The following is a 144,179-nucleotide window of genomic DNA, read 5'->3' as shown; positions in this document are numbered from 1 at the left end:
CTCCCACTATGTTAATACTGTGCACCCTGCAAGTATCTAAAACAGAATCCACTTTGGTTGATTCATATATATATATATACAGTTAAACTATCAATTGCTGCAATATGAAGCATATAACATATATATTGCTTGGATATAGAATAGTAAACACACGGGGAAATTATTAATCCATTTTCTAAATTAGGTATTTGCTGGAACAATTAATAGAGATGGAAGTGGAGAATATACTCAATCCAGAGATATACCGAGATCCCAAATGTGGGTTCATCCTGGATACAAAAACGTTAAATATTTTGTTCCAGAAGGGGATGAAATTGTCTCGTAAGTAATATTTAATATCCAAATTATTTTCTATTTAATATTTCCTATCCCGTAAGTGTAATACATCAAATATATAATTACCCAAATATGCATAAGATCTGCACGTGTGCGCTTTAATTACCCTTATAGAGCTTAGAAGTTACTGAATTTACGTCAAATGCTAGAATATTTAAAATGGTATTCTGAACAACTATAATTTAAAACTGTTTCTAAAAGACGTATTTTCTAACACCCACAAAATATTGTTTAACAGCATTTAAAGTTTCCCTGTGACAATTATTTGTCTTTTGACAAAAGGTAGAAATAGTTAAAGATTTCCAGATTACTGTATGACTTCTCCACGACCACCGAATATTACTAAAACTTGTCTACTGAGGTTAAAGCAAGTTCGTTTAGTTTCTCCTTGTGAACTACAGTAGACATTTAATCAATACAAATTAAATATTGAAATCGAAAGAAGCAGACGAATAATATATGAATGAGATCAGATATGGAACCTATTCTTCGGATATTCAATTAATATCAAAAAGTTATCGATACCTCTTTCAAGTATTACTACATATAAATAAAATTTGAAAATGGAAATTCTGCCAGTTTTTACTACTCCGGATTTTGTAGGACAATAAGAAATGAGTTGAAACATCGCCTGCAACGTATTTCTATTAAAATTTAAGTCTTATTATATCTTGCCGCTTGTTCTATTTGGTAATCAACATGTAAACAGGAAGTGATCCCTTTCCCTTACACAAGCAAAATGACTTAGAACATTGGGCAAATTCACCAAGTACTTAAACTCAATGAAACCCTGAAGTCAAAATTATTCGTCGGGTGCTGAATTTATATCTGAAGTCTATTTCTCGCTATCCCTTATAGTTTTTACAGTTTGAAAGTAGGATCCAATGTCGTTTTGGAAAAACCGGTTACTGAAATCTTTTTCAATGGAAAGAAAATTGGCATAACTCTAAAACGAAATGTCATATTAAAATCCGGTTATTGCTAATATGGATTATGCATACATAGAGTTCATTATTGTAGTCATGGATTGCAAGAATTGACAGCGCAAAGTTAGCTACAAAGGAAAATGGGATTTTTTAATTATCTAAAACAGAAAATGCAGTGAGAACCCCTCTATTGTACACAATAAATTTGTTTATGATACAACGATGTCCAATATCTGAATTAAATTAGGAGAAACCATAGGTCTGCGAAACAGAACTACAGGTAGGATTGGAAACGTGACAACAGGAAACATTGGTGGGCTATGACGAAGGATCGAATCTATGTTATAGATCACTCGTCCGAAACGTTTCGTGACAGAGCTCAGCAAAATTTGATGGCAATACACAATAACTGAAAATAAAATTCTCAGTCTGGTCTTCTCAATGAAAATACTTACGAACATGATGTAGCTTCCAAAAGGAGTAAATGTAGGGTGTTCTTGTCTCTAGTTTCATAGACGTTGTTGAAAATATTCTTTCCTTTCGCCTCTCATACCACTCTCTCAGGTTCAGTTGTAATATCAACTCAATTCATATGACCTATTTCTTGTCTCAATCAGGTCCTAAGATCGACGAACAACAGTTCCATTCTATAACAGTTAACACATTTTGTTTGAAACAAAACAAAAGCATGGACTGCCAGGAAACGGTCAGCATGAGTAATGATAATCGTAAGTAACGATACAGCGAATGCAGTCAATCCCTCTCTACTATAGCAGTGTAGTTTGTACGGGCACTTACCATCTATCACTTGCTTGTAAAGTGTTTCGTTTTATTAAATTGGAAAGGCTCAATAAAAGTGTTGACTGCATAGTGTAGTGCCGATATTTCGTTTCTTGTATGTGATAGTAAATCGTTTACCGCTCTAATGGAGTTCTACATGGTAGTTACAAGCATCCGCATATGGTAGTTACCTATAACATGGCTAATACAAACAATTATATCGTGAAAGATTTCCTAAAATCATAAATTCGAATCATCACACGTTTGCGTAGACACGAAATTTACGACACAACTTCACGACCAAAGGAGAAGATCAATTACCAGGATTCCAGCCTTCAAAGAAGTAGTACTTGATCATGTGAAGGAACATAAATTCGTCAAGAACGAGGACCATAGCACCTGAAATGAGTGTGTCAAAATACCACATAAACAGCAGTTGCATCTTTACCACATACAAAGAGTACAAAATCTGACTTAAACTGACTGTGTCTCTTCAGTCGCATTTTATGAATGACAAGTCCAGCGCTGTTTTGCCGATCCTCAGTGTCATTCCTCAATAATGTTCACCGATGAAACTTCTTTTATTAGATACAGTGTGGACCGAAGAAAACCCTTACGCTACATTAGAGTCATCATCAGAAAATGGACATAAACACGTGGGCATATATTGATGGCAACCACTTCATAAGGCACTAATTTATACGTCCTCCTCTTGCTTCACCCGTATAAATAGTGTTTCTGTAGCGTAGGCTGTCAGTTTCATTAGCGAATATACCACTTGAAATTCGTAAGTGTATGCGTTTTAAACACGACGGGACATCAACCCACGTTCCTGCAGTTTCTTTTGCTGTCTCAGTCAAACATTCTCAAAGGGTATTTTGTATCTGACATGGTCGTTCACCGGGTAGCAACCCTGATTTCTTTTCGCGGTGTTATCTGAAAAGACTTGTCTATGAAAGTCTTGTCGAAAGCAAAGGCGAAGTTCTAGTTGCCAGTAACATGATCAAAACGACCAATAATATTTGAGCATCTGTGATAAAGATTCTTACGACACCGTTATTATTGTTATGACGCCAGAGAATATTATTTTGAACATTTACTGTGAAGCTGTAAGTACATTACCTACCCTTTTACTATACTACCTATTTTACGTTGTAGCGTTTATTCGTTTTTGTCTTACAGTACGTGTAGCTACGTTATGTGTGGTCTTATGAAGGTATTTTCCTTGATTAGTTTACCATATTCACAAGATTACGCAGCTATCTTACTAACATGTAGAATACACCACTTCGCAGATGCGTTAGCAAAAGGAAACAACTACTGTCCTAAAGTAGGGTTAAATATAAGACACTGATAAAAATTTTAGCTGCTAATGAGCACTAGAAATATGGGATAACGAAATAGAAACATGAATGTGGGAAAGCCATGCAGAATATAATATAATAGTTGCAAGAGCGATTTTTTCCGAATTGGATGAAGGAACAACAGTTATAGCTGCAACTATGTAAATCAAATTAGGAGAGATGTTTTTATGGCATTCCTGATCATGACCGCCACCTTGAAATTAGCCATATTCGATCGACGTCAACTTTTTCAAATGGAAACAGGGCCATATGAGGTATCGAACAATAATGATTTATCCACGCAATCGCATACACTAATTAGTTTGTTCACATCTAGAACGGTTTACATCTTACAGTTCTTTGAATGTTGAAAAATTTGTTGTTTGTAGCAGATAACAGATAACTATAGTGACAATGAAAATAGCTTCAGAGATAACATTCTTACAGGACAAAGTTAAGGCAATGCGAGAAATGAAAGTCCTCAGCAGTCATAAAATGGTCAAAATATAATTTTGTAGACCACCATGAGCACCTATTGAAAAATGAAGGGTCACAAATATCACAAAAATTAATACCGGGAATATTGAAAGCGTAACCTCGTAACCTCGAACCATTCTATCGGATCATCAATATATCCTGATTTAGAAAATGCATATTTAATCATTCCTATGAAGCGAGGAGACTGAAATTGATTGTACACAAGGGAATGCAGAGTGTCAATAGTATCTCTGCCATGCAGTTTTGAATGGAAATATTCGTCCTTTATTGCATAGTCACATATGGTACGACAATATGTTTTGTATTGTCTAAACAAATACATCCAAAGGTTGAATTATGGCGATAGTACCTTTTGGAATTTGTCGCACTTCCATTGATTTCCCATGTAGAGCTGTTGTACGTCACACCTCTTCATTACTAAATGATGCCCAGCTATCGATCATAAGTAAATTCCTGCATTCGGCCAATAGCAAATCACATACTACTCTCGCATTTCATGTAATCCCATTTTACCACATGTTGATGCTGTCATATGTATATCGCCAAGTTTCTGGAATAGCCTATTAATTCCAGTCTGTAATGTTACAGGCATTATTCCGTTCTTTTCCTTTAGAACAATAAACAGTTTACCAAATAACTCTCGCTTTAAATTAATTAAAGGCATCATTGTGTAGGAATGTGCATTTGCATGTATTGCAAGGGCCTCAGTTTTCCTTTTGCATTTTATATTCAAAGTTCTCGGGCTGTGCATTTCAAATTGAAAGCCAGTTTCGTTAGCATTACAGACATATTTAAACTCAAAATTAGTCAACGTCAGTTTGATGCTGTGAACGTAGTCTTTAACAGTTTGCATTAGGTGTGGCTGGCGCTCATGATAAAGTATTGTTTCAAATGTTGTCACTTTCCGTAGCCCGATATTATAATGTCGTTTGAAGTTCAGTAGCCAGGCCTCCGAGTCACTGAACTGTTCATACCCATTATCACAACGTGGCATGCCATTCGCTGAAGATCACTGTCTGATATCGTTTGCCAAAGTACTTCACGTGCGTGTATAAACTGTACGTACAATGTCTCCCGTAACAGGGAATTTTTGTCTTCGCGTGATAGTCCTTTACTTCTTTCCTAACAACACAATCGTAGGTCCACTTGCTAATGCGAAATCCGTTACATATTTCTTTTTACCGTGGTTTGAATGTTGTGTCATGTATTTAATAATTTGTTTCGCATTCTGAACCGAGAGAAAGGCGCCTTTCTTGCGTTTTATTGGTGATGGAAGTGATGCGTCTGACGTACTCTCCTGGACACTTGCTGTTCTGTCGGCATCTTCAGAATCTGTTGTGTGATTACCCCCTTCCGCTCTCACACTAGCTTCTTGATTGTGTATCTCATCATGTCCTTTCCCTAGAACATCAGAGTGTATTCAATTTCAAATTCCAGATCTTCATCCGCTAGGAATCCAATTATATCATCTGCGTTTGCTCTTTCCTGTTCTGATATATTTGTTGCTTTGTGCTTGAACCGTAATATCTGCAATTGCTACAAGAGGAACATGGCAATGTTTGCCTTATTTAATGCCATTGCGTGTCGTTTCTCGTCTATTTTTGTTGCCTGCACACATTCTCCCTAACACACACTTACGCATCTCACAGAATAATAAACACAGTACAATAAACGAAATAACTATTTCTAAAACAATTCCGAGTTCACGGATAGAACTGACAGTGTGAATAAATATTTCCTGCACTTGTTTCCTTACAAAGGAGCTTGTCGCTGTAGAATAGTACACGATGCACGTAACCTCATACGTTATACCGTAGCTGCGTATGAGGTTATACCGTACGTTATACCGTACCAGGAATGCCGTTGGCAGCCAATATTTCTATTCTGTTCATCGTACTGCTCCTACTGCTTGTAGTTTCAGTTTGAATGTACAAACACACATACGAACTGGCGAGGTCAGAACCATTTTATGAATACTGAGGACTTGCATTTCTTGCCTTGCCGTAATTTTGTTCTGTAAGAATGCTGTCTCTGGAGCTATGTTCATTTGTCACTGTTATGTGTTATCTGCAATAAACAACGAATGTTTCAACATTCAAAGAACTGTAAGATGTAAACCGTTCTAGATATGGACAAACTAACTAGTGAATGAGATTGGGTGGAACAAATCATTATTGTTTGATATCTCACATGGCCCTCTTTCAATTTGAAAAAGTTGACGTCGAACCAATATGGCTAATTTCAAGATAGCGGTCATGACCAGGAATGAAATAAAAACATCCCTCCTAACTCGATTTACATAGTTTCAGTCATAACTATTGTTCCTCCATGTATTTCGAAAAACAATCGGTCTTGCAACTATCAACATATATGGCTTTACCGCATTCATGTTTCAATTTCGTTTTCCCATATTTCTAGTGCTCATTAGCAGCTACAATGTTTGTCAGTGTCTTATATTTAACCCTTCATTAGGACACTAGTTGTTTCCTTTTGATAACGTAACGGTGAAGTGGTGAGGTATACTTATAAGTTGATTTGTTTCCTTTTCCTTCTCATGTACGTCTTCGTGTACGAAACCAGCACTTATCGTTTATGTTACTTTGTGAGATGCATGTATTGACATCTTAATTTATCTGTTACTGCTCTCTTAACTCTTCATATCCTAATTTTTTTTTTACTGTCACATGAGTAAGTAGTAGATTCTAACTTCATATTGCTTTCCTTATAATTGCCAACCATGAATATCAACGTTTCCCATGGTCAGAGTTTCTATCCAATCTGTATCAACTGCTTTCGTAGACACCTCAGATATTGGAAAAATATACAGGGTGTTACAAAAATTTGTCAAAATATTTAGGGAACAGATTCCTCATAATAAAATAAGATAAAAGTCCACTGGTATATTGTCGAATTCCACATCGTGTAAGAGTTACAGTGTTGCCAACTTGGAATCAAAATTCGAATCGTAACTATTGTAAGGGGAACAGAAAGATGTGCACATATTTCCAAAGGAGAATCGTAACATCAAAGGAAGACAAAAGGTCCTCTTGCACGGCACCCCCGTCACTCATACATTACACGGAGTTCTACAGCATGAAACAAGACTTTTGGTTTTCTTTTTATGTTACGAATCACCTTTCGAAGTATATGCACACCTTTATGTTCCCTTGCAATTGTCAAGATTCGATTTTCGATTCCAAGTTGATAACCCTGTCACTCTTACACGACGCGGAATTCGACAATATGGAACAGCACTTTTTTCTTAGTTTGATGAGTGGAATCTGTAACAAAATATTGTAACACATTCTTGTATATACTGTATATATAAAACATACCATAAAACATACCCACAAAACATACATTTTCATATTAGGTGTATTGTGCTGCCACATACTGCCAGGTACTCATTATCAGTTCCCTCAGTAGTCATTAGACATCGTGAGAAAGCAGAATGGGGCGCTCCGCGGAACTCACGGACTTCGAACATGGTCAGGTGATTGGGTGTCACTTGTGTCAGAAGTCTGTACGCGAGATTTCCACACTCCTAAACATCCCTTGGTCCACTGTGTCTGATGTGATAGTGAAGTGGAAACGTGAACAAACACGTACAGCACAAAAACGTACAAGCCGACCTCGTCTGTTGACTGACAGAGACCACCGACATTTGAAGAGGGTCTTAAAGTGTCATAGGCAGACTTTTATCCAGACCAGAACACAGGAATTCCAAACTGCATCAGGATCCACTTCAAGTACTATGACAGTTAGGCGTGAGGTGAAAAAACTTGGATTTCATGGTTCAGCCGCTGCTCATAAGCCAAACTTCACGCGGGTAAATGCCAAACTACGCCTCACTTGGTGTAAGGAGCGTAAACATTGGACGATTGAACAGTGAAAAAACGTTGTGTGGAGTGACGACTCACATTACACAATGTGGCGATCCGATGGCAGGATGTGGGTATGGCGAAAGCCGGGTGAACGTCATCTGCCAGCATGTGTAGTGCCAACAACAAAATTCGGAGATGGTTTTGTTATGGTGTGGTTGTGTTTCTGTTGGAGGGAACTGGCACTCCTTGTTGTTTTGTGTGGCACTCTCACAATGTCACAATGTAGGCCTACATTGATGTTTTAATCACCTTCTTGCTTCCCACTGTTGAAGAGCAATTCGGGGATGGCGATTGCATCTATCAACACGATCGAGGACCTGTTCATATTACACGGCCTGTGACGGAGTGGTTACACGACCATAACATCCCTGTAATGGACCGGCCTGCACAGAGTCCTGACTTGATTCCTATAAAACAGCTTTGAGATGTTTTGGAAAGCCGACTTCATACCAGGCCTCACCGACCTACATCAATACCTCTCCTCAGTTCACCATTCCGTGAAGAATGGGCAGCCATTCCCCAAGAAAGCTTCCAAGACCTGAGTGAAAGTATGCCTGCGAGAGTGGAAGCTGTCATCAAGGCTAAGGGTGGGCCAACACCATATTGAATTCCAGCAGTACCAACGGAGGGCGCCACGAACTTATGAGTCATTTTCATCCAGGTGCGGATACTTTTGATTTCATAGTGTATATAACGAGAGAGAGAGAGAGAGACCCGGGAGAATATTTCGTGCAAAGAGCGCCGTAATTTAGATTTTTTCCTGGGGGGCAAGCATTAATTTTCGTGCTTGGGCCCCCTATAGAAAATTGTTTTTTTTTCTAAATCTTGGGTCCCCTTTCCATCTTTCTCTTACTCTTTATGGTCCCCCGGAAACTGTGGGCCTTCCCGCACGGAAAGATCTGCGGGGCCGTTAGTTACGCCCCTGAGCCTGTTCCTACACGACAAATTAATTAAGGGGACAATATTGACAAGTATAAAATCCATACGAATAAATATTCTTTCTAGGGCCCGTAATAGTACACTTTTTTTTTTACTGAAATTGGCCCACGACTCATTTTTGTTTTCTTAATCTTTTATGTAATGTAGTGAACATATTTGATGCTTCATTTTTAATTTTCAATTTCTTATCGCATACGGTGTAAGAAAATTTTGTCTTAAAACGGGCCCCCTCGAACGGTTGGGAGCTTCCCTGGACGGACAATTACCTCTCCTGTCCCCCACATGTTACGGCCCTGCGTACAAATCAAAGTTTCCTGTCGATCTTCTTTCTTCAAGTACACGGATAATTTTACTTTCCTTTGGGGCTACCTCTGAGCCGCTCCTGCTTCCAAACAATTTACTACAATAACGAAATTTTAGATAAGACTAACGCATATTGTCTTAGACTTTAACTTAATCCAACGCATTCTATCTACGAAAAGCAACACTTCTGGGTAATTGTTTCTAATATTATTATTTTTCTGTCAACATTTATCACCGCTTTGAGTTTGTCCCTAGTTGATGAAACACAAGTAAATTCCCCAGTCACAATGTAGTAGTTGTAAATTCCTATCACTCTTTGTTTATAATATAGAAATCAAGTGGGAAATAGAAACCATTATCATGGTTTCTTATGCATACCGAAGAACTAACTCCTACTATCTATTAACGCTTTTGCACTTTGAATATCAGTGTTGGAAGGTGATGTCATATATTTCTAACACTTTTGATCTGAGTAAAGGAATAAATACCAAGTTGGTGCTTATTCGTGGAATGATGAGTAATTGAAACATGTTCTTAAAATACTTCAAAACTTAAATGCAGTGCAGGAGATGGGAGCTATTCCTAATTCAAGTTATGTCTTACTTTCTATTATCGTGTTTGCTTTGTGTTATCAAGAACCGATAGAAGATCTCCGAGCGCATAATTCTTATATAACTTTTGCACTTTGAATATCAGTGTTGGAAGGTGATGTCATATATTTCTAACACTTTTGATCTGAGTAAAGGAATAAATACCAAGTTGGTGCTTATTCGTGGAATGATGAGTAATTGAAACATGTTCTTAAAATACTTCAAAACTTAAATGCAGTGCAGGAGATGGGAGCTATTCCTAATTCAAGTTATGTCTTACTTTCTATTATCGTGTTTGCTTTGTGTTATCAAGAACCATAGAAGATCTCCGAGCGCATAATTCTTATAGACGTAAACAACAGTGAAATTTTATCTTTACTTTCCATTGTCAGTTTCTGGCATTACTTGCTACAACCTTGTGAATAAAATAGTAGGGTTTTATACATTAGAAATGTAGTGAAAGAACATTTTGTCTTACTTGCTTAACATAAGTGCAGACCCCAATTGTGAGAACTGGAAGAGACAAATTGCTTTGTGAGACATTAAAAATTAAAAAAATTCATATATAACTAATTTCTTCTCCTTTAATTAAAATTATGTCAATCTTATTATTTCCATTGACACGTATTATCAGATGTGTGTTATTTTGTATATGAATAGTACAAGGGAGAAACGACCATAGTCACAAAACTGACAAAATAGCGAAACTCATCTCACGAATAAAGCATATTCAATAGTTTGCTCGCTTGCTAACAGCACACATAAAAACCGAGCATAATCCTCTGTAGAATTAGTTAAATATATTGTATATAAGGAGAAGACAATCATAGACCATAGTTTCAACGAAAGGGCGATCAAAGTGTGGACAGGATGCATGGCATTGGTATGTGTGTGACGTTGAATCAAATAATCACAGGTAACTACTATATCTGCATTATTCTTAGATACTGTTAGGTCAGGGTTTTTGAAAACAACTGTTCAATTACTGGTCACAATACTTTCTTGTTTACAGCATTGGGTTCATATAGCAACCCTACTACATTTCCCGTGCATTGTCATACGTTCTTTTCGTCATAGTTTATGCATACATGTTTTGTGATAACGTAATAATACAGGGATGCAAATAACCACTCACCCGAGGCGCGTGGTATGTATGAGGCACGTCATTCTGAAATAAATGTAGGCCTATTACGGTGTTTCGGAAGATACAAAAGAAAGTTGAACATAGAAGTTTTCTCTTTTAGAAAACATTGTGTACAAATAGTTATTGTCGAGTTAGCAAGAATACCCTTTCTCCAACACGCTATAATTACAAATACTTTATCATATTAACTGACTTGGAAACAGAATAGACAACTGTACCCAAAAGTTTACAAGAAATAATTTATTTTTTATACCTTGAATCACTAAACAAGAGATTGTGAAACCGAGAACTATTTATCATTTTAACTAAACTATTAGAGTGTACGCAAATAGAGTGTACTACTCCAGAGTGTACTACTCCAGAGTGTATGTGAATAGAGATTAGCTTACTAACACATTAGTATCTGCAAATAGATAATAATTTCATTGGAAATAATCTGAAAAGAAATTTTAAAAATTGTATTGGAATGATAACAAAATGAATAGTAATAAGCATTTTTGCTTAAGTTTCACTCTCTTCTTTGAAATATATTTTTATAAATAACAATCAACTTACTTTCATGTACCCCAATTGAAAGTCTACCGAATTTTCCATTCAATGATTTGGCAATACTAAAAGTGATTCCGCCCTTCGACTTGAATGACTATGTAAAACCTTTGACTCTTGCTTCAACATGTGGATTCAAAATGCCAGGTAAGAATCTACTTTATGTAGTTGTTTGGTACCCAGTAGCGTATGTTAGATATATGAGCTGCTTGTGTTTATTATAGAAATATTGTTCAGTACATTTGACATTTATTAAAATATCACAATAAACAATTTTAATTTATTTAATGACAGTTTTCACATTTGTTTACAACTTACATAAGAATACACTTTTGTTAAATACGGTGTGCAATAGCTCTTTAGGCAGTATGAGCTCCTAAAACATCGCAAAGGACAATTCACATTTAAATTCAATGTGCTAAGGTTTCGTTCTTTTACGAAGGGCCCAGTTTCAAGTAAAGGAATTGGTATTCTTGAACTCGTAATCAGTATAAAACTCATTTTTCTATGGCAGTATTACTTTTCCAACGTATTCAATAAAACAATAATGTTACGTATTTGTATAGTACTTGAAGAATAAAAGTAAGCTTACTATGATTAATCATGATTAATAACAAATTGATGGACCATTCTTATAATCTTCTTCAATATTATGTAAAATAGTCATGCTTTATATGTATGGTACCTGCGCTGCAATGATTTTGATAATGAAATTACTATTTTATTTTTATACCTGTCACATCAAAAGAGTTGCATATCAAATTGTAGATTCTCCATAATTACATAGTATATTACTAAGTTCTTTAAGCGATAGTATGTCAAAATATAACCCCAGCTTTTTCAGGCTAACTAAATAGATCATACGTGGAAAACATATTTGCTTAAAAGATAGATATTGACAAATTAGTAAAATTCAAGAAGAGCTTTTTTAAAACATCAAAATCTGTGTTGAAGAGAACACAACTACAGCCATATCTTTTTGAGAAGAGTGCTTCAGACAGCAAGTGTTTTTAACTGAAACTTAGACCAAACTCCAAGGAGGAATGATAAATAAGAATTGTTCACAATAATTATTATAGTAGCTCAGGTCTAGTGCCCTTTAGTGAAAGCTCTAAGAGCCGTGCGACGCGATCGTATGTCGCGAAACAGTTCTTTATATTTCCAATGATAACGTGGCTGTGAGTTATTCAGTACAATAGGAACTAAATATTCTGGGTATGATCTTTTTTTAGGCCTATATCCCTCGCTTCTCCTTCGATTTGTCTCAGGAAAATCGAGCCTAGCCAGCTATAGACTTCCGGTTACGACGACGGATAAACATTTTGAAATGTAAATATGGTAGAGTTATCATTGATGTCAACATAAGTCATCAAGGTTCTCTAATGTACCGGAATGTAAATTAAGTATGCTTACTAACGTGTTGTCACTTGTTCGCAAAATAAATTCATCCCATCATGTTTCCTTAAAAAGTAGTATTTGCTGAAGGGGTCTTGGCTTGAAGGCCATTGATCATCTGCTTATGGAAGAAGGTTCTGCCTTGTGATATCAACAAATTGGAAAATAGTCAACACTCACTCATTTCGTTAATTAAACGTGCTTTTTGTTACCGATCAAAACTCGTATGTGTATAGTAAATTTCTATATTGTTTGTATGTATTAATTGTAACTGGAAAGACAGATGCAATTAGTTTTGCTTTTGCCGATTTCTTTACACTCTGGTGTGTATTATCTGGTGCAAGGTATGTCATTTTGGCTCAGCAGAGGTAAGCAGGTGGAAAAGATGGTAACTCTGGGGATTATGAGAAAAATTATTATTTACATTTTTGTTTATGGAACTAATGTCAGTGTTGTGAATTATCTTCCATGTTTTATTTATCAATTACATTCTAAAAACTGCACGTTATTGCAAAATAGGGTAAACAGGGAACAGAACAATTTAAGAAACTATCAGCGTTTGAAATACTCCTATCAAAGAACAAACAGTATAGCGTCACCAACAATATTAAAGGACAAAATTTCTAAATTAGAATTCTTCTTTACACGTCTTTCCTTGATTTCAGCTCACTCTGCCTTTTACCTACTACGTGCCTCATTGTCCATGCCAAGGCTGCTATATTTTCTTCGCTGCGCTGCTTCTTGTCGGAATGCTGATCTACTGGAATGCTATGACAACACCCTGAAAACCGGTCTAGAATCTATCCTGAATTGTTCACTCAACAATAACTCTTGGTTCCAGGCGACCCTTCCTGTTAACCAAGGAGGTCTCGGCATTCGTCGCGCCATGGATCTGGCTATTTCATCCTTTCTGTCTTCATTCTATGGCGCTAAGCCATTGATCGAGACCATTCTCCAACAAGATCTTAGCCTAGTATCGGATTCGGATGTCAACGATAGCATTGCTAAGTGGTCATCTATAGTGGGATCAGATCCCCCTGACCTTGATAAGAGAGGACTACAATCCTCTTGGGACGATCCTCTTATAAATCATCCTTTTTCAGGTCTACTTCAGTCATCCGATAACCCAGAAGATAAGGCCAGACTTCTAGCTACATCATCTCCAGAAGCAGGAGCTTGGCTCCATGCTATCCCGTCACCTTCTTTAGGATTACATCTTCCCAATGACAGTTTTCGAATTGCCAGTGCACTGCGTTTAGGAGCAGATGTTTGCGAGCAACACAGATGTCCTGCCTGTAGAAGTGTGGTAGACAAGAAGGGCCTTCATGGACTCTCCTGTGCCAATAGTGCTGGCAGAAATTCACGCTACTCCAGCGTCAACGACATTATCATGAGGGCACTAATTTCAGCAGGCGTTCCTTCTATATGTGAACCGTTGGGATGCAGTCGTGCAGACGGCAAGAGGCCAGATGATATGACTCTAATACCGTGGAAGAAAAGAAAAGCACTTCTATGGGATTTTACTTGTTCCGACACCTTCGCCCCTTCAAATCTGCATTCTTCTTCAGTACAAGCTGGCAACGTGGCTGCTCGCCGGGAAACAGAAAAGCGCAGAAAGTATAGCAATTTACTCGAGAAATATCATTTTGTCGCTATAGCTGTCGAATAGAGTGGTTCATGGGGTCCCGAAGACCTTAACTTTATAAAAGAAGTTGGTCACTGTATTTATTTATCGTCAGGAGACGCTAGAGCAACCTCTTTTCTACTGCAACGCATCAGTATGACAGTACAAAGAGGGAACGTTGCATCAGTTTTGGGAACGCTACCCTCTGGTAAGGAACTGGAGGAGATCTTTTGTCTGTAATCTCGGCGAAGGTTTGAGGATACTGTTGCGAGGCTTATCACAATAACGTGTATTAGCGAATAATTACATTTTGATATTCTGTAAAATGTAAATTGTGCACTGTTCAAGGAACGTAATCTTTTGTAGTTTTGCCAGCGGACTTAATGCAAAGTGGGTTTTGTGCGTAAAATTGTTCATGTCTGGTTCCTTATTTTTTGCTGTTTAGCTTACTGTTTTGCTGTTTTTCTATCGCTGTTAAAATTTGCATGTGTTACTACTAAAAGACGCACAGAGGAATATTCACTGAAATATATAAATTAATGTTTTAAATGATACAGAGAATTAAATATATTTTTACGCTATAAAAAAATATTACATTTTTATCAATAAAAATATATTTTTATAAGTGTAAACAAAACCAGTACAGTGGACTCTAGTTCGGAATCTTATTTTAATAGCTGATTTATTTTCCTAATGAAATAGTATTTCAACAGGAGAGTGGTAAGTATCAAAGTACTAACCAATGTGTACATGAATATTGTCTACAGGTGGTCTGTGATCAGTGATCATAGAGCTGATGGAAAGAAGTAAACTGAGTCGTTCTGAAAGATGTATTTAGTTGGTTTTAAGTAACTCTATTTCAAATACTTGGTTGAAAAAGTACTACTGTTGTAGCCTATGAATCAGTAGTTCAAATCCCACAGGGCCAGAAACATGAGCTTGTTGGCCTATGTAGATCTATATTCGGCCATGTTGTTTTCAATCTTAATATTTTGGTCAAGATTTGTATAGGGTAATTGTTTGTTGTTTTAATCAGTCTCATGCATTTTTATGTCTACCACCCTTACTTTCCTATGAAATCTCCCATTCACCAATACACGCGTTATTCTTTCAGACGTTCTCAGAACATGACTATCACAATCAACAAGGGTGATTTTGTACTTATGTATATTCTCTCACACCACATAATTCTCTCTTTCTCAAGTATGCTCCTCTCAGAGTACTAACCATATACTTCTAAATGTAAAATTATAAAAGGTAACAATTCCATCAGTAGGATAGGATAAAAATTACGTAGCGCGATAATGATATAGCGCTTGTAGACACCTCCCATACAAGATTACTGACTGCCACAAGCTCAAAGCTTTCCATAATTAGTTCTTCGTATCAACGTAATATATATAAAGGAAAGTTACAGCAAAATCAGAAAAGAAACTAACATTCGAGAATTGTATTAATATGCAATTTTATATTATCAAATAACGATTCATTATTATGTAATTGTATTGTTGACTTGTATAACATATTTGTAGAAAATGCCAAATTTCTATTCAGCCCTAGTACACGAAAGTATACTTGGTGGTATTATATGTGTATTTTGGAAACTTCTTTCGTTTTACTGTAGTATCATAAGAGGCATGAGTTTGAAATTTTATTGGTCATGAGTCCAGAAAGAATAGCAAATAAAGTACAAGTAGACATATTTAACTGCAGTGGTAGTTTTAAATTAATAATAATTATTTAGATATATTGACTTACATTTTGATTGAACAGCAATGTATGTATCATTCCTTAAAACGAGAACTTCTGAGATAATGTGAAATATTTTGTTATTGTACAGATTATCCAAATACGAAAAGTTAATTATGGGATCGTAAGCCATTTCTATTTATATACGATTTCTTAAATCAACACATTAGAAGTAAATTATTCGTCGTTGTTTCAATTATTAGCATAACCATTAGGAGTGTGTGTATAACTGTTAAAGCTAGAGATCTTCTAACGACCTGTACACGCTAATTGGGCATGTTGCGACCCTTCAGCCTATTTGGTAGACGGTTTCACTAAAACTTTGCACCCGGCCCATACTTCCAAATTCTTGCAAGATTTGACTTACTATACCGCTTAGGTGCACTTAGTAAATCATCGCGGTTCGTTCACTAGCCTTTAATCGCAATTGCGAGATAACCTCTATTATCAAAGGGAGTGGGATACGCCCTCTGCTATGCAAGACCAAAGTACTGAATGTCTACAGTTAACCCACTGGTACAAACCGGCGAGTCAGAATTTGCAGGCACGGTGCCAGAGTGTTAAGGCAAGCTGACCTCCCGCCCATGCAGGCTTTTACGCATATTTTTGGGATGAGCTTCCTCAGACTACCAAATCCAACGCTATTACAACAGTTCGGCAGAGTCCAACCCAATCTGGAAACTTCAGGGATGGACGAGGGAATTTGTTCAATCACGTCCCTCCTTATCTCTATACATCCAATAGCTACCACCTTCCCGTGTGGAGACACACATCGAGACACTCACGTATCTTGTCCTGGATCCAATGGTAGGTGTTAAATCACCATTTAAGTTTGATGCCAGCCCTTATCCCAAAGAGTTAATCCCTTCTACTGGTGTTTGTTCGCGTCTGCTCGTGGCAGAAACACAGTTGTCTGCTCGTGTTGTCTTCTGGCCAGAAGTTAAATCATGTGGGACACATCGATCCTATTTGTAGTGCCTTCCAAGTTGATGGAGGTGCTGTCAAATTTTTTCTCCACTCACACTAAATTGTAGTCCCAGTTCCATACTTGTCTGGCCACTGTTCGCCTCAATTGCTGTCTGAAGATCTTCATTTTATACACGTTTTGGTTTTCTGGCACGTGGTGCGTCTTCGAGTGTTTCGTTACCGTCCCTAAACTTGTTAAACCACCGCTGCACTTTCCGCGTAGTAACGACACCCTCACCAAGGCCCTAGCATATCATCCGCATTGCGGTAGCAGTGTTTGACCCTAGTTTGAACTCGTGCATCACACACTCCCTTACGACGCTCTGTGGAGGTCCCATGTTTCATCTGTCCTTTCACAAGTTCCCGGTGTAACTGAACTGCCACAACCAGGTAGTATGTTGGATATACACACACCCACAACTGACCTTTGCCTTATCTCTATTAGAATTCAACTCACGGTGTGAGGGCCAACTGAACACAGACCTCCACAAAAAGCAACAGTACTTTCTTGGTTACCTTCATAATAAATTTTAGCATCTAAATAATTAATGCTGTTTAATGTCATTTTGGTAGAGACATAGATTACTATTAGTTCGATCCTAATAGTTGGAATGGATATTTTACTACATCAAATTATGTTGGAAACAACACTGCCTCTATTTTCTTGAAAACAATGGATGAGAATTTATTCTCGTTCTTATCAATTTGTTCAGCTCAACAATATCTGTCTATTGGTACATCTTGCTTTTAATCATTTTTCTTTCGCCGAACGTTAATAATGCTACAAAATATTCTCTTTCTTCTATTTGAAATTATATAATTCCATTAATGCTATTTCACAGTACTGTTATGTGTAATCAATAAGATCTTTGCATTTTCATAAATTCAAATGTTTAAAGGATTTTATTAACATTGTTTTTTTTTAAATTCATTTATTACAGATACTTGTGAAATTAGCGGTCTAGGCACCTCAAATATTGAAGTCCATGCTAAAACTCTGAAGAGAGCAAATATTAAGTTTCAAGGTCAAAAGATTTATTTGGCTAACAACACGGATGTTTCAGATAAAGTACTTGTTGTTCAACCTACTACCACAATGACATCTATTTGTCGTGTAAGAATAACATTGTTTGTATTATAGTACATGACACACTTTAGTCAATAGTAAACATAAGATTGTAGTATGTATGATTTTTCCAACAACAGGAAAAGCAATTTTCACCCTCACATTTATATTCGTGTGTATGTGTGTGTGTGTGTGTGTGTGTGTGTGTGTGTGTGTGTGTGTGTGTGTTCCGCCTTATCAAAGAAGTACATAAATTTAGATACCATACATAAATTTCAAGTTGAGGTCACACAATATTCTTAAACTATGAAATATATTATGTTGTTTCATAGAGGTGCAATTTGTTATGAACTATTTCAAGCGCAGCGCACGCGTATAATATCGTTTTCCGGTGCGAAATGGAAATTGTATTGCTTCTGGCAAAATATTTATTGCCTAATACAGTAGATGTGAATAAGATAGTGGCATCTTTGCACTAGGCAGAAGAAACGTATGAGACCAAATGATTATAGAACTCTATAGTAAACATTTTTTGTCATATTTTGGTAGTAGTTAAGAAGAGAAAAATAAATATTTACATGTGGAAACGACCAGGAGATTAAAAACGCTAATATGTCGATTATATTGTCGTCAAGCTACATTTCAAGAATAGTGTACAGTGTGCAGGAAGTTAAGACACCAACAAAAGAAGACATTGATTCGGATGATAATCACCTAGTGGAGAAGATGAAACCCTAGTTAAATTCAATCAAAAACATTGAAGAAGAAATCGAAAATGAAACTTAGAACAACTACAAAGTATGGAGAGTAATGTGAGAGAAGAGATAGAAAAAACATGTGTGAAACAAACAGACGATAGAATAGACAACATGTAAGAAAACTGGGAAGAAGATAAGCAAATTCATTAGATATACTCAATAATTACATTGGAAATGTGAAAAGCGCACCGACAAAACTATGCAAGATGCTTAAGAAGTTACAATGGAAATGGTAAAATTTAAACACCACAACAAAGGATACAGAAGGCTGAATAATGAATTAAGAAGAAGACTTGACATATTTAGAGTCAATATAAGCAATTATGAAGAAATAATTTATCTTGAACGCTTTGGTATATATGATCTGATGTATCAAAAAGTATAGGAACTGGTTGGAATAAGTAACAAAATTACACTCGCAACAAATTCAACAAATCACGTAAAAACTTACAATTTAAGAATTCTCAAGATGTTCTTGGAATACTTAATGGATATATATGACTAGAAAAATCTAACAAGAGATACCGTAATCAAACCAGAAAAAGGAGAATATGAAGAAGTCAAAGGATCTAGTGTACCGAAAAGTTAAGTAAGTCAAGCCATACAGGACATATAAAGGAAGGCCACACGAGATGACGAAATACCATCGGAGTTGGTCAATGGATGAATGGAAATACTTACTTAACTTATTAGTAAGTTTTGCTTGAATTGGAGAATGGCCAAACGATTTTCAAGATGTTACAATGGTTGCGTTGCCAAGAAAAAGCAGCCAAAGAAGTGCAGTGATCACAGAATTGTTATCCTTATTTCTGGCATTAGGAAAAGCACCAATAGAAATATATCAGAAAAAGTACTCGATGTAAAGGAAGGCATGTATTTGTGCTTCATTAACTGACAAAAACTCTCTACTGGGCAAGTATACCAAACTTCAGGAAATTCTTAAAGAACTCTGGATCAACTGGAGGGACCATCGAGTCATTCGCAGCCTGTACACAGGACAAATAATGAAGTAGCGTTCATGTGTAACAGGGAGATACCAACAGTGTGGAGATTGGGGGATGAGTCAGAAAGAAATGTAGTATGCCACTAAAATTATTCAACATTTATAGTGCATTCTTAATAAGGGAAGCATTAAATGACGTTAAACTTTTTAAAAAGTTGAAAGTAAAAAATCAAAACGGTGAGGTATGCGAACAATACAGCCTATATAGGTAGAGCCAAAGGAGAATTATTGGGATAGAGAGTATTATTGGAGTACAATTGAAGTCCATATTGTACAGAGTAGTTTGATACTCAAACAATATGGACAAGAAAGCAACATCATAAAGTAAAAGGAGTGAGAATTAGAGATGCAAGGGCTCGGAAAAAAACCGGCTTTTTTGGCAAAAACTCGGTTTTTTCTGCTTTGCTTTTTTGCTTGGGAAATTTTGGGCTTTTTTCAAAATTCTGCTTTAAATCGATAAAGCAGACTTTGTTTCGCTTCTCTATAACACAGAAAGTCATTTAATTAGTGGTTGATGCCGATAATAATATAAAACCTCGAAAGTAAACCATGAATTTCGAAAAGATATTTTAAACAATTTTACTTCAACATTTTTTACATTATGAATTCCAAAGGATTAACCAATGTATATAATAAACACATTTTAACCTCCTATATACAAAAGTAAGCAGAGTTGGCAAGAACCATGGTTGTTTCTGAAAATGCCAAAAACCCGTTTTGGGGGGGCAGTTTAAACCAGGCTCTTTTGGGGTTTAAACCAGGTTTTTTGATTTAGATATTTTGCTTTATGTATTTGTATTACATATTCACAGAAATAAATTGTTTCGCCTTGGTGTTATTATTCAGCAACGGGGTTATGCTGGAAGAGGTCCCATAAGCTTAAAGAAGTCCGGTCAGTAAATTTCTTAAATTGAGAAACTCCCGCCCTAGCCATCGGGAAAATCCCGTCATTCTTTTAAATGTAAAACAATAACGGGAAAATCCTGTAAAATTTAATTTGCATGTAAAATTTAAAGGTCAACGTATTATAATCAGTACGCTAAAACTGAGTGACACACAATCATAGTCAACGTCTTGCGAATAAAATCAGAAAAATAAACACACTGCTGAACAAGACTGCACTTATGAGGATCTTGGATAGAAGATCGAAACGTCACGTGTAAATGTGTTTTTATATTAAATAAGTGCAGTCTTCTTCAGCAGTGTGTTTATTTTTCTAAAACTGAGGTATTAAATTACAAATTTAGTATGTAGGTATCATTGAAAGTCCAATCCAAGCTAATGTTGGAAGCTAAGTAGGCAATCGATAAATTTTACCAATTTTAATCAATATATTTAAGCAACCTTCGCTTCTTTATAAAACAACAGGCATGCAGAAATATATAATTTGGTTTCGTTTTGTATGTTTAGGCTTAACATCCTTACGTAATACCGAGGTTATCAAGGAGAAGACTTTCGCTTAAAGTGACATCCGAAAGAGTACTTAGTTTACACATGAAAGAAGGGTTGTGGTTCGACCGAGAATTGAACATGGGACACCTTGATTAAAAGGTGAAAAGGAAATAAGACTAATGCAGATGGTTTGACATGTGAAACGTCACTATGAAGTTCACACGATTCGCATTTTTGTTCTTTTAATTTTTTTAGTTTAAACCAGTTATTTTTTAAAAAAAACAGCTGGTGTAAACGAGCCAACCCTAAGAGTAAAAACTTCTTTCAAAAAATACACAAATAACTAGCAAAATTGTATGTAGTATTTTCACTTCAAAATATTCCATACCCTCTTTTTGAAACAAAATAAAAGTAAAATAAAACATAAGAGAAATGCTTAGATTTGTATGATACAATTAAAGGCTGCACATGGTTCTGTATATTCTTGAAATTCCAGACTCAAGTTTTTTATAACCAGCATCAAGGGCGCCCATCAGGGGGGTTAAGGGGGCGCTTGCCCCCCCCCCCCTAGAGGAAAATGTACTTCAGAATATTGAAAATCCAATAGGATTTTTACATTAGTTACAGCAAAATTTGAAACTATTTTTGAAACGTCGCTTATACTTCCCCTCCTTGGAAACCACAACATGGGCGCCCTTGACCACCATCACGGTTTACCCAGTCCTCAAGTTTTCTGAATTTTTAACAAGAGGGATTCAACATATCATTACGGAACAAAAAAAAAAGTACGGAATATATTTAAGTTAAGCTAAATACAACTGCACAACAAACGTGACTGAGTGGTTGGCTTTTGCGCTTCTATCGGGAAATCCGGGATTCAACCCAGCATTCGACCATTCTGACAAAGCCTTCCTTCATTCCATCTGAGAATGTAGAAATAGTGCGTGTACTGGCCGACTAGGAATGTAGGAGTTGGCCGACTTCCTTTCTTATTGTTTTTAAATCGTTATTATTACTAATTACCAGGAGTGACGGTTTTGCGAAGGTTTAGAGGATCGGTCTTTCGGACTGAAGCCTGTTCTCCAAAGTTGTGGAATGTCTAAAACGAACGAAATATCTATTAGTTATGCCTTTACTCATAAACTTTAAGCTCCCGTCAAATAAAAATTACGAATATTTAGAAAAACTAAACATTAGTAGTAAGAAAACCCCTCCCAAAACACTTTTTTAAATTCGCCACTGATTCTCAGTATAAAATGATCTTCAAGGTTGTATCCGGAAGATTATTGCTAAACATATAAACGAAACGAAATATAAGTTATGCCTGTACTCATAAACTTCAAGCACCTCCCAAATAATATTAGGACTTTTTAGAAAACGAAACAATCAGAGAAACCCCTCCCAAAGTACTTTTCTAAATCCGCTATTGATTATTTGTATAAATTGGTATTCAAGGTTGTATCTGGAAAATTATTGCTAAATCATTGCACAACTACAGTATAACAGAAATGTGGAAATACGGTTTGACGGACATATTGAAAAACGTATGCTTTGACGGATATATAGAAAAACGTAAGTTTAACTTTCGTGCTAGAAGCTGGAGTACTAAGCTCTTAGAAATGAAACACGGATGACAAACTAAAATGATCTAGAGAAGGAAAAAAATGTCGATAACTCAAAAGTTAAAATAAAGTTAAATAACCTGTAAAATTGCCTTCAAATACTACATTCTTCATGTTAGCTTTAATTCGTAAAATATGTGCTCCATCCATCTTGATGGTGAATTACAGAGCTAAATATGGAATTCAGGTCGTGGAAATCTTATCTAACTATAGAATATACTATAAGAAAGCTATTTGGATAAAAAAAATCATGAAAATGAAAAAAGCCAAAATTTCCAAAATTCTCTGTTTTTTTTCAAAAAAGCCGGCTTTTTATGTGAAAAAAACCATCGATTCAAAAAAGCCGGCTTTTTTGCATCTCTAGTGAGAATATCGCAAGGGAACACGTCCTTAAGGATCAGGATGAAACTAAAGGACCTCATACTGTTGATATTTGAATTATCTGGTAAGTAATTTGACGAAATATGCTTAATGCTCCAGGAAAAGCTGGTCAAGAATAGCCAAAGAAAAAGAGTCATTTCAAATAGAATATTACTCATTACTGACAGGTTTATAATTGGACTAAACAAAAAGCTGGTCTAGTGCTGTATAGTGAGCACAAGGTTGCATTGTTCAGAAACTTAAATATTACAATAGTAGGAGAAGAAACACTTAGATTCAAAATGTGGCATAGGAGGAAGATAGAAAAAAAAATGGGCCAAATGAATAACAAAGGGAACTGTTTTAAAACGAGTAACAGAGGAAATGGAACTTTGGAAAAAAAGTATCCCCACGGGGAAACGAACTCGTGACCATTCCCATCCATTAAGAGAGCGTTAACGACTACGGTATGCTAGGCTACGAGAAAGCGAAGAATAAGTACACAACATGATCTGAAGAATATAAGTACACAAAACATGAAGTACACAACATGATATGATCTGAAGAATATAAGAAAATATTGAAAGTTAAAGAAGGTAGCACAATATTGAGAATAAAGGACCATTTCCAGATCAGAACTAAAGGGAGGGTAACTCCTATTAGTTCCAGAACCTTCCTACTGTCAAAATATCTATTAATAATATATTTCGAATGTTCGTAGCAGTCATTCTCATTCTCGTATTTCTCTCGTTGGAGCAGTACAAACATAAATTTTCCTTATAGTCATGGAATATACAACGTAAACTAACCAAAATCTTTACATTTTTCTGACATTGAAATTGAATAAGATTTCTAATGTGACATAGTAATATTAATAGATTTTTAATGAGTTACTCTTAAGTGACGCAATCTTTTTGTATAAACAGAAAAACTTATGAAAGTATTGTATACAACAGAATGAAAAAATACTTCTAATATATATCTAAGTAACGATTTTAAATAATAAGATCATAATAAAGTAATGGTTATAGTACATGATAAAACCTTAAGTCCACTTTGATTTAGATATCACTGTGTGACAGTTCTAATGCAGCACATAGCCTTGAATATTCTTGATACTGGGACTCCCATTTGGCCTAGTGGCTAGCACGCAGGCATTTCGTGTGTGTAGTTCCGTTTTCGATTCCCGGTGGGGTACAGTTGAACGAAAAAAGTGGTTCGGAGTCCACTATAATCAGTAGGTCCACGTGTCCCTTACCGCATAAGTATTATCGTAGGAAGTTAAACTCAAACAAAAGATTCGTGATTCTAGTATAATTGTAAGACTCATGCAAAACACAAATGTGGTGCCTATTTGATTACACTTTTCATAGTGTTTTAATTATGAGCATTTTAACACAGTAATACGAAATGTACGATATACAGCTCACAACAATTTTATTATCATAAAAGTAATCAACTTAACTAAATTTCAGTATTCTAAAGTCACACGAGTTAGTCTTAAATTTCATTCCTAAATTTATTTCATGAATTTGTCGTGGAGGGAGTATTATTCACTTGTTATGGAACAGGAAATGACTACACTTGTCTACATGCTGCACAGCTAGTTCATTATTTTACAAAACGAAAACTTCAAAAATGGATTTGAGGTCATGTTTTGAGTTTCATTAGTCTTTCTGGAATTAGTAATGTGAGAAAATGACAACCCACATTAGTAATGGAAGTTTTCACCTACACTGGTAGATAAATAATCTGAATTCAAATGGTATACTGGGAGATTAATTCGCTTATATAATACACATGTCTTCATATTACATTGAATGTTAATATATTTGAGAAAGTATTCTTTACTTCATAAATTCCAATCTGGATTCTTGTTTAGAAAATGTATCTAAAACCGAGCATAAACCACAAATATATTTTAGAAGTATTAATAAATAAAAAACATTGTATTAATCTTAAAAGTTTTTTCAATAAAACATCTTGTTATACTCATTTTTGTATGAATTGCAGGGTGACTCTGGTGGGCCAGTTGCATGCAAATATAATGGAGTGAACTATTTAGCGGGAGTTATTTCTGCAACTCATGATGTAAACTGCACGAGAGTAGGTGCTTCTGGAATATACGAAACATTTGTTCGAGTTTCAGGTTATGAAGATTGGATAAATAGCATTATTACTGATATGCCGGAAGTATATTAACAGGATGAGTTTCTTTCAAAGAACACTACTAGTTGTATTCAATACAAGTTCAGTACATAACGAATAAATCTAATAGACATTAAAGCCTTTGTTTTGACTTTACACATTAAATAACTTTAGAAATTTTATACCAACTTCCGTTTGCGCAGTTATAAAACCATAACTTATATATTTTGTTTCTATCATATTTGGAGAGAACAATTCATTAATGGTTTACTATATTCACTACAAGTGCATTACCCTGTCTTAGTTAAACAACCTACCTGGATTCTACACTCCTTATTGTACTGCCAGGTTGAATTGTAGAAAATTCTGAATTGAACTTAGGAAGTCAGTCCTAAATAAAATCGAAAGCTTCCACACTCAGCGATTATTATTATCGAACCACTGCCCAACATTTATCATTCGTGGTCAAGACTTTTTTCATTTAGTGGCCATCAGAGGAAGCGGGGTGCCATGCATGACTAATATGGGAGGTATGTACTAGAAATCTCTCTTAGTATGATATAGTTTTTACATAAGGGCAATAAATACATTCGCTATTAAAACAGGGAAATAAATTCGTATCGTGAGAGAAAAATCCTAAATATTATATTTTAATTAAACAAAATCAATTCGAAATTTTTCGAAAGCTTTATATTCAAACCACAGAAAAATATAGTGTCATACCGTCTTATTATTTGAGAGTGTTTATTCTTTCTTTAAGGAAATTTATCTCTATTTGATGGTATTATGTATAATTCACTTTAATCAGATTAAATATGAGTACCTTTAGAATTTCATTTTCGTTGACATTGTGTATGCTGTCGTGTAGGCTAACTCCTTCCAATTTTTGTTCCTTTTCTTGAATCAGCGCTACACGTTCATAATATTTCCATTGTTTCTTTTTTAGAGCAGTGATTCGCCGCAAATGTATGATAAGGAGAAGTAGATTAGTAGCACTATATTTGCTAGTGCTATTGTACAACAGATAATTATGTAGATGACAGATAGTCTTAGATTTAATTGCATTAATGTAGTTGCGACAAGTAATTAGTGTCAGTTGATGAATTGGTCAAACGTTTGAATAGAGTAGATAGAAATGAAACTATGTTAAACGAACTATTATCGTAAACCAGAAAGAAGTGAATACTTATGTACAAAACTCTTTTTTCTGTAAGAATTGCATTGTTGTTTTACATTGCTATTTTACTAATAGTTCTTAGATATCTGGTCAGACACTACTGTTGCTTAATATTGAGGGAAATTCTTATTCATTTCCGTAAACGCAATATGACTTACTACATTATATTTCTTTTTGCTTAACTTACCACTTACTTATTAGCCTGCTGTACAAACGACGAATTTCTTTTATATTAATCAAATATAGATATTTTCTAAAAGGGTTGAGGAGAATTAGCTCGTTTTATCCAAGGGAGCTTTTCTAACTATAATTCTCAAACTGATATTGAGAAAGTGTATGAAAATATTTAGAGCCTTATGTTAGCTTTTTGAGGATCCATAAAAGAAAAGAAATGGTAGAACAATGTTTACGGTAACGATAAGAATAGTTATACGGAAAATACGCAAGTATAGAGCCATTTTGTTCGAGAAAACTAATATCAAGATAATTCAGGAAGTAACACGAATGCAGTTCAAAATAGTTCTGATTCGCACATAGCGATAATACGTAGTAGGGATTGCAAATTATCTAATTATGTAAGATTTTATCAAGCGCCTAAACAGAATTTACACAGTTAGACAGCATTTTATCAAAAGTTAAAGTTCAGTCTGAAATATAAATTAAAAGTTAAAACATACTTCTGCCTTATACATGTTTTTTTTTGTTCTTTTAAAGTTAAAAAACGTTAAAAATTTGGAGAAATAAATGGCTCAAACCAAACGCAAATTTATTGTTGCAACACACTACTTTCATTTTCAATATGTTCTTGCCTAATAGGAGGATATTAATTTTAATTGTAAATCCAAACCCTCACACCATGCTTTAAAGAAAAATGGCGTTATTAGTGGAACCGCTAATTGGAAAAAGGGAATAAGTACATTTTTTACGATTTTAAACTGAGATAGCAGATGTGTTCCTTTAAGATAGTTACATCGTTGAGTAGAAAATAGAAATATTTGGGTAACTCTATATGACCAATATAGAAGGTGAAATCTCTCGCTGATTAGAAAAAGGGAATAACTTATTTCCTTCTTCCAGTCACTGCATTACACCATCACAACTGTGAGACTGTGTGTAAGTAGACAGCGGCTAGAAATCTCTTCTGCCATTACGATACTTCACTTTTTCTGTTAGGTTTGTTCAGTGGAATGCAGTCAACAGCATTTGTGGCGTGAGCTTATACCAACAGTATCACGCGGCTTGTGCCTAGGCTTAGTCCTTATTCACGAGACTTGTGTGTGTAGGACTGTGGTGATAATGTGTGGATTGTGTGTGGTAAGGTCGAGTGATGATGAACTTGGCCCATGCCCATCTAAAAGAAGGAAAGGGGTGAGAAATATAGCGAACTATGTAAAAGAAATAAGAAAAACAGCAAGGATGAATGCCACGAATATGTAAATAGTAAAGGTAAGATTATTCCTGCTAAGACAAGTGGTTCATATTGTAGGTGTCACAAGAAATGTTGCAGCACGTTTTACCAAGAAGAGAAGGACAATATCCTAATTTCTTTATATGCAAATAAAACACAAAATGAACAAGACACGTTTCTTATGGGGAATATCAAGCGGTTTGATGTACAAAGGACAAAAGCAAATGCAAATAGTAAAAAGGAAAAAACCATGATTCATTCAAGTATTTTGTAATGAAAGGAACGGACCGAGTGAACGTCCACCGTAAAGCGTTTCTTAGCTTGTATGCTGTCAGTAACAAAGCTATTTTTCGTCTCAGAACTTTGCTTGCCAACAACGAACCTCCGAAAGACAAGCGTGGTTAACCCAACAATATATGTAATTTCCTGCCACCGGACGCAATAGCACATATCAATGAACATATTCAAAAGTACCCAACGAAAGTAGCTTGTTTCACGGGTAAATCTGTAACGTACCTACATAGCACCTTAACAGTAAAGAAGATGCATGAAATGTTTCTGGAGAAGTACCCTCAATGGAAAGATATCGCGAAATATGAATATTATCTTAGACATTACAACACCAACTATGGCTTCATATTTGGCAGGCCGCAAGTGGACGTATGTTCAACTTGTGAAGCGTTGAGTACTAAAGTCAAATCACCTTTTTTGAATGGCATGTCAAAACGATGTGCTGTGGCAGAGCTCATTGTTCACAAACGAAGGGCCAGTAAATTCTACACAAAGTTGAACGAAATCAAAGAACTCAGAAAAAAACGCAAATATTGCCAGTTTAGCATTTGATTACATGCAAAATCTACCTTTACCTTTTATCTCCGTACAAGAAATGTTTTATTTGCGAAAACTATGGCATTACGTTTTTGGTATTCACAATCTTTCTACAAACCAATCTGTCTTCTACACTTATCATGAGGGCCTAGGTTGCAAAGGACCTGATGAATTGTGCAGGTTCATTGCACATTATATAGAAAACTTTTTGCCCCAATCAGTGACAGACTTACATGTTTTCAGTTATGCATGTGACGGTCAAAACCGCAATAATACGATGACAAGTATGGTTTCCAGCCTGACCTTGTCAAACCGTTTCACTACTGTACAGCAATATTTTCCTGTCAGAGGTCACAGTTTTTTTACCATGTGACCGAAGTTTCGCTTTAATCAAACGACAACTCAAACGACACGATCGCATTTATTTACCAACACATACAACCACATGATTTCAAATGCAAGAAAAACTGATACTCCATTTCACGTTTACGAGGTTGTCAATGAAGAAATCTTAGATTTTAAACATTGGTGACAACCGTTTTACAAGAAAACTTCAGATAGCATTGTGGACAGAACAGTGAAATTAAAAATAAGTAAATACAGACACTTTCTTTACAAAGCAGAATCTACAGGTTATGTGCAAGGTCATGAGTTCATCAATGGACTAAGAACTGATATTTTTCGATGACTGAAAAGTAATATCACAAACGTTCCACTCCATACAACGAAGGGATATAATGGGCAAGATCCAATCAATCAGAAGATAAAACGATGTTTCACAAATCATCAAATACATACGTGACCCATATAAACAGTTTTATAGAATGATTTGTTCATGGAAGATCACTGACCAAGAAACTGTAGAAGACGAAGATGCAGACGACTAAGACCCTTTGTAAAACCATTTTACTATGACAGTGTATTTTGCTAGGTATTTTGTTCAGTTGACTATTGTATTACTTTTGTTATTGAAGAAATAACATATACTATACAGAAAAACGAACGGTGACAATAAGTGTTCGAAACCTAACACATGTGATAGTTCGGATACATATAACGAGTGACGTATTTAAGGGGTCTTCCGGGTTTAACCCCCCGAAATCTTATTTACTCTTTTAAAGCGAATGAAATATCTTGCAGAATTTTCACATTTCCAGGAATAAAGCTAGCAAAGCCACCCGAAGAAAAACCGTAAATACGCCACTGCATTTAACCAAGATTAACATACAGCACTGCACTCAACATGTATATTTTTATAGCTTTCTATCATCAACTGCACATTACATACCATACACACAATTACAATTGTTCAACTCTAATTGATTGGAAAAGGGAATATGTTTTGCAATTTTAATTTTTTAACCAATTACAGTGCTGCAATACAAGATTCATCTTCTTGTCTTAGTGTTTGTTGGTCGTTTTGCTACAACTTATCAATTATACACTTTTTTAAACAAATACAAACAACACCTCCGGATGTTTTGTGTGTGTGTGTGTCTTTGAAAACTTAAGTCTGATGCACTTATTCAATTTTTCCAATCAATGATTCAGTTATGCATCACCTTGTAAACTTATGTATGAAATGTTTGATTAAGGAAAAGAAGGAGAAGGCGATGTGGCATTAAATATGGAAGGTGAGGCAAGTCATACAGAAATGGAAGAGCATAGGAAGCGTATAGAATATGATCAGACCCGACATAATACTTCTAGGTTTAAAGTAAATCCGGCTTAGTCCCAGTCTGAAAAGGATATAATTTTGAACTTTTTCCAACTCTAATGATATTTTTATTGAGGTAGTACTTATACTGATATTACTAAATTTATTAAGTGTAATATTCCCACTGACGGTACTATCACCAGTTTCCAAAGCCTTTTAAATAGAAACAGGAAAGACAGCGTGAGGTTTTGCACTTATTAAATGAACTTCGTATGAAAAAGAACGTTGTCTCTCACAAGTTTGATATGTTTGTCTATGTGTTAGTTCTCTTGGCTTCAACCAAATCGCCTAGAACTCCCTTACATGGTGAAAAAAGAAAGAAAATCGCTCAGTGTTCGTTCCACGAGGAAGACTCATAGATATATATTGAGCCATGATTCTGGTCCCAATGTTACGACTGAAATTCTGGATTTTTCCATGCTGACCATATACAAGCTATAGTTAGTTAAGCGGGTCTCCAGTTGTGTTCCTGCTCGCTTTAGGTGTAGCTCTGTCGGCCACCCTTAATGTAAGTTGGATGTGCTGTTCTAAGTTGATCCGTGCCGTTGCCCGGTATGCGCTCCCCTGGATGGGATGAACATCAAAAATAAAGCTATTAATCAGAAATCAAGTAACTACTCCCAAATGTAAAACGAACTCAGTGTTCATGAGAGTGAATTTCTCTTTCGTTGACAGTATTGTAATGAGTGAAATACTGCCCGTTTTATGGTGCATATTGTTTTTCGTATACCAGAATACTAGGGTACGCCTTTATGTCTTAAGTTACTGTGCGTCATTTTTATCTCTCACGATTGAAATTTTGGTGTAGTTATTGTGCAGCTGTGATCGATTTAATGTGAGCTAGTTGGATCACCATTCGTGAAACCTCTTATGGACCCCTGCATCCAGTTAGAACTCGACACCAGGACAAGAACGGCCTGAACGAATTGACCAGTCAAAGATTATCGTGAGTATGATAATACGTTCACGATTGCCAGCAAGTCACCGAAATCCATCGTTCATGAACGGCCGTAAATGTTGAAAGTAGAGATTTGTTTATTTGTATGTTCGGTGTTTTTTCATATGCATTATAATTCATATGCTATACATTTCAAACCAAGTTTCATTATTTACTCATGAGATTAGTTTTAATTAGTTGTTTGGTCTAGTTAATTTGTACACACACTCTTGTCCGCCGCCTCCCAGCTCCGGTTGCGATAGGATATAGTATTCGATGACTCTTGTTTCGTCGCGGCGCAGCTGGGAAAACAAGAGAGAAATAAAAGGCGAATTACATAGAGAGAGACAGAAAAGAAAAGTGAATATCGTATTTATGTTTACAGAAAATTACCATGGTACCAGAACCACGACAAATAATACAATGGTCCCAACCAACTTGGCTATACCGAGACAGGACAGAATGCAATTTTAGGTTAATTGCTTTTAAATTGCTATTTAAGCAGCCATACACATAACGCGTTCGGACTTGAATTTGAATAGCGTAGTGTTGACAGTCAAGTTCCGCCAGTTGATCTGCTGAATAGTGCGGACGCATTTAGTTAAAAGTAAATAAAAATAGTATAGATAATCAAAGTAGATTCGTTTGGTCAGATTTATGGTACATAGATTTCTGGTCAGCTAAGTCACATATTCTCAAAAAGAGAAGCATGGTTCGTGAAAATTTTTCCTGTTGATTTTATATGCGTACGTGTGATCGAGTAGTGGTCAGCTGATTGAGCACATACAAACACACACGTACAATTCAACACGAATGGTATGCACCTTTATATACATTCATGAATATGAGAAAATATTTTGCGCATGGTGTTAGATCATATATTATTTGTGTTACTAGTTACAGTTGTGGTATTTTAAACTGAAGTATCTGGTAGAATGAGATTTTAACTTCGAGAAAAGATAGAAACGAGTCGTCGTCAACAGCTGAAATATTATCTTTCTTAGTGTTTTATTTTTTAAATGGTTATTTATCACTTGTGTATTGGATTTGAATACTTACAGTGTGAGTTTTTAGTTAATTGTTCATAATTCGTATCAATACGGAGAGTAGTGTTACATTAGAACAATTTCAAACATTGTTAAACGACCAGCGAGCACCGATTCAACAAAAATTAGAAAATAATGATTAGAAAATGGAAATGACTATTGAACGTTTAGAACAATTATTAGCTGAGTCAGATGTTTATAGTTTATATTAGCATGGAGCCCGTTACATTTAGTCAGATAAAATATTTGTTCGTTCAATAGTCCACTAAATCCAAACAGGAATTAGACACGACTCATGAACGTTTGATACAAGAAGTGTAAATAAACAGTGTATGTTTGAAAGACATAATAGCCAAGTCACCAGGTGAGTTACAGTAGTCTGAAGTAAAATTAATCACTAAGTGTAGGAAAGATCGAATTGAATTGAATGCTAAAGTAGATAGTTTACGTAATACCATCAAAGTAGCTAATAACACCTTGACCGAAGTGGGTTTTGAACTAGTTAATGCGGCTAACGATGTCGATTTAGGGACAACGGAGTTAAAAAATAACGTAGCTAGCATCATTGAGTCACGTGAATGCATGCGAACGGCACAGATTGAGTCTAGGAAAGTCGTTGAAATACAACACCACGAAATTGATGCTATTACAGAGGAAGTGCAAGGCAAAAGAAAAATCATAAGCAATCTGGAATTCGCGCAGGCCCACATTGTGAAAGATGCGTGCAAAATAAGTCAGAAAGTCGATTGTAATCAGGAAAAGGAAATACGTAGTGTAGAAATAACGGAACATGAAGGATCGTTACGTGTACCTGTAGACAATTATGTTCCTGGTGTAGTTGTTTTGCCGGCGAAGGATGCCGATGCTTCACACATGATAAACGGTAGCGTCGAGATTGCGCATACGCATCCTCTTGAAGAAGCCAGGGAAGGCTTGAGAGTTGAACTGTTGTTTTTGTGTGATAATGAAGCCCCAATATTGTTGTTTAGTGTCGCAGGCAAATGGCTTTGCGCGACTTGAGAAATTCACATGCGTATCAGATACCCTATACGTCCAAAGTAAAGTACATTTTTGTACTGCAAGTCCATTCCGACTTTATCAGCTTTGAGTATAGCAGAAAGAGACGACTTCGAGTCTATAGTTTAGAGTGCAAGCCCGCGAAGCGCATTGTGTTTTATGTAGTAAATGTTTCGGACGTAACTAAATGGTCAAAAATGTTAATTGTAACCGAGAAAAAGAATAACACTTCCAAAAAAGAGCATGCGGCCGGAAGTCACTTGCCGCTAATGAATCAGTCGAAATGTAGTAGCGAGATCAAGAAGGCGAGGCTAGTTCAAATTAACCAGTTGGGCTTTGGCAACGCGGCAGCTCGCGTGAATTCGGTTTCTAGGCGTGTAATTAACGAAATTAAAATGTGCAGACGTGAGTGTAGTATCTTTACATTGGCTTTAACTTATAGTCAGTCTAAGTTGTCGAAACATGTGAATTTTAAGGCTAGTACTCCACTATTGCGAAATTGTAAAATGCGAAAACCCAAGTGCATGATTACCTGGAAAATAAAACAGCTGATTGCTCGTAGTAGTAATACCATTCGTCGAAATCCACTCAAAATGTACTTACTACGTATACGATCATGTATCAAATGTGTACTATAAAGTAGGATAAGAGTAAAAGAAAAGTGCTCCCGAACATGTAATTTTAGACGAATCAATTGTAGTGTTGAGCTATTTAGACACAAACCGAAATCAGGGCATGGGCAAGTTTACGCAAAGCCTTATAGGCGGAAAAATTGTACATCGACTTCGAAGAGTACTAAGAAGTGTAAGCAAAAACGCGTACAAATAGCTTGCAGTAAATTACATGGTAAATATAGTTATAGCAAACCCAAACATGAAAAGAAACCCGCAAGATGCACTGTGATGCACCATAAAACCAACCGTCATAAACGAAACTGTGTGATTGCGTGGAAATTTATTAAATACGCTGCACAAAGAAGAAAAGTCCAGCGAATCAGAGAAAATAATTGTAAAAGTACACGTAAACATGCTAACTTGCAGACCTACAAGTGTAACCGGCATTGGTGGAAAATTGAAAAGTTTAGCGAAACAAGTTAGAACTTCGCCCCAGCTAGGATTAAATCCCGGAAGAGACGAGAAACCAAAAATACCGAATTTGACCTCCTTAAGCATTTAGTGAGAATGAGAAACGGATATTATTCATTTATTCACTTATTCCCCTCGAATTCCAAAGGTTGGGAATTTGTTTTCAGCCATGAATCAGATACCCACTATCCTCAACACCCTAGCCCAAGAGACCATCGACGTTCATTTATAATCAGGTACGTTTATTTAAATGTCATGTTTTATGATTTCTTATACAGTATTTTGGAAATGTTGGATTGGATTTGGAAAAAGGAGAAAGGAAAGGGTTGAATATTTTAAACAGATAATTGATTTAAAAGGCGAATTTGGACTTTGAAATTTTAATATTGCACCACCATTTTTGAAAAGTTTAGCAATCCCGTTTTGGATACGGAATTTCTATTTCGAATTCTTGTTAGGATGTTTGTTCTTCCTATGATTTGTTTATGTTCAGGTGTTTCCAGCTCTGTGGCCAGACTTCTCAATAGTTTTATTATTTAATCTTGTTTCTAGTTTCATTCATTTTCCTTCATATTTATACGAATATTTAGCTGTCCCCATACAATTACATATTTAAAGAACTATTAGGCAATTAGAGATATTCACGAACCTATTTAGAGAAACACTAGTAACTATTACGATTGATTATGAAACTTAAATCTTAAGTAGTTGAAGTGTTCATGAAAGTGAATTTCTCTTTCGTTGACAGTATTGTAATTAGTGAAATACTGCCCGTTTTATGGTGCATATTGTTTTTCGTATACCAGAATACTAGGCTACGCCTTTATGTCTTAAGTTACTGTGCGTCATTTTTATCTCTCACGATTGAAATTCTGGGGTAGTTATTGTATAGCTGTAAGCGCATTAATGTGAACTAGTTGAATCGCCATTTGTGAATTCTATTGCGAACCACTGTATCAATTGGAACTAGACACCAGGACAAGAACGGCCCTGAATGAGTTGACCAGTCGGAGATTATCGCGAGTGTGGTAATACATTCCGAATTGCTACTAAGCAACATAACTCTATCGTTCATAAACGGCTGTAAATGTTAAAAGTATGGATTTATTTGTATGTTCGGTGTTATTTCATATGTATTATGATTCATATTGAATGTCATTACATATGCAATACATTTCAAACGAAGTTTTATCATTTGCTCATGAGATTATATTTAATTCGTTGTTAGCGTCTAGTTAAGTTGTACATATATATATATATATATATATATATATATATATATATATATATATATATATATATATATATATATATATATACAGACGGTAGGTTTCTAAACTTACAAGAAATTAAAATTATCAATAGTTTATCCTAAATAGTTAATATATCCTACTTGGTTTAACTAAAAAACAAAAAGAGACAAGTTAACATTAAATGGAATTATCAAAATTACCTTAGGGACTAACAGGTGATGGTCTCAATTAATGATATTCATTATAGCAGCATGGGAGATTGGTGAACGCCTGTGGGTTCCAGTTCATTAAACCTTACCTCGATATCCAAGCTTGAATTTGTCGAAATTCAAATTGTCATTTTATTCTTTATACTGTAATGTAAACTGTGTTTTTCTCTTTTAAAAAATTTTGAGTATCTTTTTTATATTTTTGTTCTCGCAACATAAATATTTTACGCTTTGAGACAGAATATCTTATGAACTTGTTATTTAATCATTCTCTGACTAGGGAAGTACATGAAGTGGTACGCGGGGATTTGCATGTGTTATATATCATTCAAAAGGTCAAACCGAGATATTTCACATGTGAAATATCTCCCTTGAATGGGGCCTGTAGGGGTCGTGGCGACCAATTGAAGATCAGAACAAAAAATGCCAGGAAACACGAGAAAACGTGGACAAAATAAGAAGCTATGATGGAAATGTTTTGAGACGTGGTATACATAGGCTTAAGAGGTAGCTGAATACGAATCTGACATCAAATATTTGCAAATCAAAATGGTGGATGCAACATGGTAGACACAAATTACAAAAAAAAAAACAAGCTATGGATCTGATATTGGGTATATAGAGACACTCGACGTTTCTATGCATTAATCTTATACCAAAATGTTAAATTCAAAATGGCGGATCCAATATAGCGGACAAAATGCGAAACACTGCAGGAACTGAAAGCAGGTAGGTAGAAGTTTACGTGGTCACGTTGCATGAATTAAATGTTAAAAGTGCAAAGTGCAATATGGCGCATCCAATATAGTGGACGAAAGGTGCAAAAGTACATAATGAACGTGTGTATATCGAGACGAGCCTGTTCTCCGTCTTTTTCTCATCTCGATTTGGAAAAGCAATTAGAGACGAGACCGAAACAAGATCGAAACTATCTCGGTGTCAGTGCCACCCCTACTACGGAGAGTGAACATTTGTCCTAAATATTGCTAACAAGTTTACACGACATTGTGAAACCGAAAATACAGTTATGGAAGCATAACGATGTTTTAAACATGCATTTTTTACTGTCATTGTTCGGGACTTCAGATTGTATCTGCAAATAATAGCAACATATTCTACAGACGCCATTCAAGCGAGATGTTACAGATATAAAGTTTAGTCGATGCAGCTTTTCAGCAACATGTAACACATGCCGATCCCCGTGTATCCGTTCGGGGGCAAGGTAGAAAGTTGGTAGTAAAATAATTATTGTGTATAATTGCAATCCGTTCGTATCATAAACCTTTTATGTGCGCTACAAAACTTGTAGTGCATTCTGTGCCTCAATTTCGGCATGATTGTATAGTAAAACACGTTCCCTGTTAATCGTAAAACACCACCTGCCTCTACTTGCCTCCTTATGTACTATAGGTATTTTTCTACTATATGTGTAAAAATAGCATATGTCCGTTATGTACTTTTTTTTTGCATTTTTCGTCCGCTACATTTTATCAGTCATATTGTATTTTGTCATATTGAATTCGTATTCAGCGACCACGAAAAGATCTACCTACCTGCTTTCAGATCCATGTCAGTGTTTTGTATTTCGTCCGCCATTTTGAATTTTACACTTTTGGTATCCGATTCTTACACAGCGACGTCGAATACCTCTATTTACCTAATTTCAGGTCCATAGCATGTTTCTTTGTAATTTGTGTCCCCCATGTTGGATCCGCCATTTTGATTTGTAAATATTTGATGTCTGATTCGTATTCAGCTACCTTTCAAACCTATATGTATAACGTTTCAAAACAATTCCATCATAGCTTCTTATTTTGTCCACGTTTTCTCGTGTTTCAGAGCATTCCTTGTTCTGATCTTCAAATGACCCCCTACAGGCCCCAGTCAAGCGAGATATTTCACATTGAGATATGCTCGGTGTGACCTTTCCGACGATATATAACACATGCAGATCCCTGCGTACCACTTCATCTACTTCCCTAGTGAGTACAACGTCGGTAATATGTCATATTAAATATATATTTAAAGTTGCTGACTCTTCGTTGTTGCTTTGTTTTAGTTGATAACATTATCATCGAAGTTCTGTAGCTCGCAATACAAAGTACAGTATTTCCACTTGTTTTCTCTTTCATTTTAAGCTTCCGAAGTATGCTATCCGTACGTGTAGGAAATAATATTGAACGGCTATGTTCGTTAATCAACTCATCTGGACGTCTCTTTATCTGTTGAAAGTATTCAGAGCAAAAATATTAAGGGATTTCAAGAAGAGAAGAGAAGAATGTGGGATGGATTTTTTCCTGCTATTTAATTTCGATATGATAAATCTAGGTCGGATTGTACGCAGGTCGGATAATTGAGAACCGGATACTCGTAAGTCTACTATATATCCTTGTTTAACGTTTATGAACGTACAGCATAGGTCACAGAAAGGGGAAAGTGTTTTTTCCTGCCAGTTCAGCGTCTCAAAGGAATCACCTGCAACATTCTACTAAACTTATATGTGGTTGAAATATACTAAAATTGTCGATTTCAATGCTGGCTTCCACACAGCAAAAGCAGTAAATGATGTCGAGAAGCAGTTTCTTGTAATCAATTTAGCGTCTCAAGAATAAGTTTCATCTTTGTTTAACATATATCAAACCCGATGTGGCAGAAATCTAGAACTTCCGGTTTGAAGCTTCATTGCTATAGAACAGAAACAGTAATAGATAGCGGCAAACGTTTTTCGTAATCGGATCAGCAGGTAAAGGAAAATATCATCATTACCTCCAACTCTTTACTTAAAATGAAATTGGTAGGAATTTAGAAGTACACCCGCTTTCAATACACATTTCCATGCAGTGAAAACGATAAGAAATATTGAGGAGCTAAGTTTTGCACTCAATTTGCATCCCAGAAATTACTGTCGAAACTTCCATAAATCCTCTATTCAAATTTGATGTAGTAGATATCAACCGTTTCGGTTTCAACGTTGATGGTCATAGAACAAATGTGGTAACACGTAGCGACAAGTAGATTTCGGTAATCGATTTATTTTAAGAGAATCATACTATTATCTGCAACATTTTAAACCCCGGAAATGATGAAATTTATACGACGTCCGGTTTCAATACTTATTTCTATACAGGAAAAACGATATGTGATATCAAAATACGATATCTCATACAGTTGTCTCAATTTTTATCTACGTATTGAAACTGACATTGGTGAAAATCTAAGTATATTCAATTAGAACACTGATTGCATAATAAATGGAACGGAAATAGTAACAAGTAGATTTTCGTATAGATTTAATACCGAAAAATGTTTGTTCCCTTATTTTATTTTATTTATTTTTTTTATTTATTTATTATTTTTTTTGTAACTGAAAACATACAGGTATATCAATTACTACTTCCGATTTTAACGTTAATCCTCATGGAGTAAATACACTAACATAGAATAAGTCATTAAGTTGTTATATGAGTTCATCATGCAAGGAACAAAATTTATCTTCAATCTTATTCCTCTTTTCTAAGCAGTAGTTGTAGATGTGGAACTTTAAGTTTGAGTATTGAATTCGTATAGTTTTGGAGTCCATCCTAATTTCACATCGTAAAAACAAACTCATTATTTGCTGTAGTTCTTTTTTCTGTCTTCTTGCCTGTCTAAGCTAAGCTAATGTATGGTAATTGTCATATTATTGTTTAATTTGGTGTGATCCCTTTCTCGATTTATTGTTTGATTACGGGTGAGTTGTAATCTATGACTTAAACTAGGAGGAATACATATGTGCACCAAAGATGCTATTTCAATGTAGAATAGTAGTAGTAGTAGTAGTATTTCTGTCCCCCTCTATTTGGTACCTGATCGTTTGTTTTGTATTGTTTCTAAATCAATTATACTGCAAATTTTATCTAGAAAAGAAAAGATGCTTTGCGAGTATGTCCAACTGTACGTTTACGAATAAGTCTTACCAGTATTCTTCATCATCTATTATATATATTCAAGTACTACTTGCAGTATTGTATTCTAACAAGGAACATCACCTAAGTGTCCGCCTGCGGTTTCAACGATTTTTATTTTCTGATAGAGGACATGTATGCATTATTTGTGATGATAGAAATTTTGTCATGGCGCGTGTTTCCTATTTTCTTAATATAGCTTTTAAGAGTTGTTATATGGTTATTAGAGATTACTGCAGAAGTCCCTTGCTACACTTTGTAAACGGAGTGTCAATAACAGAACAACCATGTAGATACATATAAGGCCAAAGGGGAAGTCCTAGTTTAGGTATGACCTTGATGAAAGCCATCTTGAAATCCGCCATTTTGAATTAAGGTCAAGTTTTTTAATGAGAATAGGGTAACATGATACATAATTTCGATCCAGAATTTAATCGCAAAGACAGTGGTAAAGTTAGTTTTAAGATACGCTCATTTGGGGGAAAGTTACAGGCATATTAATTGTTTACACTTACTATGTACTTAAGTTTCTTACCTCCGCTTCTAACCCGTGTACTAATGGTAATAAGTGGATAAAGCATCGGTAATACATATTATGCCTAGAGAAAAGTGGTACGGTAAGAGTAGTGTTGACGGCAGCCATCTTGAAATCCGCTATTTTGAATTAAGGTAAAGTTTTGCCAAATGAAAACCATAGCATGTGACACCTCATTTTCATACCAAATTGTCCCAAAAAACCAATGGTATGCTTACTTTTGTTCTATAGTTAACCAGTGTGAATTTATGACAGCTTCTAATGTGCACCAAACGTTCATTATTCAGTCTTTCAAATGGGCAACACTCCTAATTATCACCGCATGTTTTAAGATTCCAACTGCCACTTTACAATTGTTACGATGGCTCGTGTTTTCTAAATTTAATACATTTTTTAAGAGTTGTGATTTACCAGTTCATGAATAGTGTTGGGATAAGCATCCAGCAATCTATCAGAATTTTGAACACTTGCAATGTAATTATTTATTTCTTATACCTGCCCTTCTATAGCTCGTTTACTGACATGAATCATCGCACAACGAAACAACTCCAACTTTGCATTCAGGTAATACCAAAGACATACTTTGTGTTGGATAGTAGATGAGACGAGAAACCAAATGGAAGTTCAGTTCAAAAAGGAAAACGAAATATGATTTTTGTGTAAATCAATGGTCTTCTGTTTTTTCATATTTATTTTTTATTGTTTATTTATTTATTTTCTATATCAATTTTTAGTTAGACAACAATGTCGTTCGCTTTCTAGCTATTGTTGTGCAAGTTTCATATTTGTAAGATTTATAATCAGTTTTGATCGGAAACTCTATTAAGTTACATGGGGCCGCGGTGGCTCAGTGGTAGAGCGTTCACCTCTGGTGCTTGGAGTCCCGGATTCGATCCCAGCCCCCGCCAAGTGAACTTTGTGGTGGACAAACACCGTGTGCGTGGGTTTTCTCGGGGTTCTCCCGTTTCCTCCCACTTTCTTCATTCCACCATTTCATTCATTACTCATTATCACCGTCTCCTTTAGCCTAACCGGCATAACCGTGGGACGTAAAACTCAAACATTTCATTTCTATTAAGTTACACATCTTTATAAACAAGTTACCAATTTTCAGGTTTTTCAATGGTACAAACAACGAGTTGGGAACAGTCATATGCCTCTTTGATATTTTCTATCATTGCTGCTGTTCCTTTAAAATTTATTTTTTATTATTTTGTTGTTTGTCGTTTGTGCAACATGCAGGCTATATTGAATGATAATTTTGTGTTCATATAAAAATAATTCATTATAATTCTATTTGTATTTCTTTATGTCACATAGGTACATAGCCTTCTCATGTATTCAGATTTGAAATAAATAATTACATTGCAAGTCTTCAAAATACAGAAAGATTGCTAGATGCTTATCCCAACACTATTCATGAACTGATAAATCGCGACTGTTAAAAATGTAATAAGTTTATAAAACATGGGATATGGTAACAATTGCATAGTGCCAGTTGGGATCTTAAAACATGCGGTGAAAGGAGTGTTGCCAATTTGAAAGGTCGAATAATGGACGTTTGGTGCACATTAAAAACAGTCCTAAATTCATACTGGTTAACTATAAAACAAAAATAAGCATGTCATTGGCTTTTCGGGAAAATTTACTATTAAAATCAAGTGTCACGTCCTATGGTTTTCATTTAGCAAAACTTCACATTAATTCAAAATGACGGATTTCAATATGGCTGCCGTCAAAGTCACACCTACCATACTACTTCCCCCTAGGTCTTATATGTATCTACATGGTTTATTCTTTCATTAACACTCCGTTTACAAAGGGTAGTAAGGAACTTCTGCAGTAATCTCTAACAACAATATCACAACTCTTAAAAACTATTAAAAAATAAAAAACAAGCACCATGAAAAAAATTTCTGTCACCACAAATTATGTATACATGACCTCTCTCAGAAAAAAATAATTGAAATCGGAGCCGGACAATTGGGTGATGTCTCTTCTATGCTGAAAGTATGAGAGTATGCTCGAAGTAAGATGATAGTCAGTCTTACATGGAACTCTAAGGGCAATCTTATAATATACTTTCTACCAAACGCCTATTGTGACTTGAGCATATCATTATAAAATATTAAACTGTTTCAGTAGAAAGAAAATGTGAGATAGCCGTGTCTCAAATCGTTCTGATGCATCAAGGCAACAGCAAAGCATAGGCGTTGCAGCCAACTACAAAGAAATAATATGTTGTCTGATCAAATTTAATAAGATATCGTGAAGCTTTCTTTCTGCTCCCTACCTTAATAATAATAATAATAATAATAATAATAATAATAATAATAATAATAATAATAATAATAATAATAATAATAATAACAATAATAATAATAATAATAATAATAATAATAATAATAATAATAATAATAATAATAATAATAATAATAATAATAATAATACGTTCCAATACTGGTGAAGCAGCTATTTTTGATGGAGATTTCCTAAACACCGTAATTTTGGATTGTTTTTCGTGGTTAAGAAAATCTTATCCAAAATGTGACCTACAGTAGAGAAGAATTACGGTGGGAATATGGAAGAGATTTCACGCCTAGGCGACTTTTCTTATTTTCGGTTAGGTTAGGTCGGTATCAATCCTCTTCGTGTAATGCTTATAATGAACAAAGTAAAATCTGCACGAAAATAATAGTAGGAAAATTAGAAAATAATTAAATTACCCAGTAGGATTCGAATCAGATTCAAAAGTGGAACCACGGTGGCTCAGTGGTTGGACTTCGTTACAGGCAGTTGAACGGACCAGAAGTGTGGAAATACAGCTCCGACTACTTGTGTTACAAAGTTTGTTTAAGAAAGTGTATTTGCCTTTCTTACATTTAGTGTGTGTGCTCCAGTTCAGTGATTTTGTTCGATAAGTACTGTGATCAAGTTCAAAACAAGCAACACAGGAACATAGGAAAAACTCAATCAAATTTGTCTTTAATAAAACCATACACAGTAAACGACCTTCGCGAGCCTATTTATATTCCTGGTTATGTACACATTTTGAGAATAAATTCCAGGAAAATCAAGCCTTACAATTACATAATGCGGACTATAGCATGTACTTTCAATTCAAACCTAGTACATTACATAAACAATTTCTTGAACAACCACCGGACAAACCGTCTTTTACCCATTTCGATTATTCCACCAGTGACGTTTATATTATGGATTCTCAAGTACATGCAACCCGTGTGAAGATCATGGATCTCCATTTCCATTATCCAGATGAGAAACTTTCCCAAGTGTTCAATAATTATGGTGACCTACTCTAAATTGATCATGATGTCTGAAATACAATCCTTCCTACGCGTATCTATAATGGCAACCGAGTGTTTTCCATGACCTTGAGAAAACATATTCCTACGAGACTAATTCTTGATAATGTAAAATGTAGTGTGTCTTACGGAAGTCAACTTCAAACTTGTCATTTTTGTGGATCCTTTCAACATCTCATCTCTGTTTGTCCGAACACAGAGATCGAACCAAGAGTGATTACGGATCTTCGGAAAGTGTCCACTTGCCCTGAAATAAATTCGGGGCCTGAACGAAAGTCCATTTCCCTAGATACCAGTGTAGCTGAGACGCAGGATTCCGCCCCAGAATCTCCCGCTCTCACTGCCACAGAATTTCCACCGCTAATACTGAAATCCCAAACTATGGGTAGTGTACTAAAACCCCCAACCCTACTTACGCAAATTAACGACGAAAAGAAAAAGAATGTAGTGGACAAACACCACGTGCGTAGATTTTCTCGGGGTTCTCCCATTTTCTCCTACTTTCTCCATTCCACCATTCCATTCGTTTGTCATAATCACCGTCTCCTTTAGCCTAACCAGCATGAACGTGGGACGTAAAACTGAAAGATTTCACTTTCAAAGAAATAGAATGTGCAAAATACCACCAACGACGATCACACGACCTTCGTGATAAAAGTCTATCCCCTACCTGTACAGTGATTCCAGAATAGACAACCGTGGTGCTAACACATAAGCATGATGTTAAAAATGATCTATCGTCTTGCTCCAACTGCCTTCCACATTTTAGTGAAGCTAGTACTGTCTCACATAGTGTTTCTCCAATATTATCTATGAAACAAGTTAAAAAACTAAAAATAGAAGAACGTGAGTATCAAGGTGACCTTCAGGATGTTGACTATGAGAATATGGTGTATGCAAGTTGTCTAGATAAGCGCTTTACACAGCAAGACGGTATCTAAGGTGTTTGTGATTATAACAGGCTTCTGTTACTTGGCGTACTTTGGCAAAGCAGTGTTGTATTATTATTATTATTATTATTATTATTATTATTATTATTATTATTATTATTATTATTATTATTATTATTATTACTATTATTATTATTATTGGTGTTAGTGTTATGTTTTACATTGTCAGATGCATGCATTCCCGAGCAATATTTTTTCACTTGCTCACACCCATGCACAGGTAAGTTGCAATTGGGTTCTGTTTACTGTTAATCACCTGCGGTTACAGCGGTTGAACGTTTTGGTGCTATGTCTATATAAGAGTCACTGACATATGAAGGGTCTATACAAGGACGTTCTGAAACATGTTTTTGTTTGTGTATTATGCGTTTATAAGATGATAGCCAGTGTTAATGTACGTTCATATATGACCTTGAACGTAAATTCTATTAGTAGCACGACCAATAAACAGAGTTAGGGCAGTTCTTACTCGAGCAAGATTGCGACTATTGCTTTCAAGCACTGACCTTCAGTGAATTAGTGAATGAATGAATTAGTGACACTATAGACATCGCAGTGGCTTTATTGTTGAGTGCCTCACCTCTGGCTTAACAATACCGCATATGTCCGCTTTCCACGTGTGAGTGCTTCGCCCATTTTACAATTAACGCTCGCATGGCCCACAGTGCCTTTTGACAAAACGCAGGAACATTGCACCCCAAAATTACTATATACTGTGTAACTTACGCCGACTCTTCAATGTCATACCCCTATGCCAGCAACGAACACCAGATCGTAATTGGACGATTATTTGGTAGACAATTCACGCACCCTACTTCATTTGGTGAGCCACGGACATTTGGTATGGAATAGTGAGTACTCTAGTAGTTACCAACGTACGACTTGCTAAAATAGGCCGGAGTACATCCGAGCTTTGTGACTTGTGTTCGCACATAGATACCCTCGAGCATCGCTATACTTCTTGTGTTGACACTCAGCATGTGCGGCAGAGACTATGTGGCTTTCACGGACTAATTTGCAGCTGTCCAGCGTTCGCCTTTACATCTACTATTCTGTTCTTCCCTGACTTTCAGTGGTATCCTCCTATGAAACAACAGGCAGGCAGTAGTGTGGTTAATTGGTAACATAATTCTTTTTATAGACCAATACAGACATTATTGTGATCCTCGCCTGTGTGTAGAATATCTCAACAGGGTCAGAAAAAAGCTTTCACTCAATGTCAAGCACAACAAATCTTCGCTCGTTTTTGCCGGTAATTTTTCATACTTGAAAATTTTCTTTGCACTTGCATTGTACACTCCGCATCTAAAAAATTGTCACAGCTAAGGCGTGCAGTAAGGCCACCCAATATACACCTTCTTATTCCATAATAGCGTCAGGTAAAGAGACCCCTCTCCTCTCCCATACTAAAATTAGCTAAAAACATGAGGGCAATTTTAATTTCAAACTACACATGTATTAGTTTCGATAAAATGAAATAACAAAAGCGAGACAAAACAAAATTCATAAGTTGAAGTAGGGAGAAACTGAAACACACATAATGAAAAATTGAAACGAATGGATATCTGTTACACGGAGATTCTGAAATGAGGCAGAGAGAGAAAGAGAGAGAGAGATAGAAAGGAAGAGAGTAGAAGAAAAAGGAAAGCGAGAACAGATAAAATGTGGAATTCAAACGTAGTTAGAAAAGAACCTAACATTATGAAGTTCCGTTTCCAGAAATCCAACAGTGAGAGAGAAATAACGTTTGTTTTTATATATTTTTCAGAACTATTTGAATATATAGAGGAAGCTTTAAACATACATTATGTCACTTTCATAATGGGTAGCTTACTCACTTTCAAGTAGAACTGTAGATCTCATAGAGACATCTAGAATAATGTGAAAAGTTTAATACACATGCTTTGTTTCTTCGTGGTTCGATTGCAAATTCGGTAGTATTCATTGGACGTACTGATCCAAAATACATTCTAATATACCCAGTAGATAATTTTGGTCATATCCTCCATTTCAAACTACTAATGCAAACTGAACAAAAAAACAAAAACAAAAAGAAAGTAATCAAGAGAAAATTGAAGAGTTCTATTTTATTGCTAAATTTCTATCAGAAATACCCTATATTAAAAGTCCAGACTGTATCGTAATGAAAAGTTACAAATGTTTGAAAGGAAATGTTTGTGTTCCTCATAAATGTAGCATGTTTCAAATTACAACATCAACAAAACACATTGAATTATAGGATAAAAATAAATTTTGTGTCGATCTAATATAAATAAAATTGTGTTTTCAAATAACCAAAGAGGTTGCCATTTTCTAGTCTTTTCAGAAGATTTATCTGTTCCGAACATCCAGCATTCATTTCATCTCATTCGGATATAACGTAATTTGCACAGATAGAATGAACACGCTAAGAGCTCAAACGGATCATTGTCTCAGTCGGATGATGTTGGTTAAGTTATAGACCATCATAGGGTAGAGGATTCAAATCCGTAATGACTCGGTAAATCGACTGAGGCTCGGTAACACGGAGGACTTTACTTATTCCTTTGCGTTAAACAGTATTTCTGTCAGAGATGACCAGGACTGGAGATGTTATCCCCGGAGCACGTAAAATACGACGCCGAAGTTCCCAGTTAATTAGATTCTCCAGACCAGGTATATCGGGCTTTTGCTGTTTTAACTTTGGAATATGAAGTGGGTGTGTGTGAGAGAGGGGGAGAAGTGAGAAATGCAAAGACAGGATAGGGAAACTTCAGAAAAGAGAGACAGGGGGACGAATATAAATATGAAACATACTTATCATTGCAGTGTATGATGTATAATGCACACACAGTTTACTCTAAGAATCGTCAGTGATTCCTTGTAAGTTCTCCATCAGAAGATGAATCTCTGTTTGCAGTCATTATTTTATGCAAAAAAAGATACTACCTGATTGGGATTCGAATCAATTATTTCCATTTGGAAATCCAGCCAAACTTTCTTCAACAAATGGTGTAGTGTTTCTCTCAGAGAACGATAACACGAAAAGTTTATAATGTAGATCAATGATGTCTTTGGATTGTCCTGGCAATTCACTTTCCCTTTCCCAACTAACATTAGTAAATTGTTTCTATCATGATAGAAGTGTTTGCTTCCACGTTCTTACGTATTGCTTGTCCAGTATGATAAGGCGACTCTTCACAATCACTTTGTTAGAAAATTAACTTTTGCGTGAACAAGATTTGACCCTATGTTAGAAAGTTGTATTATTCACAGGGTCAATACGTTACCCCTATACTATTATGCCACGAGAAATTAGAAGCCAAGTACTACTGACTTTAGCGCTGATCTTTGGAACGTACCGGCTTCTTCCTATAACGTAATTTGCACCTAAGTGCACAACGAAATTCATTTATCCGAAGGCCTAGAGTGAAATTTAGTGCCCGTTAATAAAAAAACATACAATCGAGGAAAAAATAGAGAAATTAAACATATTTGCAGTAATTTGGCCTTGCAAGTTCAAAAGTACGCAAATAATAATAATAATAATAATAATAATAATAATAATTATTATTATTATTATTATTATTATTATTATTATTATTATTATTATTATTATTATTATTATTATTATAATCTATATTATAAAATTGAAAGTAACTATGTTTTTTGGCACCTAATCTTTTGAAAAACAAGAACGATCTCGATCAAATTTTCAACACTGATATGGTTCGGGTCCGGGAAGCTTTTTTATTATTTCATTTTCGGTACAACTTAGGGGGAGGAGGCGGGGAGGAAGGTTGATATCTAAAAATGAATAAAACGTAATAACTCTTGAACCACCGGACCGACCTCTATTAAAATTTCAATGTAAATAAGGTGCGGATCTGGGACGACTTTTATCATTTCACTTTGACAGTGCAACGTAGGCGTCGGAGGGAGGGAGATATCTTTTAAAAAATGAAAATGAATGTAACTATCTTTGTGACTCCATCACTCTTGAACCACCAGACCGATCTCTATTAAATGTTCAACATGCATGAGGTTCGGGCCTAAGATGGTATTTATCTATTTATTTTTACAATATAACTTAGGGTTGAGGGACCGAGGAGTTAAAAAGAATAAATAAAATTTGATAAGTCGTAAAACAAAGGATCAATCACGATCAATTTTTTTAAAAAATTGAGGTTCGGACCTGAAATGATTTTTATCATTTCACTTTCACGGAAGAACTTGGAGAGGGGAATGGGAGAGGGAGGTATATATAAATAAATAAAACGTAATGACTTTTGAACCACCAAACCAATCTCGATCAAATTTTCAACCTAGATAAAGTTCGAACCTGAGATGGTTTGTCATATCACTTTGACGGTGTAACTTAAGAGATGGGGAGGGGAAGCGACATATAAAAAAGAACGAAAAATGACCGGTATTAGTGGGGAATCTATAATTTTTGAAGTCGTTGAGATTAACAGTAACACGTCTGAAGTTACTTAATTCCAAATTTAGCACATCAACTCGGAAGAGGGAGAGACATATAAAAATGATCTAAATTACCAATATCAGTGTCGAATTCATAGTTTTCTGGTTCGCTAAGATAAACAATGATATTGCAGATGCCATGCCCCACAACAGAAGGTGCTGAGGGAATGTATAAAACTCATCGGAAATGACCGATATCAAAGAGCGCTTTAGTAATACTAAGCAGTGACTGAATAACGGAACATATTACTATTTTTTCTCAATTTAACCCAACGAAGCGGGTAATTGATGCTAATAATAAGAATAATAATAAGAAGAAGAAGAATAGACAACTATACTGTGAATGTGCACATATATTATTATTATTATGATTATGATTATTATTACTATAATTATTATTTGAGTACTATTGACCTTGCACGGCAAAATTACTGCAAAATATGTATTATTTCTTCATTTTCCTCGATTGTATGTTTTTACTTTATTAGTAGGCACTAATTTATCTCTAGGTCTTCGAATAAGTGAATTTCGTTGTTTACTTTTTTTCGCATAAAATAATGACTGCAAACAGAGATTCATCTTCTGATGGAGAAGTTACAAGGCATCACTGACGATTCTTAGGGTAAATAGTGTATGCATTATACATCATACACTGCAATGATAAGTATGTTTCATATTTATATTCATTCCCCCCTCTCTCTATTTCTTGACGTTTCCCTATCCTGTCTTTGCATCTTTCACTTCTCACCCTCTCTCACACACACGCACTTCACGTTCCAAAGTTAAAAGTTAGCAAAAGCACGATATCTCTGGTCTGGAGAATCTAATTAACTGGGAACTTCGGCATCATGTTTTTCGTGCTCCAGGGATAACATCTGCAGTCCTGGTCATCTCTGACAGAAATATTGTTTAACGCAAAGGAATAAGTAAAATCTCTTTTTTATACTCTCGGTTAGAGAATTTCAGTCGAATTAGCGGGTCATTACGGATTTGAATCCTCTACCCTATGATGGTCTATAACTTAACCAACATCATCCGACTGAGACAATGATCCGATTGAGCTCTTAGTGTGTTCATTCTATCTGTGCAAATTACGTTATATCCGAATGAGATGAAATCAATGCTGGATGTTCGGAACAGATACATCTTCGGAAAAGACTAGAAAATGGTAACCTCTGGTTATTTGAAAACAAAATTTTATTTATACTAGTTCGACACCAAATTTATTTCCATCCTATAATTCAATGTGATTTATTCAAGTTGAAATTTGAAACATGCTACATCTATGAGTAACATAAAATTTTCCTTTCAAACATTTCTAGCTTTTCATTACGATACAGTCTGGACTTTTAATATAGGGTATTTCTGATAGAAATTTAGCAATAAAATAGAACTCTTCAATTTTCTCTTGATTACTCTCTCTTTCTTTTCGTTTTTTTTTTTTTTTTTTTTTTTTTTTTTTGTTTGTTCAGTTTGCATTAGTAGTTGAAATGGAGGATATGACCAAAATTATCTACTGGGTATATTAGAATGTATTTTGGATCAATACGTCCAATGAACACTACCGAATTTGCAATCGAACCACGAGGAAACAAAGCATGTGTGTTAAACATTTGACATTATCCTAGACGTCTCTATGAGATCTAAAGTTCTACTTGAAACTCAGTATGCTATCCATTATGAAAGTGACATAATGTATGTTTAAAGCTTCCTCTATATATTCAAATAGTTCTGAAAAATATATAAAAACAAACGTTATTTCTATCTCACTGTTGGATTTCTGGAAACGGAACTTTATAATGTTAGGTTCTTTTCTAACTACGTTTGAATTCCACATTTTATTCATTCTCCCTTTCCTTTTTCTTCTACTCTCCTCTTCTCTCTCTCTCTCTCTCTCTCTCTCTCTCTCTCTGCCTCATTTCTGATTCTCCGTGTAATAGACATCCATTCGTTTCAATTTTTCATTATGTGTGTTTTAGCATCTTAATTTTATTTCAGTCTATCGAAACTAATTCATGTGTAGTTTGAAATTAGAATTGCGCTCATGTTGTTAGCTAATTTTAGTATGGGAGAGAAGAAAGGAAAGGAGAGAGGGGGTATCTTTACCTGACATGATTATGGGATAAGAAGTGGTATATTTGGTGGCCTATCTGCATGGCGTTAACTCTTGCAATTTTTGGATGCGGAGTGTACCATTCTGTTTCTTTGTTAATTGTCATTGTTCGGTGACAAAACCATGTCTACCAAGTATCTGTGAACTATGCTAAATAACTTTGTCATGTAATTTGTTTTCTGGAAAGTAAATAAAAAAAGTGGCTAAAAAAGTAGTACAGCGTTCAGCTCTGGTGCATGGGGTCCCTGGTTTGATCCCAGATCGCGCCATGTAAACTTTGTGGTCGACAATCACCGTGTGGGTCGGTTTTCTCTGGGTTCTAACATTTCCTCACACTTTCTTCATTCTATCATTTCATTCATTTCTCATCATCGTCTCCTTTAGCTTACCCGGCATAAACTCGTGGGACGTAAAATTCAATAACTCATTGCTTTTATTTTAATATTCAAAAGTTATACTATCACGAAATGGAACGAAAAGGACAGCCCATATTTATGAAAGATGCATACTATGGTTCTGCCTAATTTTAAAATTTGAAATTGTAAAAATTTAATTGAACATTTCTATTCTGATTCCAGACAGAAGATAAATGTGCTGCTGAATTGTGTGACAATAGCTTTTCCGTAGCGTGGAATATCTTTGCAACCTCTGCAATAATATACGATCAGAAATATCAGCTCAAGTTGCGGATCTCTTGGAACGAGAGAGTAATTCTATAAAAGGATTGGTCTGCCCACTCAATCGAGTTGAAATCCAGTCCGAGTTGAGCACGTGTGGTATGTAATGATAGATGTTTTACTACACTTCTAAATGCATCAAGAATCGTCTAGAATTTGGGAACAGCGCAGTTGCAAGAATGGAACTCCATAATACAAGAACACAATACCAAATTTGTGACCAGCGCTGACGCGCGTGGCAGAACATCCGTCGTTATCTCACTCTTTTGAGAAAGATTTTATTCTTTCTCTTAATGTCAACGGAAGTATTTCATGAGATACAGTGTTTCAGTGTAAGTTATTATCTCTTATAAAAGATACAGTTTTTGTTTTACTAATCTTGTGTTTCTTTCTGTTGTTTCTTGTATTATACTGTAGCATACTTTCTAGGCGTATGTATGGTACAAGTTTCACCAATCTAAGTCACTTAGGAGGAGCTTAACATTGCTACTTTATAATTAAGTTTTGCAACCAGTGTATATATCGTAAATTTAGAATATCGATTCATCCTAATTGCTGGCGTCGCTTCCTTAAGAACAATAACAAGTACTATGTGCAATTTCACTAAAACTGCGTGTGACATCGTTAGGATATATTTGCCACCGTTCGAAGGAAACAAACGACAATACAAACAATCAGCTATATAACAGTATATTATTTTACAAATAAAATGTTTCTTTTATATATATTTCATTTACATATACGTATTATTTCACATATACAAATAGAACTACTGATTAAATAGAACGAAAATTTGACAATGAACGACATGCTATCTAACACCATACCAAGCTTTTCTGGATATTCCCAGAAACTCTGGAAGAAAATTCAACCAGATGTATTTCTTTTTGCCCAACTTGTAGGGATCCCTCAATTAGTAATCGGTTGGTACCTCTTGTTAATTTTATTGCTAAACAAAAAAATCAGTTTAATAGTTAACAATAAATAGGCCTATATCTCGTTAACCATATTACCTACTGTAGTCTTGCAAGTATTGCAATATAAAGCGTGATAATGGTACGTTTCACTATTAGTCCCCATGTGAGGCCAGATCTTTCGAGATACTGTGACAATGTCCTTTTTATATAAAATTTGATTAGACTCGTAGTTTCGCACAAAATTCGAACATTTTGCATGGGGTCGATATCAGGGTTTCTGAATCTATGACACGCACACCACTGGAGGCATATGAGCAGATCTTAGTGTCATGTACGACCTTTGGTGTTGCTGATAATTAAGACATTGTGGAGTTGCGCCGTAGAAAAATTAAGATACACTAGTCTATAGTATTTGGCTTATGTTCATGTCGAAGACAGCCGAAACTAGCAATTCTCAAATTAATTTGGGAATGAGCAAAATTATATAAAAAAAGAAAAATTTCAAGTACACCTTTACTACCAGTATGCACATGCCTCTTGTCAAAAACAGAATCGAACGTGAGTCCTCACGCGCGGAACATTCTACCACTTATAGAACGTTCTTTCTTTAATATTACTTTTTTCTTGTTTTTCTGTGTTATATATACAGAGGACGAGCACCTGAAGATGGCATATTAAAGAGGAACCACAGAGGAAGGAGGCATCAGTAGACCACTGATCGCCAACCTACTACAGCTCTGAATGTTGCACTGGACTAAGGGGCTCTACCTATCCTAACATCCCTGGAGGCTGCTTTGAAGCGAATGGGATTTTTCAAGATAAACCATATCTCGCGAGGCTGCCATGAGCCGAGAAGTTTTCCTAGGCTCATAACCTGAAGTTGCTACAAATCAGCCCGATGCCTGCCATGAGCGAATGGGTTACCGTACGAAACGTTACTTCCTTCACCCTTGGTCATGAGAAAGATTCTGATATATTAACTTTGTAAATCACAAAGACTATTTGCATTTTTATAAATCGGTATAAATCGGTGAAGGGCTAGAGGCCTGGTCTATTATTGACTCTACCTACACACAATATTACGTGGTGGGGGAGCGGAAGTGTATATATCCGCTACGGTAACTTCCTGTCCGATGCCAATACATACGTCTAATTTGTTTCAAACTACGGATGTTTGCTTATGTTATGTTGTTAACCCTCTGTATGTTTGTTAAGTTAAAGTTAAGAAAGTATATTTGTTAAGAAGTTTTATTTAAAATACTGAATAGAGAATTTAAAGTTATAGTATTAGCAGTTCTTTGATTAATTTTCAGCATTTACTTCTAAATAGGGAGTACATTTGTGAAGTTTATATTCAACGACTTTACAGTAGGTACGGAAAGGAATCAAGTTCTATAAAATGTGGATGTGTACTTCCTTGTGCTTATGTTTCTACTGTTTCATGTTTTTAGCAAATATCACGCATATATTGAACTATGCCGAATGTTTGTTGCTAGTAACGGGAAAAATAGGTTTTGAGTAGGAAATATTTAATGTTTGTTTGTTTGTTCTCCATGCCCCATTCCTATACTCTAGACGCATATTCAAATCTAAAAGAGATAATAAAAGCACATCTTCACAATACTGTTATGGTCAGGATTGCATTTCAAAGTGTCTTTTTTCTTTGCGAATTTTATCTCCTTTCACCTTTAGGATATGCATCTTGATTGATCAATTCAAGTCACAACTACTTTTAAAACGCGTCTATTTGTATGCGAAGATGATTATACAAACTATATTCAACGTTTGTACGTTTTTCCTAGATTCAGTAATAAGCGTTTAATGTCATGTTGAATATCTCTTTACGAGATATAGCTTCTTTTCAAATGAAGTGATATCATACTTTTCCTGCTAGAGATCATAAATTTTGATTTGTTTGTCATTTAAATGGCTTTATGGTATGCGGCTGAACAACTCTGAACAACTTTACGTTTATAGTACATGATATGTGTTTTGTATCATTAATCTCACAGACGATGATACGTTAATTAGTTCATGATATCTTAATGACTAAATTTGATCATGAGCGTGATTAGGAAAATATTATGAAAATTTTCAGTTTCTTCTGCCAAAATGACTAGCGAGCTAATAGTACTCTTTCACGTTGCGTTCTGGTGTGTCGTAAGTACCGGTAAACTAGTACTAATTTTGTTGGCTTGCTGTTCATTTGTATGTAACATACCTGTATACATACATCAGTGTAGGTATGTGATTGTGAATTCTCCTGATTACTTTCTATTCTTTTCTAGCAGCGAAACCTCATCGTGGCGAAAAATTCAAGCTGAGAGGGTGGAATTATTTATTAAGCATTTCTCGTTTTTTTTTTCTTTTGCATGTTACTTCCCTATCATCTTAGTTACAAATATCGCTGTTTTACTGGCTTGTCGTAGTTAGAAATTTGTAAAGCCATACAGGTGGTGAACATGTTCCTTCTGATCACTAACTCATGCACTCTTTTCAAATTGTTTGTGTGCCAGTCTAGGATTTAGTTTTTCAAGTTGCGACCAAACATAACATGGATAAAGAAAAAGTATTAAATGTTAAAAATCCATCATTTTTATATAGTTATGTGTTTTGTATTAGTTAGGGATGACTTTGAATTAATTTGGATTTCTAATTCCTTTTCGTTTTCTCCCTTTCTTTTCTGGGGACATGTATTCTTGTACGCAGGAACGGTGATTTGATGCGCCATCTTTTTCTTGACCACGTCAACCATACTGATTCTACGATAAGAGTGTGCCTACGGGTTTGCTAGCAGAATAGCGTTTATCTCCTTTGCGAGAGACTGTGTAGTGTTGCAGCAAGTACATGCACTCTTTGAATGTATTATATACTAGCTGAAATATTCGTTCTTTGCATGGGAGCTCTATTTGGAAGTCAACGTCTCTGGGAATATCACCATTCATCTCAGCGACCGCAAAAACTATCGATTTGACATTAATATCAGTCATTTTGGATCATTTTTACATGACTCGCCCCCCTTCCCCTTGAGACCTCCCTGGAACGAAGTTTGAAAAAAATCCTTCGTCTTGATCTGGGGCCTAGACCAAGGTACCCGTGAAAAACTTTTGTAACTTTCGGTCCACTTGTCTGGTGCCCAGGTCGGTCACGGCTAACGCCCCCCCTTCTGGTTCGAATTTTTAGAAAAACGCTTCGTCTTGATCTGAGGCCTGGACCAAGGCACCTGTGACCAGAATTTGGTAAATCTCTGTCCACTCGTCTGGTTCCCAGCAGAGTTGGAGTGGATCAGTGGGTCGGTGGGTTAGCGAGTCAAGTTTATTGAACGGATCAGTGGGTCGTGGGTCAACAGCATGTGATCCACTGCGACCCACAATCCAGCGTGACCCACTGGGACCCACCGACTTATTCTGATCTACCGACCCATTCTCCTCACTGCATCGTAGACAGCATCTTCTGAACACTGGTGAATTCGCCTACGTTTTACTTTCAAGGAATCCATTTCCCTCCTTTTTTTCATTTGTGTCTGTTTACTTACCTTACAATGGATGTATGCGAACCGAGACAGCTAGATATTTATAAAAATTGTTACCCTGACTAATCGTAGATTGCTAATCATCGTGGTGATAGTCACTTGGTGCGGAAGTACCTTGTACCTACATTTAATATATATAGCAAGCAGAGACCGGGTAAGGTTGTGCCGAGTTATACCCCAAAAATACCAGAAAAAGAGAGAAAATGAAAAATGTATGTAGGTAAGCTGATACCTATGGGAGCGGGACGTGTGACTAAGAACACGGCAGTAGTGTCACACAAACAGTGTTGCCATCGTAATACGAAATTATAGTTTTTTTTCTGATAGAACGTATACTGTTTTACGGCAATAAAATAATTGTCAAAAAACGTAAATGAAAATAAGCAAAAGGTAGATTATCATTGTTCCCAAATAAGGAAATATGGGGCTCTAAAATTGAAGAATTATGGGGTCCGTACAGAAAAATAATGTGCAAGAGAAGAAGACTGCTTGAGAACTAAATATACAGTAGAGAGTAAACTACAGCATGCACAGCATCCAGTGACTATCAGGCTTGATACAAGATTCACCCAAAAAGGGCACATCATAGAGTTACAATAGAAAGAAGAATTCCTTAAGACATTATGCGGAAGTGTGAACAACAAGTCTTCCTGTAGCGCAGCAACTCCAATGGCGTTTGTGTGGATTCGATGTATCGAACCGTTCCCGAGAGTTTTTAAACGAATTGCCTTAGGATTGCAACACTGTTTAAAATCCTTCTGTCTTCCAAACCACAGAAACGAAAGCGTAGCGGCTAAAAAAAGTACAGAAAAGCTGTGGCACGGAAGGTTACAAATCTGTAATAAGAAAGTACGTCAGAATCGATTAGCAAATATTAATGAACTGTGATAGGTGTCAGTCGAGAGTATACGAAACGTATAGTTAGTATGTGAGATAACGATGAAGATAAAACACACTGCATTCAAGGTACCAGTAGGTCTAATATACAGGTGCAAAATATTTTCATATAATATGCCAATACATACAACAGAAAAGCCACATCTAGTATCGCAAAATACGTAAATTTCTCGCCGTAGGCGCACACTCGACATGACATCAAGCTTTTAGTCACTGGATGCTCTGCATGCTTTGGTTTACTAACTGCTGTACATATGGTCCTTCTGCAGTCTTGTTGTTGTTATACATTTGTTCGTTTCATTGTGCGGTTCCCACACTTTCTTAACTTCAGAGCCTCATATCTCCCATATTTTTCAACACCGATAACCCACTTTTTCCTTATTTTCTTTCACGTTTTATGTCAATTTTTTTAATGCCACAAAAGATGTACGTTTTATTTGAAAAGCTATAAGTTTGTGTTGGGATGACAATACTGCTCACATAACATTACTCCCGTGTACTTCGTCGCGTATCCCCACCAGTAGGTGTCAGGTTACCTGCATACATTTTTCATTTTCTGCGTTTTCCAACGTTTTGGGGGTAAAACTCGCACACCCATATCCGGTCATTGCTTGGTATATGTATTATACGTGGCGCGTAAACAAGGCATTTTCGCAGCGAGTGAATATCACCACGATGATTAGCGATCCACGATTAGTCATGGTATTAATTTTCATAAATATCTAGTTGTTACGTTTCGCATTCGTCCCTTGTGAGATGAGTATATTTAAATGAAAAAAGAACTTCAGGTACTTTTGAATATTGATATTTATTATTGTAATAATAGCAATAGGACATATACTACTATTTCGCATTCGAGACACACAGCCTGCGAGTTTTTAGAGGAGTTTACTAGTGAAAAAAATACATTTTTGAATCGCAGTAATATATAAATTAGTATATAAAAATTGAATGTAACTATGTGCGCCTGATCATCACGGCCAAATTGCAAAGTCAAATGAAATGACTTTAGGTATATAGTTAGGCCTTAATCCAAATTGCGATATCGCTTTCATTATAATGCATATGATATGGGGGTAGTGGGGACCCGAATCTTTGCGAAAAGAAATTGAGTATCTCGCAAGCCGTTAAACTTACGGAGCTGAAGTTCAGTAAATTAACTCTTCGTTGAAAATAAACAGAACGTACCCTAGCATTTTGAAAAAATTCTCTTTTATGGGCTGGGAGCACTTTCTATATCTGGAAAATTGGTAGTGTGTTGGTTTGTAAAAATAATCGAATACGGTCGATATTAGTTGAGAAACAAATTCAGAAACAAAAGGTGACTGAGAAAGTTCTGTTGCTTTTTCATGCAACGCCTTGGAACATCCATATGTCACCTAATGCAAATCTGGAAGATCAAAAGTAGTCCCTTTCAGCATCGACGACCTTCTGCAAACGTTCTGGAAAACCATAGATTCCATCGCGATAGAACTTGGTGGGGCGGGAAGCATAGAAAGTGTCAAGTTCATTTTGCACCTCTACTAGAGATTTGAACTGATGTCCTCTAAGGTGATTGTCCAAGGAATTGAACAGGTGATAATCGGACAGTACAATGTCCATGGAGTACGGCAAATGCAATAGTTTTCCATCACAGGCGTAAAATGGTGGCTTGGCTCATCAGATCCATATGGGGCTTACCGTTGTCCTGTAATAGGAGGACCCCTTTCCGATTCAAAGCGCTTGCTCCAGAGTTTTGAGTTTTTCTTAAACACAGCTCAACTGCTGACAGTACACATTTGCATTGATGCTCTGATCAGCTGGTAGCAGTTCTCGCTGTACGAAGCCGCGACCAGTCAACGAAACACACAGGAGGACCCAGTACATTTTTTAAGAAATTGTTACCGGGTATCCAGGCACTTCACACACATAGCAAAATTCAAACGTACAGGGGTGTTTTAAACTATGTTTTTGTATAATTTACACTTTTGAAAATAATGACATACACTTTGGCATACTTCAGCTGACCGTTTCATTTCTGATTCAACACATCATCATCAATACAGGAGTGGACATTTTCTTTTTCTTTTTTTTTTTTTTTTTTTTACATTTTGACTCAGATTCACCTTCAGGCTGGTACTTAAAGATAAACCCGTACTGTGCTATCAAAATTGGATATTTTCCTTCATTTATTTATTTATTTATTTTAATATCCATATCTTTAAGTTGCACATAGACTGCCAAGAGGAAATAAACGAGATTGGTACAGATGGAGAGGATACAAAACGCACAGTACAAGACACAAACTACTCGAGAAGGAAATAACAATACATATATTTGACTTAACATTTCCCTAAGGAAATCATTATATGTGTATACATAATACTAAATATTACTACATTATTTTTAAGAAACAATGTAATCAAAAATATATTTTTATGGTTCAAACCAATGGTTTAAATCATAGCATGTAAGTCTATTTATTAGTGATTCCACTTGTGTTATAATGTTTGCACTTTGAATCTCAATCTGCTTCACATTGTTTAATAGTATTTTTTTCACACTTCAAATTTTAGCCTGTTTCACACTATTTGGTTTCTTACCTGTACTAAAGCATTTTAGTCTACTGGTTAATGGTTACAATCTTGCTATTATTTTCACACTTCAAAGCTGAACCTGTTTTACACTGTTTGGTTTCTGACGTGCATTCAAGCGTTATCACAGTTGTTATTAGTTACACTTCTATTATTTTCACACTACATCTGAATTTGTTCTGCATTTTTTGGTTTCTTACATGTTTAGAATGAAATTGAGTAAGTTTGTCATCTACTTACCATAGGTTTTACGGAGCCGTTAATATCGTTAGCAGTATTAACACCTGTATTACTGTCACGGCAATTGATACATGGTCTACTATCACTGAATAAATGACACTGATGATAACATATCGCAACAGAAGCCTACGTGATATAAATATGTTGATTTTCAATATCAGAGATTATTCAACTCGGAAAAACTGCTTCACAAACGCCCTCCCATTATAGATACCACTATCAGGCCTGCTCTTTCGTCTATCCTTTTGCTTCAAGACCTCCGCTACAACCGATCTTTGGTCATAGTTTGCAGTACACGTTTCATTTAGCGATATCGGAAGTCGATCATTAGTTGCGTTTTCACTCATCGACAAACGATGAATATTTCGAAGCTTGTTATAGTGTGAAACAGCTTGTTCAAATGACATGCTGTGAGGCGATATTGCAAACCATACATTTGACCATACATTTGACCATCGCACAATTTGAAGCAAAAGTCTGTACTTATTATTTTCCAAATATTGTTTTTATTAATGGACAAGCAGTATTTATCATTGACTGTGCTGAAGATACGAACAAAGTAATCTGAATAGAGCTGAGAGTGCTGTCGTCATTTATGTTCAGTCGAACACCAAGGAAGTTTAAGTAAGACTGCATCATTTCTCTCGAACAGCTTCAACGAGTCATATTTATATCATGAGTTTTACCACACTGTTGCCTGTGTTCGTCGCCATTCACGTTGTTTCTAACTATGCAGTCCTCCTTTCAATCGAAAAAGGGTTTCTCCAACATTAAATTCAATTTCCTTAATGTTGCATCCTATGCTGTAAGAACATCAGGCAGTAGAAAATCAGACCATTGAAGAATTTTCTGCATCTGCTGAAAGGTATTGGTGATGTCATACATGAGAACTGTTAGCTTCATGGATGGAATTTTCGGCCCACTCGCCTAACATTCCTTTGGTAGTAGTTCAATCCTTGTTCTACCTTTCCCTGACAGTTGCGTCCCAAACCATCTTGCACCCAGGTAAGTTGTGGAGTCTGCATCAACCAATGTACGCAAGTATTCAGTTAATCGTACCTCGAAGTAGCGAGGAGAAATATGAAAATTACGCATTGTTTTGTGCAAAACATTGCACCATATCCTCCATTGTAAGATTTGATCTATGGTAAACACACCAAACAGTAAGGATGTCGTGCCCCACGTAATCTCTTACGAGTTGTCTTAATCCTCCGTCCTTTCCTGTGTTCGCATGTGCACCATCTGTTAGCCCTAGGAGATTCTCCTTATGCAACTGGAATTCCTCAATAGTCTATGTTACATAGTACAACAAACCTTGTGCACTGCACTCACCAAGCTCGACAACAGATAAAAATAAATTTTTAACAGAAAGATCTGCCTGAGACGTATCTTGCAGAAACAAATTTATTGTCTCTCTGCTTGCGGCCATAGCTGCCATCCACTGGTAGGCTAAGGAATAGGAAATTGCACTCTTAAGTTTTTCATACAGCTTTTCTTTTTTCAACTTCACAATTATTGCCAGCTTCTCTTGATAAACCTTTGCTTTCTTTAGTATTCTGGCCCAATGATGTTCTTGAGAAAATGTTACCCAGGATTCTTGCAGCTTCTTCTCTACAGCAGCAGCTTTCTGAACACTCGAGTCTAAATAATTAATGATCCTCTCCAACTTTAACTCGTTTTCAGCCTGAATTTTTGCCATCGAGAGTACTAAGCTAAAGATAAGTAAATTTCCATTGATTAAAAATTAAATATCAAAATAGCAAGTTGTTTTCTTATTTTTTCCTCAGAGATCATTCAAAAGGTATAACGGTAAGCCAAACGTCATTTGTACCGTTACATGTGAGAGTTCTGCTTCAACTTTCTACCTCTTTAGTCTGTCTATTAACTTACTCTCTATTAGAGTAGAATGAAAGTGCTAGCATCTCGAGGTATACAAATGAGACGCGAAACGAAGTAAAGAGGAATATCTAAATTTTCAGGGATGAATCTTTCCAATTTTATACCCATTCATAAAATACAAGCTAACAAAACAAAGTATATTGAAGCAACTTTAAATTTACAGTAATTCAAGTATTTCTTGTTCAAGTACTTTTCCAGTAATTTAAAAATTTATGAAGTACGCTGGGTATCCAAACTGCTGGGAATAGGTATCCAAGTGCTGGGCCTGGGTATCCGTTTAGATAAAAAAAGGTAGCTTTAAAATTATCCTGGGAGGACATTCTTCTCATGCAGTGCTGGTTTCTGCTGCTTTGGAACCGGTTCATTGGATGCTAACAAATGACGACTGCGTTGTGGAGCTTCGTACATGACCTACTTCTCATCGTGTGTCAATACCCTGTACGGAAATGACTCCTTCCTCAGACGGGACAGCAAAGAAACACACGTGTCGCGTTGCCTTCTGGCCCGGAGTCAAAGTATATGGGATCCATCGACCCAACTTGTAGTGCTTCCTAAGTTGATGGAGGTGTTGCCGAATGTTTTTTTTTATTCATGCTGAATTTTAGTCCCACTTCTTCAAATGTCACTGTTCGCCTCAATTGTTGAGTAAAATCTTCATTTTGTACACGTGTTAGTCTTCCGGCACGTGGTGCGTCTTCGAGTGTTTCATCACCGTCCTTAAACTTGTTAAAGCACCGCTGCACTGTACACGTAGTCCCGACACCCTCACACAACGCCTGGCACATCTTCCGCCCCGGCCCAGCGGCGTCTGATCTCAGTTTGAACTCGTACAGCCCGCCCTTATGACGCTCTGTGAAGGTAACATGTTCACTCTGTCCTTACAGAGGCTCACGGTGTAACTGAACTGCCACAACCAGGTAGAATATTTGACACACCCGCACCAACAACTGACCTTCACATTATCTCCACTCGCATTCAGCTCAAGATGTGAGGGCCAATGGAACACAGACTTCCACAAAAAGCGAAAGAAATTTCTTGGTTATCTTTATTTTAATTGAGAAACAAAAACCACAGTACTTCGCTTCACATATCCATTGTTTCTACTATAATAATTGCTGAAGCTTATGTTTATTTTATGGAGCGCTTACAGCACACGGCAATCAACCCATAAAGTTGTGAGAAAAGTACACATAAAATATGTACTGTAAGCTTAATTACACTGAAATTTTAAGTTTGGATTATACGCATAATTATATGGAAAATGTTACAATTTCTTTCCTTTACATTGTTCTACTTACGTTGATTTTGGACTTTCAAATTTCATCCTGTTTTTTACTGAAAAGTATTGATAATTCAACAAAGAAATAATTATTCCAAGATAATTTAATTGAAATTTATCGTAATTTGACCCATCACAAACACTTTATCATTTTATATCGTAAAGCCAGATCCACCATTATTTTAACAAAGCGGTGCTTGAGCGATTGACCGTAGAAATTTGAATTTTAATTATAATGATAATTTCACAGTCTTGTCTTATTACAAGTGTAAACTCTTTAGTCAGAGGTGAGGACGGCGTGGATCATGCAACAAACTTGATGACGATGGGTTTTTATGTGTTGGAATGGGTCATAGTATGTCAGAGTGGTTCATGATGTTAGGTGGGTCGGAGAGGTCATGGTGGGCGGTATATCAGTGGGTCGTGGGTCACGATGGATGGTGGTTCAGTGGGTCGCATCTCTGGTTCCCAGGTCGCAGAAAGACAGGCAGACACACAGACAAGCGGACAGAGATACAACCTCTTTATTATATTTATATTAGATTAGATAAGATGTAATAAAACTCTATGAGTAAGTTAGTTATGACAAAAACAATGGTTATGACTACGGTAATGGACAAAAACAATTAAATATTAAATCTAAATTGAATACTATTTTTTCATAACGTGAACTGTAATTAAACTCAAACTCGAGAAAATAACATTTAACTTTTCTTTAATACTGAGTACTCTTCATATCACCATTTAATATACTGTGTACTTCTAGTCACGTGTTAGGACTAAGAATGACTCTCCTCAACAGGATATTTGTAAGAGGCTAAATCATGACAAAGACCAAATTGGATAATATTTTTATTCTGTCTCTTTTTATTTGTAATAAGAACTGTGGACTGGCGGATATCATTCACAAGTCTATAATAATAATTATATATAGAGTTAACCTAACAAGGTATATTCGCGAAGTGTCCCCTCGGGATTCGTGTAAAATTGATCGAAATGCAAACTTCTCCGCGGCTTAATGTGTATTGTACTAATTTAAGCGGCCCATATGGGTAATTTGCATATTTATGGCCTTGCATATATCCGGAATTCAAACGTATACTACTATGAGGCTCGGACACATAATTGCTTTTAGGGTCTTTATATCTAACTGCACATGAATGCGGTCATATGCTAAAGAATTTGGATCAAGTACTGCTTCTCTGACACCTATTGCCCATCCCGGCCGCCGTCTTGGATCCGTCATATTGGATTCAACTTTCAGTTTTTTTCAAATGGGAATAGGTTCATGTAATACATCAATTTCATATAAAATTTTCTCATAAATTCATTGGTGTAATGAGTTTTCCCGTAGCTTGTACCATTTGCAAGGTAATGCATATTGAATTGCAGGCGCTTCACGAATATTGAACCAAATAGAAAATTGTACAAGGCTCTGTCTGTATATGTAATATATTACGTGATTTATCGTTGACCAAATATTCTTTTTAACGTACATGCATACAGACACACAGACGTCAATACGGAAATTGTAGGTGCTCACCCAAATCTGGTCATATCTGGATATACATTAGGCATTTTGACCGTAATACAATACTTCCTTATTATAGTACTTATAACATGGAAGTAATAACAATCTCTCCCAGAAATATAAAAAGATTATGACACCAATGTTGTGTAGCTTGTTTATACCTACAATATTTACCACATAGAAGTTGATTTCATTGTCAGCATCAAAAACGTAAGCGTAACTTATATTACTCTGCAATGTCTATTCGTGAAGTGCCTGGAGGGATTTACAATGCCATACCTTCCAAATGGTACAAGCTACGTTAAAATTCACTACACCAGTGAATTTCCGAGAAAATTGTACATTAATTTGATGTATCATCACATGCGCCTATTCCCATTTGATAAACCGAAACTTAAATCCAATATGGCGGATACAAGGTGGCGTCCATGGTGAGTAACATGTGACAGAGAAGCAGTACTTGATCCAACTTGTTTCGCATATGCCCACATTCATGTCCAGTTACGTCTAAAGAAACTAAAAGCAATTTGTGTCCGAGTATTAAAGTAGAGTAAAATTGAATTCCGGATATATGAAGGCCCATAAATATGCAAATTACCCGTATGGGGCGCTTAAATTAATAGAATACACATTGGGCCGCGGAGAATTTCACATTTCAATCAATTTTACACGAATCCCGAGGGGACACTTGCGAATGTACCTTGTTAGTACATTTTCAGCTTTCTGTATAATAACCTATTATTTCGAATCATGATAATTGTTCTTTTTCTTTATTCAAGGTAGGCGTACAAGGTGATCTAGAATCTAGATCTAATAAAGGTAAGATCATTTGTTTTAAAACGATTGATATTATGTTTTTGGAACATCTGTTTATTGGTTCATTAATTCTTTATTATTGTGAGTCTTGGGTAAAGTAATATTTTAATTAAATAAATAATCTATCAATCTCACCAACTATACGACATACAACGTACCTCGTCCTAATGAATAGACGTAGAGGAATCGTTGTGTGGAAGTGAATTCGTACAATTAAAATGATCCTACAAAACTCACTACACTGTAAAAGTCATTCAACTGAAAGCCATTAGACTCATGCAATTCTGATTATGCAATGGTAAACAAACTAGGAAGAGATTCAAATTGATATAACTCATCATATTCGTGGTTACTAATAAGATGAATTTACTGATTTTCATTTTATGAGAAAGAAAAGGCTGCGTGTAATTCAATAATTTAATATACGACAAAACTTGAAAATAATATATATTACAACCTCTAACAATATAGCAAAATTTAAATATTTGATATTTATTAATGAACAATTAGCTGTTTTAGTCGACTGGTTTATCAAATACAAGATATTCAATGCATATAAATAAGTAACTTACCAAGACTGCTTATTCCGTTTACAACCGTCAAGTATAGGTGCTTCAATTTTGAATTAATAATCTTCCATAAAATATATTACAGCCATAGACTTCACAGAAAAATTAATACTTTTGAGAGAACCAGAGAGAAAAATGCTTTTCGATATATCACGAAAGTCAAATCTAATGACCATATGTATTTACAAAATTGACCAGCTAATAACCAAATCATTCGAAAAGACTTTTTAAACAATACGGAACTATAGTGTAATTCACAAAACTTTGGTTATAACGACGAGACCTTTGCAAAAAGAATAATGCACAATAATAAGTATTCATTGACTGTTATGTATAAAGTTGCACTTAACTTCAGGCTTTCTATTCAAGGTGCTAGCCCAACTTACGGTTGTGTCCCACAGAATCATGTATTCACGTAACATTGTATTTAACTTCACGGTGTTTTCCAGCTAGCGTTAGAAGTAATCCGCACGGCATTTGAAGTAGCTATGGACACCTGTATCTAACCCAGCCACCAACAGGGAGCGTAGTTCCATTTGTTGGCACTGCGGCGCTGCGAAACTATACCGTAATTATAAGGTCTCTAAAGCTTTTTAAAAAGAATCTTTCTCTCTTTTCTCTGTCTATATAGTTCCTTCAAATATAACTATAGACTCCAAGATGTAATGTGCACATAAAGATAAAATAACTTTAATTTTAAATTTTACATTCGAAATTAAAAATGTCTTCCAACGCAATATATTCTTTACCTTTAACCCTTCGATAAATTAAATATTTAAATAACCCCATATCGTACAAAGAACCTAATTTTGTGTTATTCCGACAAAGATATTCAAATTTCTTATAAAATTCTCCTATCTTGCTTTTACGTTTTAGTGAATGACGGACTTTCTGATGAAAATTCTGACATCCAGCTGAAAAATATATATCTCACTTTATTTAAAACTTTAATGCTGCCTCTATTTTTGTACTTTGAATTATTTAAATTCAAACCATGTATGTTAATTTAATCCATAGTGATAAAAAAGAATAGTGGAAAATTATAGTGAATACCAGTAGTAGAAAATTATTTTAGCTTCCGTCTATTACATAGCATGTTCTAATTAAATAAGCGTTCTACGTAGAAACGTATTTTAAAGTGTCACTGAAATTTTAAGAATTAACGAAACGTTCTATGTAGAATATTTTCCTTTATCCATTCGAGTAGTTGCACAATGGATCTATAAAAAATGTATTTATGCATTGGGCGAAGCATTGCATTTTGTAATGAAATATAAATTTAAGTCAACAGCAAAGGATAAAGCAGTCGTTGTGAATTACTATAATTTTAGTAAACATACGAATGTTGTTTAAGATAACAGATCTAAATAATGACAGTTTTCTACATATTTTGGAAAAGAAAATAAACAAAGTGAAAATGTAAGATGATTATTCTTAAGGCAAAATTGTTTTAAGCTAAATGTTCTCACCTCTGTATCACCGTGAACTGAAAGGGATATTCTGGGAGAAACTACAGGAAAAGTATGGTCGTGAACAAGACAATTGAATAATAGATATTTTGAATAATATTCCGTTTGGTGGAGTTAAGTGAACTTAGATGTGATCGTAGAGGATAAGATTGAAATGATAACCAACGAATAACAACACCGATAGGTAACAAAAAACAACCTAACAATCTCAAAGAATTTATATCAAGCGTTAGTAAGGTCAGTTAATAAAATGATTAATTTTAAATAATACAAAGACTTTTTAATAGCTCAGATTAATTACCTAGTAAAGGGCTACACCCTCTGTTAGGGAAGGATTGGAAAGGAATTGTATGGATAATGGGTTACTTTTCTCATGAGCTAAGGATTATTTTTATTAACTACTTCATGCTGAAATACATTATGGTATTTGCAACCATAATCATCATTGAGGAAAAAAATGTAGAAGACTATAGTATGAAATATAACAATTGTAAATTGAAAATGCAGGATAAAGTGATTATAAAAATATTATATTTGGCAGATATGAACATGTGTAATGGAATGAAGTCTGGTCATGTCATAACACATTGAATATGTTAGTAATGAAAAATGCGGGCTATCTTCTACCTGCGGACGACACAAGTCTATGAAGACTCTGTTATGGAGAGAGGTGTTCACTGTGCTTTATGGATAAATATGCGGAAATTAGACATGCAATCGATGATTTTGCAATATTTCCAAGTCATCGTTGCTCCTGTTCTCGACATTTTTACATTCATTGTCTGGTTTCTTTTATTTTGCTGTATTTGTCGACAGCAGTATATATTTGCAGTTTCACAAGACTGCAATTTATTTTCATTAAGCACAGATGTTGAAAAAAGATTCCGTAAGGTACAGCTTTTTCATATAATATCACTGAGCAAAAAGCAATTACCAATATTGTATGACATTTTAGCGATTTCTAAAATGAAACGCTTACTGCAGAAAGCAAATCTGTCCACATTTTGTGATTTTACAGAAGAGACAAAAAAGTGAATAAAACTATCTCTACGATATTTCCACCATAATATGTATTTTTTCCTTTAATGATAGAAGTATACGTGATTAAAATACACATACAAAATGTGTGTATCACGTTAGGGGATAGAGGGGAGGCTGTTTTGTGTTTTGGACATGTTTACTTTCTACAGTTAATGTATTGTTCATACGAATTGTTGATTGAATTTATTAAAGAAACCTTCCACGAAATTGATTAATATCCTTTATTGGAGAAAAACGTAGCCGTTAAACTTTTACGAATAATTTGTGTTGAGTAACTACAAATTAATCAGCCATCTTTGTCATCAGAACGTGTTTCCATTGTGATGGGTCAGGATGGAATAGAACTCCAAAATAGCATCTTTTCTTGAGGTATGAAGACCAACTTTTTTTATATCATCCACTTTCTTGGTTTTTATGGGCAGGACACAATATTTAGAAGATTCCTTCAGCCTAAAAGTATCCACTATCAAGCCACTAATATTCATGCTACACTGAACATTATTTGGAGTTACAGATGAGAACTACATCTCATGTATTTTGAAATGACAGAATTCTTTTTCAGGTGTTTAGTGACTTTTTTGCCATAAAAGTCATCGCTCAGACACGGTATTTTGTAAAATTCGGGCTACGAGGAACTCTAGTGTATGAAATCAGTCAATTCCATTTGAACAATGGAAAGCTTGTTAGAGATGATCGAGGAAGTTTCAATGAGGTCATCAACGTGGTCCACTGTGTAGTATCTTTCCTTCTTCCTCAGCTTCTTGTGTATTATCTCAAACTCCCTATCATTGAACATGGAAGAGTGACCTCTAAATGGAAAATGACAAAGTCTCATTTACTGCCGATAGGGAGCTCGTCCGGAACAAGTTTCCTTTCTGCAGCAAACGGAAAATTGAAGGCATCGCGATGCCCATTTTTACTGAGCAGACAAGTGTCATTTCGGTGCTAATCGATGCATTAGCCTATTACAAACCGTTATCATCACAAGAAAAGAAATCTGTAAATGTTGGGCATGTTTGCTTCCTGCAGTATGCTGTTCAAATATCCGTGATGCAGGAAAATAATCATTCCTAGTCTCTCCAATTAGCAACTTTTCCTCCGTATTACGACTTAAAAAAAAATATTTTTCTTTCTTCGATCCACCTTATTTAACAAGTCTCGATGTCTGTAATTTCGAATAGTAATCGTAAAACACTGTTTCATTATGAAAAACACCGTGATGTAGGATGCACCTGATTGCCTACAATACCCACATAATCAATGCTAATAGTCTGTCTTCTGACATTCATAGTATCAGCAGCGGATTAGTCAAAGAATTGAGGTTATATCATCGCAAATCAACCCGCAAGTAGGAAATAGAGGGGTACTTTAGGTACTTTAAGATTTGAAAGATTTTTCTGTGCTAGACTTTGGTGCTAGTTTTATGTTGTTTTGTGCCGCAAATAACGAGTTTTGTGCTAGTTGGGGTCTCATTTCTCAAGCAAGCCCCCTCTTTTAAAATTGGAATATTTTTTTCTGATTTTCAGTATTTTTCCTCCAGTTTTTGATGCTAACCCTGAATTCAACTGGCGGATCTCATGTCAACATTTTCGTCATTGATTTGTGATATTATTACATAAGGACAATTTTTGCCAATGTTTTGTAATGATGTTACAATTCCAACATTTCTTCCGGTAATTCATGCGTTCAGCATCATCACCTTCTAGTGATCGATTCCATGATTTAGCAGTATAAAAATCCCTATAGCTTCCTTGTACTTTTCTTGACATCAACGTTAATTCGTTATAATCTCCCGTGATTTGTTATAAATTTGTCGCATTACCGTTTCTACGATTGATAACCTGTAAATTCAGTGAAACATTTATGTCACGTGTATTGATATAAGTAAATACAACATTGTACAAAATTCAGAGTTGCACAGTTATCCTATCAGTTAACTGTTATCCTATTTTTTAAATGACATACCTCTCAGTGCGTCAAATTGTTCCTAATAGTAAGCAGTCATGGTAATAGATGCTATCAGTTGAATGCCTGATGCTAATAGATGTCATTAATGTCGTTGTAGTATATCGATTTAAAACTATTGTGAAGATTTAATTGAAACCTTAAACAGTATTATTTTAGTTTAATTGGTTGAATCCAGTGTCACTATAAATTCTTAGGCTCGAAGAGTAACATTTTAAACATAGAAACATCTATTTCTTTAACATATATATCCTGTCTACTACAATTCATCTTACGTTACATCTTGTTACCTTTTAGACGGTTTAGTAAAGTAAGCATGTTTAATATACTTTTCTTGTCTCAGCACTACATAACATAAATTAATTCAATTTGTTTTCCAGATGTGAGTTCCCATGAAAGTAAGCTTCGCATTTTCAATGGTAAAAATACTGAACTTGGTATGTGATCGCTTTAATTAAATGCATGTTAACTACAAATAACACTAGTGAATGTTGAATGTTCTGTACTGATATTAGTGACACATTTTATTTATTTTTTAGGTGAAATCTAAGATAAATGATAACAATTATTATTTGTATTTAGCAAAATTAAATAAATTGTTTTAAAATTAAACGTTTATCAAAACAGCACCAGAAAGAAGAGGAATACATTTCACCTACTTAAACTGTCTGAGAATTATGTGATTGAAATATTTTTACAAATTTATGAATTTTACAAATTGATTTACTAACAATGTGATGAATATGCACTTACATAAAATTACATTTGTAGTGCACATTTTTTCATTTTATTTAAAGTTAATGCGATTACACAAATTGCTATTTGAATTATTTATATTAGTGCGAATGCTTTTCATTTCCAGTAATTTCGTGCTTAAAATGAGTTATTCAAGTAAAGAAATATTTTCTTCTTCGTGGCGTAGTTTTAGTGAAAATCGTATTATAACATTATAAAATATGCATTTTTCTAGCTCTTTACTAGCTTATGTCTAGGATAGACTTACAGTCTCTTAAAATACTTTGAGAAGTTGTGTATATAAAATTTTGATTCTCAGTCTTAAGGTAATAAGTTAGATGTATGTTGGTTATATTTGCTATAATCCAAACATATGTGCGACTCACTGTGTATGTTTACTAAATTACATACATTTTGTAGTTTCTTTCTTTAATAAATTTTCTTTTAAACATACCTGATTATGTACTTCACTGTGCAAATCAGGATAATAAAAGTATAGAATTAAATAGAGAAAATCTAACTTTTAAAAGACGTTTCGTTGAAAGAATCTTCTTTAGTGAAGTCAACAACAAAATTGAAGACACAGAGTGAAAGGAAATAAACATTAAGACTTCACTGAATACACTGGCGGTTCGTTAGGCGAAAACGATCTATAAAACTGAACTTGTAATTCTTCAAACTAAGAGAAAGAGTACTACATTAGAGAAGTTTGAGTAACAAAAATTCATATTAGGAAGAAAAGGTGTAAAATCTATATATGTTGTTACGAGGAGACTTCCAGATTACATCAGAAAACCTTGTGCTCACTACGTAAGTTTGGGCATTGCAATAGGAGGTTCTATCTCAAGTTACAGGACTCCGAATAAAGATACATGGTGACAGGCAGAAAACCCTGGATGCAAACAGTAGATTGTCATATTTAAAGAAAAACAAAACTGTATTTTCCTAGTCTCCGCGGTTCATTCGCTCAAAATTCACGCGACCTTTAGCTGTGTGCTGAACGCTATTCTGGACGTGAGCTGTATGCTGGATTTCAACAAAGTTGCACATCTGTGCATTACATCTGTAGGATAGGATTTTCTAACAAAGTATCTCGGTTAATTGAGAGTCTCCGCGGGCTGAGTTTGTGATGATGAATAGTCGAGACACTTACCTATATTCGGAGAAACACCTGAGGGTTGCACATGATTGCTTTCATACGGAGCCTGCTTTTTTGTAGAAAGACACGAAATGGAATGCACTTACTCTAAAAAGAATATACAGGCACTGGCAAACTTACTGGTATTTCTATCTATTTCCCTCAACTGAATTTATTACTTTTCTGAAAATCATTATTCTCAATGTTGAAGTTTTACGCAGTTACTACAAAAAACCGGTAAGACAATAGTTAGGTTTAATGTCATTAGTTACGTCATTCAAATAACTCATATAACATAAGGTTAGAAGCTACGTGCTTCACTAAAACAGGAGAAAGATTTTGATTCAATTATTGTATACTAAAATTTAGCTAATCAAATGTCTATCCTTAAATTCAAGTAGTAATTGTAAATTTATGTACTCTTCATTTCAATTCTATTGTAATAAAATTGTTATTAGTGGAAGTCGGATGTCCAAGTCTGTTTAACAAAGGTAATAAACCCAATCTGTAATTCGTTAAGTAAAAGTTAATATAATAAACAAACACTACTAGTAGTAAATATTCTCTTACAGGTTCCCGAAAGGGAGTTCTCCACTGGTCAGATTTTATTTTAGGAAAAAACTCAGAAATGGTCTGAATCGATAATCAGCTAACAAGTGACTTTCTGTTTGTGAGAATTAGTCCACGACTAATAGAATAGTGTGTTCGTTTCCGAACCGAACCAGGACACAAAACGTGGGAGAATTGTTGTCTACAACATTATCTTAACTCTTGTATATGAAAGTTCACAAGGAGATACGTGTTTTAGTTGCGGCTTCTGTCTCTCTCTGAGCCACTAACGTTGAGGATTAAATCACCTTACCGAATTTTCACACATCTTACATGAAAACATATTGTGAGAAACATGACTCTGTCAGGTTTTTGAATATTTAATGTCCTTTGACACTGTTGACCAAAATATAGAAAGACAATATTCTGCGTTGCTAACTATCAGGAATGAAGAAGAAATCGCCACTTTGCAATTTATTATGAGTTTCGAAGCATGTCGTACTGATCGGTTTCAATATAGAATCAGCACCAAAAGACAACAAATTAGTAATAAGCTATACGAATATCAATGAAAAAATTCAGATACGTAGTTGAGATCGGATGCTTTGTACGTTCATTTCTGGACGCGATGTCACTATTGAAAAACGATAAACGTAAATAACAAGAAATGCTGTAGCATTTTTAGTGTTTTTCTATGTAGAATTGCGAATATAATTGGCCTTCAACTATTGTAAATATTTAGGTGGCATTGAAAGACGTTTGATCTGAATAATAATTACAACAACAATAATAAACCCAATACTAATAGGCAGCAAAATATGAAAATAAAAGAATAGGCGGAGGAAGACTAATAATTCTAATTTACAGTGTCTATGTCTTGAATCGATATGAATTTGAACTTTTCCAGGTCTTCGAGTATAATTTGAATTTGCCTATGTAAACGATGAAAGGAATGAGGCGCGAATGAAACCTCCTGAAAAACCATGGGTTTCTCCATTTAAAGGATGTTGTCAAGGTCAGTGCCTCTAATGTAGTAAATTGTTTCACCCTTTAGTTACATCAAATGAATTATAGCACTTTGAGCTGTCTTCTACATAAGTACATAATAGTGCAAACGAAGGTTGTGACAACACTTCACTTTAAACAGTGCCACAGAAACAGAAGCTTGATGTCAGTAAGTGTTATAAAACGAGTCTGTTTGCAGGAGGAATCAAATGCAAGTTTCGAATAGTTCATCCACAGACAACTACTCAGTACACTGATATGCTTATCATGTACGGAGAAGAATGACAAAATGTAAGAGAGGCAAGGGCACTGTGCTAGGAGCGTTTTCCGAAAAACTGACAATCTGCACACACCATATTTGAAATGCTTGAAGGTCGTTTGCGTAAAAGAGGTCTGTGTGTACTAACAAGAGTTGGGTCTTCCAAAAGAGTTCACACCGTCAGATTGGAGGAACAACTCTTGCAATGTGTTGAAGGCAATCGTCCCTCCAGCACCCGGCTATTGCACACACCCTCAACGTTGCTCTTTGACATTATGACGCATTATTTGTGATGAGAATCTTTATCCTTATCACCTACAAAGGGTTCAGAAGTTGAAATCACTAAGATTTCACTTTACGTGAACAATTCTGCTGATAGTTTCTTGGCAGAGATATAAGGATTCTCAGTCCACATGCTTACTCTTATTTAGTGATGAAGCTGTTTTCACCCACGCGTATTATTTCAACAAAAGGAATAGACACATATGGACTACTTAATATCCCCATGTTATGCACTCCATAGTCTCCATATATCGTTTCTCGATTAAAAATTTCAACAGAAATTGTGAAATACTAGCTGATAGGTCTATATGTTTTGCTACTGGACAATATTATCTGACATTTCTGAATGAAGTGCTCCCTGAACTCCTGGAAGATGTACCATTGGTAGTATTTAAGCAAATGTAGTTTCATAAAGATTTCGAGGCTACATAAAGGTCCGTGAGTGTCTCCACAAATATTTGGGAAGAGATGAATCGGGTGCGGTTGACCACTGACTTGGTCTGCACACTCATCAAATTTGTCGCCACTGGACTTTTTTCCTTTGGGATTCCATGAGGGAACTTGTTTGTGAGACTCCAGTGGAGACTTTTTAAATTCTAGTAGGAAGAATTGTAACAGCTGTAGTGCGAATATGTGAAATGTCTGACACCTTTCAACGAGTTCATCAGAATCTGCACAGAAGATATACTATTCATATCGCTAGAAGCCATTTTGAGCAATTTCATTAATAAGTAAGTAGAGGTAACGTTTTAGTACATGGTGATTTTGATTAACCCTCCAATACGCGCGCGGGCTACTATTGTATCCCAGCGTTTTTATTTTCCTTGCCGCAAAGTAATTCGAGATGATAACTCAAAGGGCGTCTGTGTACCTTTCTATCAACTATCATTCTGCGTGTTTAGTGTGTGGTCAAACGTAAAATCAAAAGGAGCTCATTGTTATTCTGCTTGAAAGTTTCATGGGCTACATCTGTAGCCCGCGCGACTATTGATGTCACGGGTATTCCAAAGCGTCAAAGTGTTTTCATTATAGTTTGAGCGTTGATCAGATGGTCAATGAGTTTGCAAAATGCCAATTCTGATGTGAAATGTTTTCTAGATGGTGATAGTTAACATTTTGAGACCACAAAAATGCATTTTTCGGACACAGAAATAGTGAAAATTCAGAAGATTTGACTGAGAATTCCGGGCGGTAGGAATTGCTGATACCTGTTGATAATAGTAGTAAAGGCAGTTCTGAAGTAAATTGTTATGCAGTAAAAGATAATCTCAAATGGAAAAAAGTCACTCGTACTCGTAATATTTGCGCTCGTGCCCATAATATTGTGCTTCGTTTTCCAGGATCTAAAGGTGGGGATAGTTCTGCTTTGTCGGAGCTTGAATATCTAGAAGTGCTTTTAGATGCAAACATTTTGAGACAAGGTTGATTTTACCAATATTTACATTGACAGGGTTAGATTGAGATTTGTACTTAACCGTGATGCAAAACTTACAGACGAGTTTGTACGTGCCCTTATTGACATTTTGATGCTTTTGATGAGTGGTCAATGCTTGAAGGAAAGTGTGCATTGACCACTCACCGCTTGTGTGCAGAACATGCTTAGAAGGATATGAATACGGAAACATAAAAAGAAAAATATATGAGTTTAAATAGCATATGGAAAATTATGGAAAATCGTAATCAAACTTTGATACCAGAAACTCGTTATGCTGAAAAGGTATATATTTTATGGATAATACGTTTATTTGTAATATTTGTAAAATTTTTGAAAAATTATACTAAATTTTTAAAGAATTCTAACACACATGTTTAAGATGAAGAAAAGTTTAAAATGCGCCAGATTGGTCCATTTATTGATAAATACAAATAACTTTTACAGTCTTCCTGTATCACTTTTGAAAAAAATGAATGGTGTTGGTCTTCTTTGTATATACATAGCTTTCAAAATAAACATATTTCTCAAATTGTGTATAAAACCCTTAAAACAGTTTATAAAAACAATTCTCTACAAGAAAGACAGACATATTAACAAAGCTAGGCAACACAATAAAATAAAAACAAATGGGCTACAGTGGTAGCCCGCGCGACTATCCACGTCACTAAAATCCGCGCGCGTATTGCAGGGTTAATGTTAAAAGTAGTGGCTTTTTATACTGTTCTAGCCTTTGGATAGTTAGAAAGCGATGTCATTGTTTCTCTCTCAACGGCTTTTGTCTCAGGACAATTGAAAAGCCATGCTATTGTTATTTATTTTGCGGTGCTTGCGCATCAGGACAATTTAGCAAAGATATACCCCATCCGATCTGACATATCTGGCCAAGGTAAATGGTCGTTTTATTAAAGTTGCCACAAGTACTGACAGGCTTACTGAAAGCAGGCACCAAGTTAACGAATTGGAAGTTTCTAGTAGTGATAAGACGCGAAAAGATGGATGGAGTGATGCTTGTTAATGAAATGTAAGATAGGCAATATTAAGGTTTGCTTTGTCTGAACATTTTCAACATATAGCATATAGCACACTTGGAATACCGAAGTTACCTAACAGATGTCTGTTTCACGAACATATGGTTAGAATTATAATATTATTTAGTTATTTTGTATTCTATTATACGTTTTTATACCTATGCTCTATTACATCTCAATAAATCACAATTTAATATTGAAGATTGGAGAATTGCGTCGCTCCAACTTTTCGTTCCCTGTTCGTCTAGTTCTCGACATTCGTTTTTAATTTTCTCTCACCGCTTTGCTTTGCGTCCTGTGTGTTCGTACTCTCAATTTCTACACAATGTAAAACACACGTTCTTCATGTTTATTTTTCCTCAATTTCTAAACATATTAATATCTATGCATACATTTTAATTTCTTGAATTCTCGAACGAGTATATTTCCCTAACATTGTTGCTTCCCTTGAATACACAAATTTGTAATCGAAGTTGATACTGTTTATTCCTCATTGGTTGTCTGTTGGTGCTACTTTCTGAAGCCCAACATGAAATGTTGAAATCGATGAGTAAAGTTTTCTAAACTTATGTTTTGGTGCTAAGTCGTAATGTCTTTATTCCTGATAGTTAACAGAACCAAATTAATGTTATCTCATATTTCCGTAAGCTGTACCACATTAAAAATGCCATATGCTGACAGTCTGATGTTTTTTTACAATATAATGTTATTCACGGTTTGCAACATTGTCACCTCCGTGTCATTAACATTCCATGTATACTATGCGTTAATTGTATACACATCACTCTGTTCCAGCTGACAATCACTATTGTTACCCAGTTTTGAATTGTAATTACCATTTTCGAAAGCCAATAGTGTGTTGTAATTAGCAACCTTCAACCTTGAAAATGATGAATGAATCAAGTAAATGACATTCAGAGAACTTAACCAGTTTCGTCCAACGAATATTTATTCTGCAGTTTTATATAATTAGATCTGCCTTCGCTCAACATACACTTCAACTCTTCACATCTAGACTTGCCGTCAGTAACATAAGTTATGTAAGTCGAGAGGAGGCGGAGGCATTGAGGTTTACTTCAACTACCGTAAAGATCACAATATAACTGTCTTTTAATATTAACCTTTTCTGATACTTTCAAATTCCTTGCTTTGCATCTCAAACACAGCCCTTGTACACATTATAATAACAAATAAAATTAAAACCTTTTAATAACTCAATTTTCCGTTGCCTAATCTCTTCAAGTGATGTTTGTATCTATATCTCGCTGTATTCTCTGAGAAATGAACCTAAGATTTTGATATACGGAGAACCTACAATAAAAGTTTGGATTCTCAGTATTGAGAACTCCAGTATTTAGAATTCTTCACAGAATAAAATCGTAGACGTGCCGGGTATAAAAAGGCTAGGTAATAAAAGTTTATGATTTGATTTTTTGATATCTTTATCATTAGACTATGTTTTATGAAGGTTGATGAATTAGGTGATTATTGGGCAATATTGAAATCGAAGTTTCAAAGATAAACAAAAATAAGAAGAAATATGCTCTTACACAAATACATATCCCACACTAGTATGACACGCGTTGGAACACAATCACGACTTCAAAATTAACGTCAGCGCAAAGTCAGACGACTGACGGTCAAGGAAGTTCTGACAGAGGCTGAAACATTCAAGTACAAATATTGGAGAAACACTTCCCGCTATGATGTAAGAACACGAGAAGATATCAGAAACTATCTCTAAGAGTATGACGATATTTCCAATATCGATTCTTGGGACAATAAGGAAAAGAAACATATGTCACCACTAGCTTTCAGGGAAGAATTTCGTAAATGGTTGGAGTTATTTTTTGAGCGTAGGGCTTGTATCATTATAGAGTTTGGAAAATCCACTCTTTACATCGATATGGAACATCAACCAAGAGAACGTGTTCAACGTCCAGATGAATCGGTGACAAATTTTGATTCCAATACCTTATTATTAATCAAATGTTTTGAAGATACTTTAGCAGAGGAGAAGGTTATCGTTCTTATAGTTTTCGCTTTACAACTAAACATTTTTAGAATGAGTACGAACCCAAACGTTTAAAGGTGTGGAATATTTACTTCCAGTTTTGGTAAAGATTGAGAAGAAAAGAAGTAAAACATTCAACGATGATAACGAGAAACAAGCAAGTTGTATTCCTGGAAATCTGTAATCCAAGAATTAAGAAACAAACAAACCATTGAATCTCCAGATTCCGACTCGATTAATGACACAATTGAGGGAAACACGCGTCAGCAAGTAAATCATACGTAATCAAAAATGTTTTCATAATTTTAGATTAATTGCTTCGCATCTCAAGCACAAACTTTATATATGTTATGAGAGTAAGTAATGAAAGTAAATCACCTTTATCACACAATTCATGTTTGTCTTCATCTTTCGCAACATCGTGTGAGAAATGAACTTCAGATGAACTTCAGAAATGATAGACTAAGCACCTACAGTCAAGGGTTCGATTGTCAGTTTGCACTCCAGTATTGAGCATTTTTCAGGGAAAAAGCATACATAACAATATATATATATATATATATATATATATATATATATATATGTGTGTGTGTGTGTGTGTGTGTGTGTGTGTGTGTGTGTATTTCTGTGCTTTTGTAGTTAAAGGAAATTTGCACAGTTTATGTGTTTCTTTAAAGGTAACACAGTAAGAACGCTTTGTTTTCTGTTATATAAAAAGATAAATAGAAAAATAAGCAGTAAATTTTACGGATTTCTTAATAATATACTGTTATAGATGATATGTAGCACATATGAAAGCAGGTGTAAGATGTATGATACAAACGAAAACTTAATTTTAGTATAGAATATGTATGTTTTATTCCAGAGTATTTTTATTTCATGCAGAAGAAGAATGATTGGAAAATGTAAAATTAAATGTACTACATCTTAGCCCAAAATCGAACCATTTTTGACAAACTTACCTGGAACAATCCTTGTTAATTCGACACGAAGAAAATTTACCCTTTATTCGTTGTAGATATTAACCCTGAAAGTGGTAATACACAAAATATTCTAAAGAAATTATATCGTCGGCGGCAATTCAAAACCTGCTATGTGCATTTTGCAGGAGAAGCGAAAAACAGTATCCTGGTTAGCTTTTTGGCTTTATAAAAGTGATGTTATAAGTAATATTTGATGCTGCACGTAACTGGTACCTTCTCAAGTTACTTGAAAAGGTATCAAGTTACGTGCAGCATCAAATATTACTTATAACATCACTTTTATAAAGCCAAAAAGCTAACCAGGATACTGTTTTTCGCTTCTCCTGCAAAATGCACATAGCAGGTTTTGAATTGCCGCCGACGATATACTACTTTTTGTTGCACTCAAATAATTTTTACGAATTTTGAAAAATCATATACCTGTATATGTGCAAATTTGCATGTATATGTAAAAATATTTTGGATCATTCTACAGCCTTAATACTAATGGATTGCAGCCATAAATAACAGGCTATTTTTGGAACTATAAGGAGAGAGTGTCCAAGTGCTTTTGAAATATAATATATTTTATATTGTCCGTACTGGAAAATTGACTTGCATGTCCGCATTTTTCAAGCTTATGACATGAGCTTGATGTCACCATATTTTACCCCTTCATTCTTAATAGATTGTAGCCCTAAACACTTGAGTTATTTTTGCAAGTGAAAGGAAAGAACACAGCATGTATTATTAACGTTTATGTACACGCGCTGGGGTAAAAATCCACCCCAAGCCATTTTATTTTTGTGCTAGAAAAAGAAAAACGATTGTTGCACCGTCTTCTTAAAGCCTGAAACTCCTGATTTTATTTACCCAAATTTCAGTCAGTTTTCGTTAAGCAGTCGATGTGTGGATCATAAAACATTGGCTGGGTGAAATCCGCCCCGCGCGTGTATTTGTGTAATATAAGTTTTGCCAAGTTTTAACCTATGTTTTTAAAAACTGGGTGTTTAATACATATGTATTTAGTAACATAGGTCAATATTATTCTGGTAAACGTTTATAGAAACACTAAGGGAGAGGTAACAAAATTGACAGTGTTGCGCAAGTGGAAAAGAGAATAAGGAACCTCTTTGTTTCTGTTGAGAGTGATGAACAACTGATTCATAAAGATTCTTCTAACGCAGAAGATGATCTATATGAAAATGGACACGATACAAATAGTGACCAAGAGTACTAACTTGTACGGGTACGATCCGCAGGAACTAACAGCAAAGAGAAAAGGGAGAAATACTAAAGCCTATTCGCCTGCTCTAGCGATATGACCATTACTTCTTATACTCCTAAGCCCCGAAGGGTTTTTGTATGAGCAATTCACCATGACTACAAAATTGATCCAGACACAGATGAGGAAAAGAAACATTTTATCATAACTGATTATAATTTACATAAAGGCGGCATTGATGTTGACAAGCTGTGCCGAATGTATGCTGTGTCAAGAAAGTGCTGTGTCAAGCTGTGTGTATGCTGTGTCAAGCGTTGGCCACTTAGTGTTTTTTAGCATGCTAGAGGTTGCAGGCATAAATGCTCTTGAATTTCCAAAAACAACATTGGAGTATAAAACAAAGTAGCCAGAAGATTATTCCTAAAGGAAGTGGATTTGGAGCTTTGCAAGGCACATCTTACATCTAGGCTATCTCTACGTTCCATGCCAATTCATCTGAAAGCAGCACTCATGCGCATCACTAGCCTTGAAGACGAACCAAAAAGGATATAGTAAAGAGAGCTTCTGGACAATGTGAAAGATGCTGGCGTCGAAAGAACAGGAAAACTCAAACGTCATGCTGCAATTGCCATAAGTTGATTTATAGGAAGCATTGTGAAGAGTGTGCCCCGGATTACGACTTTGCTCTTCCACTTGATGTGTAGGGGAAATTAAAGTAAATGTAATACGGTTAGAAAAATTTCTATTTTAATGCCATATAATATTATTCTATTTTCATATACATGATATTAAAAAAGCTTTTCTATATTCATTTAGTGGATAAAACTCAAATACTTTTAGTTTTGAACATTTAAAAGTAATGAAAGTTAAATGCTATTTTTCTTAAAGTGTTTTTCGAATGAACATATGGAGAAACACACGGGATTATTTAATATATTCATTCTCTTAACACATACAAACACTACAAGCACTTACTAAAACTTTAAACAGATATATGAAAATATTTTATAGCAACTTACAAAAAGTATAACATAAACACAGAGTAAAAATATTTCTCTTTAAAACTGGCGATGAAATATAAAATCTACCAGATAAAATTATCACATCTCGTAAAAACAGTCAATTTTACATAATTTTAGTCTTCCATCCCAAATACATACAATAATTTTTATGTAAACAAAATATAACAAATGGGGTGTAAATCACCCCGCGCGTGTGTTTAAGTCCTAAAATTTAGCGTGTGAGCATGAGGGCTAAAATCAATAATCTTTACGAAAGTTATTCGAACAGACTGACTGAGAGAGCAGATCGAGTCGAATGGTAGAAATTTTGCTACGCTGACATCAAAAATATGTATAATTTGTAAAAAGTAATAATCTTTCTAAGACAAAATATAAATAAAATTACTAAAATGTAACTTACCTTACAGGCGCCGCACCTCATTACGTATATATTCAATTTATTAACGAGAACGGAAATGATTCTTACTGTGGAGGAAGCATTATACACAAATCTTTTGTACTAACTGCAGCACATTGTGTTACCACAAATACCACCTATAATGTACGTAAGTAGTATTTGTTATAAATTATATCTAGTAGTAAGCCCTATAAGTCTTTAAACATTAAAATACTTAGTATAATACGTATATAATATTTATTGTAATAATCAAACGAGTATTTAAATGTATACGTTAGTTCAATATTTGAAACATTTATGACTTTTACATCATCCTCACATAATCTAAAATTTGAATAGTAATTTACATATGCCTGTGTAACGTAATATCTTCGTTATTAATTCGCATAATGGTCAAAATGTTTCTAATTCTGAGGAACAAAGGAAATTGAAGATAGCACTCTCCTATTTCAAGGGAAAATACGAATCATTCACATGAAATTTTCTTATTGTATTTACGGAAAGTTTTCCTGAATTTACTGAACTGTCGACGGGATATATATTTCAATGTGACAGCAATGGAAAACCAGTTTCATCTCAGAACTATTTCTCGTACTATTAAATTTTAGGACCTTATTTTTAAAAAATGATTATACAATTTCAATGATATATTTGTAAAAACAATAAAAATAGAATTGTAATTCAATTTCTAATATATGTATATAATGTTTTATTTTGTCACACAAATGCAGGGTGTGTAGTTCGCGTAAGTTGGGAATAACCCTTGATTGAAAATTAATAAATTGAAAGAATGTTCTTAGGTATATTGTCGTTTCTTCACAAAAGAATATCAATTTTAAAACTTTGGTAATTACTTATTTAGATATTTCAGGAATTATTCATGATACCTTCATAAAAGTTGACTCAATTATTTTTTGAAACTAGGATATAATCGGGAATAAATTTCAGACATCTTTCTCTCTATCTCTTGATTGACACACTTGGGTACCACATTATCCCTTGGAATCTTCTATTTAGATTATGTAGTTCTATTTATCATCTTCTATCGCCAGGTAAAGAAAATGTAGAGCATATTTAAGCAAACACATTGTAATTAATAGTATATCTTTTATTTCTTGCTACGTTTTCATGCAAATAACATTTCCTGAAAGAGCAATCTATGTTCTACGTACCCTACCCAAAAACGTAGGATACGTACGCTTCGTTGATATTAAATCCAAAATATATGCGAAGTTAAAATTAACTCTTTTGAAAGGCTTGTGGTTGTTTCATTCTACCTCAAAAGCAGGATATAATTAATAATAGATAGGGCACATTCATAGTGATTACTAGCTTGAAAAATGGTAATTTGACATTGAATAGAAGTAAAACTTTATGTATATACAAGTATTATATTTCATAAACTCGTACTCGTACTGCTATAAAGAAAAAACTACTTTATGGTGTCAAATGAAATAACCCAAAAGATTAAGTGAATCTTGACAAATGAAAAATCAATAGTATAGAGTAATTGCTTATGTGCCTTTTTGAAGCTTCCTCACAAAGCAGGTCAAAAAATATATTTTGAACTTAATCATGTCAACAGAAGCACAATATTTAATTTCAAAGCCACACGACTTATTCTGTACCATCTCTGGCCATCAGGAATAATGCGCATCAAAATTTATACTTGTCTGATATTCGAAAAAGAGTTAAAACTCTTAAATTATAGTTTCCTACAATATTAAACTAACTCTCTCTATGGCCTATGGAACCCAGAAATCCAATGCCGCGTTCACAAAAGCTCTCCACTGACTTATGTCCTTAGCCAACTCTCTCCGGTTTCTACTTTGTATTCCTATTTCTGCGAGATCCATCTTAAAATTGTCCTCTCATCTGCGTCTAGGTCTTGCCAATGGTCGTTTTCCGATTGGACTTCCAGTCAAGTCTTTTAATGCGTTTCTATTTTCTTCCATCCTAGCTACATGACCTGCCCACCTAAGCCTCCTAGACGTGATCACCCTAACAATGTTTGGTAAACCGTATAAATTATGTAGTTACTCGTTATGAAGTTTCCGTCATTCCCCATTCCCCTTCCTCTTGGGTCCGAATATTCGTCTCAGAATCTTGTTCTGAAAAACTTTTAGTCTATGTTCTTCCCTCAGAATAAGCGACCATGTTTTGCAACCATAGAGAAAAACAGGCACTATTATCGTTTTATATATTTTAAGCTTCAAATTTCCTGAGATAATTCGCAACGACAGGAGATTTTGAACTGAATAATAATAAGAATTTCCTAGTTTAATTCGACACTTAATTTCTTCGTGGATATGTTAATCGTTATTTTCGTCTGTTAATATTGATCCTAGATATTTGAAAGTGTCCACTTTATCAAAAGTATTATTTAATATTTTAAGGCATCCATAATTTGGCGTACTACGGTACCGACGCACTTCAATATATTTAGTTTTCTCTGCATTCATCAACAAACCCAGCCTCTCTGGAAGCGTTTAATACAACCTTTGCATTTCTTTCTATTGTTCTCTTATCATCCCTTATTAAATTTACAAAAATTTCACTACCTCACAATTTCAGTTATAAAATGTTTAAAATATTATATTTCATAAATATAACCCACTAATTTAATTTTATTTATTGTTAATCATACTGACTTTCTGATGTAAAGTACGAAACTCAGGAAGTGTTGTAGGTAGCAATTTAAACGATTTTATGTGACAGCACTGCCTTTGTAATGTTTGTTTCCGGTAGGAACTGAGTAAATCAAGTTTGGTTTATTGTGCGTAACTTTCTACTACATATCATGATAGTTTGAATCAAGTTGTAAGAAAGCTAAGTGAGCTAGGTGCCAAATCATTGTGTTTTACTGAAGGAAAAATAGAAATAATTTGAAAACAGAGACTTATAACTCTGTATATTTTGCTAATTTGCTAATTTGTCAATGCTCACCAAGAATATGTAGATACTGATGCTGATCTGTTTCACATTTCGTAAATAAAATCTTTAGATTATTTAGGTATCTATATATATAAAAGAGAACGTACAAATCCTTTGTCCGCTCATCACGCTAATACGGCTGAACCAATTTCTTTTATTTTTGGGGGGTTATTAGGATTTGGACCCTAGATGGTTTTTATCATATCACTTTAATTTTCAATTACCAGTGTCTTGAGATAATTGACCATTCAGGTGTCCATTACGTACAAATCCTTTGTTAGTTCATCATAGGTATAAAAATAAACGTATGTATATGCAACCCGCATGACCGTGTCACTCGGCGGGTTAACATAAATGACAGGCGTTATAATGGTTTTTATCATATCACTTGAAAGCGAAAAAGTAAAAATTATCTAAGTAACAAAGTTTATTGCGTTCGGGGGTGACCGCAGCGAAGCGGGGCGGGTTAACATAAATGACAGGCGATATAATGTTAACATTTACTGCAATCTTCTATGGTTTTTATCATATCACTTGAAAGCGAAAAAGTAAAAATTATCTAAGTAACAAAGTTTATTGCGTTCCGGGGTGACCGCAGCGAAGCGGGGTGAACGCTGCTAGTTTATTATACTAGAAACTGAATACCGGCAGAATTACTTGATTATGCAAGGACAAAAGGTAAATAAACTTCATTTCCCGAAAAGAAATCATTTTTAAAACTGAACAATTCAATTTAATGAGTGCAGTATATGGCCTTTAAAATTTACCAAAACTACGATATGTATTTAATTTAATGTTACCAAATGAGAATAAGATCTTATAAACGTAGAGTGAACTGAAAGTAAGCTCTTATTAAAAACTGCACCTGATTATTTTTAATCAGTGATTACAGTTACACAAATGTAAACTTTGGAAATAAAATATTACAATTACATTTACAAAGTATGAACATTTAAAATTCGGCATTTGCACTAAAATTGTTTTGCTTTTCACAAATTATTTAAATAGAAGTGATTTATTTCTACCGCATGCTCACTGTTAAATTCACGAATTCATCCCAAATACGATATCATTCTTGGCCGAGAGTTTCTGACTTGGTGTCATCAGTATTGTAATATCGTGTGTAGGTAGAGTCAATAACGGACCAGGAATCTAGACCTTCACCGATTTGTTTATAAAAATAAAATAGTCATTGTGTTTTACAAAGGTAATATATCAGAATGTTTCTTATGACCAAGGGTGAAAGAAGTAGCGTTTCATAGGGGAACTCCTTCGCTCATGGCAGGCTCGTGAGATATGGTTTGTGTTGAGGAATCTCCTTCTCTTCAAAGCAGCCTCCAGGGATGTTAGGATAGGTGGAGTCTCTTAGTCCAGTGCGACCTCCAGAGCTGTTGTGGCTTGACGATCAGTGGTCAACTGATACCTCCTTCCTCTCATGTCCCTCATTTATATTATCTCCTTAGGCGGCTCGTCCTCTTCCATCGTTTTGAACTTCGTGTCTTTCTGTTAAGTGTATTGTCTGCCCTTTTATAAACGTTAGCACGTGTCGTCCATAAACATGTGCTCATGTTGTGATGTGAGAATCCTTTCAACTTTCATTGTCCGACCTTAGAAAAGAAGTCGCTTTAGACACAACAATCATCCTTTAAAATGCTCATAGAAACTACCACAGATGTCAAAAACACAATAAATATGGGACATTGATTGGGTAACAATTGGACAAAATAAGACCAACTTTCGATTTCCATCACTATGGGCAATTTTGAGCTCCCTTAGGGCTCCGCGGTTACAGTGTTCATCTTTGGCCCGGGATCGGTCCGTGTGAGCTCATTTATATCCGAATTCTAGGTTAAGCTGTCATATAGCCTAGCTCTGGAAAGGATGCTATACCCAAAATAAAATAAAATCGAAGTAAGACACCTTTCTGCATTCACCCTCCTTCTCAGAAGAATCGATGGTAAGACCTTCTTGTACACAATACCAACAACTTCTTTTAGTAGGTTTTGTTGCTTTTTAACAGAACGATAGTAATAACTGTCTCGGTTTGCAAACCCCCTCACATAGAGCTGATTGAGTACTATTATTTATTCGGAACGTTCTTGTACTTGAATATGTATGAATACACAAGTTGACGCCATGTCGGAATAACGTCTCAAGAATGAAGATCCGAATTCCAGTTTTTTGCAAAATTCCATTCCTTTTACGTGCGTTGTACGCAAACGCCAGTAATGGATTTTCAGGAAAACAAGTGAAGTAAAATTCATAAATCCCACATCATAGCAAAGTGTAAATTTGAAATCAAAAGCAAGTTCATGAATGAGGTAATGTCGATTATTAATATTAGTAGGAGTATTTGAAGTACTATCAGCAGTAGTAGCAGTAACATATTAAGTTTGTTTTGTAAAGGCATAAGATTATTGGGTGTTTCGTAGATCTCTGTGATATAACCAAACAACTTGCTGTGAGAACATAAAATACAACTATGGCTAGTTCATCATGATTATTTTTTCGGAAGGGATGTTAATTCCTGAAGAATTAATAATTATATAGAATACATTAATAAGCAAACCAATAATACTAAACCGCACTGTGTAATTATCACGAAACTATAAATAAAATAAGGAAAAATGTAAAACTTTTCTCCATATTTATATTGGCAGGTAACTGCTGGTTTAATAAATAAGCTCGATACCGGAGAACTCATTCAGAAAAGAAGAGTGGACAAATCTTCGATCTGGATCCATGAGGATTATGGAGGGATGAATATATCTCATGTATTCGATAATGGGTAATTTTCCCCTTTTTAGAAATTACTTTCAGTAATTTCTTGTTAATTCCTAGATTTACCTGTTAGATATGCATAAGTTTTGAGAATATTAAAATTGTAATGAAGTTGTTTGTAAGTTAAGGGTTAAATTCCATTTTCCATTGTAATAATATGACGTAATATCATCTTACTTTGCATCTCTACCTGTCTCGTACCTCTAAAAGTCAAATCGGCGAGAATACATTCTACGGAAATGTGCTTTTCCGATCCATATTTCATTTTTCAGTAGCTTTTACAACTGCTGTCAATCGGAAGTAACTTATATAAAGAACGACCAGGATTTTCTGTCAGATATTTCTGCATAATACTAAAATTTGCCAAACTACTGTTGAAACAACAAAACTGTTACTAAAAGTTACAGAACTACTACTAATTTACTGATTTACTACTGTTATCAAATTACTACTCAAAGCTGATGAACTATGATACAGTTTTGCTGCGAACACCTCAATGATATAAAGTATTTCTGTAATTATAATTTGAACATATGAAAATACGAGTCATCATTATTTGAGGGAAATGTAGTAAATTTGTGGAAAGAATTTGTAATATTAATATTACCTTTACATTCTGGATCCTTTCTCTAGATGTTGCCATTACTGTTCATATACTCTGGAATATTAACCTTAAAGTTACAGTGAGAAAGCGTCAATTTATAGGACCATGGGTATGATTCAAGAAAGTAACACAAAACTTTCTCCGAGTGGTTAGCGGTTAGTGTACTCAACTTTTGCATGGGGGACCCGATTTCGATTCCCGGAGGGAGCTCGTGTGGTTCGGATTCCACGTTTATCAGTAGTCCACGTATCATATAGCCTTGCTGCTGAACAGAATGTTAAACTCAAAATCAACTCAAATCATCAACAAAACTTTCTTTGGAGTAGAAGGGACTAGAAATAAAAGAAATTTGTGAACAAAAGTAATCAAAATTTGCTGCAACATGTCCTTGAAATTCTTTGAAGGGATTCAAATTCCTTTCCAGAAAATCGTAGGGATATGTCTCACAATCATTGGAGAAACGTTCAGAAGATTCAGCTATCACTGACAAACAGTACAAGGGAAATTAATGCTCAATATTCTAGCAGAGTATTACTGAACTATAATTTAGGACACACTCACATTGCTACAAAAGGAAGAAGTAATTCGTACTTTTCAAATTTTGTCTACTCCTCGTAAATGTTCCTTTAGAATAACTGCTAAAAACTGATTGCATATGTCAACACATACGCCATTCCCCTCCAGAAATATTAATTTGGCCTTCCCTAGAAAGATATAAAATTGCCCTCCATAATGGAGTTTAAAAATAGAAACACTTTTGCTTGTATTATTTATAGAGGACACAGTTGATGGTTTGTTAAAGTAGAGAGCAAATTACACTTATGTTATATCTAAAGAAATTATATATTTTGTTCAGATTATACTTAGCATCACCATAAATTATTTTCTTTTCCTTGAAAATCATATGATGGGCACATTCCATGCCTCATAATTTAAATTAAGAGAACAAGATTAAAGCCTTAGGAAATAGACCTACATATTATCTCTGGTGAGAATAATAGAAGATATTTTACAAAAATAGGCACAGATTACATTTTTATTTCGTTTATGGCGTTTTGTATGTTGCTATTAGGATGCAGTAAACCTATTTCATGCTTAATTTGTACATTGAAGTTTGTATCGTTTCATATGAGTAAGATTTGCCTTGAAGTAACTCCTTACTCAAACAATGGGGAGCTTAAGTGGGAAGTTCTCATATGTTTGCCTGTCCCCCTCCCAAATTATACCAATGTTGAATTACCTTTTATAATATGTTAAGTGTAATAAGGTCTATCCTTGAACTTCAGTCACTGTATCTATTACTATATGGGTAGTATTACCGCCACTTGGCCTAACTTTATGATGAATTTTCCTCGACTTTCCCATGTCACACGATACGCTGTCGTCGTATCGCCCAGCTGTGGAAAGTTGAACAACCCGAAAACTCGTTCTCTTTTATGACCCCTTTTTCGGGTATATTCGTTCTCTTTTATAAACCGTTTTTTAAAGTTGATAAAAAGTATGGGGATGTACTTGTCCTCTTTTACGACTCCTTCTTTAACCCTTACTTATTATACAGAAATTACATAGGGATTACGAACACCTATCTTTGTAACACCCTATGAAGCATTTCACAGCTGATAAAACAGTGAGACCACCATTTTAACGCCTGAGTAACATATAGCACAGAATAATAAGGGTGTACTCATTCTCGTTGATGACCCCTTTTTCAACCCCTATATATAGCATAGCAGAGATTACACAACACAGGCTACAAGCATTGTTTTTAACCCATATCTAACATAGCAGAGAATACATAAGACTATGAACACATAGCAGAGAATAATGGGGGTGCATTCGTTCTCTTTTATGACCATTTGTTCAACCCGTGTTTAACATAGCATAAATTACACAAGAAAGGCTACAAGCATTGTTCTTAACAAATCAGATCTGATAAAAGCGTATGCTTTATTTTTCAAACCCTATTTAACGTAGCAGAGAATTCATAAGGAAAAGGGGAAAGAAAGGAGCGAAAGACATTGGAATAAATTAAATTTAAACGCTTAAGGATAAACAGTTTGCGGCTTTCCCCCTGCATCTGTCTTGGGTTTTTCTCCCTTTATGGGATAAATCTCTTCCAGTATCAATCGCGAACCCCATTTATAATGTTTAATTCCTTTCAAAAAAGTAACTCTTAATCCAGGCTGGATTTCAACACAGAAGCCTAAGAATAACAGACACACAAGCTGTCTACTTAGCTACACAGGCCATATCAATTATGTTCTTAAATCAGCCATTACATGCGCTATTATCAAACGTGTTAACTCAGCCATTGTCTGCGATTTACTCCAGTTCCATTCGAAGTTTGAATTGAAGACCTGAATTTCAAAACATCCCGAGTCTACTCTTTTTCTTCGTATTTTTCGTTTTCCGTTTTTTATGTTAGCATCTATGTTTCAGGGCTATTCACTTGCATAATCTGTAAGTCCAAATCAAAACTTTTTAAAAATATTCAAATTCAAAATAATTTCAGCTAAACAGATTAGCATTCCAAGTCTTGTCTTCTTGTCTTTCTTCTAAAAACAAAAAAGTACTCCGGTGGACTTGGGATGTTCGGCAATTCAGATCTTCAATTTTATTTACGGTCTTTAACCATCTTTGGTTCACAGGCTCCTTTCTTTCATAAAAAAACATTTGTTCTGTAGATTGAAAGCAAAAATGAATTAATTTATATTCTTGGGAAGTTACTGTTGCACGAACATACACATATACAGGGTGTAACAAAAAGATAAGGCAAAATTTCAGGGGTGGATTTTTTATGAGTAGACAAGCAAAATCGTTCATATGACCATATATATGAAAATGCATCATTACAGAGTTACAGCGATTGAGCCGCCTAATGCTGGAAAGAGTCACATTTAGGTCGCTCCTTAATGTGACTCAATTTAAACCTCAATAACTCATACCCTAATTAAGCTAGAAAGATAATTTTGGTATCTATGTATTTCTAAGGGACGATGCTTTCCGCTGATATGTATTTTATGCATGTGGGGGAGTACCACGGTGGACATGGGAGGGTAATTACTTGTTTGTTTTTTTGTTTTTTTTTTTTTTGTTTTTGCATCAGCATTTTGGGGATGGCATTCCTTCTCCCTTGGGGATACACTCATATAATGCATATCAGCGGAAAGCTTCATTTTTGCAGGAACAAATTCCTACTAAAATCGTCTTCCTATCTCAATTAGAGTTTGAGATATTGAGGTTTAAGTTGAGACACATTAAGGAGCGACCAGAATATGACTATTTCACACACTTAGGTGGCCCAAGGCGCGTAGTTCTGTAACGATGCATTTCCGGACAAATGGTCATCTGAACTTTTTTGCTTGTCTACCCATAAAGAATCCACCCATGAAGTTTTGCCGTACCTTTTTGTTACACCCTATATATACGAGATCCGTTTTGTAGATTTACGAAAATACGTTTTTTCCTCAGTCAATCTACAAAACGGGTCTTGAATGAGGTGTTCGCACTAGTAATGACATCCCGTAGCGTCGTTACGTAACACACACAGTATACATAAAGCTTCGAAACCAAAAATTGCAAGTTCTGCCGCAGATATTTCGGTAAGGTGTCTGCTTGTTTAGTGGGCAACCCAGGTTCATATCACGGCTGGTACGGTTTGCTTTTCTTCCCTTTCAAAATACATTTCTATGTTGGTTTGACAATAAAATTTAGTTTCTTTTCATTGTTTTATGATGTTATTTGAACCAAAGCCATTTTTGAAATCCGAAAGTCACAAAGGCCTTTTTATTTTTTGAAGTGGTGCCAGAGGTTTTGTAAAAAGGATTTCAGAATAAGTGGGAAAGGCTTGGCATTCAACTGTACCGAAGATATTGACTAATATTCCTGTCGTAGTAATTCATTACTGGAAATCATTGGGGCCCGAAGAAATTTTTCAGGGTGTCATCTCCATGGTTGCTATATTACGTCTGGTATTTAATATACGTAATTTGCTATATTACGCATACATTTTCGTGAGCAAGGGGGGAGCGGGCCCCTCCATATTTCCACAGAGCAAAAGTGGTAAAAGATAGAAAGAAACGGCTTTTTGCATTCAATTCGTCGTCAAAGTAGCTTCCTCCTTCTCCGTTAAAGCTTTGTCTAAAGAAGGAGTTGTTAAAATTAGTCATATTCTGTTTGAACGTTCATCGCCATAGAACAAAAACAGTAGCAGCTAGCGAGGAAAGTTTATTTTACAAGCGATTTAGCGTGTCAAGAGAAGATAATAATTATTGCTAACACTTTACGAAAACAGGAAGTGGTTCATATTATCTATTACATCCGATTTCAATACTTATTTCTATAGATCAAAAAGAATAAGGGATATTGAGATACGGTAATTAGCAATCATTTCATGGTCCCAAGAAAATGTTTCGCCGAAAATTCAGTGTCCCAAGAATAGTGTCTGGCAAGCTCTATTCAAACAACAGCTGATTGAAGTTAGCCATGTTCAATTCCGACGTTTATCGCTGTAGAACGAAAACGGTAACAAACAATTCTACTGCAAGAAGCAGACATTTGCAAACAATTCTACTTCCAATGGCAACATAGCATCACTATACATAGCAATCTATCAGAACTGGAAGTGATTCAATTTACTATTACTGTCGGTTTGAATACATTTAAACCCTTAACGTAATAGAATAAATACGACAGCAGATAGCGAGAAGCAGTTTTATGTAAACAAAGACGTTACTACGATGTAATTCTGACCCGCATTACTAACTCCGTTCATTATCCCGTTAGTCACTTTTGAAGTTCCTTTCCCCCACATTCGAAGCTGTCTCTCTCCGCTCCTGTTCATTTCCAGAATATACCTTATATAAAGTTTTTTACTTGTTTCGGTGAAAGGAACTTGTGGTTTCATATTTTAATATTACTTTTGGGACGCCCTGTATAATGAGTATTAACAACCAGTGTTGCGTAAGTTAACTTCAAAAGTGTAATGCGTTACAAGTTACTTTATTTTCTCTTAAAATGTAACGCGTTACTAACGCGTTACTTACCCCAAAAAGTAACTGTTACCTTACTTCGAAGGTCACGAGTTACTAACGCATTACTTTTATGTCTAAAATTTTGATTACGTGAAAAAATCTTATTACTTTAACTTTCTGTACTATTACTATTAGCACTATTATTATTATTATTATTATTATTATTATTATTATTATTATTATTATTATTATTATTATTATTATTATTATTATTATTATTATTATTATTATTATTATTATTATTGAATAATCTGAATCGCTTTATGTAGGTGTAAGAACAAATTCTTACTTGATGGCTATATGAGCATTTTCATATAACGAGACACTGAACAAAATACCATACTGCGTTACTCGTAGGAGGCCACAACAAGTCAAATCATGTGTGCAGTTTCAAGTATTCTCTTCAAGTATCCTACATATACAATATAATTATTATCAATGATACTCATACAACTTATTATTATTTATTATAACAACACTGTATGAACATGAAAGATAGGCGGTTGTCTGAATACTAGAAAACTCATTGATTGCTTACCTTGGGAGTTGTGAAGTGTAGGAGACAAGAACATTGTTCAAAAGCTTCTGTATTTGGTTTGAGGGTCTAGGATGAGTAGTCGGACTAGAGCCAAACATTGTTATAAGTTACAGGGCGCTGGCCAAATATGTTCAAAACTGCTCAGCCCGGGTTTAGAATTGTCAACAACGGCGCACATCTCATTCACTGTCTAGCCTAACCGAGAAGTGAGCCGAGAAAACAGCTCACCGAACCAGGCCGGCTAGAGCCCTTGGCTCAGTTGAGCCGAACCGAGCAGATGGCTCATCCTTCGTGGCTCCTTCGTGGCTAAGCGGTTAGCGTACGCGCCTTTGGCGTGGGAGACCCGGGTTCGATTTCCCGGGGGAGTTTACGTGATTCGGATTCCACGTTAATCAGTAAGTCCACATTTCATGTAGCCTCGCTGTTGAAATGGACGTTAAACTCAAAATCAACTCAACTCAACTCCAAACCAAGCCGGCTCGAGCCGATGGTTAACCCCAAGCTAACCGACTCGAGCCATTTGCTCAGTTCGTTATAAAAATATATTGTGGTCTCGTTATCGAGACGAGACGAGATGAGAGCCATGTCCCCTCTCGTGAGCAACACTGAAATTATTCCATATTACTGCTTACATTTCTCATCACTTTCACTTTGCATTGTAATCAGACCATGATTTCAAAACGAGTTAAAACGTGCTGAACAAACAATCAATTTATGAAATTCGGCTTGACTTGAAACTCGACGTCAAAAAGAGTGACTCGGCTCGGAACTCGAATCGAGAAAATTACCTTTGCCTCGAATTGAAACTCGACTTGAATTCGAGTCGAGTTTTAGCTCGACTCGTGCTCATCTCTATGAAAAAAATAATTGGCTGCTTATTATTATTCTGCTAAAACATTATTATATAATGTAAACATTGTTGTTATGTAAAATTAAAAATACAGAATATAGAAAACGTAGGGTATGCAAACTGATCTGAAAGAACTCCAATATTACATATCATCAACAAACTATTACATATCATCTAGCAGTACAGCAGGCCTGCTCATCAGAACACAGTTTATTCATATTAACCCCTTACTGTACATCGTTAATTATGGTACCCTCGTTTTTGATAACTATTTCCCGCTGGGACACTTCAGACACTTTACTTTTAAATTGTTCACCACCATCCTCAGCTTTTAAGAAAAGTATTCTTTGAAATGTTCGAACGGTAAAATATTTTTGTTCTCTATCTTTATAAGAACAACACCAATGAAAGTAAAATAGACTGCCGGTACTACTGCATTCGTAGTGCACGTAATGAATGTATTGATTTTGAGCTGTCAAAATCTATGACAAAATCTCCCAGGTGCTTCCAATCAGCACACGTGATTTCTTTGAGGCTGTTCTCATCTTCCAAAACGGTGTCTGCCCGTTTGGCATATTCCCGTTTTGCCTACAGACCTTCCAGCAGTTTATATCATTATCTCAATGTCATCTTATCTGTAAACAAAACTATTATTCCCGTTTCGCCTACACACACTAAACGAGAGATGTTTAGTTTTTGAGTTTTGAGGTGGGAACGTTATAAAGATACTGAAAAATATCAATATACTTACTAAATGCAAATATTCAGTTTCCAAGTTAAATCTGTAGAAATTAGTCAGTCAAAGGAATAATCAATTAAACAAACAGCAAAGAAAAGTCCAGAATTAACACTGCATAGTAATTCTTCTATTGTCTAAAATTCTCATACTAATTAATAAATATTGCAGTGAGTTTGCCTTTTCTTTAAATTGTTTTTACGTTTCTATGATTAAATCCCTCAGCTTATGTTTTTAAAATTATGAGTGTTATCATCATAGTTATGATAACACAAGGTAAATTAAGTGTTATCATAATAGTTTTAAATGCGATTCAGCAACGTTCAAATCCGTCGTTGTCTGTTATCATCATAATCACTTTAAACGTTATGCCTTGTCTCAAGGCTTATCCTGGCTCAACAATTCTATAAAATTAATAACTCCATTGAGAAAAATTTTGTATAAAAAGCAATAATTTAACTAAAATAAATTTAAAGATATTGAGATGGTAATTGGCGCCCATTCGAGCTATTCAGAGTCGTGGTAAATACTAAGGTAATTTGGAGAAATATGGACACATGGGGAGTATGGGCAATATTAAGCTTATATGTTCACAGCTCCTGACCGTAAACATGAAGAAATTCGAAATAAGAGTTGGCAACAAATGTCGAATGTAATTGTTTTACTGATGTGACTGTTTCATGCAATCATAAATTCTTTATTTCTTTATTTTTTACAGTAATATTTTTATTTGAAATATGTGGTTTCCTTTTTCTGCATATTTCTAAGAAGACATTTAAAATTTTCTATCATAAGAAGAAGATTTATGTAATTTTGTAATTTTGAAATACATGCGACAGAAATTCTTGACAAAAGTTTAGTTTCTTCTTTTATTTATACTCCATTCCTAGACACAGGCAAAACTACTTTCCTCCATTTTATTGTATCTTTAAACAAATCACGTAATGACCCATACCTTCGGTTCGGTGTTACTTGTCAGTAATAAACTTTATGATTCTGGATTCGTTTTATATTTTGCCTTTTCTACTTGTGCTGAAGTAATAAAATTAGTTCGGCGTGCGCGGGAATCAATCCGTGGATTACAAGATCTTCAAACCACCTTGCTATCGCATACTCTACGAGGAACGATGGCCAGAGCAGAGAAACTGATTTCTTTGTTCAGGAGACATACACACCTAACTCTGGCTTCGTTACCTCGATCTGTGTGCTAATTTACACAACTAACACGGTCTTCAAATTTTACACGTGATTTCACCAACAATACAAAATACACAAATTTGGAGGAATAACACAAATTACAAATAGTGATCGAACTTACAACTGTAGTCACAAGAACGATTCTATTCAAGGTGTCACCTCACCTTCCTATCTAGAAAATGATCCGAGTTCGATTCCCGACAGGAGCTTATGTGGTTCGGATTCCACCTTAATCAGTAGGTCCCGTCTCATAATGCCTTTCTGCTATAAGGGACGTTAAACTCAAAATAAACTCAACCGATCTAGAAGAGGGGTGAAACAAAATTCATTACTACTAACAGCGAAGAAATATGTATACTCCAGTTCTTGTTCTCATAAAATAATAATTCTATCTGTCAATCCATAAATGTAATATTATGTCCATATGTAAATCTAAAAAGAATCTGACATAAAGTATATCTCTTCTGTTTCTATCAATAGCTTCGACTATGTGTCTTGTTCCTTCTTTTGTCATTATAATAATAATAATAATAATAATAATAATAATAATAATAATAATAATAATAATAATAATAATAATAATAATAATAATAAGTGGACACTGTTTTCCTTAGAAACTTGCGACTTTAAGGTCTGAAGTGTAGAGTTCTGCCGACGACCACACACTGGACATTATTTACAAAAAGACCGAAAATCATTGTTTACTAACTTACTGTCTACGGTTTGAACTGCAAGAAATGATCATATTTCTTCGCGATAATGTGAATACAAAAGTGAAATGTTATGTTTCTACGCAATTTCCTTCTCTCGGATGACTGGATAATTAACAAAACACTTCTATTGTTGTAAAGAAAATAAAATGTATGTCGTCAGGGGAAATCGATCTCCGGACCGCGTGAACTTCATCCCACAGTGTTACCGATTACACCATCAAGACCTGCTTGCAAGCAAAGCGCTACGTTGAGTGATTTGTCAAAAGAGTCCAACCAGTTTACATTGCATTATATTTTTTCCTTGTTTCGTTTTTATTGCATTCACTTTTGTTTTTCCTACAATACACAAAAAAGCAAATACATTTTTCGTCACCATGCCTAGGAATACCGTTTTAACTAATCAGCAAATAGGAAGCAACTGGCGAGATGATTTGGAGTAATGTGCAGTATTTTATTTTCATAGCAGCAAGGGACAAGATACTATCCCGCGGAAAACATGCATAAATTTGTTTGATAGAAAGTACTCTCGTGTTGGATTCCCTTTAAGATTCAATTAAAATTTTACTTTAACTAGAATTTATTCTCATTAATCATCCGTCTCTTTTGGCCTAAATGACATAAATATTGAGAAAAAGTGTATGGGAAAAAATGTTGAAGACTATGCATATAGAAGTCAGAAGCCAGTGTTTTGTAAGCAATTGAGAAAATAATAGAAAGACAGGAAAGAAAATCTCCTAAGAACTGAAAATGAACAATGTTTTAGAATTCATGCTTAATTTGAATCAACATATTAAATTCAATTTAATATACATATTACACACAAAATTCGCTACTTGACTTCGAAAACACGAAAAATGGTAGGTATTTTTAAACATTAAACATAACACCTCCGACCGTGTTCAGAAATGTCGGTTTTAAGTGGAGAATAGGGATATTTTGTATTATTTTTGCTCAATACTTAAGAACGATGACATCGAGTTTGTCTTGTCATCACAGCAAAATGGATGAAGCACTTGAAATAATATTTTAATACATTGTATTTAGCATTTTGTATAGTCGGGTTTCTAGAATTCATTAACGCATATATCATAAAAGGAAGAGATGAACATAAATACCTTCCGCCTTATGCACAGTCGTTTTGACGTATGATTAGCGTCATACTAAATCGCTGACTACTTCAAGAAACATGTTAGTCGAGCCCTTTAGTAAGGCACCAATCATGCGTCAGAACGACTCTGCATAAGGCCCCTTATTTTCAAATATGTGAGCCCATCTTCCTTTGTCCTTAAAAATCCGCTTTTGAGGGGAAAAGGGAACAAACTCTAAATACGCGGTCAATATGTAAAAGTGACATCGTGATTGTCTGTCCGATCATCACGGAAATCGAATGAACTGTTTGAAATGAATATTTGAAAACATTTAGTAGTTGTAAGAAAATGATTAGCTGACGTCTACTGGAAACTTGACAAAACTTCACAAATATATGATGAATTAATATTTTACTCGTAGTTAAGAATGGCTACTTTATTGGTTAAAGGGAAAACCAAAAATGCCTCGAGCAGGAATCGAACACAGGAACCTTTGCAGTGAGACGTGGATCTTTCTAACTCTGCTGTAAAAAAGCTGTATCCTGATATCTCCTGTTCTTTTGAACTATGGAAAAAAGAATTGAAATAGGAAGTAATAGTTAACTTGAACCACTTCCTGTTCCGGTACGATGTTGACAATAATTATGGTATGTTGCCTTGAGACGCAAAATCGTTTGGATAAAAATGTTCTCGCTATCTGTTACTGTTTCCATTCTATGGCGAGGAGAGTTTAAACAGAATATAGCTAATTTTAACAAATTCTGCTTTGATCAAAGCTTCCACAAAGAAGGAGACGATTGTATTCTATTGTCTTGAGACGATTAATTGATTGCAGAAAGAAACGTTTTAATATCTTTTACCATTTTTGCTCTACGGAAATCAGTATTGGATCCTTAAGTACCAATAAATATGAATAATTTCCAGCTTTGGTAGAGTTATATGGATAGTAACGATATGTTTGTTGAGAAGCAGAATCGTCTGCTTAAAACTGCTTCTCGCTATTTGCTGCCGTTTTATTCTATATCGATAAATGTTGAAACCGCTATTGAAACCAGAAGTTATAGTAAATCCTAACTACAGCCGAACTTAATAAAGTACTGCAGATAGTCACGATATGTTGTCTTTAGATTCTAACTCGTTAGCAGAATCCACTTCTCACTATCCGTTATCACTTTCTTTATATATCGATAAACGTTGAAAACGAAAATAGCTAATTTGAACCAACTCCAGTTTGAGTAGAAAGTTAACGGATGAAATAAAATGTATTCTTTGGACACTGAATTAATTGCAAAAGACTACATCTTGAGGTTTACTATTTCTATTAGGCGGAAATTGGAAATTGAAACCGGAGGTAATAGTAAAATTCAACCATTTATGGTTTCGGTAGAATATTTTGGATGCTCATGATGTCTCTAGATGTTAACTCGTTTCCAAAAATCACTTCTCGCTATGTTTCCGTTTCATGCTATAACGATAAAAGTTGAAACTGTTGTTGAAACCTGATGTAATAATAAGCTTAAACCATTTTCAATTTTAGTAGAGTATTGTGAATGACCATGATATGTTGCCTATACACGCGCAATTGTTTACAAAAAAGAAGTCTCCTCCCTGTATGTTGCCGTTTTCATCTATGGGGTAAATGTTAGAATCGGAAATTGCTAATTTGAACCGCTTCTGGCTTGAATATAGAGTTAACGGACGAGATGCAATCTATTCAATGGCAGAAAACCATTTCTCTATATGACTTACTGTCTTTGCTTTGGTACCTGTCGACAAACAGACGGATGAAACCACTCTATAAGATTTCCGACTTTTATGCACAGCATAGTTTGGAAGCTTAAAACCTGTCTTTCGTTCCATAAATATTATTAATACTAACATATCAATAATACCTTCTGTAAAATTTTAAAAAATAGCCGTGAAATTTAATCCAGATTGGAAGTAGTTGTGGAAACCACTTGTTATAACAGATTTGTGGGTGTTCAGATAAAACCAACATAATCTTTCTATTTTACAGCTGGTGAGTAATGCATAGGTCATTTCTACTGTATATCAACTTCACCGACCAAAACGACTCATTACTTCGTGAAAAGACATTTGTTGATTCTTCAAGGTCAATAACAAAATAGCTAATACCAGGAGTACAAGCGACCCATTACTTCGATAGAAGAAGCAGATTCAACAGACGTGTTTACGTATGAAAGACTAATGCTCTCCGGCACTTAGTAGAAGGCTTAACTGGGTCGAAGCAACATAGGCGAAAGAACGCTGTTTGTTCTATTTGTTGTGGGTATGAAACACGAGTTTGCTTGTGTGACTGTCTGTAAGCAGCCTGGAGATCTGTGAGGGAGCGTGTACCGGACATGTAATAATATTAGAAAATGTCTTATATTTGTGTCGAGTTTTTAGTTTTCACGGTGAATGAGATCAATGGTGACACTTCCATTAGCAATGACTTTGAAAACCGGCTACCATTGTGTGCGAGCAGGGTTCACCGGGAGGAGTGGTGTTAACGAGACAGGTAAAATTAATCGAAAATCACCTATATTTGTGTCAAATCCATTGTTTCCGCGGTCGCTGAAATCAATGGTGACACTTCCATTAGCAATGTATCAAAATCGAATACCATTGTATGCGAGCCGGGGTTACCGAGGGGAAAGGTGTACCGAATCGCGTAAAAATAATCCAAAATGACCTATATTCGTGTCAAATCCTTACTTTTCACGGTCGCTGAGTTGAATGGTGATTCTTCCAGAGGCGTTGACTTCTAAATACAGCTCCCATCGCCTGGGGGCTAGAGACGTTCTTTTTAAATTTCGAACCAGAGGGTCTCAAGGGTCATTTACCGGGATATGTAAAAGTAGTAGAAAATTACCGATATTTTTTGTTTCGTTGTTCAGTTTGTTTACATAGATATGTTAGCTTTCCCATGCGCAAAGTGATTATTTCAGCTAGTTATTATTACATGCAAGAAATAAATTATTATTAATATACAGGGTGGCCCAAAAGTAGGTATACGGTACTGTACTGATCAGCTCATTGCTTTTTATATAATTTCTTATTTTTATCCATCAGGTAGACTTAGTTTTTTATTATTTGTTTTTAATATGTTTTTACTTACATCTTAAGCTCAGAAGAGCCGAAGCAAATAAACTCTTAAACTAGAATGTTATAGTTGATCACTACAAAGGTATATAACTATTTTTGTACTACGTGAACCTATAGGAGTGTATTTTGAAAGAAAGAAACAAAAGTGTAAAGATACATAACCGTATTTTACTTTATATAATTTATCCTAAACCGCGGTCACTATTCTAAGATAATGTAGGAACAAAGTTATTTTTTGAAAGAGAAAAGTTCCCCTGTCAGAACTTGTTTACTCCAGACGCCGAAGCGTTAACCAGAGTTGGAGTGGGTCAGTGGGTCGATGGGTCAAGTGGGTCGAGTTTTCTGAGTGGAACATGGGTCAACAGCATGTGACTCACTGCGATCGACCACCCACCATTACACACTGCGACCCACCACCCACCATGACCCACTGGGACCCACCACCCACCATGACCCACTCCGCTCACTGCATTGTAAACAGCATCTTCTGAACAGCACATTCTTTTCACCCTCGACTCTAGCCATAGAAACTAAAAACTAAAAAGAAGAACATTGAAGAAGCAGTTGAGGTTAAATTTATATCATGGCATTCAAGGTATCTAATATCAAGGACTGCCTAATATCAACATTAGGCAGTCAACTAATATCGATCATTTTCGATTATTTTTAGAAATCAATCCTATATATAGAAAATGCCCTCCCCCCCCCCCGAACAAAAGAGTATTTTAAAAAATGATATTGAGATTAGGGCCCAACTATGTCATTTCAGTTGACTTTGCAATTTGATCATGATGATCACACATACATATTTGCATTCAATTTTTCATATAATAATTCATACATTATAGGTGATTTAATTTTTTTCAAATAGTTAGCTCCTCTAAAAGCCCTCAGGCTGTGTCTGAAAAGTCAAGAAGTAAGTCCTATTGCTATTATTACAATTTCAAATATGATCAATTGCCTGAAGTTCTGCAGATTTATCAAGTGGTTGTTTCTCTAAGTGTTGCTCTCAGATAGTAATACTTTTCCCTTCAAGGGGAGGAATATCTTGGCATGTTATGTTTTCGTGCATGTATTTGCTGCCATGTTGCTTGTCTACATATTAGACATACAGCGAAACTATTCCGCTACTGGAAAAATTTATCATTTCTTACATATCCAACCTCCAGGTTCTAAAGTTCGTGGCTTTACCTTGTCTAAACATCGGTTTATCACTTTTAGCAAATATTTTCGGCTTGTTGTTAATTGATAACAGTTCATTTAATTAATATTTTCTTGTTTAACAGATATCAGTCCTCCCTTAAGTGCATTATATTTATCACTTATGTCACTGAACAGAATTAACACCTGATATCGTTTATTCTTCACCTCACCACAGCAATTATGCCCACTATTACTTGATAGAAGAAATGGTCTATCTTCTAAATTTTTATTTTAACTTGAACACAGCATCAGAGTTTACACCTTGGTCTCCTTTCCGAGATCTAATATTCTTCATCACTGTAGAAGTAATGGCTCTATTGTCACCTAGATCTCTAATGCAATTTTGGGATTTATACATTGATATAAACTGTATAATTCAGAAAATATATATAATACTCAATGCGTCCAAATTTTAGGCAATTCTTTAGGTAAAATATGTTTTACGTAAGCAGTATACTAATATGAACTGCTTACAAAAAAAATGGATTGAGACACAATGTACACGCATCGTCAGTCGATCATATCTTGAATAATAATAATAATAATAATAATAATAATAATAATAATAATAATAATAATAATAATAATAATAATAATAATAATAATAGAAATTTGCTTTTTTAATAGGAGCTCATTTAATGTGACTGGTGTCTTATTAAAGGATATAGCTGTAATGAAGATGCCCAAGCCTTTTCAACTTAATAAATTTGTGAATGTTATAAAGCTACCTCCTGAAAAAGAAATCAAGTTACCAGGTACTGTCATCTATATTTTAATTCTTCAAATATACGGTATATTTTAATATTGATTATTTCAAAGACCTCTTTTATGTTCCGCAAAAACTTGAAAGTGTGTTCGTGTGTACACTTTGTATTTAGTTTAGTATGCACAATTAAGAAACAATGTGTTAAATGGGTTTTAAAAGTTACATGAGCAAGATATATAATTTAACTTATTACCTTTATAAATGTTACATCCAAAATAAATAAGTATCTAATGTTCTAAATTTATATTTTAATTCATTAAGCTATGGGTTATATTTTCAGAATTAACTCAAAATGCGATAGAATATTCAATACCAACTAGAATTTCATGCTAAGTTAGTGCATAAAGAAATATGAGAACTTTAATATTTCGCTGAAAGCAGCAAAGTACGCTTCCATATATATACAGGGTGGTCGTGCATGAATGTCTGAAAATTCGGGAGATGAATCTACAGGTAAAAACAAGCAAAAAATGTCATATGAACATTGGGTGAATGCGGCTTCTTTTGGACGCTAGAGGCGTCTGAAATGTCACCTTCCGAGGCGGTAATTTGCAATATCTCAAGAACGGAGAGAAATAAGAATGTCGGGTCAAAACATATCAAAGGAAACCCGATCCGAAGAATCCAATTATGCATAAGTAATGGCGAAACAGTGGCGGCGCTAGAGGGGGGCACAAAGAAAGTGAATGAAACATGGAGAAAAGTGAACAATTTACAATGAAAAATTGTAGGAGGGGATGTTACTTGGAACATACAACAACAAATGTTAATGAACAAAGGCAACAACGACTAGTCTGTAGGGACATTATGGGAGGCGAATTGTAGGAATACAGTATCTTTCTACTGGTGAGAAATAGGAATGTCGGGTCAAAAGATATCAAAGGAAATCCCATCCGAAGAATCCAATTATGCACACGTACTGCGGAATAGTGGCGGCGTATGGGAGCTGCAAAGAAACTGTTAAACACTCTTAGTGATGAAACGTGCAGATCGTAAAAAGCACGTATGGAAGATGAGACCCAGTGTACTGTAAAAACAAGAGGTATTGTAGTTACCATGGTCAACATAATGCCATTCTATAGCAGCTGTTCAATATGTCCTCCTTGTTCTTCGAGACAGTCAGTTACACGATCGCGTAAGGATTCTCTGACTGGTGCCAATATCGCTGGCGTTTGCCGTAATGTGGCAAATGCAGCACATACACGCTGGCGAAGATCTTCAACATCATGCAGGGGCCGTGTATACAGAGACTCTTCACGTAACCCCACAGAAAAAATCTAGGGGATTCAGGTCGGGTGAACGTGGGGGCCATGCTTGTCTTCCACCACGACCTATCCACCTGCGTGGAAATGTTTTGTTCAGATATGCACGAATGGTGTGGCATGAGTGGGCAGGGGCGCCATCATGCATAAACCATAGACTGTCGTGTCCTCAGTGGCACATCTTCAAGCAGAATAGGTAGGTTCTGAGTCAGAAACTGGAGATACGATATTGCGTTCAATCGCTGTGGTAAGAAGTGTGGTCCCACAACGTTGTCGCCAATAATACCAGCCCACATATGCAATTGGAAACGCTGTTGTGCTTCGTCTCTACAATTGCATGCGGGTTGTTGAGTGCCCATCGATGGTCATTGTGGAAATTTGTGATGCCATCCCGTGTGAATAATGCCTCATCCGAGAACAATACCTGTGTTAGAAAGGCTGGTGATACACGGCAGTGGCGGTATAACCAACGACAGAAACGTCGTCGGGTTTCATAGTCACCATCGTATAACGCATGCGTTCGTTGTACGTGGTATGGTCTGAGATTATTATTAGGCAAGATGCTTAGCACGACTTGATGCGAAACGTGTTCCTGCCTTGCTATTCGTCGGGTACTAATACTCGGGTTCCGGGTCACATGTCGGAGTACCCTCTCTTCCAGTGGGGGTGTAAGAACGCGTCGTCGTCTCGGAATGTCTGTGTTGGGAAGGAATGACCCAGTGTCCCGCAATCGCTGATGAATACGAATAAACATCCCCGGTGCTGGAATTTGTCGATCTGGGTAGCGTTCCGCATATAACCTACGTGCTTCTTCTGCATTACCTTCCGCTAAGCCGTACATCAAATGCATATCTGCTATTTCGGCGTTAGTGTATATTACCCTATTCATTGTGGTGCATTACACATAGCACTTGTCTGTCCCGCGCTTGTCAACATCAACACTGTTTCACACGACACAAAGTAAACCACATTCACATACACATGGATCACCAGCCCTGCCTGTAGAGTTTAGCACTAAAACGCTTGTGCTGTTACTGTCATTGCCCCATTCAGTACGAATGAACTGTGCGCCGTCTTCTGCACCTTCGATGCGAACGCTCTCGTTACCCACGCTTTCACTAATCCTATAACTAACTCTACTACGCGACGCTCTGCACGCCCCCTTGTTCCACCTACTGTAGCTATACGCCCTCTGTCATCGGACATGCATCATACAGTACACCTAGAGTTGTATTCCTTGTTTCCTGATTGCTTTCAAATAGTTGTGTTTTTCACCAATTTCAACTTTCTCCGCGTTTCATTCACTTTCTTTGTGCTCCCCCTGGCGCCGCCACTGTTTCGCCATCATTTATACATAATTGGATTCTTCAGATGGGATTTCCTTTGATATCTTTTGACCTGACATTCCTATTTCTCACCAGTAGAAAGATACTGTATTCCTACAATCCGCCTCACATAATGTCCCTACAGACTAGTCGTTGTTGCCTTTGTTCATTAACATTTGTTGTTGTATGTTCCAAGTAACATCCCCTCCTACAATTTTTCATTGTAAATTGTTCACTTTTCTCCATGTTTCATTCACTTTCTTTGTGCCCCCCTCTAGCGCCGCCACTGTTTCGCCATTAATTATGCATAATTGGATTCTTCGGATCGGGTTTCCTTTGATATGTTTTGACCCGACATTCGTATTTCTCTCCGTTCTTGAGATATTGCAAATTACCGCCTCGGAAGGTGACATTTCAGACGCCTCTAGCGTCCAAACGAAGCCGCATTCACCCGATGTTCATATGACATTTTTTGCTTGTTTTTACCTGTAGATTCATCTCCCGAATTTTCCGACATTCATGCACGACCACCCTGTATATATATATATATATATATATATATATATATATATATATATATATATATATATATATATATATATATATATATGATATCTTTGAGTTTTACGTCCCACGCCTATGCCGGGTAGGTTAAAGGGGACGGTATATATATATATATGTTCTCTTGCTGTGTATTTCAACTGGCGTTCTGTCAAATAGCACTGTTGTGAGTACACGAGTTTCAGACTTTATTATAGTGGGTTTCAAAGCTAAACCAACTTGTCTTATCAGCAGTGAAACTGTCATATGGTTTTTAGCGGCCACGTGCGGTTTGTCAACCAGTTGGATGTTGCCGGTATTATAAAAGCTTCGCCGCTCTCCCTTTCGCCAGGGTAAACAATGAAGTCTCGAACTATTCTTTCTGAGTGTTGCAAACCAATAAGCAGGTAAATAAAACAAGAATAACCGTTAAAATAGGAATAAATGCGTACAGGTATTCAACAAATAATTTTCTCTCCTTTTAATATAATAATAATAATAATAATAATAATAATAATAATAATAATAATAATAATAATAATAATAATAATAATAATAATAATAATAATATGATCGTTTTTTTCCGAGCCGTTTCGGGTTACTGTGCAATTTCGGCAATGCTCGGAAAATACAGTAGAATCTATCCTGGACCGCCCGTCGGACTGATATTGTATTTTTACCCGTATGAATCGGATTTGCCCGATTGAACCGTATGAATAGGGTTGGCCTAATAACCCTGTTTTTATGAAAACAAGCTTAGTTTGTCATGATTGTAAATAATGTGTTGTTTCACTTTATTATGGTAACACAAATTGTTCTAATTATCATATACGAACTCAAAACGAGTCTACCGGGTCAAACGGTCCAAACAGGCGAAACACGGGTCAAACGGGTTTATCAGGTCTAAGGATCGAGTAAACCAAACGCAATGGAAAATGGGGAGGGTACTATTTACCTGAAAAGTTCAAGCACTAATTATATGTTAAAATCATACTTAAGAGCTCTAATTGTTTGCATTCACTTTTTTCTTTCTTTCTTTTTTCTTTTTTCTTTTTTTTTTAGTTAGCCGACCAACGAACTTGCGGATACATAAATATAAATGCTCAAATCTAAATTATTCCACTATATTAGTGCAATGAGCATGAATGTGACTTACTATTAGGAGTTAGCGTGTTGTACTAATGTTAGTCTTTTATAAATAGCATTATTATTATTATTATTATTATTATTATTATTATTATTATTATTATTATTATTATTATTATTATTATTATTCGACAGGCCATCTGTCAATAATGACAATTTAAACGTCTTTTCCTTTAAAAAAAAGTTATTAGAAAGCATTCTATTAAATACCTAAATCCTCATATTCATTAATGTATGCAGGTTAATATCTGAGTAATAAAGCTATCATTATTAATTTCCTGTGTAGTATCCTAATTTGTAGTTTGTCCAGTTTGTATCACCCAGTAACGTGATGAATCACATTAGAAAGAAACTGATCAATTATTGGCCTGTTTAACTATACCATAAAGTTAGAAATAATGTACTTACGAGCAGAGCAAGCGAACAGGCGGTATCTTGATTAAGCCTGTTACTATTATTATTATTATTAGCAATAATAATAGGCTTAATGATAACTAAATTCCTGGCGCAACAGCTCTTAGAAGATCTGGACTTACGGCACTCATTCCTGTGGGGTGCTGTGTTGTCAGTGAATCGGCTACCCTCATTATTAATGCTTGCTTTCTGGACTGCAGTTCGCTACTTTTTTCTTTCAAGTAGCTTCCAATTGTCCTCACGACGCTGGGTGGACGCCGCAGCGCCAACACCGTCTGATAAGTACGAATAGTCACACCTATATTTCCTCTGACCAGACCTAGGACTGCTTGACTTTGCTGATCTCATGGGGAGTAATATTCGAGTGTGGCTAGGACGTTGGTAATAAAATAATAATTATGCATATTGAAATAGTGAGAAAATTAGCTAGGAAATATAGATAAGTAGTAAACTGACTCCCTGGAGCTACGGGCCATGAGGGGCTGTGCCTGCCCAATGTCGCAATACAACAAGCATCAGTTACGCACTGAAAATATTCGAGATAAAAAGATCTCGGTTTTTAAACTGTGTTGCTATTCCTTTATGCAGTGCTCTTAGATCTATGAAAGTATACCCCGCATACTCCCCCTCTTCTATTTAGAGCATTGTCTTTACGTCATTTATGGAAAAAACATAATGCAAAGGCTTGGATCGGGAGTAAGGAAGATTTGCTCTATTCGAAAACATTTACATACTTCTGACATAATTAACATCAAAGTAATTTGTGTTTTAAGCTGAACAAAGTAGAATGAATTAGCTTTCATATATTGTCACATGATGTGGGCTGATTGCAAAGCCTAGCTACCGAAATATACGTTCTTCAATCACGCTGTAAAAGCTACAGATGCCAGACGGAACAAACGTTGTACGATGCTACTATGATAACCGTAATGGGGTTAGCCATACTGAGAGCTTTATACAGTTCTACCTGGGTTGGAGCGGCAACGAAGAAACGTACTTACAATGAACGATTTATGGTAGGGACAAGTAAACCCTTAGATCTTGACCTTTGAGGAAAAAATTGGTTATGTTCTGTCGCGTACTATACACCAAGTTCTGTGGTATCTGTGAATTTCGAAATAACTAGTGCAAAGACAAGTTCCGTTTTAAGCTGAAAAAACCTGCAACTGATATACTGTATATATACAGTTTGCTTTAGGAGAAAGCTTTGAGTCGAGCAAGAACATTTCAGTTGTTCAGGCGTTCAGGCGTTTCGTGTGTCGCTGAGAGTCTGTGGGAAATGACCAATATTCGGGTCGATTGTCATGATACAAAACTCTAGAAATGATCACTAAATTACGAAAAGCGATCCTTAAAATAGGAGGCAGACAATTTATGAATTCGTTATAAAGTCGGAGCCTGATACAAGATATATTCTAGTGGATGAACTTAACATGAGTTCAATTGCAACGAAATTTGTTTTGTTTAAAACTTGTCATTCAACTACCCTACTCGCTCACCCTAGTGTCTTCAGATCTTTGCCTCTACCTTAAATTAGAATTAGCTCTTATGGTAGTGTTTTAACTCCATTCAAGACATGCAAACGCAATATCGACAATTCTTGAACATGACAGAGCTAGCAAATATCCAGCACTGAGAGCAAAACTGTGCTCGTGGTGTACAAGTAAATATTCCCAAAGGCGACAATGGAAACCAGGATTAAACTTTCTCTTCTGGTTCCTACGCAAAAATTCTCCGAAAATTAGGCTAATATGTCGTATAGGGTAAATGTAGCTTCATTGTCATTAAAAATACAACCAGCTCATTTAATTTTAGTTAAGATATATATATATATATATATATATATATATATATATATATATATATATATATATATATATATATATATATATATATATATAGCATTTGATTTTGTATGTTAGATGTTTGTCACTGAGTTTTATTTTTAGGTTCATGTACACTCACTGGTTTAGGCTATATAAAGAACCAAACGAAGACCAACCACTTACACACGACTAATATAAAATTAGAAGAAGATTATCAGTGGGAATCACCCGAAGGAAATCTTCTTACTCCTTTTATACTGACTGCTACTTCTGAAAGATTGAATACAGCTTTCTGTGCGGTATGTGATTTTGTGAATCATTTCAATTAGAAACAAACATATTAGTAGCAATTGGGAGACTACCTTCGTTAAAAATTGTAGTCATATATTTATATATCAGCGTAAAGGTAACCAAGGAAGTTCTGTCGATTTTTCACCCACCTTACATCGATAGATCAGCTAAGAGTTACCAGGAAGATCAAAAATAGTCAACCTCAACATTGACGGACTGCCAACGTTCTATAAGCAAATGGATTCCATCGCGGTAGAACTTAGTGGGCCGAAGAAGGTACCAAGTGCATTTTGTACCGCTACTAAGGATTTGAATTGGTATATTCTCAGGTGATTGTCCAAGGTATGGAACGGGTAATAATCGGACGGTGCAATGTCCGGAGAGTACGGCGGATGAAATATTGTTTTCTATCCAAGGCGCAGAATGATGTCACGGATCATTCTAGAAACGTGGGATTTAGCGTTGTCCTGTAATAGGAGGACCCCTTTGTGATTTAGAAGTGCTGGCTCCAGAGTTTTGAGTGTTTCTTGAGCACGGCTCAACTGCGACAGTACAAAGTTGCATTGATGCTCTGACGAGACAGTAGGAGCTCCTGGTGTATGATGTCGCGAGCAGTCCACCAAACGCACAGGAGGACCCTCTTCTAGTATAGTGCTGGTTTCAGCTATTTTTGAACCGGTTCATGGGATGCTAACCAATGATGACGGCGTCGTGGAGCTTAGTGCCTTACCAACTTCTCATCACATGTCAACATCCTGTCTATTGATGCAAGGTAGAAAGTTTTCCGCGGAAAGTTTTCCATTTCGGAAAATTTTCCGTTATATTTTTCTAGAAAATTTTCCGTTATAAAAAATGCGTACTCAGGTAACAACTCCTCAGTAATCATAAAATTGATTGAATTAAGATATAGAAATGTTAAAAAAGTGAAAGATCATTTAAAGAATCTGAAAATTTTCATGGCTCAGACCATTTTCAGTACAATGTAGAAACAAGTGAAACAATTTTACATGAATCGAAAAATTCTGTCCTGTATGGAAACATTGAAGAACGATTTATGAGTCGGAAAGTTTGCATCATTTTGACGCAAAAATAAAACAATTTTTGTGAATCGGAAAGTTTTATTGCTCTGTAGAAACAAGTGAAAGGAATTTTCATGGATAGGGAAATTTTCATTGAGATGTAGAAACAAGTGAAGGAACTCTTCATAAACCGGAGGATTTTGAATATTATGTATAGTGATGTTAGGTGGAAAACTCTCCACTATAACTACACATTGAGCTACAAAATTGAATTTCTGTAGAGGAAAGTTAGTCCTCAACAAATTATACCTTTCCAATTAGCTTTCTAATATATCAAAGTTGGGAAGTAAAAATTTACATAGTGTTTCTACAGTAATACTGGCATGAACCCCAGTGACCCATTCAAACACTACCCTGTGCTTTCCGTCGACCGGGGAACACTGGAAAACACGAATTGTTCAAAGTAGTAGAAACAATAACGCCAGGTTAAATGGGAAATGATACAAGTTGGCACACTCCTTGGACATTGAGAACGTATTTGACAAGACATAACATGAGGGACTCATTCACATGTTTCTTGCCCAGGATTTCCCACATTACCTAACACACAAATTATCGGATTCTACCTAGAAATAAGATAATTACTAGGAGCTTTTCCAAGGCACGTCACTACAGCAAAACCAGAAAATCCATAAGTGCATCAAAGGTCCTACAGCTCAACACTCCTTTCTGCGATGTGCACAGCTAATATTTCCGCCACCCTAGATACCATGACTGCTACGATGATACTATTATTTTTGCTAGTCATTCAAATAGCAGGTATGTGCCTGGCTACATTCAACTTCAGATCCAACTACTGAACAATTAACCAAAGGACTAACAAATAAAATTCAACGCAACAAAAACAATAGTGCTGGACTTCGAGGGGTATAACAGGAAGACCACTTTTAGATTCGCAATGAAAGACAGTCCACTGAACATCACCCCAGAAGTAAAATACATGGGAGTCACCATGGATCATCAGCTGACCTAAACAGCCTACTCCTGGCTGTTACCTTAAGCGCTTCAAAGCACTCCTTAACGTTCTGCTAATACCTCCTTTCTAATGGATACTAAGAAGCGTATGTATCATATCCCATCTTTCTATCCACATATAGGCCAACACGAAGCAGCATATCATTTTAGACAGCTTAACAACTCGAAACAGAGTAGCCATTGTAGTGTCAGTGACTCCAAAGATACCAGGATGATGAAGATCCATGGAGATATCTCGCTACTACTTCTCGCAAATGTCCGTGCCAAGAGATCAGCTACCTTCTGAAGAAAGTTACAGAGATTTCTAAACCCAAAAATAGCAAACTAAAAGCAGTAAATCCGAGGAAACGCTTGTACAGGATACCAAAACACTCTGAATCGGATAATCATTCATAAGACGTAACAATTAGAGGCAGAGTAAAATGAAACAAGGAGCGTAAAAGTTGCATCAACTACGTTCCCAATACAACCGCTACCAATGCACATGAACAGCAGAGGCAATATTATGAAATTGTAGACTTGCAGATAGCGCCAAGAAATGACCAGTGGCCATGAATTGTCATTTTGAGAAAAGACGTAGAAGTAAGTAATTACTCACAGTACACAAACTACAACATGTACATATGCATTATTTTACTTGTGTACTGTTTAATTTTATCGCAAAACTACATGTTGTACGTAGTAGTATTAAATGGGCGCAATTCATACAGCTATTGTCGGAAATATTCAGCATACAGTTCGTGTTATGACTTTTAGGCTTAAGTTCTTGAAGAAAAATTATTGAAATGTTTCCTTTTCAATGCAGTATACAATTATGGATTTTGTATTTGTGTATATTTTTGTACTATCTTCTGTTGTGAATTGCAGTAATAGTTTGTGGACTGTAAAAAAAAGTAGTTACGAAATTTACAAACACAACTATATTTACGAAATATGGAGAAGAAAATACCATGTCTATTTTCATATTTAGTTAAGTACACAGTATTATTACTATAATATTCAGTACTATTCACATTCAAACGTAATAAACAATACTACTCAAAGTGTCAAAGTTCTTCACGAAACTTCTGCATCGATCTTATTAAAAAACATTATTTAAATTATAATATAGCATACAGTCCGGTCGGCCCTAGACAATTTCTGTCCTGTGCAATTGTGTCACTTGCCACCTTACTTCCCTAACAGATATGTATATTATCCGATTGCCTTCAAGTATAACATAAGACTAAACAAACTCCTCCGTAGCTGTACTGTTACCTTAAGCAAAATGTAAGGTTTGGCTTCCGTTTGGAGCTTATATAATTAGGATCCAATGCTAAGCTGTAATTTCATGTATCATACAGCCTCACTGCTGAAATTTTCATTAAACCTAAATCAATAACAAGAATATCACAAACCTATATATAAATGAAGGGTTCGGGCGAACATAATGTAAGTGCCACTTCCGGTGAAATAGAATTATTAACAGCAATGGGTTGTGATTGAATCACAAAAGAGAATTTAAGTCATTTAATTTTACAGATGTCCGTTGTTGGTATGTGTCATTACATTGAATGGTACAGGAATGGTCAACCTTCTTTTCCAGTTTATTCAAGAATTAGAAAATCTGAAATACTGTTATGTTTGCCCCAGCACTTCATCTTATCTATTCAATATAAAATAAAATAACGAAAACATAATTATGAAACATCAAACGTATCGTAGCATCACTAAGTTTTCGACGATGCTTCCAATTGAAAGTAAAAAGCGATGAAGTTATATCATACTGACTTCTCCGCCCAAGAAAAAAATAAAGAAAGAAGACCAATAATACATCAGTTGATTTTTCGAACATCCAAAATTTCCATTCTGATAAAAGTCATCATCATAGGTATCCTGCCGTTATTGGCAGGTCACTTGCCGCAGCTGAGAAGCTTCCAAGCACCACGGTCCTCCGCTAATCTCCTGGTCTTCGCGTATGATCTTTCTGTTTTTATATAATCCATTAATTGTAGTCTCCTTCCGCCCCTCCCTCCCATTCCCGCCAACATACCCTCTAGAACGTTCCTCATGATACAATTTCTTCTTAGACAATGTCCCAACCAGTTTTTCTTCCTCTCCTTAATAATATCTAAAAGTGTTCTTTTCTCCCACCGTCATTTCTAACACTCTCTCACTCTCTCATTCGTTTTCTGCTCGACCCAACTACTTCTTTCCATTCTTCTCTACACCCACATTTCGAAGGCTTCCAGTCTATTTTTATCAGTTTTACGTAATGTCCACTTTTCTATCCCATACAGTACAAAACACCACACGAAGCATTTTACGAGTCTTTTTTCTCGAATCTTTATTCAAGATCCCACAAAACAGACTTTTCTTCCTCCTAAAGGCTTCTTTCACAATTCCTATTCTTGTTTTTATTTCACGTTCGCACTTCATGTCATTACTAAGAATACTACCCAGATATCGAAAAGAGGAATCCAAGCGAGCAGGAGAAAAGGCACATTACATAAACTATGTCACTTGATTGAAATCATACAGGGGACCTTGTACTAAACATGCAAACTTAAAATTTGAAGCAAAAGTAGGATTGGCTGCACAAATAAAGTAACACATTTCCAGAACTGGAAATTTCCCATTTCAAGGAGGAGAACTATGGGGACAAGGCCCAAATTTACATAATTTAGTGCAAAACCTATTGGGTCTTTTCAGTTGACAAGGAAATTTGAGATTTGGCACATATGAGGATTTGTGATACAAGTTCAGGAAAAAATCCGGAAACTAGAAATTTCTCCTATTTTACATAGTTACGTCAATTAATCATGTCAGAGACTACGAGATGCTTTCTGTAGTCAAGAAAAATGACAATGTTTGAAAAATGAAAGACTAATAATCCAAAAAGGGAAAAATCCGAGAATTGGAAACTTTCTCCTCGAAAAGAAAAATTACGATATAGTGGAAAATCATTGATAATCACGTCACTTGGTTTAAAACTATAAGGTACTTTCTATAGACATGAAAACCTAAATTTTTACAAATATAACATTTGTGGTACACAGTAAGGAAAAGACTAAATACTAAAAGATTTCCCTCTCTAACAATGAAAATTATAGGGAATTTTTAGTAAGTCCTCTCAGGCTATCAGCCAGATGAATGTATTAACATCCGACATTTCAAATGCAGACATTGCATTCATCTTCATGGATTGTAATGAAAAGATCGGAGATATAGGCGTGGACATATGGTGACTATGAAGGGGGTTTTGTGATTGGCTGAGACAAATGCTTCCATTCTGATTGCCTGAGAGATGCTGGCTCCTGATTTTCTGTTGTTGTTGCTGCGAGAAATGGCTTTGTTGAATGTGCTTTTTAAATCTGAAAAGCGCCAACCAGATAGGGTTGAGTTGAAATCCATGGTCTCTATTGAGACTGTTCTTTGCTGGCCTCCTTTATAGTTCTGTCCCAAAAAGATTTACTACACTTAGCTACTATGGTGGTATTCGCAAAATCAATTTTGTGTTCAATCTCTCGGCTATGCTCTGCTAGCCTGACTGTTCGGGTTGCTGAAGAATTATGTAGCTTTTGTGTTCTTTGCATAGTCGTTCTACTATACGTACAGTCTGTCTTATGCAACATTCACATCATATCAGGAGTGCGCAATTGAAGGTGTCTTTCACTGGTTTAAGTAATGATCCGATGTTGGCTGGAGGCTTATGAATAACTCTTATACCATGTGCAGAAAGTATTCTGCTGAGTTTGCCGGCGATGCGGCCGATGAAAGGCAATATAATGGTGTTCCTCACTCTCAACTTTTTCGATCACTTTGTGTTGCGAGGTAACGGCCCTTTTTATGGCTATGTTGATATCAGTAAGACTGTAGTCATTCCCTTGTAGCGTCGAACGAAGATGGTTGAATTGCTCTAGTAAACTTCCCTGGTCTCCGTAAGTAAAATCAAGTAAAACGACTTTCTAGCATGACATTCATTGTCAACAATGTTTACAGTTTTTATTCTGTTGAAACAGTTAGTTTATTTATGCGCTTTATGTGTAAAAGCATAAATAAATATTCTGTAATGTAGCAGTTTGTGTTTAGTAGGCCTATACTTTTCGTTTTTCTAACGGTGAAACGTGTATTAGAACAACGACACAGACAATTCTAACAGTGAAGTACGTAGTCTTACTACATATAATTCTTCTTATGCAAGTGATAGTATCAATAAAGATTCATCAAAATATTAAGATATTAAACACAGTATCTTCACGCTTTGAGTAATTTTTACTTGAATATTACTGAACAGTCTGTAATGTTATATTTTGTATATGTACTATAATATATTGCTTAAATTATGTTTTGTTATAGGGAGATTCTGGAGGTCCGCTAGCTTGTCAGGATGATGGAGAAACTTATTTAACTGGAATTATATCTAGTACTACAGACAAAAATTGTACTTATGTTGACACAAATAATACAACGTTATTCTCAACACGTGTCTCTGCTTTTAAAGATTGGATAAATTCTGTTATAGAAATAAATACTGATACAAAAGATTGTAAATTTCTACCATAATTCTTCTTGAAAACGGTTTACAATATGTACCAGTTACTAAACAATAAATTATACACTTGGAGAATATTTGTTTTATTTCATGATACAAGAACTATCAAAAACATTAATTGTGTGTAAATATCAGCATAACTTCGTAGAAGTGTTTGTTTCTAAACAAATTATCATTACTAATAGTAGGATTTCTTGATTTAACATAGATAAAATTATATACGTTTAGTAATCTCTACCCCAAAATGGAACATACTTAAGCATATGGTATAGCAAAATTATTAAGCGTTATCCATGGTCCACAAAATTCACTATAGAAAGATATTCACGATCGCTTACGTTCCTCCAACCCGATCCGGAAAGTGGTGCATCATTACCGATTAAAACTGCCAAGTGACCGAGACATTGTTAACAAGCAAAAAGCAATATTGTAAAGCCAAAATTGGACCCCGTTTAAATAGTTGACAGAAAGTAATTTGTTGCATTTTTCCTCTGACAGTAGTCAGTCGATCACGTATTACCAAGTGTCTTATTTGGCCATGGCAGTTATCCTATTTAGTGCTCTCAAACGGGTCGGGTCGGGTCAGGTCAACTCGGGTCGGGTCAGGCTACTCGGGTCGGGTTGTCGGGTCGGGTCGGGTCAGTACGGTCAGCTCGGATCGGGTTATTCGGGTCGGGTTGTCGGGTCGGGTCAGCTCGGGTCGGGTTGTCGGGTCGGGTCATTCGGGTGGGGTCAGTCGGGTTGTCGGGTCGGGTCAATCGGGTCAGCTCGGGTCGGGTCGGGTCAGGTCAACTCGGGTCGGGTTGTCGGGTCGGGTAAGTCGGGTCAGCACGGGTCGGGTTGTCGGTCGGGTTATTCGAGTCGGGTTGTCGGGTCGGGTCAATCGGGTTGTCGGGTCGGGTCATTCGGGTCGGGTTGTCGGGTCGGGTCACTGGGGTCGGGTTATCGGGTCGGGTCAGTTGGGTCAGCTCGGGTCGGGTTGTCGAGTCGGGTCAGTCGGGTCAGTTCACTTTGGTCAACTGCGTTTAGGTTGAGCTTAAACTCGGCTGGAGTCGAAAGCTGCTGTTTTCACTAGCTGCCTAATTAAAAATAGTAATTTTCAATTGATTTTATAGAAACCATAAATCTATTTTGAACACTTGCAGCTAGTGTTTTTATGGTAAATGCTTATTTTTGTACTTTTGTGTACTTTAATTTTTAAATGTGGAAGATTGATTTTACCAATCGACTGTAATATTAATATCTACGTCAATATGGAGTCTACATTTAGAACAAAACTAGAAGTTGTTTAAGCAAAGCCAAAAAAAATAAATTTCTCCCACGTCGGACATTGGTATCAGTTATAAAAAGAAATAACCAAACCTCAAAAGTGCCAAATATTCATTAAGATGCATATACAAATCCCCCTCTTGATCTAGCTAGTGGTTAACGTGTACAGTGGCGTCGGAAGTATTTTTCAGCTGGGGGGGGGGAAACTGCTGTCTAGAAAATAGACACGGGAATGTAACATAGGTAAGATAATACGAATATATGTTTGTAATGTAACAATAAGTTGATTTGATTGGTTAATAATAATAATAATAATAATAATAATAATAATAATAATAATAATAATAATAATAATAATAATAATAATAATAATAATAATATAATGAAGCTGTAAACAGTTTCGTGAGAGTGAAATTTCCATCTATTAGAGGCATCTTAGTTTACATCTTTAGATTAATTAATCCCGTGTCAATTTTGTGCTGGATTTTGGTCTGGTGCAGAAATTTTCAACCACTGAAATAAAAATTAAAAACATATAAAATTGTAAAATTTGTAATGCTCACAATGACTGTTTGAAAGTACAAATTTTACTATTTTATGTACTGGTACATATTTTTAACTGTATTGGACATGGTCACACGGACACTATTAAAGAATCTTAAAGCTACTTAAATCACTTGGAAATGAGGAAATTAAAATTATATTTTTAAAAATCCAGTACTGGTGTTGGAGTACAGTGTAATATTAGAAACTGCTACTTAGAACTACAAACTTTGTAGCACCTTGTAGTAGAAAATAACTTGTACAGCGGGGGACACTTCTAAATGGTACACCTTAGCCGTAAATCTCCATATGGCTGTACCATTTAGAAGTGTCCCCCGCTGTACATTATAAAACAGGCCACATAATTAAGTAAAAAATAAGAAAAACTATTTTTTTCTACCTACTTGACTTCGTACCAGAAATGGAAAAATGGAATTTTCACTAAAGACTTCATAAAATTTATACAGAAAATTCAATTACACTAATTATCCAGAGTTATTTGTATTTTTTACTACACTTACTTCAGTATATCCAGTTTGTTATTACATTCACCTCTCTTCGTAATCTCATTATATTCACTTCACTTCACACTAATAAACTACAACACAATTAATAAGAAATAATTCAAGTCTTTATTGAATTTTAAGTGCTATTTTGTAATTTAAATAATTTGTTATAATACGCATAATATTTTCACTTACGTAATTCTACATTTATTTCTTTTCAAAATTGACCAATAGTATCTTTTCTTTCGCTTGTCTTTGATGTGAATTCTCTTGCAATGGTGTTAAAATCTGGTCGCTACACATATGCAACAACAGCAGATGAGCCTATCTTTCCTGCGTCATGGACGTCCTCAAATATGTCTTTAGACTACGCAAACAGTAACAGCATTTCAAATTTGGCTTGGGGTGGCAAGACCCCTTGATATATGTTAAATTTCGCGTTTTTCACTGAGTTACTACTATTCTATTGATAAAATCTATATAAATCTCACTCAGGGGGGAGGGCAAATGCCCCTCCCTGCCTCCCCTAAATGACGCCCCTGTACGCAAATAGCTGAATGATCTGTGCTGAATGATCAAATGCTCAAGAAGCTGGCATAGTGAGAACGCAAGTCCCTAGACGAACAACTTGGTCGAGAAGACTGCGAACAGTTGGGGTTTCAGCACTAATAGTTTTTAATATTCTGATGGTCATCAGCGACTCAGTCGTCACCAAAGTGGGTGGAAGCAGCCTGAGCTGAGCTCATAATCTATCCAGGTTAAAATCCGACAAGTGAACTCCCAATTCCTGCTTCAAATATACTCTTGAGAGAGGCCCACCAGCACATATAGCTCCTCCAGAAAGTATCTTCTAGAGTTTTATGAGTTGTTTGAGGCCTGGCTGATTGAAACGACACTGCACTTCATTTAACAAAGAGTCAATGATTTCGAAGTACATTTTTCGAAGATCTGATACAGGTTCTAGGGTAGCTGCTATAGAAAAATTATCAGTCTCCTCCAACCTAATTGGTGTTCTCTTCGATCTTGATGAAGTGGGCAATTTTAAGTCTAGTATGTCTGCATTTTCCTTTGCTTCCTTATAGATGTTTTCAAACACTGTCCGTTCGTAGGTTTCTCAGAGTGTTGCTTCTCTTTTAGCTCCAGAAGCAGAAGCTTCAGAATTTTGAAGCACTTTCGCCAGTTGTCCGCAAGGTACAAAAGCACGTATACTGACTATCAGGAAAAATATCATTCCGAATTTGTTCATTCTTTTCAAATGTCCTTTTAGAATTACTTTTTGACCATCGTTTGGACCACTTGTATTACTGATTATTCTTTTCGAACGTGATTTGAATTCGTCTGTAGTAGATTGAAATCTGATTAGAGATTTTCGCCTAACACACCAGCGAGTAGGACAAGCAGGCAATAAATGTTTAGGATTACTTTTGTTGATTGTTTTACAGGGTTCAAGAACAATGTCGGCGTGCGTATATTGTCTATCGTTTTGCAGAATTCAGGTTGATGCTTCAAACGTCTTTCACTATGGCCCGCACGTCACACAGAGGTTCGCAGTTTCGTGCTACTTCTTGCAATGGAAAATCTAATGCATGATTACTGCAATGAATGTATACAGCTTTCGGATGTTGAGTCGAAGTTATCTTCTGCACACCACTTACTCGTTCTGACATGATAGCTCCACCATCATGACACTGTTCGCGGATATTTTCTGCATTCAGGTTGGGTTTCGTTAGAATATCTTGTATCGTGAATTCTGTTTCCGATTTTGTGCCATGTGGGGTGATCATTACCATAAATATTTTGTTGGGTTTCATGAATCACAGTCAATACAGCACACACAGATACAACTGTTCTTTCTTTGAAATATCAGTCGTGGAGTCGGCTATGATTGCATAAAATGGAGACTCTTTAACTTCTGCTACCAAGTCTATATTGCATGTCCCATAATCTTTAAAATTCTTTCAATCAGCACTAAGCCAGTTATCCTGTCGATTAATCCATTTTTGAGAACAGGCACATCCATTTTTCTTTCATCCAGGAGTGACATCAAATTACTCGTACTATGCAAATGTCAACTGATTGCTTGACCACTGCGAGCTAAATATCTAACACTACTAGTTTTTATAAGCAGTGACTGTCTTTCTTATTCTTGTTTACAAACTTGGACTGAAAGGAGAGCTGATATAGAGGTTCTGTTTCTGCACTCGTATCTGAACCCTTTCACTACCACTCGGATATATGTGTGCCACGATACATTCTCAGAGAACCCCTGTAATTTACCACATTTTATTGCTATGAATCGATGTTCCACTGGTAAAGAGAAGCCCGCTAATGGTTCACAGAATTCTTATTAATATTATCCAAAAGACAGTAGTGGAAGTGAACGTGAACAATGAAAGTGATAATGGAACAGATGAAAGTGAGGAACAATGTACTAGTGATAAAGCAGTGGTTGCATGTACTGTAATTTAGAAAAGGATTCCGAAATGTAAAATATTTGTAATCATAAATACGACCCAATTATTTTTCTGACAATATACATTTCATAATTGAAAATACAAGATGATCATTCATGTCAATACCACTGGGACATAAAGGTCCCACGTAAAAATATCAGAGGGATACATAATGTCCCACCCTTCCCCTATCGAAAAACGAAACGGTGGAAAATGTTTTTTATATATATTTATACGTTTGAAAATAACTTAAAATAGCCATATATTAATGTTTTTCACTCCGAAAAAAATGGTAGTGAAAGGATTAAACGAACGGAACGACAATAGAGTTCGCATTTTTCATATGCTCTGAATTATTAATCCTACCTTATACATTTTTCCTCCTCAGTATAAATCTTACTGCACTCTGCATATTGTTTGTAAGAACATTAATTTAACTTCATGGAAAATGTGTTTAGTTCCTAAATGTCCTGTTACGCATTTAAACTATGTAACAGATCACTTTGACCGTGTTACATTGCTGTGTGTATTGTGTTAATTTTGTTTAAAATTGTATTTTGTTCTGTTCCTTATTATCATTATTCTTATTCTTATTAAGTTGGTTGCACTAATTCTGATCTGCACAATCGAATTTGAGTAGCCCGTTTTATTAGTCACGATCCGTTTTTTCAGTTATTGTTCCTTTTCTCTGGTTATAAAGAAAGTAGCAAAAGTAGTAACAACAATCGAATGATTTTTTTATTTTGTTTCATTGGCGACCCAGCCAGGATTTTGTTTCAGATGGGCGTGATCTGTAGCGAAGCCTTGTTTTCCTTAATTAAAGTTGTTTGCGAATAATAAAGCAGATTATAGAATTTGCGTAGGTACTATGTATACTACCACGGTGAATCCGAAGTACATGATGCTAATTTATGAAATATGAATACAATGAAAAGATTTGTTGATCTTGAAGTGGACAATATTGATCCCGACGTCAGCAATTGTTGTAGAAAGAAAAAACTAAAGGTTACACACAACTTGTGAATTGTGTGCAATGTGTTAGATGGTATCATACGAGGTGTATGAGGTTATTACCAACCACAATTGACAAAATAGTTCGGGAAGGAAAAGACTGGTTTTGCCCACAATGTTGTGCGTTGGAAATAGATGATGATGTGGCTATCGAACGGGGAATGTTAGATGAAGGTGAAGACGGAAGCGATTCAACGACAGCGGAAAACAATAGTAATGGTAACGTTCCACAGGAACAAAGTGATAGTACCGCTGATAAACATATAACTGAGGCGCGAGTGGAACCCGGATATGAGCTGGTGCGTACTCTAATGTTGGAGTTAACCAATAAGTTCACAGATAAGATCTCAGAGATGAAAAATGAATTAGCGGGTATGTCCGAAATGGAAAATAAATTTGTAAATAATATGTCGGATATGAAGAGTGAATTATCGGGTACTATGTCCGAAATGGAAAATAAATTTGTAAATAATATATCGGGTATGAAGAGTGAATTGTCCGGTAATATATCTGAAATGGAAAATAAGTTTGTAAATAATATATCCGAGATGAAGGATGAGCTTACTAACTATTTTAGTAGTAAATTGTCATCCGAGATGGAACTGTTAAACGATAGGTTTAGTTCGTTAACAGTAGATATCTCTAATGTTAAGGCGGAGATTAAGTCTTTGCAAGATACTACTGATATGCGTATTAATGTAGTTACAGCAGATGTAGGTGAACTTAAATCTAATTATACACGAGATCTAAAATCTGTGCAGGAAGCAACTGTGAATGTTCAAGAAACGGTAGGTGAAATAACGCGAAAGGTATAAACAATCGATGTTGAATGTCGCGAGCGCAATAAAACTTTGCAAGAAAAGATAAATGAGAGATTTACTGATATTCAAAGAACAAATGAAAATTTAATTCGTGAAAATGTGAAGAGAATTGAACAAGATTTGCATCAACAATTAAATGAAAAGTTGTTGCATCACGAAAGAGAAGATTCTGAAAACTTAGGTAAGGACATAAGTAATATAGAGAAAAGAAAAAGAGTAGAAAAGTTTAAGAATAGAGATGAAAGAGTTTTCAGGACTATTCCTAGGAATCTAGGTGAGGTTAGAGTAACTGGATCTAGTTCTAATATGAAACCAAATGAGAGTGGAATTGAGTCCCGGATACCTATAAGGGGAAAAGAAAATGTGTCAGATACTGATACAGATGTGGAATTAGAGACTAGAGCTAAAGAAATATACTCTGCTTCTAATTCGGAGGGTGAAGATATTAGATCAAATTTTGATGCCAGTAGAAAAAAGGATACCAAGAATAAAGAAAGAATATACAAAAATAATACTTCGAAGCGATGCAGCTGTAGTAGGGATGACATTTATGAAAAATCTGGAAGATAAATACAAACTAAATTAGGTGATAATGGATTAATAGATATTAGGAATGTTACTATTTCTCCAGAACGAGATTTAATTACTAGTAATATGCAGCCGAGATCTTATTTCAGAGATTTGAAGGATTTCCCTCGATTTAGTGGAAGGATGACGGAAGCAACAAAATTTCTCGAAGATTTGTTACAAACCATGGATATGTTCAATTTACATGATAAGGAAAAGTTGTTTATAGTATCCAAATGCCTGGAAAAGTCAGCCAAATCATGGTACAGAAGTGTTGTGGACCAAATTCACACTTTTGAAAATTTTGTAACTTTGTTCAAAGCACAATACGTATCCCCTAGAATAGAGAGGGCCCAAAAGAGAAAATTATATTCTCTTCGTTATGATAAGACTAAATATTCTTCGTTGTTGGACTTCGTATGGGACATAATTGATAATTATCACTCTATAGTCAGTTCCCCATGTGGCCAAGAATTAAAGGACCTTATTATAGACTGCCTATTGAGCGAAGAGGCTAGGATTCTAAAGTTGGGATCAATCAACACCACACAGGAATTGACGCTACGTTTAGCGGATTTGGAATGTCATCCAACGAATGTGAATGATAACCATATAGGAAATAGATTCCAGGGGAAACGACAGAATATAAGACAAAAAGGCTTGATCAAGCGAAAAGAACGAAGATTGATCATTCGGTGCAGACCGAGCCCGTTTCTGAAGTAAATGGGGATAGAAGAAATATTTTTCCAGAGAGTAGATTGCCGCAATGGAGTGAAGGAACCAATAATAGAAATTATAATGGAAGAAGAAGACAACCGATGAAAAACAGGGGGTGGAGAGGCCGACAGAATAGTAGAGGCTGGATACAAAAAGATAATTATAGCAGAAATTCATCCGAAGCTACAGTGATTACAGACTATGGAAGAGGTTTACCTCCACCTCTACCTCCTCCTTTGTATGTCCCCAAAGGAGCGTATAACCACTATATTCCGATTACTGTATGCGCTTCAACTCCGCAACTTACTCCAATGAACAATCCTGTAATGACACCAGTGACAACGGTGCTGAATCCTCCGTATTCCACAGTAGGAGTAACGCCAATAGGATTAAATTATACTCCTACTAACAAAGGTTTTGCATCCGATAACTATTCGGAAAACTTACCAAGCAGTCACCCTTAAGGGGAGATAATGGTGTCTGCTCATTAGGCTTTCTCTCCTCAGCCGAATCAAAATTAGATGATAATGATGAAACTAAAGCAATAAAATTCTATGCACGTTTTGTGTTACGAGAGGAGACTGAGGATAAAAATTATAATATGTATGAAATATTTTCTGCGCCAACAATCGATTGTGAAATAGGAGGGCAACAGATAAATTGTGTGTTAGATACAGGCGCTGAAGTAAATTTGTTAAATTATAAAGTATGGAAGAATATTCAAGAAATTTTCCCATCTGCTAAGTTAAAACCGGTAACAACTTTCAATTTAAAAGCATTTGCAGGAAAGGATCAATTTAATGTGAAGGGTTTTCAAACCTTAACACTCAAGAACAGAACAATTTATTTGATGTACCAATTTTTGTTGTTAAGGACATGACAGCTGATTTATTATTGGGATCCCCATTTTTCATAAAATTTGATACCAAGTTAGACAGCGAAAAGAAGAAAATATACTTGAGAGATAACAACGGACAAGATAGAGTTATAGATATCGTTTATCCTAAAGTATTATCTATAAAACTGAACAATTGTGAAATTAATGATATGTACGGGGATCATCCTGCAGAGAATGGAGAAATATCAGAAATCGAAATCGAAATTATGTAAAGGAACGGGACGATCTAGATGATGATATAAAAGATAAATTATTAACTCTTTTGTTGAAGTACAAACACCTTTTCAGTGAGTATCCAAGATTAATCAAGTGTGAACCATATAAGATCGAACTAGTAGACCGAGAACCTGTAGTAGGGAAGTTGTACCCAATCCCGCAAGTTATGAGAGAAGACTTTCAAAAGGAATTAGAAAATTGGATTAGACTGGGAATTGAAGAAGAACGGCCAAGTGCGTATCGGAACCCAGTTCACTGTGTTCGAAAAGCGTCTGGTGGAGTTAGGCCAGTTATAGATCTGCGACTTCTAAATAAAAAAGTCATCACGCCAAAGACTCAGGTAGAACCAATTGGAGAAATTCTAAATAGAATTTCAGGTGCTAAAATATTTAGTTCAATGGACGCTACCATGGGATATTATGGAATTCAATTACATCCAGATTCTTACGAATGTACAAGCTTTGTATATTTAGGCCGACAGTTCGTCCTTTGCCGGCTACCCATGGGTTTAAATTCGTCGCCTTCAATTTTCCAAAATGTGATGAACAGCTATTTTGGTTTGGACACCAGAGAGTTCCTTGTAGTTTACCTAGATGATCTAATGTGTTTTAGTTCAAATATGGAAGATCATTTTGTTCATCTAGAAAAAACGTTCAAAATTTTCATAGCGGGAAACTTTTCGTTAAACTTTAAGAAGTGTCATTTTCTTCAATCAGAAATTCTATTTCTGGGACATGTGGTTAATGGTCAAACAATCAAACCCAATCCAAAACATAAAGAAGCTATCCGTTACTTTCCAGTTCCGAAGACCAAAAGAAAATTAAAATCATTTCTTGGAATCCTATCGTGGAGAGGAAAGTTCATCCCGGATTTTGCAGCGTTAACCGGACCATTCTATAATATGTTGAAAAAAGATGTAAAGTTCCAACTTAGTCCAGAACTCCTAGAACTGTTTGAGAATCTCAAATTATTGTTATGTGAACCTCCTGCATTGAGTCAGCCAAATTTTGAAAAGATATTTCATCTGTTTTCAGATGCGACTTTCGAAAATTTAGCTGGATATCTATCACAATATGATGACGAAAATGAAGAATTTGTGGTCATTGGTTATGCCAGTAGAAGACTAAAATCCTATGAGATATCATATTCTATTTTTCAGTTAGAATTGGCAGCAGTATTATTTCTCTGTGAACATTTTTCATACTATATTTTAGGTAGACACACGGTGGTTCATTGCGATAATAAGGCTGTCACCTATGCGTTCACACTGCAAAATTTAGATGCAAGGACAACTAAACTTCTGTTAAAACTTCACAGGTTCGATCTCTCGTTTGAGCATACAAAGGGCACAGAGAACAAAATTGCTGATATTTGAGCAGGAATGCCCCCGAAATACCTGAAGAAGAAGTTACTTGTCAAATTAATTTTATTATGAACGATGACTGGCTAAGTCAATATGAGCTTAGGAAGAATCAGAATAATGATAATTATTGTAAGAAATTAGTTGATAAGTTAAACTCCGATTTCAACGAGAATAATGTTCGATTATATAATGATCTGCTCTTTGTGAAAGATAGAAAATCCAATAATAAATGGATGTTAGTAATTCCAGAAAATCTTATTAATAAGGTAGTACAAACAGTACATGAGACTGGCCATTTTGGAGTGAGTAAATGTTTATCTGCCGTAAGAAAATTATTTTTCTGGAAGAACCAGAAACAGTCTTTCATGAAACACATAAAAAATTGATATATGCGCCAAAACTAAATTCACTAACCGGGTCATTGCTAGAGAGGATATTCACATTGACGCAGATAAACCTCACCAGAAATTATGCATCGATTTGGTAGGGAAGTTACCCTGTAGCTATGGATATTATTACATTTTATCAATAGTGGATGTATATACACGTTTTGTCTGCTACTTCCCACTGAAATCGGCTACCACATCTGAGATTATCAAGACGTTAGAGAAAGAATATTTCTGTATTCTCCCATATCCTACATACATTATTTCTGATAAAGGATCTCAGTTCGTTTCGAAACTGTGGAGACTATTCTGTGACAAACGTAATATTAAACACATAATGACCACTCCGTACAACCCGAAAGCAAATAGTATAGTGGAGCGTACGCATAGAGAGCTAAACAGACTTATCCGGTTGATGTGTCATAATAACCATACTAAATGGAGGATAGCTTGAAGTTAGCCCGAGATTTGATTAACCACTCCTACAATAGCAGCAGAGGATGTACCCCGGCAGAATTGTTTCTGTCATATTCAGCTAGCGATAAATTTAAGGAAAATTTTCCTTGGCCACCTGAGGAAAGCGAAATAGATATGAAGAATCAATACCTACAGATCGAACCTAACAACTCAACAAAACGATTAAAAAGAAGTGGAAAAAAACCCTACTCTGTGATTACCATCAGCAAAGGAAATTTGCTAATGATAAAACCGCACCCATTATCTGACGCTTACAACAAAATAATTCATAAATATCTGCCCACGTATACTGGACCCTATATAGTGACCAAAGTTAACCACAATAATGTGGAACTTAAAGATTTAAAAGGTAAAGAAGTATCGAAACAGAATTTTACGAATATTAAGTTATTTGATTGTTCAGAAAAAAGCGAGAAGAGTTACTGAAAGATTTTAAGTGAAAAACTAATTAACGAGAAGAGTTATTGAAAGATTTTAATAAAAAAATTAACTTTAATTAATTTTTTTTCAGGTGCCCGGGAAAAATGTAACAGATCACTTTGACCGTGTTACATTGTTGTGTGTATTGTGTTAATTTTGTTTAAAATTGTGTTTTGTTCTGTTCCTTATTACCATTATTCTTATTCTTATTAAGTTGGTTGCACTAATTTTGATCTGCACCGGTGATTTAATGTGCAGATAAATAGAAAGTCGGAACACTTTATGGAGTTGACTTGTCTATAAAAGTTGAAGTCGACTGCAAAATATATTAATACTTCTATTGCAAATAAGAGGAAGAAAAGAGTAATTTATCTTTATAGCTGATATTTATTATTCGTTGTACTTTTATTATGGATGTTATATTATATAAAACCTGAAGAAAATAAGTCAAATATCTAGTTATCTAATAAGTTTTACGAGAAGAGAAGTAACTGTAATCTATTCCAGTCTAATAATTTAGGTAAAGGAAGAAGAAAAGATTTAATAATAAATATAATTTAGAATAAAAAATAATATAACTATTGGATTATCGCCTAGCAACGCTTCAATGATATAATATATCTAAAAAATTGCAAATCGCTCCAAAAAAATAACAAAGTTTTCTTTTATTTTTACGTACTAATTGCTGTTCTAAATTTGATGCAGAAGTCATGAATTTTGTGAAGTTCTATTTTGTATTTGAAATTAATGGTATAATTTGAGACACTTGAGTAAGATTTCCGATGTACCTACCAGGCTCCAGGTGTTGGTATAAAGGCAATGACTACTAGAATTTAACAACAAACAAAGGTCAGTAAATTAAATTTATTCATAAATTTGGAGGAAGTTTCGAGACACAAGATTGTTGAAGATTTTTCTTCGGGCTTATTATCGTAACGAGTTCCGGGGACAGGAATAAGAGAACACATTGCTAAATTGGACTTCTTAAGTTATCTACAGTGATTTGGTTTGACAGCATAATGGAAAGCTTAAGTATAATGCGTCAGTAAACGTTTATTGCATCATGTACTAAGGACTTTATCGTGGGGAATGACGTGACAGAGCACCTACGCGAATTCTTAAATTAACCAGTGGAAAGATCATAGTGATGAAAATTCACAGTTGCGTTCCTTATAGCAAATTATTATTGAGAAATATGTACCTGTAACAGTAATTGATAATTTTGAATAAGTCGAAATCTAAGCAACAGTTAAAGTACAAAGTGAAACCGATTTATGATATTTAACACTACTATTATTGTTACTATATATCATGACACTGAAAGTATTGATCCATTTGCCTAGATATAAAATTAATTGCTCCATATTTTAGAGCATCTTAAGTTCTTGATATTCACACTGTAGTACACTGAAGTATATTGCAGAAAAGGCTGACCATGATTGTATAAATAAAATCACTATACTTTGAACTGTCAATAGTGTGGAATGCACATTTAATTCTTGTTTCCTTTGCTTATTACGATGTTATAAAGACAGACTGCCATTTGAAAGCTATAGAGATATTCACCAAACAATGTAAGCATGTCGATAGTAGATGTCCCGGCGTATAGATGGCCGAGTCAGCAAAAAATTATCTTGTTTTCCTAGAAATCGATATCATTTCCTGGAATTGGTAGGCAAGTTTCGACAAGCCTTTAGTTGCTATGTTCATAGCCTTTTACGGGTAGTACAGAAGCGCGTGGGAAAATTTTGGTTTATTTGAACCCCCGTTACCCCCTACTCCTCTTTAGTTGCTATGTTCATAGCACCTGGAATTGGGAGGCAAGTTTCGACAAGCCTTTAGTTGCTATGTTCATAGCCTTTTACGGATAGCACAGAAGTTATCATGATCGAAGCTCCCCAATTGATAGTCCTATCAGCTATCATGATCGAAGTTTTCCAATTGATTGATTGATTTTTGCTTTTCGTTATGTATTGAATAGCTAGATGCTCTTGGTCTTCATAGTCTTGGATACTCATACTGTTGAACGGATCAGAGTCCTATCAGTTATCATGATCGAAGCTTCCCAATTGATTGATTGATTAATTTTTTGTCTTCAAAGAGCATAAGCGATTAAGCCCCTTGGTCCTATTTCCACGAGATGTCTGGAGAATATGAGCTGAAAGCATGATATTCAAATGATCGAAGCTTCTCAGGAGAATGTATGAAATTGGTCTTAGTTGCTAAGGTAAAGATTATATGTCATGATTTTTTTAAAAGCGTAAGATGAGACACATTATATGAGTCTCAGAACGAAACACATACTCATGCAAAATCGTGTTGATTAGCCCCTTGGCCCTATTCCCACAAAGTGTCTGTAGAAGCCGTGATATTCAAATGATCAAAGCTTCTCACGAAATTGACTTAGTTGCTAAGGTAAATATTGTATTTCACAATTTTTTTAAAGACGTGAGACATGAAACCAGATATAAGTCTCATAACGAAACACATACCTATACACTCCTTTCCCCCACACCTCCTGCGAATGGATTCCATTGATTGAGCAAATTCTAATAATGGAAACTTCTCATAGCATATCATATTGTTTAAAACGTAGGGTGTGAAGTGTGTTATATGAATGTTCACATGATGATATCTGCTATGCTAAGTAAATCGATATCACTTCCTGCTTAGTTGTTATGTTCATAGCCTTTGAGAACATCATGTTGCTAGAAACAAGATGAAACATGCCTTTCAGGGTTACCATCAGCTATAGGTTCATGAAAAAACACGCCTTTTCTAGTCGTCTTGTATTGGTTAGCTAATTTGAATTCCCAAGCCCCGCCCCCCTCCCGCAAAGACTCTTGAACGTCTACCGGATCTTCATCAGAGTCCTTTCAGTTACCACGATTGAAACCTACCAATTGATTGTGTTTTCAGCTTAAACTGTAGTGAGTGTTTTGTGCTTTAAGTTCTTAGGATTAAATCCTATCAATTGATTGTGTTTTCAACCTAAAACTGAAGTGTATGTGTGTTTTGTGATACCGCTCGTTCTTATTAAAATAGGTAAGTAAAATATATATATATATATATATATGTTCTTTCTTCATTTAGTTATAAAGGCAGTTGAAAGAACAAGTGTATTTATTCAAAGTTCCGTTCATGTTCTAACATTTAAAAAAAAAAACACACAGACACATATGTGAATGTCTGTTTTGTTAGTCTCTTTCTTCCTCTGTTTTGCTAGTACATTGAACTACATCTTAAAACGGTTTAGTTTCAAAAGCAACAGATAAGATGCCATTGTCAAATGTTTTGATGATACGTACTACAACGAGATAACAAGACTGCCCTAGTTAAAAACACATAAGCGAACTTCTATGATGCTTCTAAGAAAAATGATAAGATGGAATTCTTGAATGTTTTCTGGTTCGCATTGCAATTGTCGCAAGAAGTGTCTGTAGACTTGGTATTTTAATTTTGATAATATGATGTATACGTCTGTCTTTCTGTTTGTAAATGAAATCTTTTAAACAATGAAGAGATTTACGTCCAACAATAAAGCCATCAAGGTCTGTCTGTCTTTCTATGTCGGCTATGCTAATGGAGGCGATGGTGATGAGTTGAGTTGATTTTAGTTCAGCGTCCCTTTCAGCAGCGAGGCTATATGAGACGTGGACCTACTGATTAACGTGGAATCTGAACCACTAAGTTTTACGTCTTACAGTTATGTCGGCTATGCTAATGCAGGCGGTGATGATGAGTTGATGAGCTGAGTTGATTTTAGTTTAGCGTCCCTTTCAGCAGCGAGGCTATATGAGACGTGGACCTACTGATTAACGTGGAATCCGAATCACATGAGCTCCAGCCGGGACGATGGTAATGAGAAATGAATGAATGAAATGATGCATTAAATTCACGTACACGGTGTTTGTCCATCGAGTTTTACGTCCTACGGTTACGTCTACTAGGCTAATGAAGGTGAGGTGATAATGAAAAAATGAATGAAATGATGTAATGAAGAAAGTGGAAGGAAACTGATGAACTCCGAAGGGAAATCCACGCATATGATGTTTGTCCACCACAATGTTCATAGGGCACGAACTGGGATCGAATCAGGGACCCAAGCACTTGAGGTGAACGCTCTACCACTGAGCCATCGTGCCCTCTGGAACGTAAAAATGAAATGATAAGGACGGTTTTCGGGGGACAGTGAATAGCATCTTTTCGTTAAGTTGTAAAGGAAGCAGGGAATTTGTGGTCGCTAAAATTAATGACAAGTATATAGAAAAAAAAAAGACGTGATTTGAACACGGGACCTCATGCACCAGAGGTAAACACTCTACCACTGAGGCACTGAAGTTAATTTCATAATTTTCTAATGTTAATAAGAGTGAAATCTAACGTTAAATACACATACATAAGTCAACGAACTGGGAGAGAGTTTCTATATCTGCAATGTCTACTTGCAAAGAGCAGAAAAATAAGATAACAGAACATGTTTTGTATTTCAATGTTGTTCTCCAGCTGTCGCGTCAACAATATCTTAGGTCATGGTTTCAGACAACACGAAGCGAAGATATGTATGTGTGTATGTGTTTTAGGTAATATTAAAAGAGTGTTTGAGATCTAAAACTTGACAAAACTAGTGTTGCTTATTCATCTCGGATGACGTTACCTATGTACACATGATGTTGATTGATTTTTGAGTTTAACGTTCCGTTCAGCAGCGAGGCTATATGCACCACAAAGTTCACACGGCGAGAGTTAGGATCGAACCAGGGACCCCAATCACAGAAGGTGAACGCTTTACCACTGATCCACAGCACCCCCCACGATTTCAACATGGGGCACAAATCTTCAAGTTAAAACAATTGTCTATTCTCAAATAAGAGAACATTTCTCCATTTCTTTAAGTTGATCTAGGAAGTTGAACTTTATACAGTTTCTCCATATTATAGTCTAAGCTGTATGTGATATTACTTTAAAAGGACGAAAGTAGTTAAAATATTCCCTATTATTATCATCAATTTCTTCTAAAATGCTCAGAATCCCGTCATAGAATTCGTATACTAACTATGTACACAGGCGTGCATTAAGAAATTTTTTGTTGGGAGAGGTCCAAGCTTTGGGCGACGGGACTCAAACACTACAAGCCTCTGTGTAGTATTGAACGCGTATTATTTTGCACTCGAAAAGACAATAAGTACTTGTAAAATACTGTCATCTATATTGTCATAGCGTCCCTTTCAGCAGCGAGGCTATATGAGACGTGGACACTAAATCACCAAGGTCCCCTATCGCATCACAAGTGAACGCTTTACCATAGATTCACAGAGTCCCCTAGTACTTGTAAAAATACTTTCATCTATATTGTCATAGCGTCCCTTTCAGCAGCGAGGCTATATGAGACGTGAACACTAAATCACCAAGGTCCCCTATCGCATCACAAGTGAACGCTTTACCATTGATTCACCGAGTCCCCTTAGATCAAAGTACAGTACTCATGTAATAATATTATCTAACATAAAGTTCAGTTGTCGAGGGGCTCCCTGTGGGGTAATATTCATACACGTAAAATATTTTAAAATAAACAATATTAGTACCGATTCCATAGTTTTCGAAGGTGCTGTATTCAATAAAGACACTTTGAAAATAGTAACATGACATCTAAGGGGTAAAAAAGTGGTGAGCTCATGGGGTCTCCCTAGGGGGTAATATTCATACACATAAAATATTTTAAAATAAACAATATTAGTACCGATTCCATAGTTTTCGAAGGTGTTGTATTCAATAAAGACACTTTGAAAATAGTAACATGACATCTAAGGGGTAAAAAAAAGTGGTGAGCTCACGGGGGTGATATTCATACACGTAAAATAATTTAAAATAAACAGTATTAGTAACGATTCCATAGTTTTCGAAGGTGTTGTATTCAATAAAGACACTTTGAAATCAGTAACGTGACATCTAAGGGGGTAAAAAGTGTTGAGCTCCCGGGGGTGATATTCATACACGTAAAATAAACAACATTAGTATCGATTCTATAGTTTTCGAAGGTGTTGTATTCAATAAAGTCACTTTGAAATCAGTAACATAACATCTAAGGGGTAAAAAGTTGTGGGCTCCCAGGGGGTGGTATTCTTACACGTAAAAAGGGGAGCATATGAATAAGACAAGTAAGACACAAGTAGAAACGGTTTTCCGGGGAAAGTCAATAGCATCTTTTCGTTAAGTTGTAAAGAAGATAGCATTGAATTTGTGGTCGCTAAAATTAATGACAGTATAAAAGAAAGAAGTGTAGAGAGGAGGAGGAGGAGGAAATATGGATTTCGCGTTCACTAAAATTAACGATAAAATTCTAAAACAGAATAAGTATAAAAGGACGTGTAATCTACATATCTTCATTAGTTAATACATTTGAAAGAGATTGTGAGCATACATTTGTTTCACTCCTCATTCCGTGGAATAGGAAGAAAAGTTAAAAATATTTAAAAGGTATGATGAGAGATTATTTCATTGCCATCATAAAGTTCTGTCTTATATAGTATATATTTATATATCTAATATATATTGATTTATAAGTAACAAAATTCATTTCTTTTTTATTTTAGGTTGCATACAAATAAAGATAAGTGTAATCCTTTTTCCTATTCCCGTTGATATTATTATTATTATTCCTTTTTAATTACTTATATATATCACATTTTACTTACTCGTATATTCTTTTAACGCTTATATACCCTTTCAAAATATTTATATACATATATATATTCCATTTAAATAAGATTTATATATCCTATTATATATCATATTCATATACTATTACATATACCATTTACATATATTGCATTACGTATATATACATCTGAGGAAGAAAAATGGCAAAAGAGAGTACGCAAGATTTACTGAAGGAGATTACGGTCTTCATTAATGACATTGAAGAAGAAGAAGAAGAAGAGGTAGTGGGCGTAAATAACGAAACGCAAGTTCTTTTAAGTGAAATAAATGCCATAATCGGGATAGAAGAAGAAGAAGAAGAAGAAATGCAAGAAGAAGAAGAAGACGCAAAAGAAGAAATGGAAATAGATCATCATGAAAAAATGCAAGAAGAAGAAGCCGGAGAAGAACAAATGAAAATAGAAGAAGCAGCAACAGCAACAGCATCAGCAACAGAAGAAGAAGAAGAAGAAAGAGAAACTATTGAAATTCAAATTCCAGTAGAAAAAGAAGAAGAATATGATGAAGAAGAACTATTACAAATATTGAACAGTGCTAGCAATAGAACGATAACAGAAGAAGCATCAGGCCGTATTAAAGAAATTATAAAGTGGTTGCAAGAAGGAACAGAAGAAGACGTCGAAGAAAGGAGAAATGAAGAAGAGCTGCTAAATCTCACGTTTTCCCAAATAATAGGAGAGGATTACAATAAGGAAGAGATGAAGATAGAAGAAGAAGATGATAAGTTTTACACGAATGAACTAGAAAATTGGATTAACAATTTGTTTCCCGATCCCAGAAAAGAAGAAGAAGAAGAAGTAATATATCCCTCAATTATGGAAATATTAGCAGAGACTAGTGCAGAACACGAAGAAATGGAAGTCGATTTAGACGACATAGAAAAAGGAATGGACGAATTGCTAGCGGTATTTCAAGCACAACGAAATTCAAATATACAAGTAGGATTCGGAAATAACAACCGTAATGATGGACACAATAGATTTCATATAATAGAAGAACGAAGAAGACAATACAGAAGATACAATATGGAGGGTAGAATGCTACGATTCCGTCTAGCCCCCGTGCGTGCAGATGAAAACCCTTTTACGGCAATTGAAGCAAGTCTACGGGCACTAATAGATTATTTACTACGTAATGTGGACCAGCATGATTACGTAGGAATAACAATTACAAATGAGAGAGAAGGACACCGCCCTTTTTGGTTGTCATTCAGAGAAGCAAGAAATCTCTCAGCAGAAGTTCTATGGACAAGCTATGAGAAAGTACTGCAAAGTAATGCGGCTTTTCTTATAAATGAAGATTGCATCGTGAATTTTCATCATGTACGTATGCCGAGAGGACAAGGTCCTTTGAAACAACATGTTATGAATACTGAAGAATATGTAAAGGCAAAACGTGGTATTATCACAATTAAAAATAAAGGCACAAGATGTTTAGCACATGCAATCGTCGTTGCCATGGGACTGAAAAAATACAAGGCAAGAAATCAAACTGAATACAATAGATATGTAAAAAATCAAAGTAAATATATCATAGAAAAAGAAGCAGAAGAACTGTGTGAAGCTGCCGATGTAGATCTTAGTCATGGTGGTGGAATTCCTGAAATTCGTAAATTTCAGGAATATTTAAAGGATTATAAAATTACAGTGTATAGGGGCTTTTCAGGAAGTGATGTTATGTTTGAAGCACCACCAAGTGATAACGAGAGAACTGCTTTAAATTTACTGTTTATAGATAACCACTACAACGTCATTGAAAGCTTGACAGCATGTTTTAGCTGTAATTTTTATTGCGAAAGCTGTCATAAGAAATATGAAAAAAAGCATGAACATTTGAAACATTGTACAGCTGTATGTTTTCGTTGTCATCAGAAGCCACCATGTGATTTTAAAGAAATCCATATTACATGCAATGATTGTAATCGAGAATTTTATGGCCAGTCATGCTATGACTATCACAAGTCAGCGCCGTATCAAAATGGAAAGCCTTTATGTTCCATTGTGAAATGTTGTGCCCAGTGTTTGAAAATTTATGTAGTGAAAGAGAAAGGTTCTCACGTATGTGGAGAAACTTATTGCAACATTTGCTATGATATAGTACCACCCAATCATGAATGTTACATGAAAGTGAATGAAAGAAGAAAATCGAAAAAGCCAATGAAAAAATCATCATGGAGAAGAAAGCTATGATTCTGTTTTATGATATTGAATGCACACAAGATACGAAAATAGAAGACGAGGACGCAAACATATATGAACACATACCTAATGTCTTGGTTAGTCAACATGTATGTTACCAATGTTATGAAGATAACAACATCAAGAATGATTGTGTCATTTGTGGAAAGCGAGAAAATATTTTTGACGGAGAAAATGTAATAGAAGATTTTCTAAAACATCTTCAACAACGTCGACCAAACATTAAATCAGTAATCTGTGTTGCCCATAACTCAAAGGGATATGACGCACATTTCATCATTAAGACCATGGTTGAGAAGATGAATTGGACTCCAGAAGTAATCATGAATGGAGCAAAAATTCTCTCTCTTAAAATAGGAAACGTAACCTTCATCGATTCACTAAGCTTTCTTCCTATGCCCTTAAGTAAATTAAGTGGTGCATTTGGGCTTCAATCGTGCAAAGGATATTTCCCACACTTCTTTAATCGACGTGAGAACCAAACCTATGAAGGGCCGCTTCCAGACATTAAATATTATGGAGCAGATACTATGAAAGTAGACGAAAGACGCAAGTTTCTCCAATGGTATACCGAACATCAAAACGACACCTTTAAAATGAAAGAAGAACTCATCAAGTATTGTGTACAGGATGTCGAGGTATTACGTCAAGCCTGTATTTCCTTTATGAATACATTTGAATCTGAAACTAATGTCAATCCCTTACTTGAATGTATTACAATTGCCAGTGCATGTAATTTGGTATATCGTAGAAATTTCTTAAAGGAAAATACAATTGGTATCATACCAAAGAACGGGTATCGATGGAGAGATGTCCAGTCAATTGAAGCAGTACAATGGATAGCTTGGGAAGAAAAAACCAGAAACATCCAAATTACCAATGCTGCACGTAGTAAGGAAAAACGAATAGCATCAATGAAAGTAGATGGTGTATGGACAGATCCCAACACAGGAAAAATACACGTCTGGGAGTATGAAGGCGATTTCACACATGGTTGTATCTACTGCTACCCTAACGACAGAGATAAACCCATCTATAACAATGCTACAGATACCATGGAATTTCGATATGAAGCAACAAAGAAGAAAATCCAAAAATTAAAAGATTTTGGCTGTGAAGTGCATGAAATATGGGGTTGTGAATTTAAAAAACAATTGGCAGGAAATGAAGAGATGAAGAAGTATGTTAGTAATCATCCGTATACAAAGAAAACACCATTAAAACCTCGTGACGCTTTTTATGGAGGACGTGTGAATGCCATACGTTTGTATCATAAAGCACAAGAATCTGAAGGAGAGACCATAAATTACAAAGATGTTATTTCATTGTACCCGTTTATCTCTAAGACTAAGAAGTTTCCAATTCGTCATCCTACTATCTATCTGCCTGGAGATTCAAATATTCCCACCATTGAAGAAGTAGAAGGATTAGTTAAGCTCAGTATTTTGCCTCCAAAACAACTGTTTCATCCTGTACTCCCTTATAAATCAAATGATAGATTGATGTTTTCACTCTGCCGTACATGTTGTGATGAATTAAACCAAGCACCTTGTAATCACAACGATGAAGACCGAGTTCTACATGGAACATGGGTAGCAGATGAAGTAAGAAAGGCATTAGAAAAAGGATACAAAATAATAGATATTCATGAAATATGGGCATATGACGTTGTTCAATATGATGAAAAAACAAAAAGTGGTGGCTTATTTGCAGAATACATAAACACCTTCCTGAAAGCAAAAACAGAAGCAAGTGGATGGCCAGCATGGTGTGAAACAGATGAATTAAAGAAGAAGTACATTCAGCAATTTTATGAAAAGGAAGGAATACGTCTAGATGAGAACAAAATTAAACATAATCCAGCACTTAGAAGTTTAGCTAAATTAATGCTAAATTCATTTTGGGGAAAATTTGGTCAACGTGAGAACATGGGTCATGTCAGCATTATTAATGAACCCAAGGAATTATATGAGAAATTATCATCTCATGATATAGATGTTCATCAAATATTCCCAGTAAATGATGACATGTTATATGTATATTGGCAATACACCGATGACGTTCCTGTTTCACTACCAACAGTAAATGTTGTCATAGCCGCATACACAACAGCACAAGCAAGATTAGAATTGTACAAATATTTAGATCAACTACAAGAAAGAGTATTATATTTTGATACTGATTCCGTCATTTATACGCAAAAACCTGGTGAAAGTACAATTCCAACTGGTGACTTTTTAGGCGATTTAACAAATGAAGTCCTCGAATATGGTAAAGAAGCCTATATTTCAGAATATGTATCGGCAGGCCCGAAGAATTACAGCTTACGTATTTTTGATCCCAGCACGAAGAAGGAGTTTCAAGTATGCAAGATACGGGGCTTTTCATTAAACTATGAATCTTCAAAACACCTAAATTTTGATGTAATGAAGAAAATGATAGTAGATAATGAAGAGGATGCAGAAGAAGAAGAGGAAGAATCTCGTCCCACGGAAGTCAAAATTACCAATGAGAAAAAAATTTGCCGCAGGAAAGACCATACTATCGTCAGCATGCCCGAAACAAAAATTTATAAGATAAATTATATTAAACGACGTAGAATACCAAATTCATATGATACTCTTCCATATGGCTACACTACTTCCAACAAAAGAAGAAGAGAAATGTAATAAGGCCCTTTATAAATATACGTATGAAGAAAGAATGATCATACTCTTTAACATGGACACGACGTGGAAACATCCCTTTTCATGTATTGTTGCCGGACCAAGTGGATGTGGAAAAACTTCCTTTGTAATACGTTTCCTGTCCAATTTATCACGTATGGTTAATACATCGTTTCGTCATATTTATTGGTACTATGCAGAATGGCAAAATGCATACAGAGAAATTTCGACAAAAGTACAATTTATTGAAGGATTACCTCGAACAAAAGACTTTTTACCTGAAACTGGACCACACCTTATTATTATTGATGATCAAATGTGTGAAGTGAACCGCAATATAGTTGATTTCTTTACAAAGGGTTCTCATCATAGAAATCTTAGTGTACTATTTATTACACAAAACATATTTCATCAGGGAAAAGGAAGCAGAGATATGAGTTTGAATTGTTCTTATCTCGTATTATTTAAAAATCCAAGAGATAAATCACAAATTAAACATTTGAGTTATCAATTAACTCCTGAGAATCCAAAATTTCTTCAAGAAAGTTTCAACGACGCAACAAAGTTACCATATGGATATTTCTTTATTGATTTAAAACAGGATACGCCAGATGAACTTCGTTTTCAAACAAATATCTTTCCTGATGATATTTATCATTACGTTTATGTTCCATCGAAATAGAAGAAGAAGATGTGTTTATAATGTTTGTTTTAAACTGTGTTTCTTCATTCTGACAATATGTCTCCAAGAGTAAAACACGGAGATCTTCTTCGTACGCTGAGCAAAGCAAATCCTAAATTACGTAAAGCTATACTGGCCAATGCAGACTCTTCACTGATTCGAAGTATTTGTGAATGTTGTTATAATGTGTTAAAAGGGAATGTACCTCTTACAAAGACACAGAAAGCAAGATTAAAGCGATACAAGAGGACGCTTCGATATCTTGTGAAGAAAGGAAACTCCATCCAAAAGAAGAAGAAGCATTTATTAGTACAGCAGCAGGGTGGATTCCTACCGGCATTATTAGCTCCTATTTTAACTGGTGCATTATCAAGTTTACTATTCCGTTAGTACAATGGAACACGCAAAGAAGATGATTTTAGTTCCACCTGAAGTTCTGAATCGTATACAAGCACCAACATCATCATCATCATCAGCCCTGGAGAAACGTGAATCTAATTTGGATCAAGAAATGCAAGAGATTTTACAGTTATCATCGCTTAGTGATGAAGAAAAGTGGAATCAGTATAACAATATTCTTCAAAAATATTTACACTTAATACGAAAACAAGAAGAACCTGTGACACTTTCAATTACGTCAACTAAATCAGAGAAGCCTGAAGTAGAAGAAGAAATATTATTATCTATACCCAAAATGTTTCGTAAAAGAGCTGAATTACTACTACATAGAATGAAACATGATGATAATATCACGTGGGATAATAAAGGAACTGTTTACATCAGAGGTGATAAACTAGAAGGATCTCACATTGTAGATTTAATTTCTGATGTGTCGCGACCCCGGAAACACACAAATCCACCGGGATGGGAGAAATTTTGTAATTATTTATCTTCTAATAACACACCTCAAGAACTTATTGGAAATCCAAAACGTTTGTCATATATTTTACGACGAACTAAAGCATCACCAACAGCATCATCGTCAAGGGAAAAAATACCTCTGAAATCGTTTGCAGAAGACGACGAAGAAGAAGCAGAAGAAGAAGAAGAAGAAAAGGAAAAAGTAATATCTCCTATAAGGAAAAGGAAACGTGCCTGTAAACGTCCAGTATGGTCAAGGTGGAAACCGTAAACAAACAGTTAAGCAAGATTTACTACAACCCTTCACATCCTGCCTCGTTTTCAACTGTTAAAAAATTGTGGATAGCTACAAAGAAGAAAATTCCTATACATTGTATAAGAAGATGGTTACTGCAACAAACAACATATACGTTACACAAACCTGTACGTCGTCGTTTTAAAAGAGATTTCTATGTAGTGAATAACATTGATGATGAGTGGGAAAGTGATATTAATGATCTTCAATCTCTTCATAAATTTAATGATGGATATCGTTATATTCTGACAGTGATAGATGTGTTCAGTCGATATGCATGGTCTGTGCCATTAAAATCTAAAAGTACAAATGATGTCTTAAAAGCATTGCAAATTGTGTTCAAAGACAGAAAACCAATTACATTTCGAACAGATAAAGGAAGTGAGTTTACTAATAAAACAATACAGAAGTACTTAGTGGACAGCAAAATAAAACATATTACAACTAAAAATCCTGATATAAAAGCTAGTATTGTAGAACGTTTTAACAGAACTTTAAAAGAAAAAATGTGGAAGTATTTTACAAAGTATCAAACGTATAATTATTTAAATGTATTACCTCTTCTTGTGAAATCATACAATGAAGGTTATCATTCAAGCATAAAGATGTCACCTGCAAATGTTTCTCAAAATAACCTATTACAAGTATGGCATAATCAATATGATAATAAAATAAAGAAGACGAAGAAAAAGAATCCAAATTTCTCAAAACATCTTAAGATTGGTGATACAGTACGAATTAGTAAAACTAAACGTACATTTGATAAAGGATATATGCAAAATTGGACTTGGGAAATATTTAAAGTGAAGAAGATAATACCAAGAGATCCACCTGTTTATGAAATTGAAGATTTAAACAAGGAACCACTGGATGGATTATTTTACAGAGAGGAATTACAACCTGTGACGTTATCAAAGACATTTTACATAGATAAAATCATACGTACAAGAAGAAAAGGCAGCAGAAAAGAATATCTTGTTCATTGGAAAGGATATCCTTCTTCTTTCGATTCCTGGATACCTGCATCATCCGTAAAGAAGATCGAGAAGTACAATGGAACCTGATGGAGATTTTTACGTTACGCTTCCCAGTAATAGTTCTATGGAATATTTTCCTGACAACACCTTAACATCATACACTACGAAACTTCATCAAAGAATGGAATTCCATGAAAAGTGGGAAGTGGCTATTGTTGAAATTCATTATCCTCATTCAATATTAAATATTAATGACGAAAATAATAAAATTTTTTACAAACCTGCAAAAAGTGATGAATGGAAATTTATAACTATTCCTGTACGTTATTACACTGACATATCAGAATTGATAAAGA

General features: G+C 35.4%; 1 protein-coding gene across 1 annotated transcript; it reads left to right on the top strand.

Moving 5' to 3' along the window:
* Positions 1-55,038: 55,038 nt before the first annotated feature.
* LOC145661726 (chymotrypsin-like elastase family member 2A) lies at positions 55,039-117,788 on the top strand. The gene is made up of 8 exons (XM_081727060.1): positions 55,039-55,132; positions 65,703-65,742; positions 71,164-71,220; positions 82,845-82,978; positions 88,429-88,556; positions 104,247-104,374; positions 111,022-111,197; positions 117,582-117,788. Exons 1-8 carry the CDS (start codon positions 55,085-55,087, stop codon positions 117,786-117,788), a joined length of 918 nt encoding a protein of 305 aa, XP_081583186.1. The 5' UTR covers positions 55,039-55,084.
* The last annotated feature ends 26,391 nt before the right edge of the window (positions 117,789-144,179 follow it).

This window comes from Thermobia domestica, chromosome 10, assembly GCF_964235325.1.
Source record: "Thermobia domestica chromosome 10, izTheDome1.hap1.1, whole genome shotgun sequence".
Classification (NCBI taxonomy): Eukaryota; Metazoa; Arthropoda; class Insecta; order Zygentoma; family Lepismatidae; genus Thermobia; species Thermobia domestica.
The sequence above is the reverse complement of the archived record's forward strand: the minus strand, read 5'-3'. Positions and strand labels throughout refer to the sequence as shown.

What these genes read in the sequence shown, in the direction of transcription:
- LOC145661726 (XM_081727060.1), top strand. Translation starts at nt 55,085, where the DNA reads ATGACTAGCGAGCTAATAGTACTCTTTCACGTTGCGTTCTGGTGTGTC. An exon ending in TGGTAAAAATACTGAACTTG is followed by an intron (nt 71,221 to 82,844) that starts GTATGTGATCGC and finishes CTTACCTTACAG; the next exon opens with GCGCCGCACCTCATTACGTA. An exon ending in TGAATACAGCTTTCTGTGCG is followed by an intron (nt 111,198 to 117,581) that starts GTATGTGATTTT and finishes GTTTTGTTATAG; the next exon opens with GGAGATTCTGGAGGTCCGCT.